Genomic DNA, 144,179 nt, shown 5'->3' with positions numbered 1-144,179 from the left:
CAATCATACTTGGAGACTTCAATACACCACTGATGGCTCTAGATTGTTCATCTAAACAGAAAATCAATAAAGAAATATTGGTCTTAAATGAAACACTAGAGCAATTGGATATGATAGACATCTACAGGACATTTCATCCCAAGTGACAGAGTACACATTTTTCTCTAGTGTACATGGAACATTCTCAAGAATTGACCATATGTTGAGCCCCAAAAATAATACCAGCAAATTCAGAAAAATTGAAGTTGTACAAAGCATATTTTCTGATCATAAAGTTTTAAAACTAGAATTCAACTGCATAAAAGAGGTAAAGAAACCCACAAAAATGTGGAAACTATACAACATACTTTTAAAAAATGAGTAGGTCAAAAAAGAAATAAGCGCTGAGATCAAAAGATATATACAGACAAATGAAAATGGCAATGCGACATATAAGAATCTCTGGGATACAGCAAAAGCACTAATAAGAGGGAAGTTCATATCACTTCAGTCCTATATAAACAAACAAGAGAGAGCCCAAGTAAACCACTTAGCTTCACACCTTAAGCTTAAGGAATTACAAAAAGAAGAACAAAGACAACCCAAAACCAGCCGAAGAAAGGAAATAATAAAAATCATGGCAGAAATAAATGAAATAGAGAACAGAAAAACTATAGAAAAAAATAGTAAAACAGGGAGCTGGTTCTTTGAAAAGATCAACAAAGTTGACAAACCCTTGGCAAGACTCACCAAGGAAAAAAGAGAAAAGACTCATATAAACAAAATACAAAATGAATGAGGAGAAATCATCCAGATATCAAAGATATACAAAGAATTATTGTAGAATACTATGAAAAACTATATGCCACCAAATTCAACAATCTAGAAGAAATGGATAAATTCCTAGAACAATACAGTCTTTCTAGACTGAGTCATGAAGAAGCAGAAAGCCTAAACAGACCAATAAGCACAAAGAAAATAAAAAAACTATTAAAAAACCTCCCCAAAAATAAAAGTCCAGGCCCAGACTGCTATACTAGTAAATTCTATCAAACATTCAAAGAAGACTTTGTTCCTATTCTACTCAAAGTGTTCCAAAAAATTGAAGAAGAAGCAATACTTCCAAACACATTTTATGAGGCCAACATAACCCTTATACCAAAACCTGGCAAGGATGGCACAAAAAAAGAAAACTACTGACCAATATCTCTAATGAATACAGATAATGAAATACTAGCAAATCAAATACAATGACATATTAAAAAAATAATACATCATGATCAAGTGGGATTCATCCCAGAATCTCAAGGATGGTTCAACATACGTAAAATGGTTAACGTAATACACCATATCAACAAAACAAAGAACAAAAACTACATGGTCCTATCAATAGATGCAGAAAAGGCATTTTATATAATACAACACAATTTTATGTTTAAAACACTCAACAAAATGGGTATAGAAGGAAAATATCTCAACATGATAAAGGCCATTTATGATAAACCATCAGCTAACATCATATTAAATGGCATAAAACTGAGGACTTTCCCCCTTAAATCAGGAACAAGACAGGGTTGTCCACTCTCTCCACTGTTATTTAATGTGGTGCTAGAAGTTCTAGCCCGAGCAATCAGACAAGATAAAGAAATAAAAGGCATTCATATAGAAAAAGAAGTAAAGGTTTCACTTTTTGCAGAAGATATTAATCCTATACATCGAAAACCCCAAAGGCTCCACAAAAAGATTACTAGAAACAATAAACCAATACAGTAAGGTCGCAGGATACAAAATTAATACACACAAGTCCATAGCCTTTCTATATGCCAACAACGAAATATTAGAAAATGAACTCAAAAAAATAATCCCGTTCATGGTTGCAACAAAAAAATAAAATAAAATACCTAGGAATAAACATAACGAAGAATGTAAAGGACCTATATAACAAAAACTACAAAGCATTGTTAAGGGAAATCAAAAAAGATACAATGAAATGGAAAAATATTCCCTGTTCTTGAATAGGAAGAATAAATAATATCAAAATGACCATATTACCCAAAGCAATATACAAATTCAATGCAATTCCCATCAAAATTCCAATGACATTATTTTAGAAATGGAACAAAAATCATCAGATTTATATGGAACTGTAAAAAACCCTGAATAGCCAAAGCAATCCTAAGGAATAGTAAGTACAAAGCTGGGGGCATTACAATACCTGACTTCAAATTATATTATAGAGCCACAACAATCAAAATAGCATGTTATTGACAGAAAAATAGACACTCAGACCAATGGAACAGAATAGAAAGCCCAGAAATAAAACCACATTTCAATAAAGGGGTCAACAACACACAATGGAGAAAAAAAAGCCTCTTCAACAAATGGTGCTGGGAAAACTGGAAAGCCACATGCAAAAGAATGAAACTCAACTACAGTTTGTCCCCTTGTACTAAAATTAATTCAAAATGGATCAAAGACCTACATATAAGACCTGAAACAATAAAGTACATAGAAGAAAACATAGGTACTAAACTCATGGACCTTGGTTTCTAAGAGCATTTTATGAATTAGACTCCAAAGGCAAGAGAAGAGAAGGCAAAGATAAATGAATGGGACCACATCAGACTAAGAAGTTTTTGCACAGCAAGAGAAACTGGCATCAAAATAAACAGCCAGCCAGCTAAATGGGAGATATTTTCAAACAACAACTCAGATAAGGGCCTAATATCCAAAATATACAAAAAACTCATAAAACTCAACAACAATCAAATAATCCAATAAAAAAATGGGAACAGAATATGAACAGACACTTCTCCCAGGAAGAAATACAAATGGCCAACAGATATATGAAAAGATGCTCATCTTCATTAGCTATTAGAGAATTGCAAATCAAAACTACAATGAGATACCACCTCATACCTGTTAGATTAGCTATTATTAACAAGACAGGTAATAGCAAGTGTTGGAGAGGCTGTGGAGAAAAAGGAACCCTCATCCACTGTTGGTAGGAATGCAAAGTAGTAGAACCATTATGAAAGAAAGTATAGTTGTTCCTCAAAAAACTAAAAATAGAACTATCATATGACCCAGCAATCCTCTACTGAGAATATAACCCCATAACTCAAAAACACTGGTACATAAAGACACATGCAGCCCCATGTTCATTGCAGCATTGTTCACAGTGGCCAAGACATGGAAACAATCAAAAAGCCCTTCATTAGATGACTGGATAAAGAAGATGTGGTACATATATACTATGGAATACTGCTCAGCCATAAGAAATGATGACTTCGAATCATTTACAACAAAATGGTGGGATCTTGATAATATTATATGGAGTAAAATAAGTAAATCAGAAAAAACTAAGAACTGCATGATTTCATACATAGGTGGGACATAAAAATGAGACTAAGAGACATAGACAAGAGTGGTGGTTACGGGGCGGGGGAGGAAAGAGGAGGAGAGAGGGGAAGGGGAGGGGCTCAAAGAAAACCAGATAGAAAGTGACAGAGGATAATTTACTTTGGGTGACGGGTATATAACATAATTGAATGACAAGATAACCTGGAGATGTTTTCTTTGAACATATGTACCCTGATTTATTGTCACCCCATTAAAATTAATAAAAATTTATTAAAAAATAAATAAAAACAAATTGTTATAAAAAAATAAATAAAAACCAATTATTGACAGTGCCCTAAAAAAATATATACCTATATTACTATGTCTAAGAAATGTGTACCAGAAGAATGTGTGTTTGTATGTGTGTGTGTGTGTGTGTGTGTGTGTGTGTATACAGGGTGAGCAAAGTAGATTTATATTTTTGAATACATAAAACATGAAGTTTATTCTTGTATTATCATTTATTAATTATTGTATTATTTTACATAAGAACAATATAAACCTATGTTTGCCCCATGTTGTATATATGTAGATCTCATAGCCAAGAAAATGAATGAGTGGGAGCATACATACATAGAAACAAAGCTTTGAGTTTCCTTGACTCTCCTTAAATCAGAACATTTGTACCACTTTTAGAATTATTTTAACAACATTTTCTTGTCCCCTACCCCTCTTATCTTTCACTTAGGTTGCTGGGTCGTATGATAAATGACATCTTTAAATTTATAAGAAATATCTAAACTGTTGTCCAAAGTGGCTCTGCTATTTAGAATTCCTACAATCAATAGATAAGAATTTATTTGCTTTATATTTTTGCTAGCACTCGGTAGTTGTTCACTCCGAACTACATACTAATACATTCCTCATACGTTTATATTTTTGAGTTTTCCATTTGCTCCACTCTTTAAATAAAGTCACAAATAATAAATAATAAAATAACTCTGACAGACAAAATCACTACAGAAACAATAGATATAGTAATTAAAGTAATAAAAGATACTGATAAAAAATTCTCATTATGTAAGCAAAGGATTTTTACATGAAGTAAGTGTATACATTTTTATTCTGGGGGTAATGTTTATCTAAATATTATATTTTGAAATTCTCTAATCACAATTTAAAAAATGATTTAACAGTGTATGCCTGGTCACTCAAATATGAGGGGTCACATTATGATTAACAAGCAGGTGTAAACTTGATCCCTTCTCTGCATGCCCTTCTGAGGTAACATAAACTTCCAATAACTTGATATTATTTTTAAAAAAATCAATGTCAGTAATTCAAAGCTACTGAATTTTTAATAATGACTATATATCCTCTAGTTGTTTAATAATATTGTCAAATTTTAAAATAGATTTCTACTTTAAAAAAAAACAATTTTATTGAGGTAAAATTCACAGACCATAAAATTCACCTATTACTTAAAGTGTACAAGTCAGTGGTTTAAATATAGTTGCAGAGTTGTAAATACAACAATCTAATTTTTCTATTTACTTTTTAAAGCAGTAAGAGCATTATATTAGGGTGCATGATTCTTGATCTTTATTTCAGCATATGCTGAAATTAGACATATTTTAAGAATGTCCAGGCCCTGGCCAGTTGGCTCAGTGGTAGAGCGTCAGCCTGGCGTGTGGGAGTCCCGGGTTCAATTCCCAGCCAGGGCACACAGGAGAAGCGCCCATCTGCTTCTCCACCCCTCCCCCTCTCCTTCCTCTCTGTCTCTCTCTTTCCCTCCTGCAGCCAGGGCTCCACTGGAGCAAAGTTGGCCCGGGTGCTGGGGGTGGCTCTATGGCCTCTGCCTCAGGCGCTAGAATGGCTCTGGTTGCAACAGAGCAACGCCCCAGATGGGCAGAGCATCGCCCCCTGGTGGGCATGCCAGGTGGATCCCGGCGCATGCGGGAGTCTGTCTGACTGCCTCCCCGTTTCCAGCTTCAGAAGAAAAAAAAAAAAAAAAAAAAAAAAGAATGTCCAGTGATAAGCAATTCACAGCAGCAAGGGTTTAATTTTCCCCAGGATTAAACTTCCAATGATTAATGTTAAGATTCCTTTACAGCTTACTGGATGGATGATATGAACGTAAATATATTAATACAATTTTATTTGGGTCTTAAAAACTGTTAAGCTAATTTTTAATAACATAGTAATTGAGTCAAAATTAAGTTAATTAATAACTCTTCTTTGAAGTAAGCAAATTTAAAAATGATGAATGGGGAAGCAAAACTTTATTGGGCTTAAGAAAAGCTTAATTTATTTTTCTCCTCACTATTTTCATCTTATAGATCATATTTTCTTTTTTCCCAAATAACAGCATCGCCTTTAACTCCATTTGCCAAGTTTGTTTTCTGTTGTTGTTTGTACATTTACATTTATGCTGGTTTCCATTAAGAATGTTGATATGTATTTATCTGTTCAAAGTTGGGGGCATTCTTTTTAAAAGTCTGTTAAATGGCTTTCACAAGTAATCTGAAGGTCACCAAACAATGGGTACATATGAGGTCATATTCATATTCAGTGGTGAGATTCATTCGGTTCGCACTGGTTCGGCAGAACTAATACCTAATCTTTTGTTGAGTTCGAAGAACTGGTTGTTAAAATGGCACTTGTAATCAGGGTACTCTCTAAGGTGGGCACCTGGGCAACTGCCCAATGTGGAAATCACAAACTGACATTCCTTTCTCTTTTTTAATGTTCATTTGTGCAACAGCGTATTCTAAGCACCTGTAGTCATGTTCATTCCATTCATAGCTGAAAAAAATTGCAAGTGCGGATGCCAATCAAGAAGCAATATGGAAATACCTTAAATAACAGTTTTATTGTTTTTGGCAGGTATTATTTAATATTTTTTCATTAATACTTTAAAACTCTTTCTTATAACATAATCTAGTTTTATGTACCTCTTTTATTGTTCTTATTTAAGTATTAAATGCATAAAATAATAAACTACCTTCTGGTATATTGTTTTTTATACTTAAAACAATCATTAGGCCAGAGAACCAGCTGTTAAATTATTTGAATCCCACCACTGGTCATATTAGTATAACCAGCCAAATGTTGCTAACTAGTGCATCTCCAATTTTGCTAAGTGATCTATCCTCGATCAAATTTGATTATTCCTCCTTCAACAAGTACTGGGGGTTCCCTGCAGTACCTTGAAATGCTCATGGAATGGGAACTGGCTCACAAGCCATTGGCTCGCATTCTCTGCCCACCTTTCTACTCTGTAATGAACCGCTAACTGATGATCAACATTCATAAATGACAGGCTCTGCTCCAACTTGTTCCCACTAGGCTTCTCTGTGACCTGGTTTTTGGTAAATCACTCTTTCCTTCTCAAGTTCAGTTCTCCTGCTTGGAGCTCAGTGTTTCACAGCATTTATTAGGGTTATACTTTTATCCAGAGCCACTTTCTCTCTTGATGCCCACATGTGCCAAGTTAACTCGGGCCCCTCTGTTGTCCACGGCTAGTCACTGTCTCACTGTTCTCAGCAAGAGTTCCCTTAGGGCTCTGACAGTTCCACCTGTCTTCAAGATTGGGCTGTGCCTTCTTTCCATTTCTCCATGCCGCCTTGAAGCCCACTGCCCCCCTCAAACAAACATCCACCAGTCACAGACACTGCTGTAGGTGCCTGAAGGCGCAGAGCTTTATTCTTATATTTTCAAAGGAGCCATGTGACCTGTATGCCATACAGTGACTTCTTGAAAATATAGTGTGGGGTGGGTTTGCCTAAACTCACACAGCAAGTGTGTTAGATGCCGAACTTCAGTCCAGCCTGGCAACTTCAAGAACTAGAAAGGGTTTGGGTAACAGATGTACCAAGACCAGCTGGCTGTAACCATGAAGATTTGGTAGTGTGTTAATTGTGAAGACAGACATCTGTATATCTTTGCCCTGGTCTAACATTTTAATATTATATGGTGTTTGCCTGGTTAGGCAGTGGTGCAATGGATAGAGTATCAGACTGGGACACAGAGGACTCAGCTTTGAAACCCTAAGGTCACCAGCTTAAACATGGGTTCATCCGGCTTGAGCGCTTGCTCACCATCTTGAGTGCTGGGTTTCTGGCTTGAGTGTGGGATCCTAGATATGACCTTATGGCCGCTGGCTTGAGCCCAAAGGTCACTGTCTTGAAGCCCAAGATCACTGGCTTGAGCCTGAGGTTGCTGGCTTGAACAAGGGCTTATTTGCTCTACTGTAGCCCCCTAGTCAAGGCAGATATGAGAAAGCAATCAATGAACAGCTAAGATGCCACAATGAAGAATTGATCCTTCTCATCTCTCTCCTTTCCTGTCTGTCTGTCCCTATCAGTCCTTCTCTCTCTCTCTCTCTCTCTCTCTCTCCTCCCCAAAATAAAATATATAAATATATAGTATATGGTGTTGGCTGTTACGCCTGAATTGGCAAATGAGTTACTGCTTGCATTAGGAAGATCTAGTTATGCAGAGGCACTTAGAGCTTTGCCATCCCATTAAATACTTGTGAGTTATCTCAAAGTACGTATCATAGAATATGAGATCCCATCAATTTAATAATTGAATGGGTAGTTGATGTTTATTTTAATGAAACTAAATCTCTTTTCAATAAGTCTACTTTTTTCTTCTATTGTGGGAGAAACATTGCATTATGAGACACCCTCCAGAAACAGGCTATCACCCACTCACTTCTGAGTTATGCCTCCAGATGGTGTTTCACCCTACCACATATCCCTGGCATTGTCACTGCCCACAGGGAAGAGGCAGAACTGCCACCACAACTTCACATCTGAGTTCTTTCTCTTTGTTTTCTTACAAATTGTAGCTTTGCGCAAGGCTGTGATGACCAGATATTAGTATGCAAAAGCAAAGCAACAACGTAAAGGAAGCTCTCTGGTAAACGTAATAGAAAGAGAATATCTTCCCACACAGATGCCTCGCTTTTCTATAGAGGGTATTAATAGGCTAGGAGAATTTCAAAGAGAATATACATTCAAGCTATTTTTACAGTAGCATTGACTAATTCAGTGTATAACCCTTACTTTAGCTTTTAATTTAAACAATGACATCTGGAAGATGTCAGTATACAGCCCCAGACTGCTGCCCAAGAACCTGGGAAAGTCATTCATTCATCAAATGTCTATTTGTGTCAAACACTGTCCTGGGTGCTGGGAAATTCAGTAGTGAACAATAAAATAAGGTTCCCTCCTCATGTGGTCAATCAAATGATAAACACAGCATCCAATAAATTCAACAAGAGAATATCAGGTTGCTTTGAGGCCAGGATAACTTCAGACTTTAGATTTTCTTTTCTTTTTCTTTTTTTTTTTTTAGATTTTGTTTATTAACTTTTAGAGAGAGAGGAGAGGGACAGAGAAAAAATGAAAGAGAGAGGGAGAGAGGGAGAGAGGGAGAAGAGGGGAGGATCAGGAAGCATCAACTCCCACAGATGCCTTGACCAGGCAAGCCCAGGGTTTCAAACCAGCCACCTCAGCATTCCAGATTGATGCTTTATCCACTGTGCAACCATGGGTCAAGCCACTTTAGACTTTAAAAGCAGCTCCTCGAAGAGTGTCTCAGGTGTACTATAGGCATTCTGTGGACAATGCACGCAGAACAGAAGGAAATGTCAGATTGTGTGAGTGAAGGCCTGGAGGACATTTCAGGGAGAAACCATACAAAGCATGCTCCAATTCCCTTAGGAAAAGCATTTTCCACCGATTCCTTGGCATCCTATTCTGTCTTTCCACATCTGCCCCCTCATCTGGCAGCTGAGCAGATGCCGCAGGAACGCAGGGTGGGTGGTACTTGGGGAGGGTGCTGTTAAACCTTAGAGAACAAGTACATAAAAGCTCAGCACATTTAACAATCACATTTTAACTATTTAAAACTGATTTAAAAATAGTTTTCTTCAGAAAATATAAAAATTAGATGAGAGTTGCCTGTTTCTAATCATGTGAGTTTTCAACTCCAGAACTAAGAAAAAGTCTTATCTGATGCATTTGTAAGTGGAACCATCCAATCTTGAAACGGCTACTCTTTTATTTGTCCCATGACAATATCTCCCTGCAGAACTAGAATTCCCTCCTCCTGGGAAATTGAGGAGAAGTAATTACCAAAATATTTTCTTACTTCTCTTTTTATATATTTTTCTTGCTTGTAATACATTCTGCAGAAATATCCTCACACCAGTTTATTGCCTACACATTGTTCATTGTACATGATCTACATTATTGAGGGTCATTCCAGCTTCCATATGCTTTTTAATTCTCACCCAAAGCAATCATCAGAAAAGTTTTGAGTCTAGGGAACACTTATAGTCCCATTTCACTTGATCTTAATGGCACATTAGTCATTATAGTGGGCTGGACATTGACACCAAAAGATATATCCGGATCCTACTCCATACAACCTGTGAGTGATCTTACTTGAAGAAAAGTCTTTGTAGATGTGGTGAAGCCCAATGTCTCAAGATGAAATCATCTTGGGCCCTAAATCCACGGAAAAAAATATCCTTATAAGAGACATACAGAGAAGAAAATGTGCCTATGGAAGCAGAGACAAGAGTCATGGGGCCATGATGAGTCCAGCAATGCCAACACTTATCAGCAGCTGGAAGAGGCAAAAAATGGTACCCTAGAGCCTCTCTGTGATCTTGATTTTGAACTTCTGGTCTCCCCAGTTGTGACAAACACATTTCTGTTGTTTTAAGCCACCGAGTCTGTGACAATTTGTTATAGCAGCCCCAAGAAAGCAATACAGTCAGCATAGGTTGTAAATTCCATAGAAGTGGTGCCTAAAGGGTGTTGCTGAGTGTGTATCCTATCCACAAAAAGGGCCAGTCATGTGATTTGATCAGGTCAGTTTAAGAATGGGGGCAAGTGATAAAAAATGTCTCTTATAGAAATATCCTTATTTCTAGAATTCATGTGGTGTCTCTCGCAAAACTGAGGATGCCATCTTTCACGGCTGGAAGAAAAGAACCGATGTTTTGGGGGAGCTGTTCAGTTAGATGACACTGATCACACTCAGGAGGGTCTGAAAGCCAACCAAGAAATTAAATAAGGCCAGTCTAAACCCACGCTATCCTATGGATGTTCCTCTCTTTCCTCACAGAGATGTCCTTCTGTACAAAACTCCATTTCCCATCCCAGGGCTTAGTTCAGCTCAGATTGTTTAATCAGCACAAGGATGCCATGTGGATTCGCTATTCCCTGTATACCGAGAAGAAAGCGACCTTCGGACTCTCCAGCGCTCGAACCACCATAAATTTCTTGCATTGCCAGAGCACAGCACAGGCCAACGGCAGGGAGCGGTTGTTTATTACTCCAAACGCTGATCAAAGGCTGTTTGTTGTCTTGTGGTAATTCAACTTCAAATTTTCCAGAAAAAAAAAAAAAAAAGAGTTCCTCTCAGTCCTCAGTAATAAAATAGGGTGGCTGGGGGCAGGCGAAGACGCTGAAAGAGATGTTCATCAAGGCGGAAATGCTATTTCATGAAAACAAAATTTGCCATGCCAGTGACACTGAATCCTGAGGAGCCGTTCGATCTGGCTCCGCTCATTCTGAGCCCCACGTCCAGGATGGGCGATGCTCTCAGTGTAAGGCTTCACCCTGTTCTCTGCTGTAAACAGTCATAGGCAATAGGGTAAGAGTTTCTACTTCCTCTGACACTCTTCCGGAGCAAGGTCCAATCCCACTTCAGGTTCTTGCTAAACCCCAAGACCTCACTGGGATTTAGAAGGGCAGCAAACTATGAGATACGAGAGGTGACTCACATCAAGAGTTCCCTTTTTTTTTTTCGTATTTTTCTGAAGCTGGAAACGGGGAGAGACAGTCAGACAGACTCCCACATGCGCCCAACCGGGATCCACACGGCACGCCCACCAGGGGGCGACGCTCTGCCCACCAGGGGGCGTCGCTCTGCCGCGACCAGAGCCACTCTAGCGCCTGGGGCAGAGGCCAAGGAGCCATCCCCAGCGCCCGGGCCATCTTTGCTCCAATGGAGCCTCGGCTGCGAGAGGGGAAGAGAGAGACAGAGAGGAAGGAGGGGGTGGGGTGGAGAAGCAAATGGGCGCTTCTCCTATGTGCCCTGGCCGGGAATCAAACCCGGGTCCCCCGCACGCCAGGCCGACGCTCTACTGCTGAGCCAATTGGCCAGGGCCAAGAGTTCCCTTTTCTGTGAGTGACCAGGTGGCTCAGTTGGCTAAAGTGTGGTCCCAAAGCACCAGGTTGTGGCTTCTATCCCCAGCACATACAGGAATCAACCAACAAATGCATAAATAACTGGAACAACAAATTGATATTTATCTCTCTCTCTCTCTCTCAAATCAATCATTAAATAAAAATTTAAAAAGACCCAAAGAGGTTCTTCTAGAGGCACAGAGTCCAGCGCTCTTCAGTTTGCCAGGTCTGGTGGAGGGCCAGCAAGAAAGCAGGGTGTTTCTGAATATACTCTGAGAATTGCTTCCACTGATATGATTTATTTCAAATGCTCATTATGACCCATCTTTAGAACTCATTGGTGAGAACAATAGCACAGATAAATAATTTGATCACATCCTGAAGTCTTTGGGTTTTTTTTAGAATAGACAGTTAGTTAGATAATTAACAGAAGAGGCAAGGACAAAGGAAACAGTCACCCTGGGAAGTAACCAGATTCGTTAGGCCTGATTAATGGGGCTGGGGGGAGGCCTAAGGGGATAATTCCTTTTATTAAACACAGGTGCCACAGAAGCGGAACTATAGGGCATGCACAGGAGGAGCCAAAATGGCAACCATACAAAGGAGAGGGCAAAGCCTGAGAAAATCTGGGGAAAACATGAGGTAGGGTAAGAGCATAAGCCCCTGGGAAAATCCAGGAAAGATTGGATAGTTTGAAAGAAAGCCCATTCTTTCCCTAACCCAAGGGAATATAAAAAAGCCAAAGAACCCAGCATGCACCCTCTTACGGGCGTGACCATGCCCTTCTTTTCTCATGTCCTTTTTGCCTTCTTTCCTCTTAAATTCTAAGGGTCCCCACGAGGTTTCGAGACTCACAACAGGGGAGCAGTGCGCAGCGCAGAGAACTCTCTTTGCCTCCGTAGCTTGCTCTGCTGCGTCCACGCCGCTGCTGCCCTCCAGCCTGCCCACGCTCTTTGCCTCTCCGTGAGTGTACTGTCATTTGTCACTTTTCACTCTAATAAATCTTGCCACTATTGCTAAACACCTCCTTCCCGAGTGTCCCTGAAATTCTTTCCCTGTGACACTTCCGAAGAACCTATTTCCTCCAGTAACAGTTTATTTTTATTGGAAATAAACCCTTTTTAAAACTAGTGGAACTACACTGCAGTCAGCAGAATGACTCAGAGATATGTCAGGATGGAAGGCAAGTCTTACATTTTTCTGAACAGAACCAGCATTGCTAAGAAGTCTAGCAATTTTGGAGAGAAAGCCTCACACTCAATAATATTTTCAAAAATTTTGTTCATCCTATAACTATGAATTGGGAATCCTTAATTTGATCAGTAGTACATATGTGTGATGAAACATATAGAAAAGTCTATTACAAATTTCCAACTTCTACAATGTACAATCTACTATAGAATAGCAGGCATATTTTCTTAAAAATTAAAAAAAAATACAAGAGCAGCCACAAAAACAGTAACTAGTTAATTACATAATGAACAAAACATATACTAAGTTATGTGTTTATAGGTGAAAAAGATGAGGCAAGATGATGTGTTAAAGTGGAAGGGCCTTGACCTGTGGTGGCACAGTGGATAAAGCGTTGACCTGGAAATGCTGAGGTCGCTGGTTCGAAACCCTGGGCTTGCCTGGTCAAGGCACATATGGGAGTTGATGCTTCCAGCTCCTCCCCCCCCCCCCCCTCTGTCTCTCCTCTCTCTTTTTCTCCCTCTCCTTTCTAAAATGAATAAATAAAAGTGGAAGGGCCTTGCTTCAGACAACACGAGTTCATCCCCTCCCTCATTTTTCTTTTGCCCCTTCCTCGCTGTGAGATTGGGGCCAGTAGGTTAACAACCTCTGTGAGCTTAAACCTCATTAGAGTGTCTGTGTGCCAGATTCTTGAAGTGTTTGGAAAATAAGATAGAGTGTATATGAAACGCCTCACACCTAACAGGTGTCCAAACGTGTTATTGCTTTCTTATTACTGCTTCCTCACTCCTGTGGCCCACATGGTTCCCAAGAAGGAACCCTAGAATGTTCGATCAGATTCTCAGGAGGTATTTCAAAAAGTCCCTGGAATGCAGCATAATCAAATGTCAAAATAACCTAGAGATGTTGTCTCTGAACATATGTACCCTGATTTATCAATGTCACCCCGTTAAAATTAATTAAAAAAAAAAAGAATAAAAAAAAACTTAACACACACACACAAAAGTCCCTGTGACAGTGTTTGTCACACTATTAGATGTGAAGAGTGGGGAACTGCTGATTGAAGAAACAAAATGTGCTCAACAAAGGGTTCTCATCATCCAGATCGTCCGAAAGGATGGTTGGGTTTGTAACTTATTAAAGAGCTGGGTAGTATACAGAGCTGGAACCCAAACTGAAGCCTCAGAAAGGCTTATGTGGGAAATTTCCTTGCACGATCCAGAGCTCACCTCCTTGGTGAGGTGAATTATGTTTAGGCATGAAATTATCTCTAAGCTTCCTGGTACTCAGGTGAACAATGGAAGCACAGTAGATATACAGGTATATAATTTTCACTGATTGATAAAAAGGACATGTGGAGTCCTTCTGGAGATTAAATTCTAAGATATAAAAGGTGTGGCCATAAAGGAATGAGAATACACGTACAAGGGGCACTAAAAAATGTGCTTTATCTTCCTTTGTTCCACAGGTGTGGCATCTAGCCCTGCTATCAATGGTTGGGGGGTAAAGAAGAGTAATGCACACCTGGTGGATATGACCTTCAGGGCATTATGACTTAGGAAGAAGCCTGGGAAGATACAGGTGTGTGTATCTCAGAATGGAAATAAATGTGACAGTATTAGCATATGTGAGATAAATGGAAAAATGAAGAAAAAATAGGCAGCTAATAATCTCCCTAAATTGGCTTCTATTAAAAAATAATCTTTATAAACGCATCACATAATGAACAGCAATGGAAGTCCAGAGATTGGGGATGAGGCTAAGGACATTGGCCTGGAGGATGTGCCTAAATTTAGGATGGTTTTGTGACAGAATAGATAGAGGTGAGTCACTGGTTGAATTCCAATTGAATGTAAGAAAATTTTGACCCATTATATCAGCCAGGCAATGACATATCTGAATTCAACCAGAAAGAATTTTTTTTTTCCTATGACCAAAGAAAATGAGCACATTCTTGTCTGAAATAGGTAACAGGGTATAGGAAAAGATTTCTGATGCTTTAGTTATGCTAGGATTGTGTCTTATCATATATATATTATTATTATTTATGTTTAAGGAATAGAAATATTATCTTAGACAAGTCACAAGGTGGTCAGATTTCTACATCAAAGAAATACATATATAAGGTCTACCGAAAAGTGCTGTTCGTTTCTATCACAAGTTTTGACACATAAGCACATGTTTATTTGGCACATGTGCACCTCTCTATTTTTATCACTTAATGTATACATACTGATGTAGCAAATTAACTAAAACAAAGTTGATTCACATTAGTCTTATGTGTGAAGCAATAGTGTACCCATGGCTACTGATAAATTTCATTTACGCCACTGTAATTTTTACGAATTTCAACAGGAAGAAATACTATAGAACAGTGGTTCTCAACCTTTCTAATGCTGTGACCCTGCAATACAGTTCCTCATGTTGCAGTGACCCCAAACCAAAAAATAATTTTGGTGGCTATTTCATAACTGTAGTTTTGCTGCAGTTATGATTTGGAATCTAAATACCTGATATGCATTATGTATTTTCCGATGGCTTTAGGCGACCCCGCTGGGGTCGCGACCCACAGGTTGAGAACCTCTGCTATAGAAGCATGTCTGTTGCATCCACCATATTCCCCAGACTTTAGCACCCTCCGACTATCATTTGTTTTTGTCCTTACAAAATTTTTTGAAGAGCAAAAAATTCAAAAATGAAGAAGATATCAAACAAGCACTGGTTCAATTTTTTGCATCAAAAGATAAAACATTTTTCAAAAATGGGATATACAAATTGCCCTCACACTGGCAAGAAATCATTAATAATAATGGCAATTATATTATTTAATAAAGTTTATTGATGGTAAGAAAAATTTGTATTTTGTTTTATTCCAAAAATGGACAGAACTCTCTGGTAGACCTTATATATATAAAAAACTTCAAAGACAAAATCTTTGCGTGGGACTATTTCCATATTGCTCCATTGGTTAGAAATAATGAAAAATCACTCTGTGGAAAACACCAGGTAAAGTCTTCTGCTCTGAAAATTTTGCTGGTCAAGTTTTTCATCAATCCATTCATTACCAGTTAACTGAGGGGAAATAAGCCAAACCAGTGAGTGTTGTTTCCCTTTGGTTCTGATCTGTGAGAGGTTTAAAATTTTCAGAGTGAGCTGGTCTCTCTTGAAGGAAGTTTCTTACCTTCTCTATTTTCTTAGAATCACCCAGAGAGATTTTATGCCCAGGTCTATCTCATTATCTGGGTTGGGATCTAAGCACCAGCATTTGAAAATCTGCCCAGGTGTGTCCAGTGGGTAAAGAAGGCTGGATGCCTGACCTGTGTTGGCACAGTGTAAAGTGTCAACCTGGAATGCTGAGGTAACCAGTTTGAGGCCCTGGGCTTGCCCGGTCAAAGCATAGATGAAAAGCAACTACTATGAGTTGATGTTTCTCACTCCTAGCCACCCCCCCTTTTCTCTCTTTCTTCTCTCTCTAAAAATCAATAAACAAAATTTTTATAAAAAATTTCTTTTATTTTAGTGAGATGACAGGAGGCAGAGACATACTGTCACATGCAGCCCTATTGGCATCCACTAAGCAAGCCCACTAGGGGGCGATGCTCTGCATACCTGGGGCTGTTATTCCACTGCAACCAGAACCAATTTTTAGCACCTGAGGAGAGGCCATGGAGCTACCCTCAGTGCCTGAGGCCAACTCACTCAAGCCAATAGAGCCATGGCTGTGGGAGGCTGAGAGAGATAGAGAGAGAGAAGGGGGAGGGTTGGAGAAGCAGATGGACACTTCTCTTGTGTTCCTTGACCAGGAATTGAACCCAAGGCTTTCACACACTGGGCTGATGCTCCATCACTGAGCCAATTGGCCAGGACCAATAAATAAAGTCTTAAAAAAATAGCCCTGGCTGGTTGGCTCAGCAGTAGAGCGTCGGCCTGGCGTGCGGGGGACCCGGGTTCGATTCCCGGCCAGGGCACATAGGAGAAGCGCCCATTTGCTTCTCCACCCCCGCCCCCCTCCTTCCTCTCTGTCTCTCTCTTCCCCTCCCGCAGCCAAGGCTCCATTGGAGCAAAGATGGCCCGGGCGCTGGGGATGGCTTCTTGGCCTCTGCCCCAGGCGCTAGAGTGGCTCTGGTCGCGGCAGAGCGACCCCCCGGAGGGGCAGAGCATCGCCCCCTGGTGGGCAGAGCGTCGCCCCTGGTGGGCGTGCCGGGTGGATCCCGGTCGGGCGCATGCGGGAGTCTGTCTGACTGTCTCTCCCCGTTTCCAGCTTCAGAAAGAAAAAGAAAAAAAAAATTAAAAAAAAAAAAAAAAACAGAAATAAGCTGGGCACCACTGCTTTAGAGGATATCCTAGTACAGCAAAAAAGGAAATCAGATACAACTGAAAAAGTAACCCTAGTAATGAAGAATGTGGTTGATTAAAAATCATGGCCACTTTAGCAGGTGGAGGCCATTTCCCAATCCATAAATCTGGGCTGGCCTTGGGATTGATTTTGCCAATAAGGAGTGGTAGAAGTGACATTGGTGAGTGTCAGAGTCTCAGAGCCTCAGAGCAGCTGGTGCCTTCATCCCTCTGGAATTCTGCCTCTGCCACATAAAGAAGCCTGCGCTAGGTGACTGAATCATGAGGGGCCCCACAGAGACATGCCCAATCAGTAGCCTCTAAGTTGGTCCTCAATAATTTCCACCTCTTGACATTCAGGCCCTTATGCAGTGGTGGGATTCAGCCGGTTCACACTGGTTTGGGAGAACCGATACCTAATTTTTTGTTGAGTTCAGCAAAGCGGTTGTTAAAATGGCACTTATAATCAGGGTTCTCTCTAAGGTGAGCATCTGGGCAGCTGCCCAATGTGGAAATCACAAATTTACATTCCTTACTCTTTTTTAATGTTCATCTGTGCAACAGCATATTCTAAATGCCTGTAGTAATGTTCATTCTGTCCATAGGTGAAAAAAATTGGATGAAACTATTCTTGCAATATTTATTTATTCATTTCATAAAACTCATTATACCTTTGATGAAATACTACATTTTTATTTCCTTGTGTTTGTTACTTCAATAAACAAACATATAACGTAAAGAGAAAAAGTACCAAACAACCAGGGGATGACAAGCTATCATTGGAAATACCTTAAATAACAGTTTTATTATTTTTTGTCAGGTATTATTTAATATTTTCTCATTAATATTTAAAATCCTTTTATTATAACATAATCTAGTTTTGTGTACCTCTTTTATTGTTCTTGCTTAAGTACTAAATGTATGAAGTAATAAATCAACTTTCAATATATCACTTTTTTATACTTAAAATGGTCATTAGGGCAGAGAACCAGTTGTTAAATTATTTGAATCCCACCACTGCCTCTATGTCATGTCTTCTAACGTTTTACAAGGCTTGGTCTGTATAACCCATAAAATATATCAAACATATGGTATTTGACATCTGGGTCTAGATCAGGAAATAAATACATTGTGGTTTCAGCCTTCCTTTCTTTCTCCCTCTTGTATAAAAGGGTGTGGAGTCAAAGGCATGATGGTGAACCAGATAAGCAGAGTTTAGTAGCCTGAGGAAATGGAAAGTGGTGCACTTATTCCAGTTGCCAGGTGGTTATCCCAACAAATGCTAATCCTGCCTAGGAACAGAATTTAGTTCTGTTGGAGATGAAAAATCTGCCTTAAATTCCCCAGGCGCTAGAGTGGCTCTGGTCGCAGCAGAGCGACACCCCGGAGGGGCAGAGCATCGCCCCCTGGTGGGCAGAGCATCTCCCCCTGGTGGGCGTGCCAGGTGGATCCCGGTCGGGCGCATGCGGGAGTCTGTCTGACTGTCTCTCCCGTTTCCAGCTTCAGAAAAATACAAAAAAAAAAAAAAAAAAAAAATCTGCCTTTAAATAGGGTTTTAGGAGCTCAAGTTGTATAGATTGGAAAACTGCATGTTGATAGGCTGACTATTACACACAACCTCTAAGGAACCACAGAAATCACTTACAACCAAGAAAAAAATAACAGAAATTCGTGTTAAGAGGTGATAGAAAGAAATGTATCATTTTGGGGGCCAAATATCAGCTATGACCTAAACTAAGAAAGGAAAAGAAGTTGGGAAAAATAGGAGAAAGATTAAGCAACAGAACTAGGATGGAGAAAAAGGGTAAAAAACAAACAAACAATAAATGAGGAGAATAAAATTTGAAAACATAGTGTTTTAAAAAGTAAATAACTTAGTACAGTCTTTCTTAACTGCTGTCGCTGTAACTAAGCATGTAATAATCTATAGAAAAAATGGATAAAGGCCCTGGCTGGTTGGCTTAGTGGTAGAGCGTCAGCCTGGCGTGTGGAAGTCCCGGGTTTGATTCCCGGCCAGGGCACACAGGAGAAGCGCCCATCTGCTTCTCCACTCCTCCCCCTCTCCTTCCTCTCTGTCTCTCTCTTCCCCTCCCACAGCCAAGGCTCCATTGGAGCAAAAGATGGCCCGGGCACTGGGGATGGCTCCTTGGCCTCTGCCCCAGGCAGAGTGGCTCTGGTCGTGACAGAGCGACGCCCCAGATGGGCAGAGCATCTTCCCCTGGTGAGCGTGTCGGGTGGATCCTGGTCTGGCGCATGTGGGAGTCTGTCTGACTGCCTCTCCGTTTCTAGCTTCAGAAAAATACAAAAAAAAAAAAAATGGATAAAATGTACATGTATGATGAAACTGAGTAACTTCAATGAAGGATGCTAATATGTAAATTTCAAGAAGATTATTAGTTTCTCTACACCCCTGAATAAACAGACTAGCTACAAGGCAGAGTAGAGAAAAAAGGAAACTGTAAGCAGCTCAGCAGCTATAAAGTAGAGGCAAATGAGGAAAAACAAATAAACATTAATTTACCATAAAAAGGTCTGTGAACTGTACAGTTTTATTATGGAACGTGAACTTTGTGATATTCTTACTCAGAACTAGTAATTAATTGCCTAATGCTCAGGGAAAACGGGTATAAACTGAGATTGTTGGATTCCCCATAAAATAACTTTCCAGATACTCTCATAATTATGTTGTTCAGGGATACAAAGTTTCAGTTATACAAAATAATTAAGTTCTGAAGGTCCAATGTACAGCAATGAACTATAGTTATCAGCACCATATTGTGTTCTCACCATACACACACACACACACACACACACACACACAGAGAAAATGAAACAGAAGAAGATGGTTATATGTGAAGTGATTAACTAGCTTGATTATGATGATTATTTAACAAAGTACATATATCTCAAAACATCAAGTTGTACATTATATACATGTATATACAATATTATTATAGCTCAATAAACCTGAAAAAATTTTGTTGTAATATATGGTATCACCATGAAAAAAACTCCAACAGAAAAATTTCAAGAAAGCATCTATGAATAAATGAAACCACAATAAAAACAAATGAAAAAATAAATTGGACATGAGGTGAAGAAAGATTGGACACAAAATGCTGTTACAGGAATATGCATCGAAGGATGAATTAATATGTATAGGAGAGCTTTTAATATAAACATATTTACATTTATACTTTCACAGAAGCAACATGATTATCAGTAGAAAAATCAATATTAGACTCCAAGATGTCTGACTTCAAAGACTGTGCTTTTAATTATCATGTGATGGATGCTACCTAATAACACTAAAGAATAAGGAGGAAACAAGGACAAACACAGAACTTAATACATTAAGAAATAGGCCCTGGCTGGTTGGTTTAGTGGTAGAGCATCGGCCCAGTGTGTGGATGTCCCTGGTTCAATTCCTGGTCAGGGCACACAAGAGAAGTGCCTGTCTGCTCTTCCACCCTTCTCCTTCTCACTTCTCTTTTTCTCTCTCTTCTCTTCCTGCAGCCATGGCTCAATTGGAGCGAGTTGGCCCCAGACACTGAGGATGGCTCCATGGCCTCTGCCTCTAGTAATAAGAAGAACTCGGTTGCTGAGCAATGGAGCAACACCTCAGATGGGCAGAGCATTGCCCCCTAGTGGATCTTCCAAGTGGATCCTGATCGGGGAGCATGCAGGAGTCTTCTCTGCTTCTCCTCCCTTCACTGAATTAAAAAAAAAAAGGTACACTAAGAATTAAAAGATGTGAAAATATACATATTTAAGAATTTCTTAAACAAATTAATTAGATATATAAAACTCTAACACTCAAATCAGGAATAAAAAGTAAAAAGTAAACATACCTCCAACTGGAAGAATAACAGACTAGCTAAAACTCAGAAGACATTAAAAATTTATAATGGGCCTGACCTAAAGAGGCACAGTGGATAAAGCATCTACTTGGAATGCTGAGGTTCGAAACCCTGGGCTTGCCTGATCAAGGTACATATGGGAGTTGATGCTCCCTGCTCCTCCCCCCTTCTCTTTCTTTTTCCTCTTTGAAATAAATAAAATCTAAAAAAGAGAAAAGAAAAAAGGGAAAAAGAATATTATAATGGAAGAGCTTGCAAATAGATTTGAAAGCCTGATTGGAGTTAGAAATATAAACTATTATAAATTGACTCAGGACAGATAGAAAACGTTAAATAAACCAATGGCCATAGGCTAAAGTGATACAACGGCGAAAGTATTCTATAATAGAACTATGAAAACAATATCAGGCCCAGATAGTTTCACAAGTTTAAGTCTGTGAATATTTTAAGTAACACATAAGTCCAATCTTATTTGAGTTGTTTCATAGAATATTGAAGAAGACTCCCAAATATTTGTTCTTTAGTCACCAGCCTCCCCCAAAAGGTAATAATAACACACGAGATCAAGCAATGACAGACCAAAATCCAGTCTGTTCTCAATTCAAAACCAGAATGACCCCTTTAAAAAGTCATTCTCCCTTTTAAAGGAAGTAGAGTGTCAAGTAGAGTGTGCCTCTCCTTGGCCCAGATTCCTCCAATGTCCCTGTGACATTAGAAGGCCTCCCTAAGGCCCTATGTGGTCTGCTCATCCCATCCCAGCTGCATTAGGTATCCTTATGTCTCAGGGCTTTTTCCCTTTGCTGCTTCCTCAGGAAGACTTTTTTCCTGAATATCCTAGTGGCTAATGGCCTCCTTAATTTTGTGTGTGTGTGTGTGTGTGTGTGTGTGTGTATGACAGAGACAGAGAGAGGGACAGATAGGGGCAAACAGACAGGAAGGGAGAGAGATGAGAAGCATCAATTCATTGTAGCTCCTTAGTCTCCTTAGTTGTTCATTAATTGCTTTTTCATATGTGCCTTGACCGGGGTGCTGCAGCAGAGCAAGTGACCCCTTGCTCAAGCCAGTGACCTTGGGCTTCAAGCCAGTGACCTTTGGGCTTGAGCCAGAGACCATGGGGCAATGTCTATGATCTCATTCTCAAGCCAGCAACCCTGCGCTCAAGCTGGTGAGGCTATACCCAAGCCAGATGAACCCACACCCAAGCCGGGACCTTGGGGTCGGACTGGCGTCCTTCGTGTCCCAGTCCAATGCTCTGTGCCACCGCCTAGTCAGTCTCCTTCAAGTTTTTATCCAAGCTCAACTTTCATAAATGAAGTCTTCCCTAATCACCCATTATCATCATATTTAAATTAGCAATGGCCTCCCAGATCCTCTCTGGATTGCCCCTCCCCTAGGTTGGTTGGTTTGTTTCTGGTAGAACCTACTTTATCATGTAACTGACCTGTCTTTCTACGCCCACCAGAATGTAGACTATGGAAAGAATAGTCATTGTTATTAGTTTGTTTGCTTGATGTAATTCTAAGCACCTAGAAACAGTGTCTGCAATACAACAAGCTCTCAATACATAGTTATTGAATTGTCTATTTAAAATTTGTATTACTTTATTTTTCTTATTCTCTCTTTTTGGGAGCCACTACATTTATATAGTGATTCTCCAGAATTGATCTTCTGATATCCTGGTCTTTTAAAAACATTTTTAAATTTTTTCTTCTGGTTCTTCTTTCTAGAATTATTCTTGAACTTTCTCTTCTCACATTTGCATAAGTTCTTTTCTTTCTGTTATTTATTTATACTCAATATTGAAGGATTCTATATTGCTTTCTGAATTTTCTGTTTTATTTAGCATTCTATTTCTCTTTCCTGGCTGTCATGTCTTCTCTTATGTGTCTAAATAACTTAAATGTAAGACTTTTTAAAGCTCCCTCTCATTTTATAATTATAAAAACAGACAGAAAACTGGTCATGGTGAAATCTTGGTTGGAAGTAGAAAGTAGGGGAATGAGAGCCTTTAGTTTTTTTTTTTTTGTTTGTTTTTTTTTTGTTTTTTTTTTGTTTTTTTTTTATATATATATAAATAAATTTTTATTTTAATGGGGTGACATCAATAAATCAGGGTACATACATTCAAAGAAAACACCTCCAGGTTATCTTGTCATTTAGTTATGTTGCATACCCATCACCCAAAGAGAGATCGTCCTCTGCCACCCTCCATCCAGTTCTCTCTGTAACCCTCCCCCTCCCCTCCCCCTCTCCCTCCTTCCCTCCCCCCACCCCCCATAGCCACCACACTCCTGTTCATGCCTCTCAGTCCCGCTTTTATGTCCCACTAATGTATGGAATCCTGCAGTTCCTGTTTTTTTCTGATTCGCTTATTTCACTCCGCACAATGCTACCAAGACTCCACCATTCCGCTATAAGTGATCCAATGTCACCATTTCTCCTAGCTGAATAATATACCATGATGTATATGTGCCCCATCTTCTTCATCTAGTCCTCTATTTTTTTACAGTGATTAAAAGCCTTTAAGCAAACTCTTGGCCAATACAGCAAGAATCCATAAATGAGTAGTGTCCTTAACATGTTCCCCAAGTCCAAGTTGGCCCCATCACCATGCCAAATCCCTGAAAAATGCAACCCAACCACAGTTCAGTCTGTTAGGAGCTGTCACAGGGAGCAGGAGTTTTTATTTTATATTCTTTGGCACTATTTGATTCTCTTACAATATGTATGTATTACTTCTGTAATGATATTAATAATAATAAAAATAAATGAGAAAGAGAAAGAAAAGTCATTAGATAAGCACTTTTACTTTTGACCAATAGATTTATAATGCTTGTGTGGCATCAGAAATGGAATCTCCTTAAATATCATCAGAGGCCCAGAAAGAGAATTCAGGTTCTGTCAGGCAACTTAATGTCCCTCTGCATTCTATAGTAGTTCTTCTATGCATAATTTAGAATCCCTGTAATGAGTTCTTCTAACCCATGTCACTCCCCATCCTTATGTTATCTCTTGCAAAGTGGGACTTTGATGCAGGATTTTAATGTGATCTGAACTTTTATTTTTCTATAGTTATGCTACTTGTGTCTTGCATGGCAATCTTGGGTCCTTTTAGCCCACCATGCAGCAATTATCCTGAATTGGTAGTTTCCACTTTGACTAATGGGCTTTAGAATTGACCTGTTTTCTTGCATAAACCTTAATTGTTTTCTTGGCAAGTATGAGTTGGGAAGCTGAGCTATCACTCCCAAAAGAGTATGTGGCAAAGGAAGGTGACTTGAGCTTATGTATCCAGGTTAGACAGTTTGGGCCAAACTCACATGACCCATATTTGAGGCAATATGGGCAAACTACTCCTGGCCTAGGCCAGTCTTGCCTAGGCCAGTTTCCTGAGGCAGGCACTACCCAGAATACAGAGCATGTACACAGGACATCACCTAGCTAGCCCCTGAAATTCTACACCCATTTGAAGGACTGACAAAGAGGAAAAGTCACAGGCGCTGCCATGAACGGATTCTTCACCAAGGTTCTGCCAAGAATCTCAGGCTTATTACTGTCCCCAGACCTTTGGGCGCCACTTGTCATGCCAAGGTGGTATAGAACTCGTATAGAGCCTGTCATAAATTCTTTTTATTATTATTATTTTATTTTTAAGTGAGAGGAGGAGAAACAGAGAGACAGACATCTGAATGTGTCCTGACTGAGATCCACCTGGCAACTCCTGTCTGGGGCTGATGCTCTGCCCATCTGGGGCCATGCTTGCAACCGAGCTGTTTTTAGCTCCTGAGGTGAGGTTCCATGGAGCCATCCTTAGTGCCTGAGACCAATACACTCAAACCAATGGAGCCATGGCTGTAGGAAGAAGAGAGAGAGATAGAGAGAGAGAGAAGGGGAAGGGGGAGGGGTGAAGAAGCAGATGGGTGCTTCTCCTGTGTGCCCTCACTGGGAATTGAACCGGGACATCCACAACGGCCGATGCTCTACCACTGAGCCACCCATCCAGGGCCCTGTCATGAAACATAAAGTGTCCTTCCATCTCACTCCTTTCTGTCTTGTTCTGTTTTTGACAGTAGAATCTTTAGGAAGTTTCTCCTCCTCATCAGTACAAGGTTTACTTACATCTTCCATTGACAACACTGAGAAGTTGAAGTAATGTCCTTACGTTAACTTCCCATCAACACACCCAACCTATAATGACACCATCCTTTATGCTCTGGCTCTTTGTTAACTGTTCATATTCATTCAACAAACATTAATTTTCCAATTACTATCTGCCAAGTACCCTTCTAAGCACTGGGAATATTTTGGTGAACAAAATAGACCAAATCTCTGCAATCATGGAGCATATATTTTACTAAGTGTGACCTCAGAATCAAAAGATTTTTAATAACATGCCGTATTTCCTGTTCCCAAAGGAAGTGCCTTTAAACTGGTGCTCCTGGGTGCTCAGAGTATCCCAGATCTTAAGAACCATACTCAGGTGATAATAGATTGGGACAAACTAACTATAGTTTATTATTATGAAACGTGATGGTGGTGGAACATATCTTTACAAATACATGTTTCATGTTAGGCTATTTGCATTGTCCTAAAGCAACCTGTTATAGTGGAAGGAGCCCTGAATTTGATATCATAAAACCTTTTTTTTTTTAAATTATTGATTTTAATTTGTTGTGTTTACATAGTTACAAGTGTACCCCCGGATATATATCCCTCCCTCCCCACTTTATTCTCCTTGATATCCCTTTTGCGCCCTCCCCCTATCAGCTTCCCCGCTTTCCTCCATGATTTACTATCCTGCCCTCTATCTCTCTATGTTATGTTTATATACTTTCACTAATGTCTTTCCTTTCTTTGATCCCCTCCTCTCATCCTCCTTCTCTCTGCCCACTTTCCCACTGGACTCTTTGACCCATTCTCTGCTTCTCTTCTGTTCCTCAGTTCACATTGTTCATTGGATTCCTCATATGAGTGAAGTTATATGATATTTTTCTTTCTCTGCCTGGCTTATTTTGCTTAGCATAATAGACTCCAGGTCCATCCATGTTGTTGCAAAGGGTAAGATTTCCTTCTTTTTCATGGCTGTATAGTATTCCATTGTATATATGTACCACAGTTTTTTAATCCACTTGTCTACTGATGGACACTTGGGCTGTTTCCGGATCTTGGCTAGTGTAAACAATGCTGCAATAAACATGGGGATGCATTTCTTCTTTTGAATCAGTGATGTGCTATTCTTAGGATATATTCCTAGAAGTGGATAGCTGGGTCAAAAGGCAGTTCTATTTTTAATATTTTGAAGAATCTCCATATTGTTTTCCACAGTGGCTGCATCAGTCTGCATTCCCACCAGCAGTGCAGGAGGGTTCCCTTTTCTCCACATCCTTGTCAGCACTTGTTATGTGTTGTTTTGTTAATGAGCGCCATTCTGACAGGTGCGAGGTGACATCTCATTGTGGTTTTAATTGTATTTTTTCTAATGATTAGTGATGTTGAACATTCTTTCATATGCCCATTGGCAATCTGTATGTCCTCTTTGGGGAAGTGTCTATTCAGTTCTTTTGCCCAATTTTGATTGGATTGTTTACTTTCCTGGTATTGAATTTTACAAGTTCTTTGTAGATTTTGGTTATTAACTCCTTATTGGACATGTTGGTGAATATGTTCTCCCATTGTGTGGGTTGTCTTTTTATTTTATTCATATTGTCTTTTGCTGTGCAAAAGCTTTTTAGTTTGATATAGTCCCATTTGTTCATCTTGTCCGTTATTTCACTTGCCCATGGAGTTAAATCAGCAAATATATTGCTACGAGAGATGTCGGAGATCTTATTGCCTATGTTGTCTTCCAAGATGATCATGATTTCATAACTTACATTCAAGTATTTCGTCCATTTTGAGTTTATTTTTGTGAATGGTATAAGTTGGTGGTCTAGTTTCATTGTTTTGCATGTATCTGTTCAATTTTCTCAGCACCATTTGTTAAAGAGACTGTCGTTACTCCATTGTATGCTCTTACCTCCTTTGTCGAATATCAATTGACCATAAAGGTGTGAGTTTATTTCTGAGTTCTCTGTTCTGTTCTGTTGATCTATATGCCTGTTCTTATGCCAGCACCAGGCTGTTTTGAGTACAATGGCCTCGTAATATAATGTGATATCAGGAAGTGTGATACCCTTCACTTTATTTTTCTTTTTCAAGATTGCTGAGGCTATTCATGGGTTTTTTTGGTTCCATATAAATTTTGGAATACTTGTTCTATATCTTTAAAATATGACATTGGTAATTTAATAGGAATTACATTAAATTTACATATTGCTTTAGGTACTATACACATTTTAATGATATTTATTCTTCCTATTCATGAGCATGTTATGTACTTCCACTTGTTTGTATCTTTCTTGATTTCTTTTATCAATGTTTTCTAGTTTTCTGAGACAGGTCTTTACCCTCCTTGGTTATATTTACTCCTAGGTACTTTATATTTTGCTTGTAATAGTGAAGGGGATTATTTCCTTAATTTCTCTTTTTGACAGTTCATTGTTGGTGTATATAAATGCCACTGATTTCTGAATATTGATTCACCTTGCTGAATTCATTTATCAGTTTCAGTAGTTTTTTGACTAAGACTTTAGGGTTATTTATGTACTACTGTACATAAAAGTCAAGTCATTAGCAAATAATGAAAGTTTTACTTCTCCTTTTCCAATTTGAATGCTTTTTATTTCTACTTATTGTCTGACTGCTGTAGCTTAGACTTCCAGCACTATGTTGAATTAGAGTGGTGAAAGGGGGCACCCCTGCCTTTCTTCTGTTCTTAAGGGGATTGCTTTTAATTTTTGTCCATTGAGCATGATGTTTGCTGTGGGCTTGTCATATATGGCCTTTATCATATTGAGGTATGTTCCCTGTATTCTCACTTTGCTGAGTGTTTTGATCATAAATGGGTGTTGGATTTTATCAAATGCTTTTTCTGTATCTATTGATATTATCATGTGGTTTTTATCCTTCTGTTTGTTTATGTGATGTGCGAATATTGTACCAGCTTTGCCTCCCCAGAATAAATCCCACTTGATCATGATGTATGATTTTTTTCATGTATTGCTGGATCCAATTTGCTAACATTTTGTTGAGAATTTTAGCATCTAAGTTCATTAGGGATATTGGCCTATTGTTTTTTTTCTTTGTAGTGTCTTTACCTGGTTTTGGAATGAGGATTATGTTCACTTCATAGAAAAAGTTTAGAAGTTTTTCCTCTTCTTGAATTTTTTGAAATAGCATGAGAAGAATAGAAGTTAGGTCTTCTTTGAATATTTGATAAAATTCACCTGTAAAACCATCAGGGCCAGGACTTTTGTTTTTTGGGAGTTTTGATAACTGTTTCAATCTCCTTTGATGTAATCAATCTGTTTAGGTTTTTTGATTCTTCCATATTGATTTTTGAATTTTTATATTTTTCAAGAAATTTACCCATTTTTATCTAGGTTGTCCTATTTTGGGGCATATAGTTCTTCATAGTATTTTATTATAATCCTTTGAATTTCTGCAGTGTCAGTCGTTAGTCCTCTTCTCTCATTTGTAATTTTATTTATTTGAGCCCTCTTTTTTTCTTGGTGAGTCTGGTTAAAGGTTCATAAATTTTGTTTACCTTTTTAAAGAACCAGCTCTTGGTTTCATTGATCTTCTGTATTGTTATTTATTTATTTTTTTTGCCTCTATGTCATTTATTTCCACTCTGATCTTTATTATTTTCTTTCTTCTACTTCCTCTGGGCTTTACTTGCTGTTCTATTTCTAGTTCTTTTAGGTGCAAGATTAAGTTGTTAATTTGAGATTTTTCTTGCTTCTGAAGGTATACCTGTAATGCTATAAACTTCCCTCTTCGGACTGCTTTTGCTGTGTTTCATAAATTATGAGATGTTGTATATTCATTTCAATTGTTTCAAGGAAGTGTTTTATTTCTTCCTTGATCTCATCGTTAACCCATTTGTTATTTAATAGCATGCTATTTAGTCTCCAAGTGTTTGAATGTTTTTCAGTTTTTCTATTGTAGTTGATTTCTAGTTTCATGCCATTGTGGTCAGAGAAGGTGCTTGATATAATTTCAATCTTCTTTAATTTATTAGGATTTGTTTTGTGTCCTAACATGTGGTCTCTCCTAGAGAATTTACCATAAGCACTTGAAAAGAATGTATATTCTGCTGCTTTAGGGTGAAAGGTTCTAAAGATATTAAATCCAGTTGATCTAGTGCAGGGGTCGGGAACTTTTTTGGCTGAGAGAGCCATGGACGCCACATATTTTAAAATGTAATTCCATGAGAGCCATACAATACGTTTAACACTAAATATATATAAGTAAATGTGTGCATTTTATGTAAGACCAACACTTTTAAAGTACAATAAGTCTCTGAATTCTTTTGAATAACATTGTTATGCTGGGTTGCTAACCAATGATGAATAAAGTACTTCTTACCCTTAATGCGACTTCTGGTGCTGCATGGTTTTGCTGATGGCTTTGTAGTCTGATTGATACGTGGTGAGGTTAAGCTTCATGCAGGCATTGAGACTTTCATCCATTAAATGTGATCATAGGTTGGTTTTAATGTTCTCTAGATGTGAGAAAGACTGCTCACATGCATACATAGATCCAAACATTGTCAGTACAGCAATACTCCCATGCTGCAGTGTGTGGTATATGACAGGAATTGTGTTCCAAGTTTTGACAATCAGCTGGTCCGCAAATTAAAGTTTTTTCATTTCTTCCCATTTGTGTTTGCTTGCCAACTCTGCTTGCTGTCATGCAAGTCTTTCCAAATCTTCATTCAGTGACTTGAACTTATTTACCCACATGTCTGAGACCTTCAGGTCAGCAGCTTGTAGCTCAAAATCTCTGACAGAGACATCGGGGATGTAACTTAGGTCGACGCTGTCCACTTCACACTCGTGTGGATGGGTGATGATCTTAAAAAGATGAATGCACTCATGAAATTCTCCAAAGTGCGCTTTGAATGACTGCAGGAGATTAGATGTGAAGCCCGCTAGCTGCTGGAGATCAAGATGTTGAGCAGGGTCACTTGCTGTGCATGCATCTTTAAACTCCCCCAGTTTTTCAAAGTGTAGTAAACGACCTGTTTCAATGTCAGCGGCAATGAAGAGTTCCAGCTTGTTTTCAAATGCAAACACTGCTTGTTGAAGCGATAAGACTGTATTTCCAATGCCTTGCATTTTCACATTGAGCTGGTTCAGATGTTCAGTCATGTCCATGAGATAGTAGAACTTTAGGAGCCACTCAATGTTAGCTAACTGAGGATAATCGATGTTTTTCATTTCCAGAAAAGTCCAGATTTCATTCAGACAAGTCGCGACATGGCTGAGCACCTTCCCTCTTGACATTGCTGTGCAGAAGCAGACCAGGATAATTATTCCCAACTTCATCCAACAGTGTTTTAAACTGGTGATCATTTAAAGCTCAGGCAACAATAAAGTTGACCACCCGAATGACCAGCAACATCACATCACCAAGCTGCTTGCCACACATCTGAGCACAAAGCACCTCCTGATGTAGAATGCAGTGGAAACTTAGGATGAGTCTCTTTTCATGTTCACGAAGAAGCACTACAAATTCTCTGTTTTTTCCCACCATGCGCTGAACACCATCAGTACACACTGAAATAAGTTTATCCATTGGTAGATTTTTTTTTCTTTAGTGAACTCAGTGAAAGAATTGAATAAATCCTCCCCTCTTGTTGTCTCTTTCATAGGCAAAACAGCAAGACTTTCCTCATGTAGTGTGTCACCAACAGCATACCTTGCAATCACGCTGAACTGGGATAAATGGCTTATGTCTGTTGACTCATCCAAAGCAAGAGAAAAGAACGGTGCTGCATTTATGTCCTTCATTTGCGTGCCTCAATTTGATTTGCCATCATGATGGTACAATCATGAACAGTTCTTGCTGACAGAAGCATGTCTTTTATTTGTTTGATTATCTTGTCTTTATCCGAAAAGTCATCAAAAAGTTCATTGGCAACATCAAGCATGAATGTTTTGGCATACTCCCCATCTGTGAATGGCTTTCTGTTTCTCACAATTGCTAAAGCACCAACAAAGCTAGCGAAATTCCAGTCACCTTGTTGGGTCCAAACACGGAGTTGCTGCTGACTAGCTTGCACTCTGCTCAGTAGCTCTTGACATGCTTTCTTCCTGCTGTCCCCCGCTAGACATTTCGATGCAAATGTAGTATGGCATGTGTCGAAGTGCTGCTTTATATTTGACCATTTCATTGATGCAATTTTATCATTGCATATTAGACACACTGCAGAACCTGCCCTCTTCACAAAAGCAAATTCCTCTGTTTGTTCCTGCTGAAAAGTACAATACTCCTCATCTTTTTTTCTTTAAACCATCTTCTTTGTCAAAAGGGTTTCTACAATTAGCTAGCTGACTACTTGATTAAAAGGAGGGAAGTTTACTTCCTGACCTCACAACAACCCATGTACTTTACACATTATCCAATAAAAATTTGGTGTTGTCCCGGAGGACAGCTGTGATTGGCTCCAGCCACCCGCAACCATGAACATGAGTGGTAGAAAATAAATGGATTGTAATACATGAGAATGTTTTATATTTTTAACATTATTTTTTTTTTATTAATGATTTGTCTGCGAGCCAGATGCAGCCATCAAAAGAGCCACATCTGGCTCACGAGCCATAGGTTCCTGACCCCGGATCTAGTGTGTCATTTAAAGCCACTGTTTTTTTGTTAATTTTCTGTCTTAAGGTTCTATCCATTGATGTTAGTGGGGTATTAAAATCCCCTACTATTATAATATTGCTGTTGATCTTGCCCTTTTTGTTAATCTAAATCTGTTTTATATATTTAGGTGCTCCTATATTAGGTGCATATACAGTGGTACCTTGAGATACAAATTTAATTTGTTCTGTAACCGAGCTCATATGTCAGTCAACTCGTATATCAAACTGCTGATACGAGACCCATGTACCAACATGCCAACTAGTGGCAGTTTCCTGAATTATGACTTGTATCTCGGAATTTTACTCGAATCTCAAACAAAAATATGGACCGAGTCACAGCTCATATCTTAAAAAATAAATTGTAGGTTTGTCTGTTCATATCTCAAGGTACCACTGTGTGTGTGTATGTGTGTGTGTGTGTGTGTTTGTATATATATATATCATTATGTAGTGACCTTCTTTATCTCTTACTATAGCCTTTGTTTTAGAGTTTATTTTGTCAGATACTAGTATTGCTACCCCAAATTTTCTTTCCTTTCTGTTTGTGTGAAATATTTTTTTCCATCTTTTTACTCTCAGTCTATGTGTATCTTTTGTTCTTAGGTGGGTCCCTTGTAGAGAGCATATGTATGGGTCCTGTTTTCTTATCCATGCAGCTACCCTATGTCTTTTGATTGGAGCATTTAATCCATTTACATTTAAGGTTATTATTGATATGTAGTTGTTTATTGCCATTTTATTCTTTAGATCTATAATCCTCTTTTTCTCAATTTCTTTTTTTCTTTGCTCTTTTTACAGCAAGCCCTTTAACATTTCTTGCAGTATTGGTTTGGTTGTAATGAATTCCTTGAGGTTTTTTTTAATCTGGGAAGGTTTTCATTTCTTCTTCAATTTTAAACAATAATCTTGCTGGATAAAGAAGTCTTGGTTGTAGGCTCTTATTTTACATTACTTTGAATATTTCTTGCCAATCCCTTCTGGCCTCAAGTGTTTCTGGTGAAAAGTCAGATGTCATCCTTATGAGGACTCCTCTATAGGTAATTGACTTCTTTTCTCTTATTGCTTTTAGTCTTTTTTTCTTTATCTCTTAACTTTGGTATTTTAATTATAATGTGTCTTGATGTAGGCTTCATTGCATTTCTCTTTATCAGAACTCTCTGTGCTTCTTGAACTTGTGTGACTTTTTTTCATCAATTTAGGAATGTTTTCTGCTATGACTTCTTCAAACAGGTTCTCTATCCCTTGTTCTTTCTCTTGTTCAAGAACCCCTATGATGCAAATGTTATTTCTCTTCAAATTGTCACAGAGTTCTCTTATAGTTTCCTCAGACTTTTTGAGCCTCTTTTCTTTTTGCTGCTCTGTTTCTGTGTTTTTATTTGTCTTGTCTTCTAATTCACTGATTTGATCCACTGCTTCATCCAGCCTGCTGTTGATTCTTTCTAGTGTAATCTTCATTTCTGATACTGTAATTGCCATTTCTGATTGGTTCTTTTTTATGATTTTAGTGTCCTTTTTGATGTTTGCAATTTCTTTATTTAGGCGCTCATTAAGTCCATCCATTGTAGCTCTGGGATCCTTAAGCATCCTACAATCATTATTTTAAACTCTGCATTTGATAATTTGGTTCCTTCCATGTCATTCAGTTCTTTTTCTGGAGATTTTTCTGTTGATTCATATAGTTTACATTCCTCTGTCTTCCCATACTTTCTGTGTGAGGTTTGCAAGCTTATTAGAGTTGGGGGTCTGAGGTTGGTTTATGGAATACAGCTTCTCCTCTAGGACTTATCCCTCAGCCTCTGCTGGGTGCTCAGATTTTAATTTTCCTTAACTAGTAGAGCCACTTAAAAGTCTTAATTTCCCTGCTGTTTATTTGCTGAGTTCAGCAGGGAGCTTCTGTGTTTGCTGATCCCAGAAGAGAGCTTCTATGTTTCCTGATCACAGCAGGGAACTTCTGTATTTAGGAGGGGGGAAGTTGGCATATCTTGGTTTTGTTTTTTTGTTTGTTTATTTTTTTTAGCCCCAGTTGAAACTCTATCCAGGAATATGTGGTCTGCCCAGTGCCCCTCTGGAGGCAGGGCATATTCTTCATATGAAGGGGGTAGTGGAGCTCAGGTCTCCTAGGCAACCTGAGCCACTGCCCCTCCCCTTTATTTCTTCCTTTCTGAACAACCTTTCATGCTGATTGGAGCTGGAGAGCTTTTTGAAGGTGTGTCAACTGGTTCTACGCTAGGCTTGTGCAAGACGAAGGGAGTGACTCCTCCCTCAGCTATGGCTGCCTCGGCACTGGAGAATGACTTAGCTCAGGTTTTCTTCTCTCTGTCACTGTTTGTGCCCTCGTGTCTCCATATCCCCACTCTCCTTATGCAAGATCAGTCCTCTCAACCCTCCTTGCCCCCAGAGCCCAAGGCAAGTGGCTGTGAGTGATACTTTCTGCGCTGACTCTTTAATGCTGCACTTTCTTTCACCAGCCGCTTCCCACAGACAGAACTCTTACTCTTCTCCCCACTCAATGCTGTCAGGCTGTCTCCTCCAGCCTTTGAGTTTCTGGGCTGAGGCTCTGGTCCTGGGACTGAGGACCCCTGCCTCTCAGGGTCTCTCTCCTTCTGGAGCCTCAGCCTCAGCCTCCCATCACTCCTGGAAGCAGGGAAGCCCCCATGGCGCACTTGCACTCCCTACCAGGCTTGGTGTGGATTCTTCTGTGCTCCTTGGTTTTCGAGTCTTGTTCCTTTAGTCCAAAGTTGGTTTCTCATGATGATTTTCCTTAAATTAATTTATAATCCAGTTTGGTCATGGGAGGTGGCAGTCTGTGTGTCTGCCTACTCCACTATCATCTTCTGATATCAAAAAACTTAAGTTCAAATTCTGCTTCTACTCTGTGGTATGCTTTGGGGCAAGGTATTTCACCACTCTGGGCATTAGTCTGTCACCGCCCCTCACCCCAAGTAAAAAGGGGACTTTATTATCTATCCATTTGAGAGGAAGTAGTAAGATAACACATTCAGTAGACTATCCTGACCTCATACAAAAAATTAAAATTCAGTATACAACTGCTGTCTCTGTAGAAGAAGCACTTTCAGCAGAGCCCTTGATCCCATCAGGGGAACTTCCAGTAGACAGGTCCTAAAGCTTTTGTGGAGCTCTGCCCCGTGTCCTGTGGAAGGAGCAGCTTGAGACAGATAGTGGAACCTCCCCAGCCCCCTGGCCAGCAGGCAGCAGGGGTGGGAGGCCTGGGTCTGACTGCTTCACAGCTGCTCTCTGATACAATAAGCCCTTCACTGAAGCCATTTTCTTATAAAACAGACATATTTTGCCCGCTGGGGTGCACTAAAAATGAAAGCATATATGAAGTTTCTGCAGGTCCTTTTCATGACCAACTCCAGTGACCTCAGGGAAAAGACAGAGAGAAAGTACTTTGGAGGAACAAGAGGAGAGGCTCCATGCTGAATTATGGCCTGGCTGGCTGAGTACACATATGTGTGTTACAGAAGCTTAATTTATTTTTTGCTATTCTGAAAGTGAATTATATCCTTTGTGTTTCTCTAAGGCAGAGGAAGAAGAACAGTTAGCTATAAAATAAAAGGCCCATTAAAATGACAGTGCTATGGGTGACTCCCTCTAGCAACCCTTGTAGAGGTTTGCGTAACAGGATGTAAGAAGAGGGAAGACCTGAGACATAAATTTAGAGTCTCCAGAAATGGACTTGTATCTGGGGTCATGCAGGTCAGGATGAGATTTGATTTTCAAAGGCTTCAATGGGAAGTTTATGCTGGTCAAGAAAGGAAATACCAAAATATTAATAAATAGATAGTAAAAAGTGATTTTCATTGAAAAAACATGAACAATACATGGATTTAGTATTTCAGGGAAAGAAATACTCTCTATCAGAAAAAAGAGAAATTCTGATACTTCTCTATCAGAAAAAAGATAAATTAAAAAGAGAAAAGGTAAAACAAAATTCTTACATGATATTTTCTTTGTGTGTGTGCTAAAATTTGGGGAAAATCTTTAAAGTTATCTATTCATCCCAATGCTAAATATAATTATTAGACATATTGACACCAAAAATATATGTCATATTATTAGGGCCTTGTGATGACAAATAGTATGTCATATAAGTACCAGAAATTATTTGATTTTATATATCATCTTAATGATACCTAATATCTTTAAGAGGGAAGAACATAGTCCTTGAATAAAAATCTTAGCTTTCATAAAACAATAAGAAACTCAGTGAACTAGACCAATAAAATTGCTAGGTCTTATTTTGATTTTCTTAGGAAGGCCTTCGTCTAAATGACTGTACTTGCTTGATAGGGTTAAGTAGAGTTTCCTGACAGCAGAATTCACTAGTTAGCTCTCAGAAAGTGAAAAATAACTTCAGATCAAAGTATTGGAATTTAGAATGAAAACAAATGAATAAAGCTTCTCTCTGTTAGACATGATTCAAATATGTTTTGAAAATATTTGAATAGTTATAAAATATTGTAGACAACTACAATGGAAGCAATGGAAAATTAAGACCTCAGTTTGATATTTTATAAACAAAAAAATGTATATGTGTGTATATATACAAACATATTTGGGCATATGTGCACATGTATGTGTTTGTATATATGTATATACTAGAAAGCCCGGCGGTCATACAAAATGACCGCTGTTCTAGATATTATAAATTGTAATTAAAATGATTTGTGCAAAGGTGTCTGCTAATTCAAACTGAATTACCCAGGGCAGGCAGCGAGGACGCCCCTTTGCTTAGTGCCCCACGGGGTTTCCCCCTTCTACTTGCTTAATTGCTTAAAGTAGAGTGCAATGAAGGAAACCACTGGCGGTACATTCTTAAAAGAAATTACGTTAAGACGTAGTTTTTATGTAAAACAGATGATTGCCAATACAAACAAATGCTCACCTTTCCCCTGACACGCTCAATTTGCGTTCAGCCTTAAATTGTTTCAAAAGCAGATGATTGCCAATGCAAACAAATATTCACCTTCCCCCTGACCCACTCAATTTGCATTCAGCCGTGGCAACTTCACCCCATTGGCTAGTACAGTTACGCAAGCAACCAATAAGCTATAGGCGACAAACAGACACTTAAGCTGCATATAATAAAGATATATGTGTAATTTGTATATGTATAAATTTATATATGTATGTGTATAATTTATACACACACACACACACACATACATGCAAATAAAATCTTGCTTCTTCCCTGGGGTGTGAGGGAACAGGATTATTGAACGATTTATACTGATGTGAAATTTAATTGCTTTCTTCCTTCTACTTATTGAAATCTTTGAGAGAAAACTTTGAACTCTCCAGTGTGAAGATTATTCTTAGCTGCTAAATGACGACTCCCTGGATTAGTATAGGTTTGTCCAATCCAGCACCTCAGTGAAGTTGAGGATGTGCAAACTGTGGTTTGTTTGATATAGTTTCACAAGGTTATGGTCCTAGAATATCTGCCGGGCCCCACAGGTCTATCAAACTGTCCATAAGAAGTTTGCTCATTTCACAAAGAAAAGTAATGTAATTATTTGGTTCATATACATTTTACAAGTTTAAGATGTTAGATTATTTTTAGTTTTCATAGAAATCCTTTGTGTACTTAATAATTTTATCAAAGTTTTTACATATGTTGAAAGAACTGAGATGGTCTGTTCATCCTGACAAATATATATATTTACAGGAATGGCTTGTGTTGGCAATGGTATTTTCAATATTCAAACAACAAAACAGTTGCTTGTGTATTGTTTCTGTTTGTTAAACTGTGTATTTCTTGTATCTCCAATCTATAAAAATGGATGGATGACTCAGAAATATTTCACTGAAGATAAAAGTACTTTTAAAAAATATGATATACTCAGACAAATTTTGATGTAAATATAATATAATAGTAATCAAGTCTTCAGTGTGAACACAGAATATGAATATTTATATATACTATTTCATATATGTAGCTAAAAATTAAAATCAAAAATGGGAAATATAATTTTTAATATAAAAGATTAAAATTGTATAAAACTAGTGAGGCTTACATTGCCAAATACTCCTGTTGTGAAAACTTTTGAAAATATACTATGAAGCCCTTTATGTTTTCATGTCATTTTTCAAATAAATAAAGGAACTTGTACTTATCTTTCAAAACAAAGAAAAGATAAGAGTGAGAGATGCATAGTTAAGTTTTTCTCTGCATAAAAAACTGATATGAATCTTATTATTGCCAAAATGCTTATAAAATCACCATAATATTAATCATGAGCATAATGCACAGAAATGAAGCCGAACAAATCATTACCAGAGTAAGCCGTTACCAAAATTCTTTTATCCAGTGATATTTTTGGACGTGCTCTTACAGGAGTAGGCTGTGATTAATGCAATTCCAATTTGACTCAAAAGCATTAAGAAAAAAGTCACTGTAGCTCCCCCTTCAGGATGACATGTTCTATCCCTTGAGTATATTTAGATAGCTGGCATATTTTTATGTGCCTTTTGCTTGACTATCTACCTCCTCGTATCACAAAATCATCATATTACAAGAACCAGTTGGGTATGATTGACAATTTATTCTGAAATAAGCTCAGTACTTCCTTAGAGATAACCATTATGGCCAATTGGTTTTCTTCCAAGTAAGTACAAACCATATTGTGATCAAAACTACATATGTAAAAATCACATGCTTCTTTTTTTAAAACTTGATTTTATAGATTAAGCTAATCTTTTCCCTGACCCTGTATATGACTCAAAGCAAAAGCCAATATTCTATATTCAGTTATGTCAATTTATATTTTAGAATATCATTTGAACTTGAACATTCTGATGTAGTTGATTGTTCATTGTGCTCTGCGCTATTATCTTTACTCTCTAATTAATGTTTGTGGGCTAACAAGTTGGATGAAATCAGAAATACATAGTGTCTGAGTCAACTTACTATAAGAGACATTCTCAACAAAGGGGGTAATAAATAAATTTTTAAAATTTATTTAATACTAAAAATAAAACTGAAGAAGAAGATAATTTCTTGTTTACCTGGTTGTTTTATGAGCACTGATGTAGACTTAATATAAATGTTGGACCCACCACACATGCAAGAAAAAACAATGTTTGCAGATGGAAGAGGCTGAGGCCACTAGGTGCTTTATTCATAGGGAATACTTAGCTGTCAACAATTTGCCTCCTAGTCCCAGTGTAGACTAGAAGAAAATAATAATTGTCAATATAACTGAATGATGATCAGTTAATACAGATATGACAACACTTTACTTTCCACACTGACATCTGTTGACTTTCAAGAGAAATGGAGAGTATATGACCCTTTGAAATGAAGGTTGAGATGAAAGCATTTCCTCATAACCTAGGTGAACACTAGGAAAGCATTTCCATGATTTCCACTGGCTTTCCTGTAATGTACTACTTCAGAAATAGTGTCAGGGACATGAACATATCACCCCTGGGCCAAAAATTCACAATTTTGAACTAAAAAATTAAAACATATCAGGATTCCTTAGGAAACCCAAACTCTGTTACTACCTCAATCTCTCAAAAACCAACTTTTCTTCCAACAATTAATAATACTCTTGACTGTTTAGTTAAGAAGGAAATTGATATTCAAATTTTGTGTAGCAACTTGATTGCTGAAAATTTGCCTTTCCCTCTCAACTTCATGGTTTATTTACTTTTTGTAAAAGAATTTGATGGCCTAAATGATGCAAGGAATATGAAAATAAATGAACAACAAGTAATACTCTTCAGATCTGAAAAAACTCAGAACATGAATGAAGAATCCATTTGCAAGATGAAATACATCATGTTTTGTCTTTTGAAGGTTGATGTGACTGTTGGTTCAGCAACCAAAGGCACTGAAACCAGTCATCATCAGGACCCCCATCGTGTGTTCATTGTAAATTGACTATGTCCACATTGAAATTAAACTGCCAGAATTATCCATCACGCCAAACATAGGCCACCATCCTTCTTGACATCTAATTGTGAATGAGAGTTTTCTAATTTTGTTTTAAAGTAAATATAATAGTAAAAAAAAAACACAAAGACAATTCAAGTGGATGAATAACAACCCGCTTCTTCATTTATCTGTTTTTACACTACCTATAAAAATTTTGATAAACATTTCCAAATGATTTTGTTACTCCCAAATATATAAAACAATTCTTATTTAAAATTATGGATTTTTTTAACTTGCTAAAAATTGTCTATTGAAATTCTGAATAGTCATTAAATGGTTCACTGATGTGAAAAACTTTGACAATCTTATTGTTAAAGATACCTAAGCGCTCAGGTTAAGCAAAAATAGAAAATTGAATAAGCAATCAGAATCACTAATTGCACTCATTGTCACAATTTAAAAATGGAAAATCAAATATATTTTATTTTAGGCATTCAAATCTATTAATTAAAGTAACATAACCTTTATGATTTTAAAAGAATAACAGGGGATTAGAATTACAGACTCTAAAACAGAGATGAATTTTTTAGAGAATGAGAAGATGCCATGTTAAAATAAATGCTGACTCTTACTGAGATAAATGAGTGTGACAAATAACGTGACTGCCAGGTTAATGTCAGGGGGTCCCAGAAAACCCTTTAGAGCAAATTATGAAGAATGAAAGCAGCAAGATATAGTTATATCTACAGAAGAAGTTCATCAGGCAGAAGGAAGAGCAGGTGTGAAGCCCATGAGGTGGGATGATTAGTGATGTTGGTCAACAGGTCAGGAGTATGAAAGAAACAGGGGACATGAGGCCGGACAAATAACAGGTGGATATCTGGAGGAGGAGGTTGTTGATTTTAATCTGTATTCTTCTGCAATTGATCCTATGTGAAACTTAAATCTTTATGGGGTCACTCAGGGAATGACTCTGGATAGAAAGGGGAACAGATCAAAGAACTGAATTCTTGAGGCATTATCATATGTAAGACTAGGGGAAGGCAAAGGGGATGAAAAAGGAGACCTAGAAAAAAACCCCATGTGAAAGAAAAAAACCAGGGGTGGGTGGTGTCTGGAAGCTAAATGGAGAAAAGTGAGTCAAGGACTCAAGAGTGGTCAGCTGACAGATCAGGTAAGATTTGACCGCTGGGCTTAGCTTTAGTGACACAGAGGCCGGTGACGACTTTGACAAACACAGTTTCCAGAAAAGAGTTAAGAAAAAAATCTGATCAGAGTGTGTTCAAGAAAGTTCAGAAAGATATACTTTAGATTAGAAAGGACAAACAACACCACAAGGAGTTGTGCTGTACAGATGAGCAAGAAATGAATGAACAGTTGGAGAAAGAAGTGGGTATCAGGGGAAAAACTTTTAAGAATTGAAGACACAACAGGTTATTTTACATTATGGGACTGACCTAGCAAAGAAGTATCCATTGAACACGTACAGTAACCAAGATCCCTTATTCCATGCACAAATATTAACAATAAAGGGCTATTTGGTGACGAGATGAGATGAGGATTTTGTTTAGACCAAATTCAAATGATCTGTATTACAAAACAACTAATTGATGTCACCATTTCAAAATGAATGGCGACATCAAAATTGCCGAGTGAGAATGGCATGTGATCCTACCCCTCATGTCCTTTTCACTTTTATCCTTTTCAAACACTTATTTCATAGGAATGTATTCCTTTTTTTAAATTTAATTTAATTTTATTTATTTTATTTTTATTTTTTTCCAGAGACAGAGAGAGAGTCAGAGAGAGGGATAGACAGGGACAGACAGACAGGAACGGAGAGATGAGAAGCATCAATCATCAGTTTTTCGTTGCGCGTTGCAACACCTTAGTTGTTCATTGATTGCTTTCTCATATGTGCCTTGACCATGGGCCTTCAGCAAACTGATTAACCCCTTGCTCAAGCCAGCAACCTTGGGCTCAAGCTGGTGAGATTTTGCTCAAACCAGATGAGCCCGCGCTCAAGCTGGCAACCTCGAGGTCTCGAACCTGGGTCTTCCACATCCCAGTCCAACGCTCTATCCACTGCGCCACTGCCTGGTCAGGGAAATGTATTCTTTTTAACACGCTTTCTTTCCTTGGAGTTTTTGTGTTGTAAACCTAAGTTTTAGAATGAAAAGCTTATCTCCCTTTCAGTAATTACAATTTCTTTTGTTTTTTCAATATTCTTTAAGACTTTATTTATTCATTTTAGAAAGAGAGATGGGTGGGTGGAGGAGCAGGAAGCATCAACTCCCATATGTGCCTTGACCAAGCAAGCCCAGGGTTTTAAACTGGCGACCTCAGCATTCCAGGTTGACACTTTATCTGCTGCGCCACCACAGGTCAGGTAGTAATTTCAACTTCTAATGAGCTACATTGTAGAAATATTGTTGAAGTCAAGGGGACCCTTCTCATGGCCTTGATCCTGAAATCACACTGGGAAGTAAGCTGACACTGAAAACAATAGCGCTGGTGGGGTGCTGCCTAAGACTGGGCCAGGAAAGACAGTTGTTTCAGGCCAGGTCTCCAAGAAGAACCTGAGACAGATTCTCATGTATGTGATTTCGTTTTTTTTTCTTTTTTAAAAGATTTTATTTATTCATTATGAAAGAGAAGAGAGAGAGAGAGAGAGAGAGAGAGAGAAGGGGGGAGGAGCAGGAAGCATCAACTCCCATATGTGCCTTGACCAAGCAAGCCCAGGGTTTTGAACCGGCAACCTCAGGATTTCCAGGTTCACACTTTATCCACTGCACCACCACAGGTCAGGGTCATGTATGTGATTTCTGGAGAAACCTGTAAGGGAACGGGAGAAGCAGGATGGGGAGAGGGGAATAAGCCAGGCAAAGGTGTGGGTTTAACTAGTGACTACCTCCAGCTTGATCCCACAAGGAGCTCAGCTACATGAGGTCTCTGTGAGACGAGGGGGCTGGGGTTTTGTGCCACGTGTTAGCCACCCGTCCATCCCCTGTAGGCTGCCCTCGGTTCAGCAAGGGTGAGGCTTGGCTCTGAAGAGTGGTCACTTCCCAGGCAAAGCAGCTCTTGCTCTGCCCAGGCTAGTCCTCGGGACAAGGGGGCACCCAGGGGCTGTAATCAGCAGCTGGAGATGGATGTGCCACCCCAGGAAGGAGGGTTTGGGAGGGACAGCAGCAGCCTCCACTACAGTGGTCCGGGAATCTGCCATCCAGACGCCTGCACGTTCCCCCAGGGAGGATGGCACAGAGTCACGGTCAGCACACAGGCTGCTTCTAGCTACTAGAACACTCCCCAAAATGGAAGTAAAACTTCCATTCTAAAAATTTCATTTGCCCCAAAACTTTGTATACTGACTACTTGTTAATTTCCCCAGGATTGTCTGGTTGTTACTGTCTGGGCATCTTGTTCAGGACGGAAGTTCCCTGTCTGTCCTGACCGGGGCTGCACACAGCCTTGGCATGAGAGACAGGAGCCTTGCAGGACATCTGGCTCCTTAAATCTCTGCTCTTCTTTCTCCTTCTGCAGAAGGTGAGCTTTATTTTTCCCCATTTAGCTTTCAATGGACCCCATTCGTGCTAAGTTCTGAGGCCCGGTGACTATCCTGTGATGTCTGTTTGCAGTCTGTTGTCAATTTGCACCCAACTCACCAAGTCCTTAGCACTGCCTCACCCTCCTTAACAAAGAAAAATCTACTCCTTCTATGGGGAATATATTAGGGAGAAGCCAGGACATTCCCTACATCTTCCAAAAAGGAAAAGCAACAGTGTCCATATTTTCTTTCTCCCCACACATCAGCAATGCTCTCATGCCCCCCCCCCCCCCATGGCTGTTCTGCCAAGTCCCCTCTGGCCACACCAGCGCCTCTCCACCCAAAGCCCCCCAGGGTCTCCACTGGGCCTCTATTATGCACCTTCTCGTGAGATTCTTTTTCCTAACACTCCAAACACTTATTAAAGTGAATCTTTCCAACAAATGTAATTCTCTATGGAGAGGAGGTCTAAAAACAAAACAAAAAACAAAACAAGAAAACCTTATTAGAGTCAGAAAGCAGGGGAGTGAAGGGGAGGATATATTTAATACAAAACAGCTTCCTTTGGCTTGGGAGGAAAACTCTATTTCTATCGGTAATTTGTAACCTGGAGTTCCTCTCGCTTTTCGGGTCTAAGTAATTGTATAAACCTCATTTGTTTCGTTTGAAACTTGGCTGTCATTTCCTCTCAAAGGAGCAAAAAAGAGAAACTCGGACTGCAGTTCATCCCCGGATTACCTGTCAGCCTCATAGGAACAAGCATCTTGCAATTTGTCCCTGCCCAGGAACTTCATCTTCAAACAGAAACTGCATCTTAATTATCGCCTTTAATGGGCCGTTTCACTCCAGGATCAATATGCCTGACAAAACCCGAGCTCCACTAAAAGCTCATTAATTCACATCTGACTAATTCCGGATTTGTGATGATTTTGGCAGGGACCAAGCTGAAGTTTACCTCTTGTGTTGCTGCTCACAATGGTTTAGGTGGGCCCATTAATTGGGGAAAAACAGCGTTGCCAGGGACGAATGTACAGAGCATCTATTTACATGGAGATAACAGGTTGATTGTAGCTTCTAGACAGCCATTCCTACTAAGCAACCCAGTTAAGCGCTATTTTCTATTAGCCCCCTGGACTTGAGAATTGCAAAGTGCAATGCCTCAGAAAATGTCTATAACTATAAACCCACTAGTTTTCCCTCCTTGCGGTTGATGCCTCTGGTGTATTGAATTACATCCCTTATCCTGCCTCTGATATCAGCTAGCTGCAGTGGATATTTCTATATGAGATCAGACTCATCTCTGCATCAACATCTAATCTGCAGCATGGACGTGTGTGTCTCATTGTGCTTTTGCTCAGTGCCTGCTGTGATCCCACAGGAAGGGCAGGCCAGCAGTGTAGCAGGTTAATGCCTGCAGAAGATAATGCTCTACCAAAGGGAGCTGGTAGATGTAGTGATGGATGCTTTGGGAGGCATTCTGTGAGTTTCCCAGAAGTCCTGGTAGAAGTGAGCCTCTGTGGTCAACTGTTGTGACCTTGATCACTGCACCTGTATTTGTTTTCCTGCTTTCCTGTCTCATTCTCCCTGCTGAATAGCATCGCTTCCTAAATAAATTACGGCCTCCGCTCTGCTTTTGGGAGCACCCTTGACCTTGGGCTCAAGCTGGTGAGCCTTGCTCATACCAAATGAGCCCGTGCTTAAGTTGGTGACCTCAGGGTTTCAAACCTGGGTCCTCTGCATCCCAGTCCAGTGCTCTATCTACTGCGCCACTGCCTGGTCAGGCTATTTTAAAAAGTTTAATGACTTTTTTTAAAACTTATTCCCACCAAAACCAAAACAAAGGAAAAACAACCTGGTGGTAGATAGGGTGGAGCTCCTCCAGATCCCTTCCTCAGTGTCAACAGATCTGTCCTCGGCTACAGGTATCTGCACCTGAATCCCTTACTAGAAATTGTTTTAGGCTGCAGAAACCTCATTTTCTCAAAGGTATGTCCCCTTTCGAGGGGGCAACGTGGGTCAATGACAGGTTGGTGGGGGAGATAGAGATCTAGTCCCATTGTCTCAACTTGTAACAATTTGAAAGGCTCATTCTAGCTTCAGAGCTCTCGTAGGTTCATCGGGGGCCGCAGCTGCAGCCACGCTGTGGGTCAGACTTCACCTCTACCCAGTCCTGCCATCCTCACTTCCCCACAGGTCTGTCTCCTGGGAGCGCTGCCCACTCTGGGTTCTGTGTAAAATTTGCCATCCAGAGCTGTTTCTAGGCAATCCATCCTTAGACACGGCTGCTTTTTCCTTACTCCCTAACTTAAAGGATGCACCAGTATTCATCCTGGGTTAGGCAAAACCAGACACCTGGGAATTGTTTCTGACTTTCCCCTCTCTGTCTAGGCCACATAGCAAGGCGCCACTGTTGCATCGATCCTTTCTATCAGTCCCTTATAACTATTGCTCTAATTGAAGCTTTTATCCATCTATGACCTGGATAACTACAACAGCCTCATCAATTGTTTCCTTAATGCAACCATAATGATATGTTTAGAACTAAAGAAAAAAAAATCATTCTAAAGTTTACAATTCTTCAATACATCTTATTTCTTTAGCACAAAATCTCAACTTTTTAAGACACCATCTAACACCTATTTGGTTCAGCCAGTACCAGGCTTACCTCTCTCCGAGAGTCACTCATTGTGTTATCACAGGTTATCAGATTCTCTCAATGAAAGTTGCCTCTTTGATGCCAGAGATGTGTTTTTGTATTTCAGTATTCCTACAGCCTTGTTCAAAGTGTAGCATTGAGTGGGAAATTGAATGATGGTTTCCTGCAGACACTTACTCAATTCTCTGTGGGTTACTCCTCCCATCCCACCCATTCTAAATTCAAGCAATGAAATGATTTTACTGTTTGCTTATATATCTAACCTGTCACTTACCTTAACTTCTTAAGAACAACCACTTAAAATTGGGGGCATGATGATCCATCAGATTGTAGCTGGAGTGACTGGGCAGCCAGGATTTATGGCACTCTGCTGTTGTGATTCATTTTATGCATACTGTAAATTTTAGTTATAGCTACACTTGTCTGTGGCCAGCATGGACAAGGCTGGCTCCTTTTTGTAATTTTATAATCACAATAAGGTCATAAATCTCAAGCTGACTTTTTTTTCTGTCCTTTTTTTTTTGATAACCTATTCCTAAAGCAAGACAATGAACGTTCAAAGAAGAATATCAGCATTAACAGACAGCCACTCTCAATGAGCCAGGCAGTACTACTTCAAGGTTATGGAAAGTTTATCTCTATTGTTTGGCTGAAGACTCAAGATTTAAGAATAGCTAGAATTTGCTCTGGAACCAGGTGGTCACATTTTCCCAGAGCTGAAGGACAAGCGTGCAGATATGAGTATCCACATGGTAGTGATACTAACCTCACCCAGATGGTCAGTCCTTAGAAGATACATACAAGTAGCTTGACATCATGGAAATATGCCCAGTCCTTCTGGAAGGAGTAGTCATGTTTTATTTCACTATTATATCAATTTGGCCCAATGATGCAGTCTACGCCCAAAATTTCAGATTATTATTTTTAATAAACATTGTACTTTAGAATCGTTATAGATGTAAAGAAAAAAAATGAGAAGAAAACACGAAGAGTTTCCATGTCCTTCGCACCAGTTTTCCTTATTAATAGCTTACCTTAGTATGATATATTTGTTACATATAATAAGCCCATATTGATACATTATTATTAAGTAAGTCCATAATTTATTCACATTTTTCAGTTTTTTTCTTTAATGTTTTTTTTTTCCTGTTTCAGGACCCCGTCAGGGATCACTTTTATATTCACTTGTCATGTGTCCTTGGGTTCCCTTTGGCGGTGGCAGTTTCTCATACTTCACTGGATTATGATGACCTTGACAGTTTTGGAGAGTGCTGGTAAAAGTATTTTGTTAAATTCCCTCCATTGATAATTGTCTGATGTTTTTTCTCATGATTTGACTGGATTACAGATGTTTGGGATAAAGACCACAGGGGCAGCACCATTCTCATCACATTGTATCAAAGTACATCGATTTAATGTGACACCACTATTGATGGCAACCTTAATTGCCTGGCTAAGACTGTGTCTGCAGGCAATCTCATGGTGAAGTTACTCTTTTCTCTTTCTTTTTATACGGCATTCTTTGGAAAGGAGTCACTATGTGCAACCCATACTAAAGGAGAGCAAAATTAATTTCAATCTCTTCTGGAAATAGGTTATCCACATAAATTATTTGGATTTCTTCCATGTAAAGATTTGCCTATTGTTTGTTTGTTTATTTATTTATTTATTCATTCATTCATTCAGTTGGACATTTATTTCTTTCAGATTTTATACTTTCAGTTATAATTTAATATTACTTATTTTGTTATCCAAATTGTTTCATACCTGGCCATTGGGAGTTTTTTCAGTTGATTCCTTTGTCCCTTTAACATCCCCCCATCATTCATTGTGGGGTTTGTTTGTTGGAACATTTCTGTACTTTCTGACCCTGTATATGCAGTTAGCACGTAACTTTCTGCCTTTTTATTGGTGAGTTTAATCCGTTCACATTTAGTGTAATTATTGATACTTGTGAGTTCCCTATTGCCATTTTATATCTTGCTTTCTGTTAATTTTGTGTCTTGTTTGATCCTTCTCTTTCGTTTTTCTATCTTTTGTTTTTATTTGGTTGTGTTCCATACATCTTTCCTCTGTTGCTATCTTTTTTATCTCATGTGCTTCTGTGGTGGTTTTTTCAATGGTGGTTACCTTTGAGTAATGAAAAGGGTCCCTACCCTGTTCATTGTAGCAAACTATTTTGTGAGTACTTTTGCACTCCATCGTCCTTTGCTACTGTTAATCTCCATCTTCTCCCCCTCTTTCTTTTTGTTGTTGTCACAGTTTAAATTTGGTTTTATTGTGTTCTTCTTGGAGCTTTTACTTGTGGCTCTGTTTTTTTTTTTGTTCTTTGTATCTGATTGGAAAACCCCCTTTAGTAATTCCTGGAGTGGGGGTTTTCTGATGATAAATTCCCTCATCTTTTCTGTATCTGTGAATGTTTTTATTTCTCCTTCATATTTGAAGGATAGCTTTGATGGGTATAGTATTCGTGGCTGAAAGTTCTTCTCTTTCAGGACTTTAAATATTGGGGTCCACTCTCTTCTAGCTTATAGAGTTTCTGCTGAGAAATCTGATGATAATCTAATGGGCCTTCCTTTATAAGTTGTATTCTTCTTTTCCCTGGCTGCCTTGAGAATTTTTTCTTTGCTGTTGGTTTGTGTCAATTTCATTATGATATGCCTTGGAGTAGGTTTGTTGGGGTTAAGAAAACTTGGAGTTCTGTTTGCTTCTTGAACTTGAGGGTTTAGTTCTTTCCACAGGCTTGGGAAGTTCTCATCTATTATTTGTTTGAGTATGTTCTCCATTCCATTTTCTCTCTCTTCTCCCTCTGATATACCTATTATTTTTATGTTATTCTTTTTGATGGAGTCAGATAATTCTTGTAGGGCTATCTCATTTTTTTTTAATTTTTGAGTCTCTTTCTTCTTCTCTCTGTTGTGCCTGAAGTTGCTTGTCTTCTATTTCACTAATCCTCTCTTCTATCTGACCTGTTCTATTAGCTAAGCTTGTTACTTCGTTTTTCAACTCGTGAATTGAGTTTTTCATCTCTGTTTGATTTGTTTTTATAGTTTCAGTTTCCTTGGACATATATTCTTTGTGTTCATGGAGTTGTTTTCTGAGCTCGCTAAATTGCCTTTCTGTGTTTTCTTGTATATCTCGGAGGATTTTTAGGATTTCTATCTTGAATTCTCTGTCATTTAGCTCCAAGGTTTCCAATATATTAAATTTTTTCTCCATCGATTTTTCCTCATCTAGCTGTGTTACCTCTCTTTCTTTTGTATCCATGATATTAGATTTTCTCTTCCTTAATGGCATCTGAGGGTGGTTTTGCTGATAGTATTAATGAGATTTAATAAAGAATAAAAAGTTGAAAAAATATATAAAAATAATAAAAAAATAAAAAATCAAAAAGAGTTGTTTTTTTTAAAAAAATTAATAATGAAATAAAGAAAAATAAAATAAAATAAAAATTTTTTTAAAAAAAGGAAATTATTCACCCCCTTCTTTTTTCCTCTCCTCTCCTCTCCCCTCTTTCTTGAGAAAATCTTATGGTGAACTGTGAATTATAACAAACAATGCCTGTGATGGAGGGTCTGAATTGGGGAAAAGTAATAAAGGGGCAAAAAAAAAAAAAAGAAAAAAAAAAGAGGGTATGGACCCACAAAAAGCAAATAAGGGAAAAATTTGGGTCAAGAATAAAATGATTTGCTTTTAGGTGTTGGTTGTCTAAGAGTTATGATGAGAGGAATAAGAGGAAAACAGAAAAATGAGGGGACAAATTAAAAAATTACTATTATATTTAGTGGAACAAGAACTAGATAAAATGGAGAGCCAGGGATGGGAGCACTGCTAGTGAGTTAAAAAGGTGAAGTAAAAACCCCCCAAAATGCCACAAACATAAGTTTGAGTCCCAGATAAGATAATTTGTTTGTTATTGAGGTTTGAATGAGAGGAGATGTAAAGGAGAAAGGAAGAAACTAATATAGAGGGAGAAAAGAAAGAGAGAGAGAGAAAAAAAGAGGGAACCACTAAAAGAAGAAAAAAGAAAGGAGAGAGAGAGAGTTAAGGGTTTTGGAGTGCAACCCTCATAGAGAGAAAGGAAGAGGAGAAAAAAGATAATGGGAGATGTAACACTTATGGGTAGTGTAGTTCAAGGAGAGGAGAGAGTAAGACCGGCAGAGAGTTAATCGGCCAAATTGGAGGAGGAAAAAAAGTATCAAGAATGAAGATAAGAGAAACAAATGAACAAATATAATAAAATGGGATAGGTTATAGAGTCTGCAGATTATTCTTGATTTTGAGAGGTTATCTTCTTGCTTTTTCTTTTCTCTCCCTCTTCCTGGTCAGTGACTCTGTGCCCCGGGATCTGCCCCTTTGGCACGCTCAGGTAGAGGTTTGCAGTTGATAAGTCTCTATGGCAATGTCATGTATTGTGCTTTAGTCTTGTTGGCAGTCGAGGCTCATTAGCATTTATAGGCTCTGACAGTGAGAGAGTCCGTGTTCCTGGAGCCTTTCTCCTAGTTTTTCCTTCCTCAATTAGTATCCTGATAATCCAGCTATGGGGTTGCTGCTGCCTCTGCCTGGATAGTAAGAGGCTCAAAGAGCTGGCAACTCCCCACTCTATTTCCACTCAGCACAGGGCTCTGGGTAAGGCTCAGTCAGTCAGAGCTGCTAGCATAATCAGACGGGCTTTCCGCCCACTCAAAGACCTCTGGCTCTGCCACTCTGTCCGGTAACACAGGCGGGCGCCCACTTCCGGGGCGCTTGGAGGAAACTCTCGCTCAGTATCTGCGTGCGCAGACCAGGATATCCAGCCAGTAGTCTCACGCTCTGAGTGAAACCCCCAACCGCATGGAAAAGTTGCAGCGTTGGAATTGAGTCTCGCTCCGTCCCCGTGTGCGGCTTTTGCAAGGCGCTGGGGCGGCCCAAGATTCCGCTTTGGCCCACACAAAGGCCCCTGACTCTGCCCCTCTGTGCTATAACATGGGCGCGCACTGCCGAGGCACTCGGAGGAATCTCTCATTCACTACCTGCGCGCGCACACCAGGATATGAGGCCGGCCGCATTTCCCTCTGAGTGAAACCCCCTCCGGCACGGAAAATTTCCGCCGTTGGAATTAGTTCTCGCTCCCTCCCGTGCGCGGCTTTCCCAGAGCGCTGGGGCTGCCCAGAGATTCTGTTTTCGGCCCACAGAAAGGCCTCTGACTCTGCCTCTCTGTGGGGTAACACGGGCACCCACTTCCGGGGCTTAGGAAGAAATCTCTCGCCCACTAACTGCGCACCGAGCAGTGTAAAATGGCTGCCCCGCTTGTCTTTCTTTGTTTGGGTTTGGCGCGAGTGTTAGCTTGTATTGCCCGGGTTGCCACAGGATCGGTTTTTCCTCGGCTTGGATCTCCGTGCCACAGCCTGGTTCGGCCCATTTGTGCTGCGGTCTGGATCTATTCACCCCCTTTGCCCGCCTCAGTTTCTATATTCACAGTTACCAGAGAAAGCCGCCCTGTTTAGGTTAATGAGGAAGGCGGAGCATTTCTTACTCCCTATTTCCTTTCGGGGTTTGGTTATATATTTAGCCAATTTTTCACTTGACCATACCTTTGAGTATATTGCGAAGCATCTGGAGGCTCCAAGTATAGGTTTTTCTGTTTCTGGTTGAAGATCTTGTTGAGTTTTGGGGGAGATTTATCGGTATTGCTTCCTACCCCGCCATTACTCTGACGTCATCTCTCGTCTGTTCATTTTTTGTCTGAGCTGTAGTTAGGACTTTTCAGGTTCACGTCATGCCAGGTCCATCTTGTATAGGTCCCATTACAAAGCAATAAGACAACCAGTTTCCTTCTTTCTGAGAAAGGATAGCTAGATTTATATGCCTGTTTTGCTTTTTATCCATGGTTGGTGGAGCTCCTTCCAATTAGTAGATTCACATTTTTTTTATGCAAATAGAGACAGGACAGTAACTTTTGTTACAGGGTTTAAAGAATGTCTGGTTCTGCCCACTGCCTTAGTCCCCAATAGCTTCCCTTTCAGGAAAAACAAACAAGCAAATAATAACTCACATCTGAACCTCTAATCAATCCTGGGACTCCACATACGCCATCTCGGTATAGTATTGTACTTAAATTACTAAAAGTAATTTTAATGTATCTCTAATAATAAAAATGAATAAATAAAATGAGGGGAAAAATAAAAATATTTCTATTCCTTACTCAGTGGGCCTTATCTCACTCTGAATCATTTCACATACATAACCTCTCATGGAATAAAAACATACCACTTATGCATTGTGTTGGAGAATATATTGTATGTGTGTGTGTATGTAAGTTTTTGTGGGATTTGCTTTGTGTTTGTAGGTTTGTTTTATTTTGTCATAGCAAACTTGGTTTTCTCATGATTACTTAAATTCTATTTCCCAGAGCTAAAATGTGTGTTGATTGCAATGCAGATGGCTTCAGTATATGTCTGACGATTGTGGGCTGGGGGTCAGGGCATAGAGCGAGCAGCTCACTAGTTCACTGTGTCATTCACTATCGATAATTCAGAGAGCGGCTCCCCGAGCTTTCCCAAAACATGTCTATGTTTAATGGCACCAACTCTTTTTTTTTCCGCTAAGAGTTTGTGTCAATCAGAAAAAGTTTCACTTTGAGTAAAACCAAATGAAGGATGAAGTCAACTAGTAACTGAACAAGAAAAGGAAAATCGATAGTTTTCTATAGAGCAAGGAAGAAATCAATTAAAATTGGAAGGACAACTCATTATGTTCAGGATAATCAGAGTTGAGAAGAAATTCTGCCATTGGTTCATTGACAACAGCAAATACTGTGTTTCACAGATGAGGTTGCTATTTACAGTTTTATACTTGAAGGAGCATTACTTTCAGAGCTTCCAATTATAAGACCAGATAGAAAGTGGCATCAGTACACATTTCATTTTAATTGAATGTGGTGTTCAAATAAAAAATAAAAGTAAATGCAATCAAAAGACCCAAATTCTTGGTCTGTTGAGCCCAATAACAAAGCTAATACATTTTCTCTTTTTGCCTTGTGTTTTGATGTTACTTAACAACAACCTTCCATACAAATGGAACAGCCGTTTCTACTTTGGTTTAAGTCTCCCCAAGAGTTAATCTGCTGGAATGTCACATGCACATGCTCATGTGAAATCCTGCCTCATTTATCTTCCAGACAGAGTGATAAAAAGTGGAGTCAGACAACCAATGGAGCCTCAACAGGTTTGTGCTCTTAATTAGTTTTGAAACTTTGATATCAGCATAATCTTTCTAAGGAGAAATATCTCCCATTTTAAATTATGTTAATATTTTTCCAAGATACCACACTTCATTTATATCCTTAGTCTGAAAAACTGAAACCCTTAGATACAGGAAATGAGAAAAGCCCTCTGCTTTCATTCTTGGCGTTAGAGGATAGTGACAGTGTCATTTCTGCTAACCGCTATTGTTGTGAAACATTATAACGTAAACGATTTTGACCAAACAAAACTCTTCATGTCTGGATGTATAAATTCAAATATTATATATTTTTTTTAAAAAAATAGAGAGACCATTTGCCATTAAGGAAAATAACACAATAGAAAAGTGCTACCAAAAAATCCTGCGAGCTACCTCTTTCAATGGTCGGACTAGTCTTTGACCAAATAGAAATAAAAGGATTGTCAAGTGGAAATAACAAGAAATTCTGAGTAAGAAGACACAGGTCCACCACTCTCTTTTTATAACCTGCATATTTTGACCTATTGAGCCTGTTTTCATTTCTGTAAAGATGGGGGTTAGAAGTGCTGTTACCTACATTTTATTAGAGAGGCCAAAATAAATAATAACATACATGAGTTGTGTATGTAAATATTTTCGTTTTTACATCAAAAGCTGAATCATAGTAGCATTTGCCTTTTGCCATTAGGGCTCTTTAATTTCCTTGATGGCTTTCCAAGAGTCTCACATCTTATTCTTTCTTCTGTTGTGGAGGTTTTCTTTCCACGTGAGGAATTCGAACTGTCTTCAATTACAGGGCAGGGTTTATAAACAAAGCATGACTAAAAACTAAAGTGACTCAAAAAATATTTACACCAGAATGTAACCTTACAAATGCACATTTCTCTCTTGGAGAACTGCACACATATTTTTGTGAGCTGCTAACCCTTAACATCTTTGCACATTTTAACTTTCAGAATAGAATTCTCAGCTGTGGCTTGGTCTTTCAACACTTACTGAGGCCTCCTGTGGTGGCCGGAACTGCAAGAAACAAGCTTGTGATGGGAACACAATGAAACCTTTTTTGAAATTTAATCCAAGCTTCATTCCAGATAAAGAGAAAAATAACATTTATTGAATACCTAGTATGTTTCAATCATTATATTTTTCAAATGTTGTTTTGGAAAATTCCTTCAAAAGTTCAACATCTATACTTGCCTATGAGATTTAGTGACTTTTGTAATAGCATATTACTAAAATGTGGCAGAAGCAGGTCCAAAGTAAATTTCCTCTGTCAAAGACCATGCCCCTCTAGTTATAACAGTTGCATATACCTGGGGGTTTCAACTGTTCTATGAGCAATGGCAATAACATTACAATATTTATATAGTCTCACAAGGGAATCAATTAGAAATTAAGACACTTTGGGACCAGTAAGTTTAGAATCAATTACCAAAATATAGGTCTTCTTAATAAGAGCGCCTTGTATGTCCATACAGCAATAAGACCAATTTCCATTTGTGGGGAAAACAGTTGTGTTAGGCTTGCTCGCTGGTTTACTACCTGCAAGCACTTTACCTGATTAGTGGGTGTGCACGTGGCAGTGCCACATGTGTATAGTCTATGAAAGGCTACGGGTGCTTTCCCTCAGGGGTGATTCTCCCAGATTGCTCTCTCACCACTGTGAGGTGCAGTTTTTCTGATCCCTTGCCCTTCACTGTAAAAAAGCAGGTTTTCCTTTGTTTATTCGCTCACCTGTCTTTGAGCACCTCCAACAAACAGGTATGGCCTGATGCTTTCTGGCTCCACAGTTCCTCAACCATCTGCCCAAATTCCATGAGAACCTGCCTGGCCTCAACTACCAGCATTACACCCTTCCAACAAGAGGCAACAAATTCTGATGAAGGAATGATGAAATGAGACTTACAATGACTTACCCTATGAACATTTCTAGGCTCCAAGATGATGAGATCACAAACTCTAATGCACCTCATACCCATGATTGTTGCCACTCATACAATTGCCAAAGACCTATCCAAAAGTGACACTATTTTGTACACCTTATTTGTTGTAATTCTGTTTCCTAGCAACAGTATACAATCCCCAAATATGCAATGTGTTTCTAGCTCCTTCATAGTATTGTCATCACTAACTATGGTCTCTACAACCACAAAATTTATGCTCAGGAGTCATGCTTTGTCATTTGATAGATCACATCGCTGAAACATGCTGACAATTTGGCTGAAACAGTGTTAATTGACAGAACTGTTAAGGATGCAAATAACTCAGCCAGATAAACAGTATTAAGATTAGGCTTTGCCTTTTGTTGGAGCATTTTCCTCTAGGAAATTAATTTCATCCATCATGTTTGTCAGTTAGAGGCAACCAGTGTTTTTGTCAACCAGCCATCTTTATTTAATAAGCAGCATGTTGTGGCTTCCTGATCACTGGAACACATAAGCACTGTCACTAAGTCCCTGTGCCTACCACACATCTGTGTATTGTTACACCATACTGATTGCTGACTCTCTGAGTTAGGCTATTGCAGATTAGAATGCTGCAGCCCATTGAGGTTGAGGAGAGAACCGGTATACATCTTGGCTTTGGGTGCCCAGAAATCAATCAGCAAATATTCATTGACTGGATTCTACCAGCAAACTCTTCCCTCAGCTCTGAGGGTGATATAAAAAAAAAGAATACCATATTTTACACAGGAAAGTTTCTCAGAATCAAATTGGGGAGAAAATAGTAGCCACTATTTATGAAAAATTCACTACTGAAATTTTATACTTAACCCTCCCAATAAGGCTATGAAGCTGTATTATTTTTCCCCTTTGATGGGTGAGGTTTACAGAAGGTAAGAAATTTGTACACAACACACAGTAAGTAAAAAATACAAGATTTGAACAAAACTTTATCCAGCGACAAATCTTAATTTTTATCCATTATAGTATTTAAATATGAATACAATAAAATTTTAAAAATATGAAAAAATGAAATAATATCAGTAAAGTAGATAAAAATCAATGTAGTACTGCAGTACACAAAATGAACTTATCCAGTGCCAAATATGTGAGACAGTGTAGGGGCTGCTGGAGCTTGTGAGAATGTTTGAGCCAGTGCTGGAGGAGGTCATTGAGAAGACATGGTTGACCCTGGAGGTGGACCTGGGTAATCAAACACTCCTCACCTGTCCTTGGAGTGTATGCTCTGCCCATCTTCCCACAGCTGAAGCCATTTTTACGGATGCATCCTTAAGAGAATAATGTATTGTTGAGACCATCTGGATGGTTTACACGAACAAGCCCCATTAAAGCCTTTATTTACGTAAATCTTATGATTCTGGTGAGTGGGAGCAGAGATCTACTCCTCTTATGGCTGCCTAAACTAGCCTCATAGGTTAAGTTCCCTTGCCTATTAAATCTGTCACTTGCCAATCTGGGGTAGAGGGTGGTGTATGCCTCTTTTTCGGACTGTCCTTACCTTCTGTATATAGGGACCAATGTGCCAACCAATAGCCAGACTCTAGAGAGCAAGGTAGCAGGGCCTTGAAAAGACTGCCTGTGTGTAACTAAAATAATGATTTACCAGTCATCACTTTGCACTCTTCAATTTGCAGGTAAATTTATTTTTTATTAATTAGAAGATGCTATGATTGTTCTTTCTTTCAACAAATAGCAACACATCAAAGCAAGAGTGCTCGCCTTTGTAGTGCAAGGTCATTTCATCAACCCAGCAATTACCCTCTTCAATCTTATTTAATTCTTCTTTTATTTAGTCAATAGAGATACACTTAGAAAATGGAACTCACAACTACAAAAGGCTGAACTAGCACTTGTGAAGCTCTCTCAAATTCAAACAATTTTCCAAATCTCCCACAAGCACCATCTCAGTGAATTTTCTTAATGGTTTATTATCTTTTTTTTAAAAAAAAATTAAATTTAATGGAATGACATTGATCAATAAGATTAATACGTTTTAGGTGAACATCTTTATAGCATTTGAACTATTGATAGTGTTGTGTGCCCATCACCCAAATCCAAATCATTTTCTGTCACCATATGTTACCTTTATTTTTCAGAAGAAGAATGTAAGAATGGAACAGCTTTTAAGTTCTTAGAAAATTAAAAAGAAATTTGCTTCCAAAATTTCCTTTCTTGACGTATCACAAACCTGGTCTCAGAAATGATCTGGAAGCACCTTTTTCTATGTACAAGGCAATTCCCACCCTGCCCCACACACTTCATTTTTTAGAGGAAAAAATTGGCCATGCTCCTTTATCAGTTAAATACTGGTCAGCTCATATTATGTTTTGGAGAAACAAATCAATGAGAAATCTTGTCATATCATGTTTTCTCTTCAGTTCCAACTCCCCTTGGGATATTATAAGTATGGTTAAGCAAACTTGTGACTATTATGCTCTCATCATCTCCACTAAAGGCTTTCAACATCCTATGAGCTTCCTGGGGGGAGAGACAATGTCTTACTAAAGTACAGCCCCCACATCTCCTAGTTTAATGTCTGACACTACACTATAGCTCATAAACACCTGGCAAAGTGAGCTTGATTCTGTAAACCTTCCTCTACCTGTTTTGAGTGCTTAGAATTACATATCATGGAGCATGGACTTTCATTTTATAGTGAAATATAAGGTTTCAAAGAAATTATGATAACAAAAGTCACAGTATATGTTACCTTTAAGGAAAGGGAGAAGACTCCCTGGGAAGAAGTACATGAGAAGCAGCTGAGGTAATATTTTATTAATATTATTATTATTTTTTGTATTTTTCTGAAGTTAGAAATGGGGAGGCTGTCAGACAGACTCCCACATGCGCCCGACCAGTATCCACCCAGCATACCCACCAGGGGGCGATGCTCTGCCCATCTGGGATGTTGCTCTGTTGCAACCAGAGCCATTCTAGTGCCTGAAGCAGAGGCCATGAAGCCATCCTCAGTGCCCAGGCCAACTTTGCTCCAATGGAGCCTCGGCTGCGGGAGGGGAAGAGAGAGACAGAGAGGAAGGAGAGGGAGAGGAATAGAGAAGCAGATGTGTGCCTTTCCTGTGTGCCCTGGCCAGAAATCGAACCTGGGACTTCCACATGCCAGGCCGACGCTCTACCACTGAGCCAACCGGCCAGGGCCAATATTTTATTTTTTGATATGTATAGTTGGCACATAACTGTTCACTTGCTATTGCTTAGATTTTTGCAAGTATTTTTCTATATGCTTTGTTTACTTTATGAAATACAACATATGAGTATAAAAGTGCATGCAACAAATGGAAAAGTGCATACATAATTTAAGGTAAATTACAAACCGAACATTTATGTAACCACCACATCATTTGTGTTATCACTGAGCTAAAAAGAAAAGAAAAAGGGAAAGAAAAAATGACAAATTAAAATGGCCCTGGGTAAAATAATAATGTGACTTAAATTCCTGCATTAATGTACGAGATACTTTCTTATGAGTGTGAGAAAAGGAGGAGCACTTAAAGATGGAGAAAGAGCATCAGCAGTGAGACTGAAAAAGGAGACAAAATGGTCTTGATACACAGGCTTGGGGAGCAGATATTCTTTACATATCAGATAAAGAGACGCATGTTCTCTGCTCAATAGAATAGGTGCTCTGTCTTCAAAGTAGACAAAGAGAAATTGAAGTCACATTTGGGGTGAGGGAGAGGTGATGTCATTGGATGACAGTGTTCATAGTAGATCTATTGATTACAGTGCAAAACCATAGAGCTCCCAGTTTAAGATTATGATGCCTAAATAAGGCCACAGTGTTATTTAAATAAAGGAAAATATAGAAAGCTAAATTTTGACAGGCATCACATAAGAATCATTGTTATATTGATCACTTCAAAAGGTTACTACATTTATAAATCAAATATGATATACATTATGGATCAGAGGATTGCTGATCAGCATTACAAAATGACATCGATTGACTATGGTGGCTTGATATTTGTCTCTTTATTCTTCTGTATGAATTATTTTATGTGACAGATTGTGATCATGAAGGTCTGTGCTTTGAAATGATCCAAAGTAAACAGTTTGTCCTACAGTAATAAAAATGTTCACCCCTACTTGTTGAATGAGTCCTTCTTGGAAGGTGACACTTCTTAATAGGATGGTATTCCACTTGGAACGCTAATAGTTAAGCACTTTTTCATCAATGGAGCAAGACCCATGGTTGAGGATAATATTATCTCCTATGTAGAATTTGTTTTAAGTTCTATGTTTAAATTCAGAAGGGCAATGGAATGGAAACATGAAATTAACTTGATTATGGCAGAAAGCATTCCAGAGTGAGACTTTCATTCTCTTGGTCTGTCTTAATGGGGAATCAGATGTGATTTGTGTTGTGTGGAGATGATTGCTGATGGGTAATTATTCTAAAATATCTCTTTTCAAATTCTTTGCATGGCAATCAAGGAAGAATGTGCAAGGTTAGGCATTACATTACCAGAGTTATCAGCAGCATATAATTTTTTAATTATGCATAAAAATGAATAGAAAAAAATGAATAGCAACTACCTGCTGAAGGAGTTCCTAAATTTTCTTTGTGAAATGAAGTCTGGAGAACACATAGGCCTGAGTTTTATTAGAGAATCTGTGATTTAAAAGACATTAACCAAGATTCTTTCTTCTTCCTAGTAGCTATGACTGAAGCTCAGTTTCCTTATCTCTATAAGGAGGATAATGGGAGCAATAAATAAGAAGACTTTTTCTTCTCAGGGTTGATTGTGAAATTAAGACATGTCACAAGCTACTTATTTTGATTTTTGGCACATAATACAAGGCATTCACTAAACAGTCATTTTTATTCTGGCTGTTATTATTACTATAGCATTAATATTATTAATATTTCTTGTTTTTAAATTTTATTGAACTTATTGGGTTAACATTGGTTAATAAAATTATATAGGTTTCAAGTGTACAATTCTAGATCACATCATCTGCATATTGCATTGTGTGTTCAACACCACGAGTTAAGTCACAACTCATCACCATATAGTTGACTCTCTTTACCTTTTTTTACTTCCCCTCACACCCTTTCCCTTTGGTAACCATCATACTGTTGTTGGTGTCTATGAGTCCGGCTTAGTTTGTCTTGTATGTTCATTTGTTGCCTTCAGTTTTATACCCCACATAGGAATGAAATCATATGGCTTTTACCTTTTCTATCTAACTTATTTAGCTTAGCATGATATTCTCAAGATCTATCCATGTTGCCACAAATGGAAGTATTTCAACTTTTCTTATAGCTGAGTAGTAGTTCATCGTTTACAGGTACCACATCTTTACCCAAACATCTGTTGAAGTCAATCAAGAGCCTAACTTAATAAAGGCCATATATATTAAACTCTCAGCTAATATTATACTAAATGATGAAAAACTAAAAGCTTTTTCTCTAAGAACAGGAATAAGACAAAAATACCTGCTCTCACCACTCTTATTAAGGATAGTATTAAAAGTCCTAACCAGAGCCTTCAGGCAAGAGAAAAAAATAAAAGGCATCAAGGTATCAAAATTGGAAATGAAGAAGTGAAATTGTCACTTTTCACAGACAGCGTGATTCCTAATATAGAAAACCCTAAGGATTCCACCAAAAAGCTATTAGAAACAATAAATACAGTAAAGTTGCAAAATATAAAATCAATTGTATAAATATCTATTGCATTCTTGTATATTAACAATAAAATTTCAGAAAAAGAGTAAAACTCAGCCTGACCAGATGGTGGTGCAGTGAATACAGCATTGGCCTGGGAAACTGAGGACCCAGATTTGAAACCCTGTGGTTGCTGGCTTGAGCACAGATTCATCCAGCTTGCTTGTGGGCTCACTAGCTTGAGCATAGAATGATAGACATGACCCCAAGCTCGCTGGCTTCAGTGCAAGGTCACTGGCTTAAGCAAGGGGCCACTGGTTCAGCTGGAGCCCACTGATTAAGGCACATATGAGAAAGCAATCAATGAACAACTGAAGGGCCGCAACAAAGAATTGATGTTTCTCATCTCTCTCCATTCCCGTCTGTCTATCTCTTTCTCCCATACTTGCAAAATAAAATAATAATTATAAACAAATAAAAAAAAAGAAAAAGAAAAAAGAAAAGAAAAGAAAAAAAACGATTACTTTTTCAATAGCAACAATGAATAAAATGCCTAGGAATAAACGTAACAAAGAATGTGAAAAGCCTATACCCTGAAAACTATAAGATATTATTAAAATAAAGAAGGCACAAAGAAATGGAAAGATAATCTATGTTTATGGATTTGAAGAATTAACAGAGTTTAAGTGGCCATATTACTCAAAGCAATATATGCATTTAATGCAATCCCCATCAAAATCCCAACTACATTAAAAAAAATTATCACATTTATATGGACGCACAAAAGACTTCCAAATAGACAAAACAATCCTGAGAATAAAGAATAGGCCTGGGGATATCACACTTTCTGGCTTCAAATTATACTACAAAGGGATAGTAATCAAAATGGCATGGCATTAGCAGAACAGCAGGCACACAGACCAGTGGAAGGGAATTAAAAGCCCAGCAATAAACCCACATATGTGTGTGTGTGTGTGTGTGTGTGTGTGTGTAAGTTTGACAAAGGTGTCAAAAACATACAAGAAGAAAAGAAAAATCTCCTCAACTCATTTATTTTCAATAAATGATACTTCTTAAACTACAAGCTTTGATTAAAGTCACACATAATAGAGATACATTTAATTAAGATGAATACCAGTAACATATTTTATTTTAGAATTAAATCATGAACACATAGGTGAAAACTAAACTGGATCATTAAGGTGGAGTATTTTAAAGAATGGCACAGGGTCGTGAGTCTGCCATATCTTTTCCTAAGAGGATCTCTTACTTGACTTGAGCTAAATTGTTTCTAAAGTGTCTTTTAGAGGGGCTTGTGTTAACTGAATGTATCCATATTAAAATGAATTAATATATTTACTTGCAAATTCCAACCGTGCATCCTCTAGTTTTTTTGGGAAAGATATGCACATTTTTTAACTATTATGAAGACATGTGAAGAAAAGCTGAAATGCTGTGACTTGTTACTGTTTGGGTTAATTTCTTCTCAAAGTAAAAAGTAAACTTTACCACTTTGCATCCTTTCTTAAGTTGTCCCCTCAGAGCCAGGGGGTTCATTGGAGACCTTATGCTTTCAATGGCATAGATATCCAGATTTTTGGAGTCATAATTTATGAGCAGGAACATGACAGTAAGATTTATCTACCAGGTCTTTATTGATGAAGAGAGGGATCTAATAAAAAAAAATTTGTATAGTAAAGATGACACAAGCTAGAATGCATTTTTAGCTATTTCTATAGTGTATCCCCTATGCCCTCCTGCCCAGTAGGCTGTGTGGATAAATTGACATCTGTCAGCTTTCCTACCTCCAGGGTATGAGAGTCTGTAGTCTTCCATGGTAATGCCTAGTGTTTGAAGCTCTCAAGTTATCAAAAAGGTGCCACTCTTTATGACTACAGAAGTAGCCATGCTGTCTGTCTTCCATGGAAGAAGACCATCATATCTTAGATAGCTTGGGATGAACTGTATTTAAAGACAACACATTGAGCAGACCTGAGCATGGGGTATTGTCGTATCGTCCATAGCAACCTTGATGATTAACTAAAAATTTCTTATGGAAGTTGTTAAATTCTAAATGATTGTCTGCATAATCATTTTTGATAACTAGAGAATCCTGCTTCATAAGTAACCCAGTTTCAGATTATATATCACGTGAAAATTAATTAACTTAATATAAGGAATAAAACAAGCACTTAGCAACATGAAAGAGAATATCATGTTTAGAAAATGGAATTTCAACTGGTTCAATAAAAGGCAGTATAATATAAATATTTTACATAAATATAAATTAAGTAGGGTATTATTTAGAAACACTGAGCTCCAATATCAATTATTTAGAACATTAGCTCATGAGGGATGACAATTTATTGCACTTTTAAGCCTTCAGGGTAAAGAGACAATTTACATTTTACCTCCTACTCTATATGTACATTGCAATTATGGCTTAAATCTGAAAGTGGTGTTTTAGTGACTTCAAACACATAATGTTTGAGGATGAAGAACACTTTGGAAGACAAATGGCTGCTGTACCTTCACTGCATTCTAAGTTTCATAGCCTCCCTATGCCTGGAAGAAAAAAAAGTAGTTTTTGTATAGATGCCTCATACAACTTCTACTCAAAGTGGAAGTTCAAATCCTTTGAGGATGTTTAACAACATTTTTCAATAGTATTGGGAAAGCCATTTGTTCATTTGTTTCAGATGCAGGAATCTGACCCATTTTTTCATTTCAATTTTCTCCTGTTTCGACATCATCTTGTGTAGGTCAAGGTCAAAATAAAGGGCAAAGTAATCCTCTGTACCTATTGCAACTCTGCAAATTGAAGGTAGTTGGAAATATATTGTTTTGGCATGTTACAAAAGAACTGTGACATGTACACCAACTCTCATATCCACTGAAGGAGAAGATTGAATGTGTGAGTCCTTGAGGCAAATGTGTGGGCACAATAACCCTCAACCCCCAGTATAATGCCTATCTTTCATTTCTAGGACAAACCAAGAAGGATTGCAAACATTCATTATTTTAGCTTTTTGCAAGGTCGCCAGGGCTGTGAGTAATTAGTAAGTACCAAGTACTTTTTTGAATACTTCGGCTTTGCCCAATAAATTTGTCCAATAGATGTCTCCAATAACAAAAGGTTCTTCCTCTGTGAGACCTTCAGGACATTCTTGAAATAATCCCTCAACAAAGACTGACTCACAATGATAGATGCAGGTCTCTGTTCCACACAGAGCACACACATGGCCTTAATGCTTCAGATCCTTAGAAGAATGTCCATGGCTTTGCATATAATCTTGCAGTAGGGCATAGGTGTTATGTACTATATTCTGCTTCACTTGGCAAAGAGTTTATGCTCTTCCTATTAGAGCTGTGCCCCAATCATATTTTCCTATACACTGACATAAACAAGATATACAGAAGACCAGGTGAATACCAACAAGAAACGTGATTTTTTTGCTCATAGCCTACCACTTGTGTCTATCATGTCCTTTCCCTTTCTTCTTGCTGTTACTCCTTCTCTTGATTACAATGAATCTAATTTCCACCTATGACTTTCCCTTAAATTGATTTGAGTTCTTGTTTATCAAGTGGCTCCATAACCAGTCTAGGATAGAAGCCTTGGTAAGTGTAGCAGGGGAGAGGTGGAGGAAATAAGATTATGATGAGCCCTGGCCAGTCTGGCTCAGTGGTAGAGCATCAGCCCAGTGTGTGGATGACACGGGTTGAATTCCTGCTCAGGGTACACAGGAGAAGCAATCATCTGCTTCTCCATCCCTCCCCCTTTTCTCTCTCTTCCCCTCTACAACCATGGCTCTATTAGTTTGAGCATATTGGCCCCTAGGGCTGAGGATGGCTCCACATAGCCTCTGCTTCAGGTGCTAAAAATAGCTCGGTTGCTAGCATGGCCCCAAATGGGCGCAGCATCGACCTCAGACAGGGTTTGCCAGACAGATCCCAGTTGGGGCACATGTGGGAGTCTGTCTCTCTATCTCCTTTCCTCTCACTTGAAAAAGAATAATAAGAAGAATTAATAAAAGATTATGATATAAAGCATGCACACAGAGATGTGGGGTACACAGATGTGATGCACACCGCCATAGGGTACACAGGTGTGGAGCACACAAACACGGGTCATATTGTAGCCCTAGTGCTTACTACCTATGAGTCCTTGGGTGACAGGATTGATCAACAGGTGTCTCCGTTGCCTGTCATAAAAATCTGAGGATAATAAGGCTTTCTTCACTGTAAACTCCAAAGGAAGTAAGGACAGTGAAAACTCTAAGCAATCAGTGTTTAATTTAGTGAGGACGCTTACTTAATCTCACTTCTTTCTTTTCTTGTTCCTCCTGCCTTTGTGTCACTCTTGTCTTCAGTCCCACAGCTGGATTCAAGAAACAACACCAAGTTTCCTACCCCTGATCAGAAAATCACCCTTATACCCCTCTGATGGTTTGCTCTCTTGGTGTCACTGAGGGGAGATATGAGAGCAAGAAGTCAGGAAATAAGAGGGACTCATCACTCCATGTTTATTTAATGTGAAAAGCTAATGATTTGACACATTGGAAATTGGCATTTCAATTACCACACAAACAATAACTAACACTATCAATGAAACTATTACAATTGCCTATGCCACTGCCGCTGATTTTAGGATTTTGTGAGCAATTAGTTTGTGGCAGACACTTTACCTAGCTGTCACACAGAAGTAAAGCTGAATGGCAGGTCCAGCTTCCCCTTTGAAAACCTTCCTCTCCAGTGGCTCTCCTATCTCCTTCACCATTGTCGCCTCCATTGTCCATATAAGGAAACAGAAGCTGAGCTCAGCAGAAGAGGAATCTAGTCTGTAACATTTTTATTGATCCAGAAAGAAGCATAATTCTGGTCTGAACAATAAGTGGTGACTGTAGATGGGGAGGTAGGTGAGCCCTCAGAAGGAAAGAATCAGCAGCTAGACGCCCACCAGCCTGAGTTGTCTCATGCATTACTCCAAACTTGAGGCTACTCACTTGCTCTCAAATGCTCAGCCATCAAGTCATTCACCACTGGCCTAGAACTTGAAGCATCCTTGTGTTTAGCATGTGGCTTTGGGGAACGTGAAGCTGGCACCCTAAATGATTTAATCACAAAGGTTGGGAAGGGGAAAGAATAGTTCAGTTCCTTGATGTGGCTAGGATGTGAGGGACATTATGGCATCTAGTGAATGTTATCTATGAAAAAAAAAAAGTGCGGATTTGAAAACAACAAACTTACAGGCAACCTTACGAAACATGGTACTTGAGAACTGCTTGTGTCCTTTCTATTTGTTTATTTTTTGGAGATAGAAAATCTGTTTTTATTTTCACTTGTACAATCTGATCTTGTAAAAGGAAATGTAGACATTGAAATCATGACATTCTGCTAGTCTGGACACCTTATGGGAGCAGGGAACATCTCTTTTCAGTATCAGGCATAGAGGCTATTGTTCAAGTTTGATTGGTTGTTGATAGTTTAGAGTAGGATTTTCAAATTTTAGTGTGTATCACAATCACCCATGAAGCTTTTGAAAATGGATTCCTGAGTCCTACTCCTAGAGATAGCTATGTGTACATCTAGAATGAAGTCTAATGTTCTGCATTTTAATGAGCCCCCAGGTAATGCTGTTGTTGCTGGCTTTTGGAGTATGCTCTGAATAACATTGTCATAGGATACCGCTACAATCTGCAATTTTCATCTTTACTTTGCCGTGAAAGATTCTAGTTTTAGTTACACTGTTTTGCTTGGGCAGACGCCTGATTGCCCATCACACCCACTACTCACACCTTCCAGGTCTCAGTAAGACTCGTGGGCAGTTCTGAGATGTTTGTTATTCTCAGAGCCCACGCTTGAGACCTCTGAACTAGCTCACTCTGCAACCTCGGGAGTAAGAGGGAAAGGAGGTACGTCTGGGATGCTGAATCATGAAAATGTTCTGTGTGGACATAAAGGTCTCAAATTATAAGCCTAGTTAGTCTCACCCAATATAATTTCATTCTGGTTCATACAGTCAGTCATGCATGCTGTCGGAAAGGAGATGACACATGGCTAAATTAAAACTGAGTATGACACAGAAATCTTTCAGATCTGGCTTGAAATTTAATCAGAACCTAATGGAATCAGCCCCATTTTGGGCCTGACTCCTGTTAATCACTAAACATGTTGAAACATTTACAGAACAAGGGTGAGGTGAAATAAGGGAGAAACGGTATGGAAAGACCCAGATAAGCTGCTGATAAATACTTTAGGTCCTCTTCACCTCTCTTTCCTCATCTAAAATATAGCAATGCCAATGATATTAAATTCACAGAGCTTTTGTAAGGATTACATATAAGCACGTAGAAAAGCAGCCAGTATGAAATCTAGAACATAACAATGGTTTAGTTCATATTAGTTTTCTTATTTTTCTGAGTGTCTCTTATCCATAAAGTTGGATAGATTATGGAAGTTAGAGAAAAGAAATAAATATTAGGTTCTTAGACACTGCAAAATGGTTGATTTCCTGATACATAACTGAATTAGATGTATTCTATCTTTTTAAGGTTAATGCAAACAATTCATGTAATCTAGCCCCAAGAAGGTTGTTCTAGAAAGCCAATACAAATCAAATTTGTGAAATTTCTGCCTTTCCTGATTCTATATAGACACAGCCTCAATTTCTGCCACTGCCTGAGGAGTAATTACAGCTATCATTCATGTCTCCATGTGGAAATGAGGTATAACATCCATACTTTTTCAATGCGCGTCATCACACATTATTTTGGAAAAAAGAGTATGAAAAATTAACAGTTCTGCCACAAGGCTAATGAGAAATAGTAGCATGGCATTTCAGCAATGGAAAATAATACTTTTGTCTCCATCTGGATCAATGAAAAGCATGTAGCTGAAGGCCATGAGCCACAATCCACGTCAACAGGACTTTCACCACACTTGATTAAAAATTATTTTTTCCTCCTTTATTTATTAATTCAGTGATTTTATTTTTAAAACATATACTTTGCAAATTATGTATATGGTATTATAGTAAACAGAAAGGTAATCAATGATATATAAAGCATTTTCTTCCTTCAAGAACTGTGCGGTCAGAGGGGAAACAGACATAGGCACACAAGTCCACACATGAAGTTTATGATGGTGCCCGTACCAAGCAGAAAGAGGCCTTATAATTAACATTTATTTAAATGTGCAAGTTAAAGTAACAAGCTAGGATGATGAGAAGTAGAGATTGGGGAGGTGGAAAAGCATATTATAATAAAAAGATCAAAGTTGAGGTTGAACATATATAGATCTCTGTGGGGTCAAGTCAGTCCCAGAACCATGATGTGGAGAGGGTGAAGGGTCATCCACAGTGATGACCCTGTACTAGCAGTTACAGTAGCTGCTAGTACAGTAAAAGAAACACTAATTTGTGAGTAAAAATGTACACAGGCAATCCAGTTCTGCCACTTACCACCAGACAACTACCCTTGAGCCCAGTCGATAAACCCAATCTATATTCCAATTTGTGAAACTGATTTATAGGCATCTGTCTCAGAGGGATCTTCAGAAGAACCAATGTGGGAACATCAAGCAAAATGCACGCTTTCAGCAAGCGGGTATGGAGCAAATCTTATCCCATGAGGCTTACAATTGGAGCTACATTGAAGGTACAGTCTGCAGGTTGTGCCGAGGTGTTTGTCTAAACCAGTTTTGACAGCGTCGAGTCAATGAGATTACTCCCCTCTAAGACTTCCATAAAATGGTTAATCACGAAGCCAAATAATCCTAATATCCATTCTTGCCTTGTTTCAACATAATGCCTTTAGTTTCCATTTCAATAGTTAACCTGTTCAGGGTAGAGAACTAAATCAGATTATTCAGCCCTTGTTATTTTTTTTATTGGACCAATTCATTTTGGCGGGTGCTACTGAGGAAAGTCGGCAAGTAACTGCCCACTGTCTACTTAACTTGGTGGAAATAAACACACAGATCCCAGCTGTGAGAAAGGGTGAATCAGGAGTATTGTCAAAGGACGAGAAAATTCCTAGGAGAAGAGGCAAAGTTCTCTGGGTTGTCCTATTCTTAGAGAATTTCCACCATGCACATTCAGAAAAATGTGCACATCTGAGCTTCCTATTTGAGTCACTACACTGTTATCTGTAAGCCTGCAAGCTCCCTGCATGCAGTTCCACTTATACCTTCTAAATGACTTCTGTACCTGGCTCACGCTTTTCTTTACCGTCTAATAAAAATAACAACATTTACCAATGAAGGCATTTTATTTTACAGTTTATGAATTAAGTACATTTTTACTTCATTATTCCCTAGACTCCCCTAAGAACTGTGAATGAGAAAAGAGTTTTAGTAGGGTAGAGGACATGGAAAAGGCAATGAATATAATTCACGAGTGGAAAGAGGAGGGCAGCTTCCTAGAAGTGAGGTGCCCATGGGAAGTCAGACAACCCAATGGAGGGCTGAGTCTCTGTGACCATTGTGTGTCAGGTTCTGAGCATAGTGTCCGTTCCTTCTTCCTCGACAGCCGCAGTCAGAGCTCAAGGTGATGAAGCAATTTTGACTTGGCTAGAAAATGGCTGAGTCATAGGTCTTACAGCATACCATGTCCCTGACCCACCAGACCCAGAATTTGCCTATCTTCTCAAAAGCATGTCCGCAGTGTAAAGGAGAAAGGGGGTATGGTGGTGCATCAGAGAAAATATTAATTGTAAAAAAAAAAAAAATCTGTACAAAATGAAAGGGCAGAGAGCAGTGATGGGAGAAAAAAATGCAAAAAAACTGGAACTGGTCAGATGATAAATTCTTGCTGCTTGAGCGCACATCCCATGAACAAATGTGTTGTGATACTCACTGTAGTCCTTAACAACACTATGCTTATCCACGTAGACTTATTTCTTGAGTTCCTGCCTTCTGATATCTTCAAAATGTTTAATAAACTAATTATGCTTCTGTAAACCCCAAGGACATATGGATTCCGGGAAAGTGCTGACGGAGCATGATATCAAGCATGTAAATTGTAATCTGAAGCCACAGCTCTTTTATCGTCTTTGCATTAGTCTTCCAGGCACATATTTATTTTTAAGTGCACATTTTTCATTCAGAATGTTTAATGAAGATGAGTATCTTGTTCCCCTGCATCCTCAGTTCACCTTTGTCCTCGAGTTACAAGATAAAACTTCGGACAAGTAGGGGAACCATCCTATAGATCTTCATGGCAGAATTGGTTTATGTGTTCACATTTGTCTTGTCTGCTCTGGCTGCTATAACAAAATACCAGAAACTGAATGGTTTTGGCTTAAAGAACAGAAATTTATTTTCTCACAGTTCTGGATGCTCAGAGTCCAAGATCAAGGTGCCAGCAAGGTCGATTTCTAGCTCAGGTGCTCATCCTGGTTTTCAAATGGCCACCTTCTCACTGTGTCCTAATAAGACTTTTTCTCTGTGCATGAAGGAGAGGGAGAGAGTTCTGGTGTTTCTTCTTCTTGTCATAAGAATATCAGTTCCATAGGATTAGGGCCCACCCTTATACCTTATATAATCTTAATTACCCCCCTCAAAGCCTCCATCTCCAACCATAATCACTTTAGGGGATAGAGTTTCAACATATGAATTTAGAGTTGGTGTTTGTGGGGGGGGGGGCACAGTTCAGTCTATAACAATATCTGAAGATAAAAACATGGCCCCCAGCTGTCTTTACTGAATATTTTTTCTCAATGCATCCCAACTCAAGTAGCCCTTCTCTTCTCTACCTTCCTAGCACTCTTCCCTGTGTTCCCTCAGCTTCTCACCAAATCCCATTTCTTCTTCTGAGACTTTTACCTCACATTTTCAATCTGAAATAACCCAGGAGTGATGGTTAGTTTGTGGCAATCCAAGGAAGCCATCCTGGAGTGAAGTAAGAAAGACTTGATCAGCTAAAAGAAAACACAAGAACTTCAAAGCTCTCAGTTTGAGGGCTTGGGTATGTATCATCTGCCTTTATTATTTAAAGAAAAAAATGAGAGTTTAAGGCAAGATGGCGTCATTGGATATGTGTTGAGACTTGTGGTAAATGGAGTGAGAAGCTATGGGGAGGGAGTGGGTAGAAGACAGAGGGAAACTGAGGTGTGGAGGTGTGAGGAGAGCTTCATGTTAGTCTGTGGTCTGGAGGCCAGGATCAAACTGGAAATCAATCAGATAGGACAAGAACACTTCCTGAGTAAAAGGGTGGAGCCAGAAGAACAGAAACCGTGTTCTTAGGGAAAGAGAAGGAACAGGCTTCTAGCACTGAGGGTAGTCCCAGGCTTGGCCAAGAGCAGCACTGTGCCAATAAGTAACTGCAAATAGCGGCTGCCGTGACAGTTTGCTCTTATTAACCATTGAGCCATTCCAAGTTCAGAAAATATCCTGAAGAACTCATGCAGTTTCGGAAGCATGGTTCTCTAGTTCCTAGCATATGCTAACACTAGACAAAGAAAGTAAAGAAATTACAGGTTATACTTTGTTTTTGTCTCTTTGTGGTGATATGGATTATTACTGCATCCAAAGTCCTCCTTTCTTCATTTAATTATTCAGTAATAAAAAAAAAATGTTGACTTTAGAAAATGAATGAAGAAAATTGGGAGACAAGAGTTCCAGAAACATCTAGTCTTCATTCACTTATGTGTCCTTGCTCCAATTCTCCCACATTGCAGTGAGAAGGATGCTCAGAAACCCTCCTTAAAATGTCAGCATTTATTATTTAACATCTTTTCTAAAATGCACGACTCTATTTTGGGCAGATAATAAAATCTTTGATCATTTATTTACACCTGGATTTCCAAAATCAATCCTTCTGAACAAACAAACAAAAAATGCAGGATTTAGGCTGCAAGTGCATGTCCCATCAGGCACAGAGATCTGTTTGGACAAAGCCTTTTATATGACTTTATCTTATAATTGACACATTTAGGATTCATTTCCCAAAACAGAGGACAACACATTTTGGTCCAGAGCTCTGGATTTTTAGCTAAGAAAAATTTTGATAACACTGTGTCACTTTGGTAACACTTTTCCATCCACTCCTCATCGTAGCTTCATTTTCTTAGGTCTCCTCCTACCTCGTCCGCTTCTTGTGGATCTCTGCTCTATAGCCCAGTCTCCTTGGCCTCTGATTGCAGGAGTCTCCCAAGACTCACTCCCAGGACAGCTATGGTATTAACGCTCCAGTGTTAATCTCATCCAGCCCCTTTGCTTATTGATGGTTCTCAAAATTATATCCTTGCTCCCAACTTCCCCTACCTCCAATTTTGGATAATTTTCCAACTTCCTGTTCAGGATAGTCACTTTGGGAGCTCAAAAAGCATCTCAAACAAAACACCCAAAATTAAATTATTGATCCTCCCCCAAATCTATCTCTCCTACAGTCTTTTCCATATCAGTCAGTGGCATGTCCATTTCCCCAGTTGCTTAGGTCAAACTCTCAGAGTTACCCGACTCTCTGACACCTCACATCTAATCCGACAGAAAACATGTTGCCTTAGTTACAGGATTTATCTAGATTTTCAACACTGTGCCCTTCCCTACTGTGAGCCCAGTTTGCTCCATCAACAAGAGTAGATCTGTAACTGTCCCTGCTTTCCTCAGCCCTAGACCCATAGAGTTGTACACAAAAGCCAGTGACTTTCCTAAAATAGAAGTCTTATCATGCTGTAGTCTGTCTTAAATCCTCCACTGACTTCTCAATTTACTTGAAATAAAATCTAAAAGTCCTATACTTGTTACTTCTCTGAATTCAACTCCTACCACATTCCTCATCTCTTATTCCAGAGCAGCCCAGCTGACCTCCCTGCTATTCTTTTTTTATTTTTTATTTTATTTATTCATTTTTAGAGAGGAGAGAGAGAGGGAGAGAGAGAGACAGAGAGGAGAGAGAGACAGAGAGAGAGAAGGGGGGAGGAGCTGGAAGCATCAACTCCCATATGTGCCTTGACCAGGCAAGCCCAGGGTTTCGAACTGGCGACCTCAGCATTTCCAGGTTGACGCTTTATCCACTGTGCCACCACAGGTCAGGCCCTCCCTGCTATTCTTTTAAGATGTTCATGCCTCAGAACCTTTGCACACACTGTTTGCATGCCGTGAAATTTCTTCCTCCACGAATATGCCTTGTTCCCACAAGTGACCTGAGCCTCTGTTCAAATATCTCCTTCTCAGAGACATTAGTCAACCCTTCTAAAGAAGAATCCCTGCTCCCTCCCTCTCCATTCCTTTCCTGTCTTGTTTTAGCACATTGGCCTTATTTGCACTCGATATACACTTCTTACTGTTGATTGTCTCCCTCCCTCACTAAGGTGTCAGGGCCCTGAGAATAGGCACTGCACAAACTTATTTGTTGATAGCTCTCCAGTGCATAGAGTGCCTGGTTTATAGCAGTTAATCAAAAAATTAAAAAATTGGCCCATTCCAGCCTGACCAGGCAGTAGTACAGTGGATAGAGCATCAGAGTGAGATGTGGAGAACCCGGGTTCGAGACCCCGAGGTCGCCAGCTTGAGCAGAGGCTCATCTGGTTTGAGCAAGGCTCACCAGCTTGAGCACAAGGTTGCTGGCTTGAGCAAGGGGTCACTTGGTCTGCTGTAGCCTCCCAGTCAAGGCACATATGAGAAAGCAATCAATGAACAACTAAGGAGCCGCAACAAAGAATTGATGCTTCTCATCTCTCTCCCTTCCTGTCTGTTTGTCCCTATCTGTCCCTCTCTCTGACTCTCTCTGTCTCTGTCACAAAAAAATAAAAAAATAAAAAAATAAAAAAATAAAAAAATAAAATCTTGGCCCATTCCTACTTTTTCTATGTATCAGGCACAGTATTCTGGCTGACAATAAACAAAAGTGCATGGGACAGGGAACCAAAGGGAAATCCAGACATGTGAAGGAGATTGTGTTTTTGTTTTCTGAGTCTTGATCCTCAAATTGTGGCGTTACCTGGGAGCTTATCTTGTTAGAATGCAAATTTTCAGGGTCCATCTCAAACCTAATAGAACAAACACTTTAGCTAAATCAGTTAATTCAGAGCAAATGTTTATTTTCATCTTTCCAGGCCTCAAGGGTGTTATCTGATCCATTTTTGTGGGTGTTTGGATAATTGAGCTGTAGCTCTGTGACCACGCCCCCATCCCCTGGACCAGTTTTGTACTTCAAGGTTGAATTAGGCAGGGCCCAGAATACTGGAGTCTAGCAGGACTCCTGAGTCACTGGTTTGCACAAAGGCATGAGCCTCACTGCTCTAGACTCCCCACATGCAGCTCTTTTTTCCTCGGAGATACACCCTGTCTTGTTTGAGCCAAGATGTCAGCTTGCCGGATATCTGACATCAAGTGTCTTTTTGCATTGTTTGCCTCCCAGAACTTGTGACTTATAAATGGCTAATAAATGAAAAAAGTGACTTGCATCAGGGAAACTAATAAGATCGGGTACCCTGCTGTCATTCAATTTATTGACATAAGAAAAACCCCGCCCCGGAGAGTCTGCAGGGAGAAATGATCACTCACAGCTCATGGTCCCCTGTCAAGAAGTAGGCTGCCAATCTGAGCCAAGACTCTCAGGTCCACTGAGAGTCACCACAGGCACAGCCTTCCCATTGGTGTGAGTGGAGGAGACAGATACTTTGTGCGATAGAGCTTAACCTTCCGATTGGCAGAAGGAAGACAGTTGCGTTACATTGTGTCTTGTTTCTCTCAGGTTGTCTCGCAAGGAGCGTCTCCTCTCCTGGTAGCTGCTGGAATTAGTATATTATTATCTTGTCACTGTTCAAATTCGGTTTGCTAAATCACCTGAACTTCTTTGACAGGCTGATGTTGCAAGGTCAGGAAATAACATTTCATACTTACCTTGGACTGCGTTTCCTAGAAACAAACACAAGATGCCCGTAATTAACCAGGCAGTGATCTCAGGAGAAAGGAAGTAAGGGAAGGGGGATAGGACAGGGAAAAAGCCAAGCAAAGATGTAGGTTTTTTGGAACCTTAGACTCAGTTGGATCTCTCACAGAGCTCTGGAGCACAGCATGGTTCCAGCTTGAGGCAAAGAGGCCGCTCATTTTTACCCTTTAAGGGACCGGTGGCTGGAAGCTGTCCAGTGGTGGGATCCAAATAATGTAACAGCCTGTTCTCTGTCCTGATGACCGTTTTAAGCATATATATATAGGCCTGACCTGTGGTGGCGCAGTGGATAAAGCGTCGACCTGGAAATGCTGAGGTCGCCGGTTCAAAACCCTGGGTTTGCCTGGTCAAGGCACATATGGGAGTTGATGCTTCCTGCTCCTCCCCCTGTCTCTCTCTCCCCTCTCTCTCTCTGACTCTCTTTCTCTCCTCTCTAAAATGAATAAAAAAAAAAAATAAAAATAAATAAAAAATAAATAAGCATATATATATATATATGAAAAGCAGTTTATTATTTCATGCATTTAAAACTCAAAGAACAATCAAAGAGGTACACAAAATTAGATTGTGTTATAAGAAAGAGTTTTAAAATATTAAAGAAAAAATATTAAACAATACCTGACCAAAAAACAATAAAACTGTTATTTAAGATATCTCCATATTGCTTCTTGATTGGCACCCTCAGTTGCAATTTTTTCACCTGTGGATGGAATGAACATGACTATGGTGCTTTGAACACGCTGTTGTACGGATGAATGTTAAAAAAGAGTAAAGAATGTAAATTTGTGATTTTCACATCGGGCAGCTGCACAGGCGCCCACCTTAGAGAGAACCCTGATTACAAATGCCATTTTAACAACCGGCAAAGCACCTCACAGCATCTGGGGGATGGGTGCCCCACAGCTAAAAGGTGACTTATCATACTCATTCCTATCCATCCATAGACACTTCCTGAGGAAATAGTTCTTTTATCTAGATTGGAAATCTGTCTGGTTATTGCAGGCAAAGAAAGAAATTCTTCCAATTTTAGATGTTACTTTAAAATTTTTTTATGTTTATTGATTGATTTTAGAGAGAAAGAGAGAAGAAAGAGATAGAGAAATTGATTAATTGTTCCACTTATTTATGCATTCACTGGTTGCTTCTTGTTTGTGCTCTGACAGGGATTTGAACCTGAAATTTCTGCATGTCAGGACTACACTCTAACAAACTGAGCTACCTGGCCAGGAAAAAATTTTGTTTAGTTACTATTTGCTGTTTCAAATGCTTTGTGAATATTAACTTACGTAATTCTATGACAACCCAGAAATATAAGTACTCTTGTTATTTCCATTTTATCGATGAAAAAAACTAAGGCACTAAAAGCTTAGGAAGTTTCCCAAAGTAACCAGCAGAGGCATACCTGAGAGTAGGTAGTCTGGCCCCAGACTCCTTATCTCAGACACTATGCTACAAGATACCAGCTGGATGACTGCCACTTTGACGGTAAGCATGGCACTCACTCAATGTTTGATACATTGTAGCTGCCCATTTGAATTGGCTAAATGAGCCAAGTGGCTTAAGAGAAACGCTATTGGATAAAAATATGGATCCCTTGGCTCTTTTTATATACAGGAGGTGCTGGGGTTATGACATAGTTCCATTCCTATGATAGTGACATAACCTGAAATTTTTTTTTTTTGTATTTTTTGTATTTTTCTGAAGCTGGAAACGGGGAGGCAGTCAGACAGACTCCCGCATGCGCCCGACCGGGATCCACCCAGCACACCCACCAGGGGGTGATGCTCTGCCCATCAGGGCGTCTCTCTGTTGCAACCAGAGCCATTCTAGCACCTGGGGCAGAGGCCATGGAGCCATCCCCAGCGCCGGGGGCCATCTTTTGCTCCAATGGAGCCTCGGCTGCAGGAGGGGAAGAGAGAGACAGAGAGGAAGGAGAGGGGGAGGGGTGGAGAAGCAGATGGGCGCCTCTCCTGTGTGCCCTGGCCGGGAATCAAACCCGGGACTTCTGCACACCAGGCCAATGCTCTACCACTGAGCCAACCGGCCAGGGCCATAACCTGAATTTTGATGTTACGTCAAAACACACCCTAGCGTAACACAAACGGAACACTTGCACTTTTAACAGTCCAAAATGGCGCCTGTAAGCATACTGGCGGATGTTGACTCCCTCATTCATATTCCTCACATTATTGCATATTCTTCCGCTGCGTGCAACCAAACTGGTTTGCCTATATAGTCCGCAAGTACAATGCTAACAGTGTAAGCCAAAAAAACTCACGTCTCAATTTTTTAAAGTTTTATGGGAGTGAGCATTATAAGCTCGAAATGTCATATGTCAAGACTGTTGTAACCTGAGGACCCCCTGTATTCGCTTTTGCTGCACAAGAAAACATCTCAAAATTTAGTAGCTTAAAACAACAAACATAAAGTTAATGCTCAGTTCTGTAGACAGTCTTCCAGTTCTCCTGTTCTTGGTGGACTCAATCTTATATTCTGTGGTTAGCTGCCAGTTATCTAGGCAGAGCCACCTCTTGGATTGGTTGTCTAAAGGCTGAGTGTTAGAAGTAGGTGGACCATGTGTTTCTCATCATATAACTGTCCATCGGGAGGGGAGTGTTGTAGCTAGGGAATAAAACATGTAAGAAATCTTGAAGCCTAGGCTAAGATTTGGAACACCACACCACCACTTCTTCAGCATTCTGTTGCCAAAATGAGACACAAGCAATGGTGGGATTCAAATAATTTGACAACTGATTTTTCTGCCCTGATGAGCATTTTAAGTATAAAACAATGATATATCGAGAGGTAGTTTATTATTTCATGCATTTAATCGTTAAATAAAAACAATAAAAGAGGTACACAAAGCTAGATTATGTTATAAGAAAAACATTTAAAATATTATTGAAAAAATATTAAATAATACCTGATAAAAAATAGTAAAACTGTTAAGATATTTCTATATTGCTTCTTGATTGGCGTCTTCACTTGCAGTTTTCTTTGCTTTTATCTGAGCATCATTGGCTGCGTGATTTATCCTTAACCATCTTTTCATTGTAGGAGTGGGATCCCATTCTTTTACCTATGGACGAAATGAACATTACTGCAGGTGCTTAGAATACACTGTTGTGCAGATGAATGTTAAAAAAAGTAAGAAAGGTAAATTTGTGATTTCTATATTGGGCGGCTGCCCAAGCACCCACCTTAAAGAGAACCCTGATTACAAGTGTCATTTTAACAACTGTTTTGCCAAACTCAACAAAAAATTAGGTATTGGTTCTGCCAAACTAGTGTGAACTGGCTGAATCCCACCACTGGACACAAGGCCACCTCAGATTCAAAGGATAAACTGACTTCCTATTTTGAATGGGAGGAGCTACAAATACACATTGCAAAGAAGCAAGGAAACTAGGAAGAAAGAATTTGTAACCATATTTGCTTTTATCAGAGATCTCATTGTGGACCTGTTAGTTATATGTAAATTTACAATGTAAGTCCTTCTTTCATATTCATGGCTTTGTTTCACATATAAAACATTAATAATATTTATTAGGAAACTTAGAAGTTGAATCACTACTGTTAATTGATTTTAAAAAGAAACACAGTGGACATATTTGAAATAAGAAGTCTGCCTCTGCATGCTATTTTTTTCTTTTTTCTTCCCTCTGAAAATATAGAATGAAATCGAGTCTCCTTTCCTTTCCACCCATCACTCTGCACACTGACCAGTATCAAAGATGTCTGTCCATATTAGCAGGCATTTCTTCCTAAATGGGATACATATTGTCCACTACTTCGCTTTTCTCTTTGCCCTATATTTTGAAGATATTTTTCTATCAGCATAAATAATTTTAATTCATTTCTTCAATAAAAGCAGTCTAATGGTTCCTCTGAAGTCCAGGGATATTCTTAACTCTTTTTAACCCTTTGAGTAGTATGGTTTTCTCATGCTCACTCACCCCCAAGGAGTGAGTTTTTTTCAAAAAAATGAAATTAGTTACAGTTTTATTAACTTAAAATCATGTTTGTTTGATAACCAATTTATAGAAACAAGAAGAACATACATTTGCCTTTTTTTAATGTTGCCTTACACATTTTTAAAATAAATCGATCATAATCTGGATGGTCAGGTGGCATGAGGATGTACATGAACATTCGTACTACTCAAAGGGATAAGATAGTTTTGGTGTTCTTTCAAAACATAGTTTGTATCAGGCTTTTGAAATATGTTTATTTATTGTGGAAAGCACTCTTATGTGAGATCTACCCTCTTAAAGCTTTAAGTGTACATTATTGTTTACTGCAGGTACAACTGATCTCTTGAGCTTCTTCATGTTGCTTACTGAAACGTGAGTTAGTAACTCCCCATTTACCACTACCCCCAGTTCCGGGCAACCACCATTTCACTCTGGTTCTGTGAATTTGACTAGTTTAAATACTTTATATCAGTAGGATTATGCTGTATTTGTCTTTCTGTGACTGGTTTGTTTCACTTGGCATGTATTCAAGGTTCACCCATACTATTGTATATTGCAGAGTTTCTTTTTTTTCCTCTTTCTTTCTTTCTTTCTTTCTTTCTTTCTTTCTTTCTTTCTTCTTTCTTTCTTCTTTCCCCTTTTCCTTCTTTTTTTTTAAATTTGAAGACTTTGCATTGTGTGTATACACCACATTTTCTTTATCTGTTGATATTCATTTTAACCTTTTGAGTTATCTAGATTGTCTTCACATCTTGCCCATTGTTAATAGGCTATGGTATACATAGGAGTGCTAAATATCTCTTTGAGATACTGATTTTAATTCTTTGGATAAACTCCCAGAAGTGGGATTGTTGGGTCATATGATAATTCCATTTCAAATTCTTTGAAGAACCACCATAATGTTTTCCATAGCAGCTGCACCATTTTTCTGTCCCACCAACAGTGTACTATTCCTCCACATCATTGCCTATATTTATTTTATTTTTTATTTTATTTTATTTTTTACAGTAGCCATCCTGACAGATGTGAAGTCAAAAATCACAATGTACAACCCTTTTATTTCATAAAGATAATTAACCTTTTTGTCTGTGACACATTTGCTATTGTTTTATTAATATACTTTATTAAGAGATATAATATTCACCTAAGAAATTACACTAATCTTAAAAATATTTTTAAATCAATTTTGGCAAATACACACATCTATGTAACTATCACATGGATCAAGATATTGAATATTCCTAGCAGTCCGAGTATTCCCTTGTGAACCTTTCCAGTCAATCACCTTACCTCCCATAAAGGCCACCACTATTCTGACTTTTAAGAAAATAAATCAGCTTTGCCTCTTCTTTTTATTTATTTATTTATTTATTTATTTATTTATTTAAATAAATTTTTATTAATGGTAATGGGATGACATTAATAAATCAGGGTACATATATTCAAAGAAACATGTCTAGGTTATTTTGTCATTAAATTATGTTGCATACCCCTCACCCAAAAGTCAGATTGTCCTCCGCCACCCCTCTATCTAGTTCTCTGTGCCCACCCCTCCCCCCCTAACTCTCTCCCCTCCCTCCCTCCCATGGTCCTCCCTCCCCCCCACCCCTGTGTAACCACCACACTCTTGTCCATGTCTCTTAGTCTCATTTTTATGTTCACCAATGTATGGAATCATGTAGTTCTTGTTTTTTTTCTGATTTACTTATTTCACTCCTTATAATGTTATCAAGATCCCACCATTTTGCTGTAAATGATCTGATGTCATCATTTCTTATGGCTGAATAATATTCCATAGTGTATATGTGCCACATCTTCTTTATCCAGTCTTCTATTGAAGAGCTTTTGGTTGTTTCCATGTCTTGGCCACTGTGAACAGTACTGCAATGAACATGGGGCTACATGTGTCTTCACGTATCAATGTTTCTGAGGTTTTGGGGTATATACCCAGTAGAGGATTGCTGGGTCATAAGGTAGTTCTATTTGCAGTTTTTTGAGGAACCACCATACTTTCCTCCATAATGGTTGTACTACTTTACAGTCCCACCAACAGTGAATGAGGGGTTCCTTTTTCTCCACAGCCTCTCCAACATTTGCTATTACCCGTCTTGTTGATAATAGCTAATCTAACAGGAGTGAGGTGGTATCTCATTGTAGTTTTGATTTGCATTTCTCTAATAACTAATGAAGCTGAGCATCTTTTCATATATCTGTTGGCCATTTGTATCTCTTCCTGGGAGAAGTGTCTGTTCATGTCTTCTTCCCATTTTTTTATTGGATTGTTTGTTTGTTGTTGTTGAGTTTTATGAGTTCTTTGTATATTTTGGATATTAGGCCCTTATCTGAGCTGTTGTTTGAAAATATCATTTCCCATTTAGTTGGCTGTCTGTTTATTTTTATATCAGTTTCTCTTGCTGAGCAAAAACTTTTTATTCTGATGTAGTCCCATTCATTTATCTTTGCCTTCACTTCTCTTGCCATTGGAGTCAAGTTCATAAAATGTTCTTTAAAACCCAGGTCCATGATTTTAGTACCTATGTCTTCTTCTATGTACTTTATTGTTTCAGGTCTTATATTTAGGTCTTTGATCCATTTTGAATTAATTTTAGTACACGGGGACAGGCTGTAGTCGAGTTTCATTCTTTTGCATGTGGCTTTCCAGTTTTCCAACACCATTTGTTGAAGAGGCTTTCTTTTCTCCATTGTGTGTTGTTGGCCCCTTTATCAAAGATTATTTGACCATATATATGTGGTTTTATTTCTGGGCTTTCTATTCTGTTCCATTGGTCTGAGTGTCTATTTTTCTGCCAATACCATGCTGTTTTGATTATCGTGGCCCTATAATATAGTTTAAAGTCAGGTATTGTAATGCCCCCAGCTTCATTCTTTTTCCTTAGGATTGTTTTGGCTATTCGGGTTTTTTTATAGTTCCATATAAATCTGATGATTTTTTGTTCCATTTCTTTAAAAAATCTCATAGGGATTTTGATGGGAATTGCATTAAATTTGTATATTGCTTTGGGTAATATGGCCATTTTGATTATATTTCCTATCCAAGAACAAGGAATATTTTTCCATCTCATTGTATCTTTTTCAATTTCCCTTAACAATGCTTTGTAATTTTCATTATATAGGTCCTTTACATTCTTTGTTATGTTTATTCCTAGGTATTTTATTTTTTTTGTTGCAATCGTGAAGGGGATTATTTTTTTGAGTTCGTTTTCTAATATTTCATTGTTGGCATATAGAAAGGCTATGGACTTTTGTATGTTAATTTTGTATCCTGCGACCTTACTGTATTGGTTTATTGTTTCTAATAATCTTTTTGTGGAGTCCTTCGGGTTTTCGATGTATAGGATCATATCATCAGCAAAAAGTGATACCTTTACTTCTTCTTTTCCGATATGGATGCCTTTTATTTCTTTGTCTTGTCTGATTGCTCTGGCCAGAACTTCTAGCACCACGTTAAATAAAAGTGGAGAGAGTGGACAACCCTGTCTTGTTCCTGATTTAAGATAGAAAGTCCTCAGTTTTATGCCGTTTAATAGGATGTTGGCTGATGGTTTATCATATATGGCCTTTATCATGTTGAGATATTTTCCTTCTATACCCATTTTGTTGAGAGTCTTAAACATAAAATTGTGTTGTTTTTATCAAAAGCCTTTTCTGCATCTATTGATAAGATCATGTGGTTTTTGTTCTTTGTTTTGTTGATATGGTGTATTATGTTAACCGTTTTGCGTATGTTGAACCATCCTTGAGATTCTGGGATGAATCCCACTTGATCATGATGTATTATTTTTTTAATATGTTGTTGTATTCGGTTTGCCAGTATTTTGTTTAGTATTTTAGCATCTGTATTCATTAGAGATATTGGTCTGTAGTTTTCTTTCTTTGTGCCATCCTTGCCAGGTTTTGGTATGAGGGTTATGTTGGCCTCATAAAATGTGTTTGGAAGTATTGCTTCTTTTTCAATTTTTTGGAAGACTTTGAGTAGAATAGGAACCAAGTCTTCTTTGAATGTTTGATAGAATTCACTAGTATAACCGTCTGGGCCTGGACTTTTATTTTTGGGGAGGTTTTTAATAGTTTTTTCTATTTCCTCCCTGCTGATTGGTCTGTTTAGGCTTTCTGCTTCTTCATGACTCAGTCTAGGAAGGTTGTATTGTTCTAGGAATTTATCCATTTCTTCTAGATTGTTGTATTTGGTGGCATATAATTTTTCATAGTATTCTACAATAATTCTTTGTATATCTATGATGTCTGTGGTGATCTCTCCTCTTTCATTTTGGATTTTATTTATTTGAGTCCTGTGTCTTTTTTCCTTGGTGAGTCTTGCCAAGGGTTTGTCAATTTTGTTGATCTTTTCAAAGAACCAGCTTCTTGTTTTATTGATTTTTTCTATAGTTTTTCTGTTCTCTATTTCATTTATTTCTGCTCTGATTTTTATTATCTCCTTTCTTCGGCTGGTTTTGGGTTGTCTTTGTTCTTCTTTTTCTAGTTCCTTAAGGTGTGAAGTTAAGTGGTTTACTTCGGCTCTCTCTTGTTTGTTCATATAGGCCTGAAGTGATATGAACTTTCCTCTTATTACTGCTTTTGCTGCATCCCAAGATTCTGATATGTCGTATTTTCATTTTCATTTGTCTGTATATATCTTTTGATCTCTGCACTTATTTCTTCTTTGACCCATTCATTTTTTAGAAGTATGCTGTTTAGTTTCCACATTTTTGTGGGTTTTTCCCCCTCTTTTTTGCAGTTGAATTCTAGTTTCAAGGCTTTATGATCAGAAAATATGCTTGGTACAATTTCAATTTTTCTAAATTTGCTGATATTGTCTTTGTGGCCCAACATATGGTCAATTCTTGAGAATGTTCCATGTACACTAGAGAAAAATGTATACTCTGTCGCTTTGGGATGAAGTGTCCTGTAGATGTCTATCATATGCAGGTGTTCTAGTATTTCGTCTAAGGCCACTATATCTTTATTGATTCTCTGTTTGGATGACCGATCTAGAGCCATCAGCGGTGTATTGAGGTCTCCAAGTATGATTGTATTTTTGTTAGTTTTTGTTTTAAGGTCAATAAATAGCTGTCTTATATATTTTGGTGCTCCTTGGTTTGGTGCATATATATTAAGGATTGTTATGTCTTCTTGATTCAACTTCCCCTTAATCATTATGAAATGACCATTTTTGTCTCTGAGTACTTTTTCTGTCTTGTAGTCAGCATTATTAGATATGAGTATTGCTACACCTGCTTTTTTTTGGGTGTTGTTTGCTTGGAGTATTGTTTTCCAGCCTTTCACTTCTAAGCAACAAGGATAAAAACAAATTGTTTTTATCCTTGTTGCTTAGATGTGTTTCTTGTAGGCAGCATATAGTTGGATTTTCTTTTTTAATCCATTCTGCTACTCTGTGTCTTTTTATTGGTAAGTTTAATCCATTGACATTTAGTGTAATTATTGACACTTGTGGGTTCCCTACTGCCATTTTATAAATTGCTTTCTGTTAGTTTTGTATCTAGTTTGATTCTTCTCTTTTGTTTTTCTATCATTTGTTTTTGTTTGTTTGTGTTCCATACTTCTTTCCTCTGTTGCTACCTTTTTTAAGTCAAGTGTTTTTGTGGTGGTTTTTTTAAGGGTGGTTACCATTAAGTAATGAAAAGGGTACCTACCATATTCATTGTAGTACCCTATCTTATAAGTATTTCTGCACTTCATCGTCCTTTGCTACTGTTAATCTCCATCCTCTCCCCCCTTTTTTCCTTTGTTGTCACAGTTTAAGTTTGGTTTTATTGTGTTCTTGGTGGAGCTGTTACTTGTGGTGTTGTTTTCTTTTGTTCTTTGAATCTGGTTGGAAAACACCTTTAGTATTTCCTGGAGTGGGGGCTTTCTGTTGATAAATTCTCTCATCTTTTCTGTATTTGTGAATGTTTTTATATCTCCTTCATACTTGAAGGATAGCTTTGATGGGTATAGTATTCTTGGCTGAAAGTTCCTCTCTTTCAGGGCTTTAAATATCGGGGTCCACTCTCTTCTAGCTTGTAGAGTTTCTGCTGAGAAATCTGATGATAATCTAATAGGCCTTCCTTTATATGTTGTACTCTTCTTTTCCCTGGCTGCCTTGAGAATTTTTTCTTTGTCATTGGTTTGTGTCATCTTTATTATGATGTGCCTTGGAGTGGGTTTGTTGGGGTTAAGAAAACTCGGTGTTCTGTTTGCTTCTTGAATTTGAGGCTTTAGTTCCTTCCACAGGCTTGGGAAGTTCTCGTCTATTATTTGTTTGAGTATATTCTCCATTCCATTTTCTTTCTCTTCTCCTCTGATATACCTATTATTCTTATGTTATTCTTTCTGATGGAGTCAGACAATTCCTGTAGGGCTTTCTCGTTTTTTATTATTTTTGAGTCTCTTTCTTCTTCTCTCTGTTGTGCCTCAAGTTGTTTGTCTTCTATTTCACTAATCCTATCTTCAATCTGGGCTGTTCTGTTAGCTAAGCTTGTTACCTCGTTTTTCAGCTCGTGAATTGAGTTTTTCATTTCTGTTTGATTTGATTTTATAGTTTCCATTTCCTTGGTAATATATTCTTTGTGTTCATTGAGTTGTTTTCTGATCTCCCTATATTGCCTTTCTGTGTTTTCTTGTATATCTCTGAGTATTTTTAAGATTTCTATTTTAAATTCTCTGTCATTTAGCTCCAAGGCTTCCAATATGTTAAGTCTTTTCTCCATAGATTTTTCCACATCTATTTGTGTTACCTCTCTTTCTTTTGTATCCATAATATTCGATTTCCTCTTTCTTATCGGCATCTGAGGGTGGTCTTGTTGATAGCACACAGGCGCACAACCTCGCGGCTTGAATGAATGTCCCTGCGGTAGCTTCCTCCACACCCTCGTCTCTCAGATTCAAGTGATAACAGTCCTTTCGCTATCAGTTTGTGTGGAACTCCGGAATGCTCCGAGGATAAATTTTTCTGTTTCTAGTTGATAAATTTGTTGTGATTTAGGGGAGAGCTGTCGGACGCGCTGCTCACGGCGCCATTTCCGTGACGTCACGAATACGCCTATCAGCTTTGCCTCTTCTTGATATAATAGTTACTCTAAACATGTGGATGTTTTGTTAACAATGGCATTTCATTTATAAGTAGTTTGTTGCTACTTGTTTCAGAGCTGTATTTTGTTGTATTTTCCTACTCTAATTTGTTTATCTGTTCGCCTGTGGATGGACAAATGAGATATTTTGTGTTTTGTGCCATTTTATTTTTCAATAATGGCATTTCACTTATAAATAATTTGTTACTTCTTGTCTTAGAGCAGTATTTCTCTGTGTTTTCCTACTGTAATTGGTTTATCTGTTCACTTGTGGATGGACAAATGAAATATTTTGTGTTTTGCACTATTGTGCATGAGGCTGCTTTGAACATTCTTGTACAAGTCATCTTGTGCAAACATTTATTTTTCCTCAATATCTACTTAGGAATAAAATACCTAAGTCATAATGTACATATATTTTTAACTTTAGTAAGAATAACCAAACTAAATTTAAAGTGATGTATCAATTTATACTTTCACTAGCATTGCATGAGATTTCCACATGTTCTACATGACCACTCTTAATACTTTCTATCTTCATAACTTTAGATATTTTGATGAGGCATAATGTATCAGCTTGTGATACTGTTTTGCATTTCCTTGATAACTAATGATATTGATTATCTTCTCATATATTTGTTGGCCTATCATCTATCTTTTGTGACATATTTTATGAAGTTCAAGTGTTCTGTCCTTTTAAAGGGGTTCATTTTATTTTCATGGTTATTCTTTATTCAGGATATGAGTCCTTGTATATGCAGGCACTGCACATTTATTCTCTCAGTTCAAAGTTTGTCGTTTTATTTTCATAATGGTATTTTTGAATAGTGGAAGATTTTAGTTTTTATGAAATCTTATCAGTGGTTATTTTTTGAGTTCTAATTTTCATGTCTTTTATGTTTTTTGCTTCTTCTTTTTCTATAATTTATTTCTAGTTGATTTTTGTGTACTGATGAAATAGAAGTAAAAAATCACTTTTTCTATATAGAAATGTAGTTGTTCCAGCATCATTTGTTGAAAACACATTTCCCATTAAATTACTTAGATATCTTGATTCTATTTTTTAGCTTTCTATTTGATCCTATGCTATACTGGTCTATCCTTACAAAAAAGTCACTCTTATAAAGTACTGTCAATCTTTAGTAAATCTTGAAATCATGTAGTCTAATTCCTCTGAATTTCTTCTTCTCCAAAATTGTTTTTGTTATTCTAGATCTTTTACACTTAATATATGGATTTTGAAATAATGAATTTATTAATTTCTACAAGGAATACTCCGTAGATTTTAATTGCAATTGTGTTGAATTTTAGATCAATTTGAGGAGATCTGATATCGTAGAAATGTTGAGTCTTTTCATCCATAAACATAATCTTTTTATTTATTTGTCTTCTTTAATTCCTCATAGCAACATTTTGTCATTTTCAGTGTAGAAGTCTCCCCTTTAGGGAGGACAGTCCTTCTTTTGTAAATTCCATCCTCCCTTGAAAAATGTCCTCCTACACGTCATCCTTTTTGATATTGGGAGACTAATTTGTAGATGTCCGTATTCTATCAATGGAAAGTCAATCCATTGTGTGTGATGTGACATATTTGTATCTAAATGAATACTTTTATCTTACAATTACTATTAAAAATTAATAGGCATGTAAGCATAGTTACAACATAAAATATTACAAATGTTTTTATTATGCATTTATCATTTTATAATGTATTATTGTTGTAATGAATAAAATGTTTCTTTTATTTACAATATTGTTTTATTTAATTTATTTTTTGTCCTTTTCATTGTAAAAATGTTGGTCACCTTATTATAAATCATTCATTAAATTTATTCCTAGAATTTGGTATTTGGTGCTATATAAATGGTATTGTTTCTAAATTATATTATAAGTTGAAGAAGTCATCTTCTATTTCTAATTTGCTAAGAGGTCTAATTATAAAAGGGTGTCAAGTTTATCAAATGATTTTCAAAATCTACTTAAAGGATTATATCTTTATGTTAATTTAGCACATTATATTCATTGTTTTTTAAATGATAGATTAACTTTGCATTCCTTAGATAATCCTTACTTGGTAATGGTTTACATTTTTTGAATTCAATTTAATAAGATTTTGTAATAAATATTTGTGTCTAGGTCAACAAAGGATATAGTCATTAACTTTTTTTATGCTTTGGTATCAGGGTTGTGCTGGCCTCATAAAATGAAAATATTTACAATAACTTTCACCTACTAGCTATAATAGCTATACATATGTGAATCTTGAAAAGATAAATTGGAGCAAAAATAATTCAATCCTAGAAGATTACATGTCAAGTGATATTGGTTTTACAATTGAAAAATTTATATTATATACTAAACTATACTTTGTCTGTTAGTTTTTATGTTTGCATTTAAATATATAACTTATATATAAAAGCATAAATTTTATATAATAAACAATTTAATATTTATATTTTAAATTCTCACACATACACAAAGTTATAATTAAGTATAGTAGAACATATATTTATCCTCACCACTTACATTTTCATTACCTAATGCCTTTTTCTTCACCCTTTGTTCCTTAACCCCAATTAGAAAAAAAAATTCCTAAAAAATAGGGAAAATCCTGTTTCTTTAAGTACACCATGAAAAATATTATGAAGCAACCCTTTCACACACTGCAGTGTTGAATAAAATGGGAAGCAATATAAATGTGCTCTGGCATTTGCCACGGGGGTATTATTCTGTAGACAAATACAGATGTCTTGCGTTCCAGGCATCATTTTTCTGAAAAACTCATCCAAACATCCTTTGGTGATGATAATGTGATTCAGGACCAAAGAGGGTTCAAAAAGGTGACAAAGAAATTTTTTTTTTTGGAGGTCAGGTTCCACCATAAATTTCAGGCGTAGAAAAGAAATCATATGGCTACCCACAACAATAGTAGTAACCACAACAAGAAACAAATGAGCATAATGAGGACATTGCAGACTGTCTCTGATTCTCCACAGAAGCAATCAATATTGAAATGCAGGGGGGGAAAGTGCTTAAAAATAGAATATACAGTTTCAGAATTTGTTCTCAGCTACAATTTATCCAAATATAGTGGCAAAACACAGACATGTTTGAGCTTTCAGTATTGTAGATCAGAACAATCTTAAACCTTGCTTATAAAAAATACCAAGTCAATCTAGCCTTAAATCTAAGTTTAAAATCAGGAATGGGGATAGAAAAAGAAATCATGGTGAAAGGAAGAGTGATAGTCATTGAATCCACTGAACTTTAAAACCAAGATCAAACAATAACTGTTACGCTCATCATAAAACTTTTGGCAAAGTAAAGGGAATATATAAATGCCAAATATATATTCATAATATGTAAATACCAAATATTGGGGTGGGGGAAGCTGAAGAAGATGTTCTAGTTTTCTCATTTTTCAGAGCAGAAAGTCAATAGAGTTTGTCTAACTTTGAAACATAAATACTCTCACATCTTAACATATCTTTAATTCATTGATCCCAGACTGCTCTTTTGACAGTTAATCTCAGGTAGTGAAGAAACATTTATCTGAAGCTTAATATTCCTTTATTTGAATACAGTTCTTTCCCCTACCTTTGGTTAAATATAATTAAATGTTAATTAAAAGGCTAAATATGAGTAGCAATATAGCATAACAATCTTTAAAAATAATTTATATTTATCTGTTTATTATTTATCATTTAGATGAATATATTTACATAGACATACCTGAAATAACAGTCCTTAAATGTTGACAATAATTCTTTCAGAATGGTAAGATATGGAATAATTTTGAAGTATTTTCTCTGGGGCTTTTAAATAGTCTATTTTTATATATCATATTTGCATTTCTTGCTATACATAAAGTCATTCTTCTAAATTAATTATGAAAATTAATACAAATGGTGTTCGATAAAAACCACAATGGTCAAAGCACTCTATGTATAAAACTGTACTCTAATAGAAAAAGAACAAAAACAAAAAGTAAAATATTGTTTACTAATACATTAGGAATAAATAGTACAGATTCTCTAATAATCTAAAAAATTTAAGATCAAATTAGCCTTTTTTTAAAAAAAAACATGCTTTTAAAGGATTATTGAGGAAGGAACTTCTCACACTCTGGTGGGAGAAGTACAAACTGACATAACTGATCTAGAATGCAATCTGACAACATTTGGCTGGTTTTTCAAAGTATTACTAATCTTTAGCAACTTCAAAAACTTGAGCCTGAAAAAACGCATACAAAAAAGTAAACAAACACTTATGAAAACAGATGTATATTTCCCTGTGACTTCTAGGAAAGAAAAACAGAAAATAATCTAACACTCCAACAATAGAAGAAATATTTGAGTCTATATTAAATAATAGTTTTCCCTTATTGAGCTTTCATAATGTGCCCAATTTGTAAAGGGCTTTGTATACGTGATCACATTTTATCTTTTTACTTTTTTAGAATTTTTAAATTATTTTTAATGTTTATTTTATTGATATTTAGAGAGAGGAAGGGAGAGAGCAGGAAAGAGACAGAATCATCTGTTCCTGCATGTGCCTCTGACCAGGGATTGACCCAGCAACCTCTGCACTTCAGGACAATGTTCTAACCAACCAAGCTATACAGTCAGGACATCATTTTATCTCTTTAATGAAACAGAGAAACAGGGACTATAAACAGTTTATACATAAGAGATTGCCCATCAGAGCTATTAGGAAACTGGTTATGACAAAACTCATTCATGATTAAAAAAATAAATGTTCCTTAATATTATGTACTTCATTTTAAATGAGATGTTCCTTTTGTTTAGTCATGATTGAATTTGTGGGTAAACAATATCAGTCAAATGTAAATGTTATGTCATTAAAATTTGGTTATAGATATTTACAGACTTGAAAAAAATCAGTGCTGACTTCTGGTTTCCAGTTCCTCATGTTAGGAGCTTGGGTATCACATCACAACTCTCTCCCAACAGAAGTAAAAGGCTGAACAAACTGAATAACCAACAACCCTTGGATCCATAAGAGAGGGGAGGACATAGGGCTGACCCCAAGATTGCTGAGAAAGTCAATACAGGGAGTAGTGACTTATCAGAGCAGAGACCTAGTTGCAGAAGCTTCTATGGGAACCAGTGCTGAGGTAGGAAAACTTGAACCGTAACTTAATAATTGCTGGAGGCTCAGTGTAAGCAACTGAGACTCAGGCTTGGGATGAGGGTCAACCCACAATTTTGTGAGATTGACCTCTAGGCCCTCAAATATCTTCTATTTTTATGGTTAATTCTTTTTAAAATTTTTTAGTTTTCAAATAGAGTTTACATTCAATATTATTTTGTACTAGTTTCAGGTGTACAACATAGCGGTTAAACAATCATGTACTTTACAAAGTGATCCTCAATATTTCAAGTACTCACCTGGCACCATACACCGTTATTACAATATTATTAACTCTGTTTCCTATGCTGTATTTCACATCCCTGTGACTATTTTGTAATTAACAATTTGTGACTTTCTTAATCTCTTCCCCTTTTCCACCCAGTAATCCCCCTCACCATGCCCTAGCAACCATTAGTGAGCTCTCTGTATTTCTAAGTCGGCTTCAATTTCATTTGTTTGTTTATTTTGTTCTTTAGATTCCACATATAAGTGAAATCATGTGATATTTGTCTTTCTCTGATTTACTTTGCTTAGCATCATACCTTCTAGGTCCATCCATGCTGTCACAAATCGTAAGATTTCATTCTACAGTGTGTCCGTAAAGTCATGGTACACTTTTGAACGGTCACAGGAAAGCAACAAAAGACGATAGAAATTTGAAATCTGCACCAAATAAAAGAAAAACTCTCCCAGTTCATACCTATTCAGTGCAGTTTGATGTGGGCTCATGCGCAGATTTTTTAGGGCTCCTTAGGTAGCTATCCCGTATAGCCTCTACAGACTCGTCACTGACTGATGGCCTACTAGAACGAGGTTTCTCCACCAAACTGCCGGTTTCCTTCAACAGCTTATCCCACCGAGTAATGTTATTCCTCTGTGGTGGCACTTCGTTATAAACGCGCTGATATTCACGTTGCACTTTGGTCACGGATTCGAATTTAGTGAGCCACAGAACACACTGAACTTTCCTCTGTACCGTCCACATCTCGACTGGCATGCCGCGGGCTGCTCCGCTGTATACATGGTGTTATGTCATCATCTGTGCATGCGCACATGCTGTCACATAATCCTACAGAAACTGGGAGGGTTTTCCTTTTATTTGGTGCAGATTTCATATTTCTATTGTCTTTTGTTGCTTTCCTGTGACCGGTCAAAAGTGCAACATGACTTTACAGACACACTGTATTTTATGGCTGAGTAATATTCTACTCTGTGTATGTACCACAACTCTTTAAAATTTGTTTTCAATTACAGTTCACATTTGACATTATTCTGTATGAGTTTCAGATATACAGCATAGTGCTTAGACAATCATGTAATCCCTTGTGCTTTCAGCAGGGGGAGAATGAAAAGAGTCACTTAGAAATACAGCAGAGAAGGCTAATCTTACCAAGGTCAGCCCTTAGGAGAAACCACTTAAATAGAGCCTAATCTGCTGGGCTATTATCAACATAACTGGGTGTTGAGAAGGAACTACCCAACTCTAGTGCAGTCTAGCCATCCTGTCTTATCTAGAGGAAAGAAAACACCGAGAAACACCTGTGATGCTCACAGACCAGAGACAGTCTCAATGAAAGGGCTATTGACATACCTGAGATATTGCAGATTCAGTTCCAGATCACTGCAATAAAGCAAATACTGCAATCAAGTGTTGCACAAATGTTTTGGTTTTCCAGTGCATGTAAAAGTTATGTTTATATTATACTGTAGTCTATTAAGTATGCAATAGTATTATGGTTAAAAAACAACATATATACCATAATGTAAAAAATACTTTATTGCTAAGAAATGCTAACCATTGTCTGAGTCTTCAGTGAGCTGTAATCTTTTTGCTTGTGGAGAGTCTTACCTTCCATTTGTGAAAAACTCAATGTCTGAGAAGGGCAATCCAGTGAAGCACAAGAAAGCGAACTATGCACATTTCACCTCTGCCCACCTCAGCACCACATACTAACGGGCTGTTTGCAGCAGTTTCTTTTTACCAGATTCAACCTGTCTTGTTTTCAAGAAAATTTTGCAGAACATACCAAAAAGCAATACAGAAATAAAACCTGAAGAACAAAAATTTGAAGAGACAGAGCAAGCTTGAAAATTGGACATGACAGGGATATTGTAACCATCAGACCAGGAATTAAAAACAAAAACAAAAAAACAATAATTAACATGCTGAAGACGTTAATGGATAAAGCAGAGAGCAGGCGAGAACAGATGAGTAATGTGAGCAGAGAGAGAGAAGTAGTAAGAAAGACCTGAAAGCAACCCTACAGATCAAAAGCAGTGCAACGTAAATGAAGAATGCTTTTGACGGGCTCATTAGTAGATTGGACATGGCAGAGGAGAGGAGCTCTGAGCTTCAGGACATCTCAGTAGAAATTTCCAAAACTGAAAAACAGAACAAAGATTGCAAAAAAAAGAGGCTATTTAAGAACTGTGAGACAACTACAGAAATTGTAACATATACGTAATGAAAGTACCAGGTGGAACAGAAGAAAGACAAGAAACAGAATATCTGAAACTGTTAATGACGGAAAGTTTCCCCAAATTAAAAATGTAGGTAGATAGATGTTCATCAAAATGTTACTTATATTTCCAAAATATTAGACTCTAGACTTGCATAATAAGAAGATAGGTTAGCACACATGCATTGTAAATCTGCATTCTTTAAGACTTTTCAAATTTATTTAATGATTCAGAACAATATATAAAATATGAAACTAAATGAGATAGGGATAAAAATTTATGTGAGATCTCAATTCTAGTTATATATACAGAGGAATGTCTTAAAAAGGCAGAAATAAATAAAATACCTTAACCGTTTAATATGAGTAGATTTGTATATATATAATGCTTATTTCTCTTTATATTCTATAATATATACACAAACTATTTTTATTTTTGAAAAAATATAACATTTTAAAATATAGCATGTTAGTGTATTCTGAAACACACTCACAACACAATGAATATATTTTTTCACTAAAATACCATTGGAATGAGGAGAGGAATTGGTTATCTGCTCAATAAATGGTTCTGTGTTTATGCAATATCCACACAAAAAAAACAATTTGTTTTTTAACTCACCCCAAAAATATCTATGCCAGATGGATCAAAGTCCTAGGTGAGAAAAGATAAAATGGTTATTTAAAACAATTTTGTTCAATAGAAATATAATGCAAACCAATTTTATTGAGATATTATTCTCATGATATACAATCCATCCATTTAAATTATACAAGTTGATGATTTTTAATTATATTCACACAGTTGTACAACCAGCACCACCAACTTTAAAATTCACAGGTAGTCCCTCAAAAAAGCCTGTACCAGTAGCATTCACTCTTAGTGACTATGTGAAATCATTACCATATTTTTCACTCCATAAGACACACTTTTTCCCCCCCAGAAGTGGAGGGGAAAGTGCCCGTGCGTCTTATGGAGCGAATGTTCTTTTTTTTTTTTTTGTGCTGCGGGTTGCTGCGCGGGTAAACATATGTAGAATGAGCGCCAGCAGAAGCATAATCATACCTGCCAGGGAGGCGTGTGGAACCCCAGCTTCTGCTGAGTGATCTCCTGGTTCCGGTTTCCATAGTTGCGTGCAGCGCAGAAGGGAAGCGAGTGATGTTGTGTGGGTGCATTCATCTGGCATCATAGAGGGCAGACGTGAGAGGCGCGATGCAGTGATGGAGGGCTACGCTGCAGCTGCTGGAACTCTGTGTGAAGTGCTGACGTCACTATTAGTGCTTGACCAGTTTAAAGCACATATTAACAAAACCACAAAAAAAAAACTTTAAAGAAGTGAAGACTCATCTAGCTGTAATTCCCGGGGGTCTTACCAGCCTGTAGCAACCTCTCGACATTTCCATCAACAAACTTTAAAGTCTTTATGCAAGAAGAGTGGAGCAAATGGATGGCTGCTGGTAATCATGATCTGACACAAACTGGACGAATGAAGAGACCCAGTAACATTCAAGTCTGTGAATGGGTGAAAACATCATGGCAGTAGTGAAGACTGAAACCGTGGTATGGTCATTCAAAAAATGTAGCATTAGCAATGCCTTAGATGGCACTGAAGATGGTATCATATATGAAAATAGCAAAGAAAGTGATACCAGTGATTGTGAGCAACTGAGCTTCTTAAATCCTGACACTGGCGATGATGAGTTCCTGGGGTTCCCGGACAACTAGAAGAGTATTTGAACATTAAAGTCTCCTCTCATTTGTTAATAACAGTGCTAATGGTTGTTAATACTGCTGTTGAATTTCTATTGTTGAAATATTATTGTGGTATATTTTATTAAATATTTTTAACATACCATTTGGTTCAGAATTTTTTTTTTTTTCCTTCCTTAAAACTCTAGGTGCGTCTTATGGTCAGGTGCATCAATGGAGCTAAAAATACAGTAATCTACTTTTTGTATCAATAGATTTGTGTATTACGGACATTTCATTAAATCAGAATCATAAAACCTGGTCTCTGGTGACTTCATTTTCACTTTTCATATTTTTGAGATTCATACATGTTGCAGCATGAGTAGTACTTTATTCTTTTTATGGCCACATAATACTCCATTTTAAAAATACCATTGTGTTTATCCAATCATGCGTTGATAGATATTTAGATTGACTTCAGTTTTAGCTATTGTGAATTATGCTACTATGAATATCAATGTACAAGTTTTCTCAACATTCTAGCCAACACTTTTTATCTGTCATTTTAATCTAACTACTCTAAGGTGTGTGAAGTATTATCACATGGTTTTAATCTGCATTTCCTTGATGTTTCTCATCTTTTCATGTATGTATAAGGCATATATATTGCTCACAAAAATTAGGGGATATATTATAGCTTCATATTCTCTTTGAAATATCCCCTAATTTTTGTAAGCAGGATATATATTTTTCAGAGAAATGTCTACTAAGATTTTTTTTGCCATATTTAAGTTGTGTTATTTTTATTTTTATTTTTAAGATTTCTTCATGTAGTCTTGATACTGTTATCAGAATTATGATTTGCTAATAGTTTCTCCCTTTCACTGTGTTGATTTTAATATCTTAATATTACCCTTTGAAACAAACCATTTAACTTTTTAACGTATGTCTTTTTTTGTCACTTGTGCTTCTGGTGTCCTTAGACGTTGTTGCCTAAACCAAAGTGCTGAATATTTACTCATATTTTCTTCTAAGAGTTTTATAGTTTTAGCTTTTATATTTATGTCTATGAATCATTGTGAGTTTAATTTTTTCATTCAATATGAAGAAAGGGTCCAACTTCATTACTTCGGATGTAGGTATACAATTTTCCAGCAATATGTGGAAAAGAAAATTCATTCCTCTTTAACTTGTCATAGTACCTTATTGAAAGCCAATAGACTATAAATATGAGGGCTTATTTCTGGACTCTCAATTTTATCCCATTGATCTAAATGTCTATCTCTAATGACAGTACCACACTTTTGGATTACTGTACTTTTATGTATGCCACATTTTAAATATTAAAAAAATATGTAAAAATTAATTTAAACTTTATATTTGACTTAACCTAATATAGCTAAAATATTATTATTTCAATGTGTAGCCAATAGTAAAATTCATAGTGAAATATTTTATTTTATTTAAAAAATTTTTTTTCAATCCAGACTGCCACATTTCTAGTTTCCAATAGCCACATGAAGCTAGTGGCCACCCTACGGGCTAGCACTTCTCTAGAAGAAAAATAGGTGAACATGTTCATAATCTGTAGTGAGCAATGATTTTTTTAAAAATAGTATTTTAAGGTACTAATTATAAGTGAAACAAATGATAAATTTAGCCAATAAAATATAGTGTTTCTGTTCACCAAAAAATACTATTGCTTGAGTGATTATTAAAACATCTTATAGACTAGAAAAATAATTTTAGTATATTCAACCAAAAACTCATACCCAAAATCTATAAACAATTCCTTCAAATAAGGAAGAGACAGGCAACCTTATTATTTTTTTAATAGAGTAAAAGTCCTAATTGAGGATTTCACAAAAATGTATTAAAGCTGGCTCAACGTTATCAGGTTATTATGGACTTGCTAATTAGAAACATAGGAAAATATCACTATCCAACTTCTATAATGGGAAAAAAATGGCAATACGAAGTGTAGCACAACCAGAGCTAACACATTGCTTGCAGGGAGTGTATAGTTTTACAACCATTTTTGGAAAGGTTATTTGGCAGTGTCTATTAATACTAAACATTTCTCTGTACTGTTCTTAAGTAGGTACCAAACAGAAATGAGTACACAATGCCCATGACATAATAAAAGAATGCTATTTCAGTACAATTTAAAGTTGTGCCAAACTGAAAAGACCCTGACACTCATCAACAATAATCACATAATGACATATTCACCAATAGTACACAGCAATGCAGAAAAACAGATAAAATGTATCTAGCTAAATACAATACTGAGGAAAGAAAGCCAGAGGTAAAAGCGCACCTTTGGTATTTTCCCATTTATATGAATTGGAAGGAGAAGGAACCAATTCTGTAGCATTAGCTGTCATAATAATGGGTATTTTGTGGAGGGCCCTGAGTAGAAGTGGACAAAAGAGAGCCTTTCAAACTACGGGAACTTTTCTATCTCCTGATCTGTGTGATGATTGCACAAAAGTAGGTATATGTAAAATTTCACCAGAGGGTACACCAGATATGTGTACTTTACTGCACGCACGTTATACCTCCATTCAATGTGTGAGAAATTTTAAAGTATAATATGAGGCAATAAAAAATTTCCGTAGGTCAAACAAGCCAGGAGTGATAGGAATGAAAATTTAATAATGTAGACAGCCTTTTCAAAGAAATAGAGGTTGCTTGGACTAGAGCATGATATAGACTTCTTAAGCTGTTTTATCCCTCATTTTAAGGCCATTGGTTTGAATTTAAATTATTTTTTATATTATAGCAGTTTTTATAGCTAAATTGCTTTCATGATTTGAAATCTCGGGATATATTTTAGAGCAGGGAGAAAATAATTTCGATAATGAGGAAAAAAGAACTCTTTCTGCCTCAAGCTTATGAAGATAAGAGGGCATTTAATGGAACCTCTCGTTTAACTTTAAAAACACCCTGTATGGGGGAACCTTATTCCCATATGATTTAATGATCGAGTTAGGGAGATTTTTTGTGAATGGCAAACCAGTGTACTGATGGAGCTAGGACGGAAGCAGAAAGAGTAAGCGGGTGGGCTTAATGATACCATTCGAGACCCAGCAGCATGTAGCTTATCAGAGTAGGGTTAGAAAAAGACAAAATGTAGGCAAATAAATGCACATTTGATATGGCATGAAAAGAACAGTTAATACTTTGTTTTTGGACACTTACTGTGATGACCAGATAGGAAAAAATGAAAAAAATTGGCTCTGGCCGGTTGGCTCAGCGGTAGAGCGTCGGCCTGGCGTGTGGGGGACCCGGGTTCGATTCTCGGCCAGGGCACATAGGAGAAGCGCCCATTTGCTTCTCCACCCCCCCCTCCTTCCTCTCTGTCTCTCTTTTCCCCTCCCGCATCCAAGGCTCCATTGGAGCAAAGATGGCCCGGGCGCTGGGGATGGCTCCTTGGCCTCTGCCTCAGGCCCTAGAGTGGCTCTGGTCGCGGCAGAGAGTGACCCCCCCCCACCCCCCGAGGGGCAGAGCATCGCCCCCTGGTGGGCTTGCTGGGTGGATCCCGGTCGGGCGCATGCGGGAGTCTGTCTGACTGTCTCTCCTCGTTTCCAGCTTCAGAAAAATACAAAAAAAAATAAAAAAATGAAAAAATAAAATAGATCAGATTATTTACAAAGAAAGACCCAGGAAAGTATTCGACCAGTTAGTTTCTCTCTGTTCAATGTGGCCATCATTTAAACATTGCATTTTAGAAGAGACTTCCTAGCAACACAGCTTGAAATAGGAATCCCTGTACCTCACTCATTCTTATCAATGGCCCATGATCAAGTGTTTACCTGGCTTCCTCTTTAGGTTAATATTACTCAACCTTTAGCAATTTGCAAACATTCGCATTTTGTATATATTATATAATGTGGGCCGTAACAGAGCAATCAAACGGCGCTGCGGTTGGCCCACCATGAAATCAGAACACTCACTAGTGGGGGGTGGGAGGGACCAGGTTGACCAGCACTGCAAAAGTGGGCGGTTTTTATAAAAAGGTTCGCCATCACTGGTTTAAGGGATGCCAAACGGCACATTTATCTCAAAATGTGGTCTCCATTATAGCAAATCTGTTACAGTGTTTGAAGCTGCCATCACAAAAGCTTCATCTTTGCATTAAGGTAGTGCCTTTTAAAGGTCCTGGATTGAAAAATGCGTCAACCAAGAAGGTACATTATTATCAGACATCATTATAATTAATCATACCCCTCATATACAGCAGGGCTCTCCGGGAATGAAATACTGAAAGGACTAATTTTGATATTTGAGTTGGGGATATCATAGACCCTGTCTAGGGTGATGATATGCTGGTATAAGGTCTAAGAGAGTTAGAGAAGAAAATGAGAATATTGGGATACACACACACACACACACACACACACACATATAAGGGAGGCTGAGGTGAAGAGGTAAAGTTATGATATCAAAGGAAATTTCAAAATTCAGCCTGGTTATGCTCCAAGCCTAATTAAGATGATTAAGATATGTTGGTATGAGTGAAAATGTACACGAGTAGATCAATGGAATAGAAGGGAATTCACACCTATACAGTCAGTTGGTTTATGACAAGATGACCAAGGCAATTAATGGACAAGGAATATCTTTCAGTAGATGATCCTGGATCAACTGATTAGTCACACACACAAAAATAAATAAATAAAAGGGATCCTTGGCTGTTACTGACACTACATACAAAAAAGCCCCTCAGAATAGATTATTAACATAAGTGTAAACTTTAAAACTTGGAGAATAAAGCGGGAAAAAAAAATATTGTGAATTTAGGGTAAACAATGATTGCTTCTAACAGAAGAATCATGAGTCGTAAGACAAAACCTAGGTAAATTTGACTGCATCAAATTAAAACTTAAAAAGCTCTTTAAAAGGCATTATTAAGAAAACAAAAAGATAAGTCACAGAGTAAGAAAATATTTTCAAAACACACACACATATCAGACAAAGAAACTTGTTTTTGGAATGTATAAAAATTTTTGCAATTCAATGAGAAGGTGCACAATCTCATAAAATATAGGCAAAAATATGAAGAGAGACTTCACTAAAGAAAATATGCAAATGATTAATAAGCACATGAATAGACACTCAATATCATTAGTCATCAGGGAAATGCAAACTAAAACCACAAAGAGATACCACCAACACATACTTCTGGGCCAAGGGGAAACAGTGTTCTGGTTTTAGCTTTTGGAGAGTTTTTTTCTATATTTCAATATGAGCTTTTTTCAATTTTCAAGGGCAAATATAACCAGGGGTCATTAACAAGCTAACCCAAAGCAGGCATACATAATTTCATTAAGCCAATTTTAAAAAATGATAATTCTAAAGATGCTACGTTTCGTCTTTTTCTTAATGAACTTGAGTGGTGCAGGATGCCCGGTTTTGTGTGTCATTTCAGGCTCCCCGGAAATGCTCTACTTCTCAGGCAACAAACACACAATAGCATCTCACATCCCTAGCTTTGTCAAATCCATGCCTGAAGGTGCTTTTATCCAGGTGATTCAAAATGTGGGGATTTAAGTTCCAAGGCTTGAATAATCATCTCAGAGAAGTGAGAATTTTAGATGTTGGATTGTGAAGCTGAGAGGAAAGACAAGATGAAGGGTATTACTAAATAAACGTCACGCTCCTGCTGTTGGGATAGATACATCATGGTCCCAGCTGTCACCAGTCACCGTTAAATGAGTGTGCATTTGTCACACTTCATTTAGCAGGCTTTCCGGACTGGCTGGGCTCAAGCCTGGCCAAGATTATAGGTGGTTTAAAGTCTCAACCCCAGAGTTCATAATAAATCCCAGCTCAAAGGCAGAGCCAGGAGCGAAGGAAGCAGGTTATTGCAGAGCTTTGAGAAGGGAATAAAGGTGAGATCAATATTGCAGAGAGGTGCTAGGGGAAGCAAGGAAGAAAGACAGAGCTTGCCTGGAGATCAATCTGCACAGTTATTCTATTTCCGTATGAGCCTCACTAGCTACAAGCAAATCACTGTCCTCACTCTTATAACAATCATCGACAATAACCCCTAACGGGAAACAGAAACTGTGTAAGAATCCAAAATATTGGGAGGAGTTTTTTGCAAGGGGATCTGCGGCAGGAAGTAAGAGTCAATGCTGAGTCTCCGCAGGGTTGTGACTTTGCTAATCTGTGTGCCTGTGGTCGATAAAAGGAAGCTGTGCAGCAGGAGAGGTGTGGTCATTTGTTGCAATCGATTAGAATATTTTTCAATGAAATGTGTAGGTACCTATTGCAGAAGCTAGAAAAATGTGTGTATCCAGCAGCTGACCTCACCCTGAATGACTGCTGAGCAGTATGAGTTAGGAGAATCCCCCGTCTCAAACTCATCTTCTCTCATCTGCTCTGTGAGGTGGATGTCAGCAACTGCAAAGATGTACAGAATCAGAAGTGTAGGAGAATCTTTAGGGCGCTTGCTAGGGAGTGCGAATGGTTGCCAGGTTCTGGTCTGTGAAGCAGAAGGGAAGGCACAAATACACAGGTAAAACTATATGGTGTATCAGGGAGTGGGACAAAGCTATGTACATCCGCCTATCCAAACCAAGTTTGTCGGGAGGGTGAGCCAGAGCAGAAAAAGGTATGTGGATGGAATGGACCAGGCATGAATAATGCCAGGAGGAGAGGGTGTGGCGTAAGCCTGAAGAGGTGGGCAAAGGCCAGATCATGAAAGGGCTTTACAAACAAGTTAAGGAATTTCAACTTCCTGCTGAAGAGAGTGAGAAGACCTAGCAGTCTTGAAACATTGGAGGATTGTGAGAGTGTTATAAGGAGACTTTTGTATTTACAGTGAGGACAATGGGTTAGATGGAAATAAAATTAAAGGCAGGGAGATTGGTGGAGATGGCTACACTGGTCCAGATAAGAAATGACCTAAAGAGGCAGAGATGCGGAAATGGGGAATAAAGGTGGATGGATTCAAGGATGCAGGACTATTGTGGATTTGTGATTAGTTAACTCTTTACTGTGTTTCCCTGTTTTGCTGTTTGAAGCTTAACTCGCAGTACAATATCTCATCCTGCACTTGCTCACCCTCATGGGAAATGTAATAGTACATCTTGTTAAGGTCTTCATTCACTGATACTTCCGAGAGTCTTTACAGAGCATCCTCATGCAGCTCTTCTCAAATCTGGAAGATTGTGGGAACATTGAGAGACGTTGGGTCACCTAGTCTAGGGGGATCTCTTATGCCACTGGTGTTACCTCTAATAGCAGAGGCCTGCGGTTTGCAAATGGTATCTTGTCAAGATAACTAGTCAAGAAATAATGTCCTGACTTCATGGCTGCAGCTGCTGTCACCTTTATGTGATTCCATATTGTACTAAAGCAATATAAGTTTCTGTTCTGTCCATCACAACCATTGAAATAATTCTTGGTAATTTTCCTTGTTTTAGTCTTTCACTAGCCCCAGTGACAATTTGCTCCGTGAAGGGTACATATGTCTGCACTGTTGTGGGACCCTAATATTTACATTTCCTAGTGGTGGGATTCAAATAACTTAACTGGTTCTCTGCCCTAATGACCATTTTAAGTGTAAAAAAACAAATATACATAAAGGTAGTTTATTATTTTCATGTATTTAATACTTAAATAAAAACAATAAAAGAGGAACACAAAACTAGATTGTCATAAGAAAAAGTTTTAAAATATTAATTAAAACATATTAAATCAAACCTGACAAAAACAATGAAACTATTTAAGGTATTTCTATATTGCTTCTTTGTTTGTTGTTGTTGCTGTTGTTGTTTTTAGCAAGACAGAGAAAGACAGAGACAGATAGAGACAGACAGACAAGAAGGTAGAGAGATGAGAAGCATCAATTCTTTGTTGTGGCCCTTTAGTTGTTCACAGATTGCTTTCTCATATATGCCTTGACCAGGTGCGACAGTAGAGCAAGTGACCCCTTGCTCAAGCCAGTGACTTTGGGCTCAAGCCAGCGACCTTAGGTTTTAAGCCAGTGACCTTTGGGCTCAAGCCAGTGACCATGGGGTCATGTTTATGATCCCACACTCAAACAAGTGACCCCTGAGCTCAAGCTAATGAGCCTGAGCTCAAGCCAGTGACATCCGGGTTTCAAAGCTGCATCCTCTGTGTCCCAAGCCGACACTCTATCTACAGCACCACCACCTGGTCAGGCCCATATTGCTTCTTGATCGGTATCCTCACTTTTTTTTTTTTTTTACTTACGGACAGAATGAATATTACTATACATGCTTAGAATACGCTGTTGCAAAGATGAACATTAAAAAAGAGTAAGAAATGTAAATTGGCGATTTCCACATTAGGGTGGCTGTCCAGGCACCCACATTAGAGAAAACCCTGATTACAAGTGAAAAAAATTAGGTATTGGTCAGCCAAACCAGTGTGAACCGACTGAATCCCACCACTGACATTTACTTAGATTCAATCACATTGTTTCTTCTTCAGGGTGCAATGTCCCATAAGGTGGGAAGGAAGAGTTTCCACTCTACCCTATCAGGAAGCCAGAGTTACCATTTCTGTACAACCCCTATGTCTTAGGTCAGGTTCCCAGAAGCTGACTCTGAGGTGATGATTCATGTGCAAGTGGTTTATTGAGAAAATGCTTTAGGAAAATACTGAGAGAATATATAGCAGGGAAGAGGGAAGAAGCCAAGCAAGGGTGTGGTTTCAGGCAAAGCACCAGCCTCAGCCTGGTCCTAAAGGAAACTATGAAATGTAAGCAACATCTTCAGAGTTTCCCTTAACTCAAGATAAAGGAGCTGGGCTTCCCTACTCTTTGACCAAGGTCCATTCCAGGGTATATAAGCTACCAGGTGCTTCCCAATCTCTGCTAGTGGCAGTCCTGCAGTGATGTATGCAGCTGTCAGTCTTACAGCTATAGCACACAGAGCTGAGGGACAGGGACAGAGAGAGTAAGAGGGGCCTAAGAGGAATGGAGAGGAGTATCAGCAGTGCTCACGCTACAGCTGGTTTTATGAATGAAGAGGTCCACTTCATATTTTTGTGTTCTCCTGATGCCTTTTATCATAACTGCCTCATTAATTTTTTTTTAATCATGCCTATTTTTTTCCCTAAAATCTTTGGACTTAAAGGAAGAAGGTGAGGGACTCTTGATTCCTCTTCTCTCCCAAAACCTTGAATTCTTTATGCAAATTTCCCTATAAACATTTATCTCTATTTTTTTAAATTGTCTCTCTATTTATACGTCCAACTGGTAGGTTCCCACGTCATCAGAACTTTGTTATCATTAGATTTGAGAATGAAGAAATGATCTAGAATGATACCCAGGATTTTTACTTAATCCACTGGGTCTCAGAACACTGGCATCTCTGTGAATGCCAGCAACCAAGGAGAAGTCTTGTGAGTCTGAGCTCCACGTAGTCACCTTCCTTGGTTCATACAGCTAAAAGGACAAGGAACTTACCCTTTGGGAGATACTGTTGGGGTCTCTGAAGGGCATGAAAATACTACGAGTAAACTTCAGAGAGGATGTTAATCCCAGATCTTTTTCTGAATATAAAGATATAAAGGATCCTGACCAGGCAGTGGTGCAGTGGATAGGGCATCAGACTGGGATATGGAGGACCCAGGTTCAAGACCCCAAGGTCACTGGCTTGAGCACAGGTTCATCTGGCTTGAGCATAGGCTCACCAGCTTGAATGTGGTGATGAATAGGATCATAGACATGACCTCATGGTTGCTGGCTTGAGCCCAAAGGTCTCTGGTTTGAGCCCAAGGTCACTGGCTTGAGCAAGGGGTCACTCACTCTGCTGTAGCTCCCCAGTCAAGGCACATATGAGAAAGCTATCAATGAACAACTAAGATGTTTCAATGAAAAATTGATATTTCTCATCTCTCTCCCTTCCTGCCTTTCTTTATCTGTTCCTCTCTCTGTCTCTTTGTCTCTCTCTATATATAAAAACAAAAACAAACAAAAAATAAAAATATAAAAAATTGGGTATATTTGTTTTCCTAAGACATACAATTCTTACAATCAATGAGTGATGGAGCTTGATCAGAATTACAAGATCATCTGGTTATCTTCTTCATGTTATGAAGGAAAAAATACCAAAGCCTAGAAAAATTAAGTGACACGCCCTGGTTACACAGTTAATTGGTTGCAAGGCCAAAACTAAACAATTTTTATCAAAGTAAATACATTCTTGAATATGAAGATGAAAATGACTATTAAAATTTCTAGATTATATTGACCCAACTTCACCATTTTATTCCATTAGCTTTTTACCTCCAATCTTCTTACTTTCCATGACAATCTTTGAAATTTTTTTAAATTGATTTCTGTTTGCTTCACAAAATGTTGTCTAAATATATTGAGTTACTCTATGCTGTTTGTAGTCAGCTGTCAATCAATCTGTAAGTATTTACTATTTTAATAGACCCAAAAGAGTTAAAAGAATTACTCTTTCAAGGAAAGTTGAGGAAAATATGAGGCAAGCGCATATCCAAATAAATATGGTCACAACAAAAACACGTCTTTCTGGTTGTGTAATTCTAGCACATCTAGTCCCTCCAAATCAGGTGTCAGACACGCTGCTTGAGTTCTGTTCCTAGTATTTCTAGTTCTACAACTGCTTACCTATGTGACCTTGGACAAGTTCTTTAACCTTTATAACTTCTAGTTTCCTCATCTTTAAAATGAGCATAATAATGGAATCTTCCATATGGGGTTTTGCATAGTTTAAAGTTCATGATGCATTGACTCAACAGCTAAAATGCAGAGGCGCCTTGGTATATATAAACCTTGAACTGCCCCTTTCCACTCAGCTTTGAATACTTGGTGCATTGAAGAAATTAATGTGTACATTAATATGTAAAACTAAATAAAAGGAATGTTAGTATTAATATGTGAAAATAATTTACATGCATATCTAAAAGTGTTCTTAACACATTTTTCTTATTCTGACATATATGAAAAAAGTTGAAAATAAATTTTAGGAGAACAAAGTTTTATGTGAAACTTTGAAACTTTATTAATAGATATATTTCACCAAGAAAAAATTCATGATACATGTAATGTCCTTAGCACAATACTTGGAATATAAGCATCTTTTATAATTGACTTTAATTCACACATTTTTTATTATTCAGATTTAATTTATACATCATAATATCACCACTTTTAAATATACAGTTTTATTGACAAAGTCTTGCGGTGATCATCACTCTAACTCCAGAACATTTTCATCATCCATAAAACAACCCTTAAGCTCTTTAATAGTCATTCCTAGTCTACTCTTCCAGCCCTGGGTAACCATTAATTTGCTTTCTGTATTTATGAATTTGCTTATTCTGAGACATTTTATATAAATGGAATTATATAATATGCTGCCTTTTGTATCTGGCTTCTTTTCTTTAACATTGTGTTTTAAAACGTCGTCCATTTTGTACCATGTGTCTTATTATGGACAAATACTATTCTTTTCTGTCATTGTATCACATTTTTTTATCCATTTATCAATTAATGAACATTTAAGTTGTTTCCCTTCTTTGCTGTTATGAATGTTGCTATAAACATTCGTGTAAAATTTTTTTGTGAAAATATATACTCTCAGTCTTCTTGGGTATATGCCTAGGAGTAGAAGTACTGGATCATATGCTTAATTCTATGTTTAATGTTTTGAAGAACTGACAAACTGTTTTCCAAAATGGCTATATCATTTTACATTTCTACCAGTAATATACAAGGAGTCACATCCTCTTAGACACTTGTTATTGCTTATTTTGATTATAGCCATTCCAGTGTCTGTGAAATGATATCACATTATGGTTTTGATTTGCATTTCTTAATGATTAATGATGTTAAACATCTTTTCATTTTCTTATTAGCTATCTGTATGTCTTCTTGAGAGAATTGTCTTTTCAAATCCTTGGCTCATTTTTAAATGGGTTTACTTGTCTTTCTATTGACTTGTAAGCATTTTAGACATTTTTATTAGATATTATTTTATAACACTCCAGAAGTTACAATAACAAAGATGAAAATATAGAGAAATCCTTGTTCTCATGAACTAACATTTTAGTGGATCTACAGATAAACAAACAAACAAACAAAGCAGGTAAATGAACAAGAAAAATGAGGACAATAAATGTTCTCAAATGTATTAAAGGAAAGAAAATAAATGATATAATAGTGACAGGTGAGTGGGGACAACATAAGAAGATATGGTTGACAGGGAAAGATACACTTTGAGTAAGACCCATAGCAATAGAAAGAACCTATCATAGGAAGATAAACTATTATTCAAAAAATGTACCAAGATTTCAGTAGCATAGACAAACCCCCCCCAAAACCCAGAAAAATTTATTCCAAAATAAAGTGAAACAGATAGCTGAAAAAGCCCCTTTTAACTTAGGGACATGGTTGGTAGAATTTTTGGTCAATTTGGACTTAAATCTGAAATTACATAAAGACATGTAATTTCTTCTCAGGATTCCTTTCCCATGTTATTAGGTAGGCAAATTTTACCTTGATATATTTTGAAAAAAATAATTGTACCTCTTGAATTCAGGGAGCAGATAGTGTTTTTTACAGTTTACTGTGTAAGTACATATTTATTAAGTATATATAATTCAAGGCTAGTCTTCAGCAGTTCACAGTAATGAGGCCAAAGGGCAAGGTATAACTGTAAATTATCCTCTCTATTAAGAAAAAAAATGACATTGTAAAAAAAATAATAATTAGGCATTCAACAATGTTAGAGCCAAGTTCTATGCTCCTAATATTGAACTTTCTTTGAAGTCATTTTCCAAAGCAAATCCACAAACTATAAAGGTGACCGTAATTCCTATTTGCAAACAATGCATAAAACATAAAGTACAAGCACAGTGTTCACATTTAAAAAGTGCAATCTGGAAGGTAGCTAGCTGCCTTGCTTGTTGCAAAGCCGGCTGCCAGAGGAAATGAATAACAATATCAGAGGAATTCGATACAGGCTAAGTGTGCTCGTGGGTAATTTCTCCTCATCTGGGTGCAGTTCCACTTGGATGAAGGACAGTTACCTGAAACCCCTGCACACATTTTACTGGAATTTAATTTTAATAAAAAAGCCCTCTATTAAAAAATCCAATCTAGTGCAACTTGAATTATTCAACCAAACATTCAGCAATAACTTATGATGAACGCTGGTGCTCCTACTAAATTTATCAAGAGAAGAAATTTAGAATTTCAAACCTAGAACTTAACACGAATGCCTCGAGAATAACTAAAACACCGGATGGGGCAAAAGGAGGCTTACAGTTGTTCATATGGAAAATAATACAAAATTAATGAAGAATAAACACTGTGTTTCACATTTTAAACCTACTTTTGCCCCACACTGTATTGAGAATTGAGTGCATTTAAAACACTGTATCATGTGCTATGGGATATAAAAAAATAAAAGTACACTCTATGTGCAAAGAAATTCTAGGTATGTGTATTTGGCTCAGTATCACAAAGTAGCAAGTGAACTGTGTATTCCCAAAATCTCAGGTAAAAGGTTTTGGCCATTCAGAGAAGGATGAAATTACAGATACTCCTCATCTTGCACTGTCTTTTCAATATAGAGTATCTTTTTTTTTCATATTTTTATGTGAGAGGAAGGGAGATAGAGAGACAGACTTCTGCATGTGTTCTTACTGGGATCCACCCAGCAACCCTTGTCTTTGGCGCATGCTTGAATCAACCAAGCTATCCTCAGCACCTGAGGCTGACGCTCAGACCAACTGAGCCACTGGATGCCAGAGTGGGAGAAAGAGAAGGGAGAGAAGGAGGGGAATACAAGCAAATGGCTGCTTCTCATGTGTGCCCTGACTGGGGATCAAACCTGGGATGTCTGTATCCACTGAGCCAACCAGCCAGGGCAGTTAGAGTATCTTCTTAAGTTGAAAAAAAATTTACAAATACTCACTTCCATGTCTATACATAAACACATACAGATACAAACTCATGTATGTATGATATATTTTACTGAAAGTTGAGCACATACTGTGATCTATGTTTATAGAGGATGCTGTCAGTGCCCCATCCATTTCTCTAAGACATTCACCTTCTGATGGCTTCTCATTGGAAGAACCCTGCTACCCTCCACCTAAAGTCTTTGTCTGCACCAAGGCAATGTGCAGCCTATGCATGGGAAGGCTCGAAGGGCCGTGGACCTAAAGCCCTGGGAGCTGCCCTCAGTCAGTGATGACCCACAAAACATATACCTCAACTTGGTTAATAAAAAGTTTCCAGGAGGATGAAGCCCTAATCACTCACCGTAGTACCTGGTTTATTGACACATTCTTCATTGGCCACCTTCCTTCCCTTCCTAGTCTCTTTTTCAGTCCCTACCTTGTGCTTCACAAGATCATCTCTCAAATAAATTAATTGCTGCTTGTACTTAGATCCTGGTTTCAGGGTTTGCTTCTGGGGAATCCAAAATCGGATTATGAAATAAACAGAAGTGACTCAAATTGATGGTGTTGAAATCTATTTAAGGCAGAAACAGCACACCAAAATTAAAACGCCTGGAGGAAACCAATGCTTGACTTGGAATCTGGCTCGGAGCTCTTTATTTGTTCTCAGTTTCTGTATAAGAAGGAGAAGTTTCAGTCTCTATAGAACACATCAAATGCCTCATCAAGCAATGCACTTCAAGTTAAATTTGCATCACTCAAGAAAAAACATACACACCCAGCTGAAGGAAGCAGAGATACATTTTTACTCATAAGGATCTAGTAAAGGCAGAACCATGCATCTACAATCTGATCATTTCCTTCTTTATCATTATTAAGTCTACAAACATTTAGTAAAAATGTACTATGTAAACAATACTATTTTACTTTCCTGAGATGGAAGAAGATAATGAAAATTAAACTAAACTATGAACTATGCCTAGTGCCATAATTGAGGGGTAAGCCAACTGCTCTCTGCTTGCACCCAACCTGACTCTGAAAAAAGAGTTACTAACGAGATAATTTTAGGGAAACAATCAAATATATGTTGAAATGGATTTTTTAAAAAAGAGGAATGCTACTGCTAAAAATATATAGTATACTTAAATAAATATAGGAATGTATAAGTTAATATTTCTTTTTTTTTTTTTTTTTTGTCAGCAAAATATTCTTTCTTTTTAGAAATGGTCTGGCATTGGACCCAACATTGTGAAATCTGGATCAGGCAAAATTTAGCCAGGAAAACCAAATTGAGATATTTTATTCAGGTTCAGGGAACTGGAGAACAGAGTGGCTTAGGAGGAAAAGAGTGACCCGCCCTGATGCAGGAGGCTGCGCATCCTCAGGCTGCACACTTGAGGGAGGCTGACTAAGGGGTGTTGTCAGCAGGAGCCAGAGAAAGAGACATCACTCTCCTCTGCCTCCATCCCATCCTCTAGTGTCTCACCAAGTCTCCCACTGGCCGAACCTGGTGAGAAATCACTAGAGGGGGACCTGGGAAACTGCACATGGGGTGGCCCCACTGACACAGGAGCTGCATCAGGGATCGGAGGACAAGGGACTGGGCCCAGGACCACCACTGGAACTAAATTTCACATCAGGGTTTTTATAGGTTTTCTTTGCAAACAGAAGATAATGTCCTCTCGTCCATCCACCCCCGAATATTTTATATGTATATAATTTATATTTTTATGTTATGTATATAATTTCTATATTTTATATTGTGTATAATTTATATTTATGAGCAAAATTTAAGAAATAACTACCGATTGCCTGAAATTCACACTGTGTTAATCAGCAAGAAGAAATGATAAAATTTTAAAAATATACGTAAGCACTCTCACATCTTTATGTCTTGGTTATTTTGAGCCGCTTTGTATTTTGCATAAAAATTGTTTGACCCTTCCCGGGTGCCGTCTTGTTCTCATTGCAATCACTTTTTTGCTTATTCTTTCATTGGCTTAGTTACTTACCAAACCTTGCAGGATTTAGACCTTCTTCCCATTTGCCAGCACACTTTGAAATAATTTTTTTCTTAACCTACAGTAGGAATGCATGGAGGTGGGGTAGGGATGGTCAAGAAAAATTGTTGTTTAAAGCAGGGATAGTCAACATTTTTATACCTACCGCCCACTTTTGTATCTCTGTTAGTAGTAAAATTTTCTAACCACACACCGGTTCCACAGTAATGGTGATTTATACAATAGGGAAGTAACTTTACTTTATAAAATTTATAAAGCAGAGTTACAGCAAGTTAAAGTATATAATAATAATTACTTACCAAGTACTTTATGTCAGACTTTCGCTGTTTGGCAGAATAAATTTTTATAAAACAACTTATTATAGTTAAATCTATCTTTTTATTTATTTATTTATTATTATTATTATTATTTTTTGTATTTTTCTGAAGCTGGAAAGGGGGAGGCAGTCAGACTCCCGCATGCGCCCGACTGGGATCCACCCGGCACGCCCACCAGGGGGTGATGCTCTGCCCATCCCATCCGGGGCATCACTCTGTCGCGACTAGAGCCACTCTAGAGCCTGGGGCAGAGGCCAAGGAGCCATCCCCAGGGCCCAGGCCATCTTTTGCTCCAATGGAGCCTCAGCTGCAGGAGGGGAAGAGAGAGACAGAGAGGAAGGAGAGGGAGAGGGGTGGAGAAGCAGATGGGTGCTTCTTCTGTGTGCTCTGGCCGGGAATCGAACCCGGGACTTCCGCACGCCAGGCCGATGCTCTACCACTGAGCCAACCGGCCAGGGCCTTATCTTTTTATTTATACTTTGGTTGCTCCGCTACTACTCACCATGAAAGCTGGAACGCCCACTAGTGGGTGGTAGGGACCAGGTTGACTACTACAGGCTTAAATGATGTAAGAAGAGGCGAAGGTAGGGGAAAGGAGACAGGTATCTTAGGACATTTCTTGGCTGGTACACCTCTAGCCAACTGTCCCCAACCTTTCCCTTATTTCTATTAATAAATCAGGCAGATTTTCACCTGAGCTTTACTAACCTGTGACCATCCAGTGACATTTCATGATCTCTAAGCCATCTACAGGAGAGGAAGATTATTCTTACTTATCTGCAATCCCAATAGTTTTATCCTCAGCTTTCTTGCAAGCACCCACCTGCAGAACACACAACTGCATGGTTGGCACATTTCGTGACTAGTAAATCTGCAAAGAATCAAGTTTCTGCCTTCCTTACCCACCCTCAAGAAGCAGTGAAGTTCAAGAATGAAACACCAGCTCAACTAGACACAATTACCTGGCCAGAAAGATAATTTTTCTACATTTTTAATAATAATCATCACAAAAAGAGTGAAAGGGAAGATATACCGGTAACATAATAGAGCTGTTCTTGAACTTTATTAAAATCAAAGTCTAATTTTACCTTGGGAGGCGCCTTCTTAATGCTTTGTTCTCATCCTCTCAGCTTTCCCAGCTATTGTTTTTTTTCCTTTTTGGAATCATTCTTGAATCAGCTTTTCTGTTTCATTCTAGGGCTGGTGCATCTGATTCTCTCTGTCATCATTTCATACAGAAGTGTTTTGTATTCATATTTAGACTCCAAGTTTTGAAGATTCTACTTGTACAATGCCAATAAGAATTTTCAGTGACATCTCAAAGTTTCCACTCAATCTTTCATGATAAAGAACACAAAGCAAACATTTTAGGCCTGTATCTGGACCTGAATATATAATATAACCTATTTTTAACTTTACAATATCCACATGTGTTTTATTGTCCAGGTCATTTTTCAAAAAGAAATCATCACCCTTTTTTTTTTATCATCTCATATGTACTTACCTTTAGCTTGAGTGACAATGGGTGAGACTAGAACACCCATTCAGAGCCATGGAGGGCAGAGGAGGGGCATTTGGTAAGGCTCATTCACTTGCGGAGTAATTCCTTAGTGCCTGCTGGACCAATAGTGGGCATGGGTTATGTTGTCAGCCCAGCAGTGTTACAAATCACTACTTGGAAGAGACCTTCCAGACAGTTCTTGAATAAGTAACGTTAAATATTAAATCTGCAAGTACTATTCTGCTAGTGTACCTTGGGGCAAGTTTGACTCTTCCCTCCACTCAGTGAGGTGACAAAGACCATGGTCTGTCAAGCCAGATGACCCAGCTGTGATGCCAGATTACACTGACAGAGTTTCAGTGAGGTCTTTAACTTCTCTTTGCCCACCCCCAGTTTACAATACTTACATTGTTATTTGGAATAAACATCATAATACATGTAAGGGCCATAGAAGAGTACTTGGCTTATAATGAGCCCTCAATAAATGTTAGTTTATTATTTCTACCAGTTAATTACCCTCATTTCAACTCATCCATGGGTTGAACATCATTTACATGATTTTCTAAGGACTATTTCCAAAGCATGTTATCATGCAAAATAGATCAAATGAATTCCATTTAATGATTTAATTAATTAATCATTTAGGCTTTATTTAAATTAAGTCCTAGACTTTTTTTTTAATCTAAGATATATTAATTTGCTTGGCCTATTTCCTAGGCTCTTGTGAATAAAAGATGCTTGAAGGAAATACACCCTTCAATCTTGTCCCAAATTATTCTGACTGGAAGCTTTTTGAAATGACATCCCTGTCAGGCAATTCAAAGAGATCTAAAAACAAACAAGCAAACAAGCAAACCTCTATCCAGGCTGACTGCATTCTACATTGATAAGGTGACCAACATTTTTACAATGAAAAAGAGGACAAAAATAAATTGAAGAAAACAATATCGTAAATAAAAGAAACATTTTATTCATTGCAACAATATTACACTATAATACGGTAAATGCATAATAAAAACATTTGTAATATTTGCAATTATGCTTACATGCCTATTAATATTTAATAATAAGTGTAAGGAAAAAGTACTCATTTTGATACAAATACGTCACATCCCACTCAATGGATCGACTCTGCACTGATCAAATATGGACATTTACAGATTAGTCTTCTAATATCAAAAAGGAGGACATGTAGGAGGACACTTCTCGAGGGAGGATGGAACTTACAAAAGGACTGTCCTCCCTAAAGGAGGACGATTGGTCACCTTAACATTGATGATTAAATGGAACTTGGGTAAATTTATATTGAGTCAGGGCGTTTTAGCACCTTTGACTCCTTTAACATCCATCTAAGATTTTAGCAGCTTGTATTTAGACTGGAAGGCAGTTTCCAAAACCCTGGGGAACCTAATCAAAATGAATGGATACAGAGGACAAAGTGGGTTGTCGAGCTCTAGCTGTGTGGATTTTCTTTTCCTCTCCGTATTTTCTTTCTTTTTGGTAATGAATCCAAGATTATGGTATGATTTGCCAAGATTATGTTCTTTGGAACTGGACTATTTAACAGAATGCAACAAAGCATTCCAATCTACTGCCTATCTTCCATGATGGCATTTGGGAAAGCAAAAAAAAAAAAAAAGAAATCTTCCCAACTTACTCCAGTTTTGAAGAAGCAAAGAGAAATATTTTTCCCTTCAATTTTTTAGAATTTTTGTTCTTTGCCTTTCATCTTATTACATATAGTTGTTTCAATTTAATAAAGCACTTTATTTGATAAAGAGAAAAACCTTGAGAAGGCTAATTTCCATTTATTTGATTTTGGAATAAAAAGTTGTTTTAATTGATATACCTAACTTAACCTTCCCCGTGAACATGCTGTTTGGAGGACATATTCTTTATTTCAACACCATTCTCCTTGATGAAGTATTCAACGTGGCTCCAACAACCTTGTGGTTGGAGGAAGGAAGTATAAGGAAGGCAAAAATTTGAATTTATGTGTGTGGGAAGAGTGTTAAAAGAAAAGAGAACAAGGAAACAAAGAGAAAATTTTTTTGTCATTATAAAAAGGACAAGAGGTAGGAGGTAAGAGAGGTTTTCTTTCTAAAATGTAAAAATAGTATCATCTTTTCTACTCTTCTTCCACAATGGCATTGCATCCGGGCCAATAATAACTCAGGGATCAGAGACAGCCAATTGCATCTCAAGCTGTCTAGTTGTTATCCCTGCATGGTTGAGTCAAAGAAAGCAAAATTCCTGGGTTGTACTGCTATTGCCCATTTGAAAATTATATCTCTGATCTAAAATTTAAGGTCATGTTGTCAGACTTCTTAGATGGTTACTGTTACTATCCTCTATTTGAACAGAGTTTAGTGTAAACCACCCCAAACCAGAGAATGTCTACAATGCCTATATTGATCAAATTTATCTTTGGGAATTTCAAGATACTCTATACTTCAGGAAGGCGAAGCATGACCATGTAGAGTTCATATATGAATTGATTGAGATCCACAGAAATCATGAGATTTATATGAGACCTCTCCTCTTACTAGATGTCATGTCATGGCTACAAGTAAAACAGAGGTATAAAACAGTGACTATCTACTACGCTCCTTCTTCAACACGTAATTATTAAAATGGCACATTTTCTTTGGGCCTATTACACAGTGTTAGAAAGAATTACCCAAGAACATCTTCTAGCATTTCTATATAGATATTCCTTTGCAATAAATACCATTTAGATCTGTGGAATTTCTTATTGAGCTAGTATTTTTTCTTATTTTATATATTACTGTTTTTGAGGTTTTTTTCAAAGTTAGAAACGGGGAGGCAGTCAGACAGACTCCTGCATGCGCCCAACTGGGATCCACCCGTCATGCCCACCAGGGGGCGATGCTCTGCCCATCTGGGGGCATCGCTCTGCCGCAATCAGAGCCATTCTAGCGCCTGAGGCAGAGGCCACAGAGCCATCCTCAGCACCTGGGCAAATTTTGCTCCAATGGAGCCTTGGCTGTGGGAGGGGAAGAGAGAGAGAGAGGAAGGAGAGGGGGAGGGGTGGAGAAGCAGATGGGCGCTTCTCCTGTGTGCCCTGGCCGGGAATCCAACCCGGGACCCCTGCACACCAGGCTGACGCTCTACCACTGAGCCAACGGGCCAGGGCCTTCTTATTTTATATATTGTAGGGCTGGCGGCCACAGCAAGGCCAGTTCACATTGAATTTGGGCAGACGATAAAGGAACTGTGCAGCCGGAAAACAATGAGCCATACCGGTTTATTGGAGGCTCACAAAGACAGGCAAGTCAAGAGAAGAAGGAAAAACAAAAACAAAGGAAAACCTGCTTTTAGCTGTGAAGGGCAAGGGATCAGGAAACAAACCGCATCATACCATGGGGGTGGGGTATAATCCAATCTCCTGCCCCTGAGAGGAAGCACTTATATCCTTACAATAGCGCTGTCAAGTGCTCATGCACTAATTGCACAAAGTGCTTGCAGCTGGTAAATCAGGGCTCGAGCCTATGGCAGCTGTTTTCCCCACATATATCTTTACAGGTATTTGTTTTTCTACCTCCCCCACCATTTTGAAGATATTAATAACAGATAGACACTCTAAGACATTTTTGTACTTCCCTGGGTACTTTAATACTACATCTTACCTAAAGTTAGTTATACTACGGGCAACTATCTATGATTGTTTAATCAATAAAGTTGAAATGAACATGATGGAATGATCACTGGGTTAAGATTGTAGGGCTAGATCTTGTGACAGGTAGAACCTTGCCTAAGGCCGGTCCCTTATGTAAGCCTCAGGTTCTCTGTAGCCCATGCAGTAAGTGTGCAGACCAAACAGGGTGATGCGTGTGGAAGTGTGTCAGTACTGCACCCCTTTATTCTTTTCACTCTGTGTGATTCCATCTGGCTTTGGCCCTCACTAATTTCTCAGAGATTGGCTTAAATCAATTGAACTTCTGATGTGTTGGGTTGAATGGGAAATTTTTAAAAGCGAGGAATACCCTGGACTCCGGGGATGAGACACCAACATGGGACAGTGAGCTTAAGTAACCACAAATGTAAGTACAAATGGATTTTGACTATGCAGCCTACAGCTTCATCATAGCAGTCTGCATGTTGATAAAAAAAAAAGACAAATTACATTATTTCCTCTCTTTCATCTCATATAGAATTACCTTCTTTGAGGTAAATGCAGCTTATTGTGATAAACAATATATAGAAAAGCTGGACAAGACGAGCTCATATGCTCTTGAAAAATTCCCAGAAGAGCTGATTACCACGGTTGTTCTTGGCTGTTGTCTAATTTCTCTCACAAAGAACACAGTAATGGTCACGTGAACTATGGAGTCCATTGGATGGACAGGTTCATTACACAAATCTCTGTGTTAAATAACTATCTTTAGAACTGCCCATCTTGATCTGTCAGACCTCACATTTAAAAGGATGCATTATTTTCATTGAGATAACTCTTTGTGCAGGTCCAGGTCCCATTCACTGTGTGTGCGATACGCCAGAACAAATAGATAAATCATCCACAGCCAGAGCTTTAATGCTAGGTTACAGTAATCTTGCCCTGAGTGCTGAAATACTGGCACTTTCAGGGTTGTTACCCTATAATGTTATTTCAGTAAAGAAATAATAACACTTTTCTCCATCTTCTAAAAATATCTTCTGGCATTTTCCAGAGCATTAATCATAAAATCTGTGTTTATAAAAGAAGAAATGGAAAATAAATGAATTAGATTCCAAACAGCAGTGAGGAGACCTATGTGAATGCAGAATATGTTGGGAGGTAAGTGTTTTGGCGTTTTCACATGTTAAATGGAATAATCTTAATAGTGAGATTTTAAAAAAAAATTTCAAGATAGAAAATATTGAATAAAGTGGAGATATATTCCATTTTCTTCTGATTTTTTTGTGCCTCTTCTCATAGTCATTTTCCCTAAACTATGCATTTAAAAAACAAAAACAGCACTGTGCCTTCTCTTCAATCAGAGTTAAAATGAAACTCTGATGACTTGAAAATAGTCACTGGAAAATAGTAAATATGATTTAATTCAGATTTACAGGAGGAATATTATTCAATAAACACTTTTTATGGCTCAAATTTCTTTATATTTGATGCAAAGGCAGAGTGCTACTATTAACAATAAGGATAAAATAATTATAAAAGTAAATATTGTAATTATATGAGTAACCTCAGATATTTTGGAGCTCTTCTTTATCACATTTAATAAAAATGTAATGATCAAAAAAGATAGGTTTTCCTAAAAAGTGGTTCAAATTCAAGTTGAAACATAAAAGGAAATACCTTAAAGTACATTATATAAACTTTCATAAAAAGATGTATTGTTTTTCTGCATTTACTAATTCTAGGGTGACATGGGGTAAATTATTTAACCTTTATGAATATCAGTATTATAATTTTTTAAATGATGGAAGAATTAGCTTCTTGCCTTTCCTTGGGTGTTGTGAGCATCACACAAAATGATCATGCAATAACATTTAGTAAAATGGTGAAATCTCATAGCAAATTGACACAGTATTCATCATCTCTGTTTTCTTTCACTTTTAACTATCAATACAGCAATTCTCATCAACAATTTTAAGGGCCCTTGAAACTTCCAAATCAGATAGATGTTGTAACAATATTATAATTCTCTCTTCTCTTTTGGGGGAAGAGTCATTCAAGAGTAGTCAAGAAAGTCTCTTGCCAGATGTCTACCTATAGATACTTCCTAAAGCACATTCTTTCAGTGAATTATTTAGATAATATACATTTTAGATTAAGTGTAATATTGCTATTGGGAAATTTCTTGAGAATAACACAATGCCTTGTCCATAGTTAGGTCCTTAATATACAGTTGGGAATTGAATGAGTGGACTCATAGGTCAATAGCAAGCCAATTTTTATTGAGGTATAATTCACTTGCCACACAATCCATTAAATTATTCATCAATAATTTTTAATTATATTCACACAGTTGTGCAACCATCACCACAATCAACTTTCAAATATCACCAGTAAATAGACAATATTGAAATTTACATTAAAACATAAATACCATATATAGGTGCAAAGAAAGTCTATTTAACCACATAATGGCAGTATAAACTGATTATGCATACAATGGATAAAGAATTGGTATTGAGAACATACAAAGAATTCTGATGAGAAAAATCCAGCACAACTGAAAAATGGACAAATATGTAAACAGGCAAAATGACAATATAAAACCAAGTGAAAAGATACTCAACATTGTTATGATCAGGAAAAAAAGAATTTAAAACAGAAATGAACTAATATTTTATACTCTTCCAAACTCATCTGTTTGAAAAAAAATGTAAATATGTGTATGTGTGTGTGTGTGTGTGAAGAGAGAGAGAAAGAGAGAGAGAGAGAGAGGAGAAAGAGGGAGAGGATCAATGTCAGCTGAATATAAGAAAATTGGAATTCTCATCCTGCTGATATAATTAGGGGCATGCTAATAGATGTCTAAGAACTGGTTCTCTAGAAAAGAAAAAGTCCCAGCTGGTAGTGTTGGCTGATTTCAAGCTATGAATAGAAGATGACATTACTGAACACAGTTGAGGAGAGATAGGTACAATCATCAGACCTAAAACCTAGTGTTCTAATTTAAATATATACCATTGAGAAACGATAGTTTATAGGGACAGGGGACATTAATTTTAAAAAATGTTGGAAATAATAAAAATCTAAAGAAATAAATCTAAATCTGATCACTTAAATAACCTAAGAAGAATCATAATAAATCAATGGCATTACATTTCCATAATAATACTATATAGCAGTTGAAATGAATAAGCTCGTTCTACCTATAGCTATGCAGATAAATCTCAAAAACATGACTTTAGACATACAAATAAAATTTCCATGTATATTTTAAAAGTAAAGTATAATATTATTTATGGATCATTACATATATGAGTAAAATATGAAAACATAGGATGAGAAAGACACACCAGCACTCCTTGTGGCCACCCCCAAAGAGGGCGGGCAGAGAGCAGGAAGGACATGGTGGCTTCAGTGATTTTGGTAACACTTTATTTCTTTTTTGTGTGTGTGATAGAAACAAAAAGAGGGATAGAGAGAGGACAGATGGACAAGAAAGGAGAGAGATGAGAAACATCAATTCTTCGTTGTGGCACCTTAGTTGTTCATTGACTGTTTTCTCATATGTGCCTTGACCAGGCATTACAGCAGAGCAAGTGACCCTTTGCTCAAGCCAGCAACCATGGGGTCATGTCTACGATCCCTTACTCAAGCCAGTGACCCCACGCTCAAGCTGGTGAGCCCATGATTAAGTTGGCAACCTCACAGTTTTGAACCTGGGTCCTCCTTGTCCCAATCCAATGCTTTATCCACTGCACCACCTCCTGGTCAAGTGACACTTTATTTCCTTTCAAAAACAGACAAAGATCTGCAGCCAATGTGGCAAAACTGATTTTAGATCAGGAGAACGGGTATACAGTTGTTGGTTATATCATTCTTCTATTTTAATTGTGTGTTTGAAATATATTTAGGAGAATAATCTTCTTTGGCCCAAGGATCTTAACAGCCTACCATGATGACAACAGGAGACATGGACAGTTTGTTTAAACACAAAGTTATGTTCAGTATTATATGGCAGTCATACAGGTGGAGACCTTCAAAGGAAAACTAGTCACCTGAGAGGGCAGGGAGAACTAGATTCCATGCATGAGCTCTGTGACTAATTCCTGGAGCTGGAATGTTTCCTATGAAATGCAGTGGTTCTCAATCTGGGACCTCTCAGGTGAGAAGCATCACTTGGCTCATAAGTGATTATAGTGCCTATAGCAATGTCTGCTTTATTTTTATTTCTTTATTTATTCATTTTAGAGAGGAAAGATTGGGAGAGAAGTTTGGAGGAGCGGAAAGCCTCAACTCCCATACGTGGCTTGGCCAGGGAACCCCGGGATTTCGAACCAGCAGCCTAAGTGATCCTGGTCGACGCTTTATCCACTGTACCATCACAGCTCAGGTGCAATGTCTGCTTTCATCAAGCACAAAAAGCAAGGGATGCTGAATGAAGCCATGTAAGAATACCGTGGGATGTCACCTGTGACCCAACACAGAGAAGGTGGCAGAAGCCAAATAAGACCCAACGGCTCTGTTAAGCACTGCATGCATTTCCTTTCTTTATGTTGACTAGCTTCACTGAACTGATGTGATCTGTAGCCCAGGCATCTGCAGGTCATTTTAAGGGACTGCCTATCTAAGAAAGATGGAATAAAAATGTCCATTTAAAGTTGAAAGCTGTTGGTACATGGACGGTCATTTAGAAATGATAAATTGTATAGACCCCCGGATGTTAGTGTTAGGATTTAGCCTTTTACACACTCTTGCCTCCTTCCAGATGAGTAAAACAAGGCCCCAGGGTGATATTATGACTGACCAGACACCCAACAGTGGCAGAACGAGATCTGAGATCTCATTCATTTCATTAAAAGTCGAGTGACCTGCAAGCTACTGCAGGAAATCCTTCCATTACAAAAACTTCAAGCAAGACTATTTGGGGTTCTCTCTCTTTTGCTCTCTTCATTTCAAGCTATAAATAAATAAATACATAAATAAATAAATAAATAAATAAATAAATAAATCCTTGAATATTCCACAGGAGCTGAAATTGCTGAAGACAACTAGCTCTTTAATTATGATGTGCACTGAGCTGCTTTTGCCCTTCACTGATCTCTAAAGTTGGATTGCCTGGTATCTCTGAATGCTCCCTGACAGGTCCCTGTGATTTGTATCAGCTCACAAAATAAAAAAAAGAAAGAAAAGAAATAAAAAAAATGCAGACTTGCAGCTCTAATTTGCCAGAATCCTTAAGATCTCTTTTATCACGCCCTACCCCTGGATAGAAGGCAGCCTTCTCTTTAGTGGCAATCGGCTCTTATCATTTTTTACTGAGGTGGCAGGCAGGGTTCAGGCAGAACATGAAAGAGAGTGATTGGAGCACTGTGTCTTCAGATGGCTTAAACTGTGTCGCTCAGGCAATTTTGATCCTTTTTATTTAGCCACGTTTAAACAGGTTTTTTTTTTACAGAGCTGGAAACCGAACCATTGCATAGGCTATAAATAAGGTGCATTGGAAGAGACCATGGCATTTGCAGTAGGAAGTTATTCCCTTCTAGATGTGTGTGACCTTGGGTTGCTAAGTCTCTCTGAGTCCTCATTTTCTCATGTATGAAATAGGGAATAAAAAAATAGAGTCATCACTGGATTGTTGTGAAAGGGAAATGAGCTTTGAGAAGTATAGATAGACATGCTTTGAGTATTTTAAAAGTGTTACACAAATGTTAGTACCATATATTCATTTTCTGTGCGAATTTTTTAAACTTACCATCTTGTCTAGAAATCCGTTACAAATAAGACACATTAACAATTCCCCAGTAAATATCTAACTGTGGCTGTCCTGAGTTATTAAACAAATTAAGATTTGGGTTTTCTTCATTTTTTTTAGTAGTTGTGTTTTGTGTTGTGCCCTTCTGAAATGCAGACTAAAGGACAAAGTGTGTAATAAGCAATAGTCTTATGTATTTACAGGTTTCTGGAGAAGAGAGAAACATTGTCTTCTTCACTGAGAAACTGTAGCAATTTATTTTACTTTATGAGAAAAAAAAGTCAATGAGAAAAGAAGGCAGCTACTGGTGCTACCAGAAAGAAATTCAAAACGGTAGTTGGGATGGGAGTCTTTGCTTCACTGAATTGATCTGATCTGTAACCCAGGCATCCCTAGTCATCTCAAAGGACTGCCTGTCTAAGGAATACAGAATGAGGGTTTACAGAAATTCTCCATCTGTTTTGACCATGTAGGTCTGGGACCCCAGGACAAGCTCCACGTGACAGCATAGGTCTTTTCCCTCAATCAGTTGTTATTTCTTTCTTTGGTTTGATTTGCACACACTGGGGTGGGCTTTAAAGAGTGAGCCACCTATAGTTGCTCATTCTGGTGGACTCCAAGCTGCCTGGTCTGGCCTTCTAGGAAGTTTCATGTATTTTTATCCCTTTGGAATACTTTTCTGTGCTCCTCACCAATGATAAAATCCTTGTGATGGAAACAATGGGGCATTATCTCCTTGTTCTAAAGGAAGTAGTGTCCCACTAAATTGTTCAAACTATTGCTGGGTTAATACTGTCCTGCCATTTGGGACTTAAGAGACAACCAACCATAAATCCAATCTGACCCTTAATTTTAAAATGTATTATTATTATTATTATTATTATTATTATTTTACTTAAGTAACTCATCACCAAGTAAAATGGAGCTGAGGGGCTCTTTAGGGTGATTTGCCTCAATCTCATAAATCTCTTAAGAATGATATTGGACCTTGAACTATTCTAGGTCAACTTTCCCCCTACCATGTGGTTTAATTCTTTGATAACCATGAAAAGGGGGTTCTTGAGTGCTTTCAACTCAGAAAAAAAGCACAGGCTTTAAAAGCAGACTAATTTGATGAACTGGTGACATTTATAGGAAGTCTATTTCCTACCATTTGTCTTTATGTATTCACTTGTTTACATATTTAAATTTCCATTGTCTTGCTAGGCACTATGCTAAATTCCAAGAGTAGTATTTAATAAGACCTAACCTTTGTCTTCAGTGTGCTTAAGGTATACTTACTGAGGCCAAGGATGCAAAAGAGTAATTGTGTAGATATTCACAGCCTTCGTTCCTCTCTCCTCCAGCCCATCTTCCCACCTGAAGATTCTTCCTTGATAGTCCTTAAACATCTCTTACTAAAGCAAAAAGCAAAAGGATCCAAAATGGTAGAGCAGTTAGGTTGATCGTCATTATAATAAAGATCTGTGTTATAGATAAAGGAAAAAATTAAGAACATGTGGGCTAGTTTTTGGAGAGAGTACTGGGGAAGAGAGAGAAGGAGATAGCAAAGAGACCAACTTGGTTTTGCCTTTGTTGTTCCTATTGTCTTGAGCATCTCTCATGCACGAGAAAGATATTGAAAATGAAAGATATAGCTAAAGAAAATGTTTTAAAAGTTTTTTACTTTCAACATACCCACTGGTACCCCTGGTATTTTTGTAAGAAACTTTTTGTTGCTCTCAAATAAACAATGCTCTTCAGAGACTGGGCCATATAGTCCCAAGTTTCGTAGGTGAATGAGCACTTACAATCAGAGGAACAAGCACTTTGACAGGGGAGGTATCAGGTAGTGTAGCATACAATGTGGAAGGCATCTAGTGGGTCAAGGAAGGATTCTCAAAGAAATAATATCTAAGCTGGGATCTGAAGCATAAGATACCACAGAAACCTACATAAGGCAGAGAACAGGCAATGCAGGCAGAGGAGCAGAAGGATTGCAATAAACCAATCATTACTCCCAATGGCTGAATAGAGTGTATGGGGATAAAGAGAAACATAACCTAGGGAATCGGCATTTTCTTTAAAACATTTCTCTGATGAGATCTGGAACGTAACCTGAGATCTCCTTTAACTAATTCTCTTTTCACCTCCTCAGTGACACTGCAGTTTAAGAGACTTGAGTGATGGCTTCTACCTCACCTATGTTTTATCTATGGGCCCAGGGCTATACTGTCCTTGGAGTAGGCTCAGCAAATAAACTAATTAATTAGTGATCACATTATACTTTCTATGTACCAGATACTGCACCTATATCATAATCATCATCATCATCATTACAAACACTCCAAAAGGTAAGACTTTATTTGTCCTAGTCAAAGGTGAATGAACCAAAGCTCAAGTTGTCTATTAAGTCTACAAGATGATACGTCAAATGGCGACAGAAGTTACACTGTCTTTCACTCTGTTAGACGGATTGTAATGGTGGTAAACATTCACAAGATTTCCTCATCTCTCACTTTCTGAATGAAAACTAACTCCTTTTTTCTCCCAAGACCCTTGTGGTGGAAATAATCGAAAGATTTACACCCTCCAAAAAAGTATCTGTGTGCTAACATTTAGAATCCACGTCACTTTGCACAAGAGGCAACTACAACTCCTCTAGAAACCTGATTCAGCTCTGAGATCCCATTATCTCCCTTTTTCATCCAATTAATTACACCGGGGAACAATTTTTTTAAATTTTCTGTTGCATGAGGTTTTAGAACCATTTCTATATATTTTTGCATCGCTGATTCCAAATCTAAAATTTGTTTGTTTGTGGGGTTTTTTTGGTGCGTGCTCTAGTTTTTATGAAATTTTAATTTCTTTTTGTTACAGTTAATAGCATGCATTGGTTTTTAAATTAGAGTTAAAGGGCAATGAGTCTTGGATTGAACATAACCACAAGAAAATCAATGTTTTACAAACATCACTTTTACATAATTGTAGTTGTTTTTAAATGTAAAAATTATTATCTGATAAAAACACCCTCTTATTTTGTTTTAATATTGAATCATGGCTTCTTCACGTAGGCATAAATGTAAGAATAGTCCTGACACCTTCTGTTATATATGTGGCTGTTACACACTTCAATGTCAAAGGCGCTATATTTCATCATTTGTGACATGTGCATGTATTGCCTATTTTCAAGTTCCCATTGGTGATCAAGAAAAGAATTGGGCTCCTCATATTGTGTGTCATAATTGTGAGGAAATGCTTCATGACTGGACAAAAGGAAAACACAAAGGAAGGCCTTTTGGTATTCCCATGATTTGGTGTGAACCTAAGGACCATAGCAGTGACTTATTTCTGTCTGATCCATACAAAGGGCATCAGCAAAAAAAAAATGGCATATGATCTCATATCCTAATATTCCTTCAGCAGTATGACCTATCCACACTCTGAGACACTCCCAGTTCCAGTTTTCAATAGTTTTATTTCTTCTAAGGATGAAGAAAGTGAACATGGTGATCAAATGTATTTTGATAAGATGCATGAGGAAATGGTTATAGAATCTGAAGGGTCCTCTTCTGATGCCAAGCAGTCATTAACCCCTCATCAGTTTAGCCAACCTGAATTGAATGATTTAGTAAGAATGACATAAAAATTATCCTTGACTTTCTGAAGTATGAGGAGCATAACTGGATCATTTGTGTGGATCTTAAAATGGTAAATTTCCTACTAGGACAACAAAGAGGTTTCATGAAGTATCCTTGCTTTCTGTGTTTGTGGGACAGCTGAGCTGAAAGAAACACTGGTCACAGAAGGAGTGGCCAAAACGTGAAGCTCTGGAAGTAGGGATGCAAAATACTGTGAATGAACTTGTAGTTAATCGAGACAGGATTATTTTTCCCCCACTTTACCTCAAACTTGGCTTAATGAAGCAGTTTGTTCAGGCTTTGAATAGAGAAAGTGAATGCTTTCAACATATTATTTATGTTTTTCCTGCCTTGTCCTTCAAGAAGATAAAAGCAGGTGTATTCGATGGACCTCAAATTTGAACCCTCATACATGACAAAGAATTTTCCAGGAAGATGAATAAGGAGAAGAAAGCAGCATGGCAGTCTTTTGTGGCAGTTACAAAGAACTTCCTTGGCAACAAAAAAGCAGAAAACTATGAACTTCTGGTTCAAAGGATGCTTTTGGCTTTCCATGACATTGGATGTAACATGAGTGTTAAGATTCACTTCCTGAATAGTCACCTTGATAAGTTTCCCGAAAATCTGGGAGCTGTTAATGATGAGCAGACTACTGCGGGAGCATCAAACGAGATTGTCCTCAACAAGTATACAAATGCAAGAGCTACAAACGCAAATTTTTGCCTGAATAGAATTTAAATAAGTTTTGCGCAAATTTTATGATTAAAATAAGTGTTTTAATATGTTCTATTTCAAAATTGTAACAAATTCTGATGCAATCATATCTTTTAGTATATTAGTATATTACTGAATTATATAAATTATTTTATTTTCACAAAGATGATGCGCAAGAAGACATTCTACTTCATTATGTTAAACTAAATGTTAAAATTTTTACAATAAGATGAAAACCTAAAATCTTGAGTTGCAAAAATAACTGCAGCTTACAGAGAAAAACTAATTTCAGATTTGAGATCAGCACACTTGAATTAGGTACAAACAAGTGTTTTTGTGGATGCAACAAAAATTTTGTTCCCCAGTGTTATCAAAGGGCCAGTAAAGGGGGAAAAATAAACATAAAGACATTATTCTGCCTATAAGAAACATCTCTCTGCCAGCACCACCCAGGTGGATGGTTCCAATCTTAAGAATGCACTGTCTCAGAAGTATGCGGAATGCAGAGGCAAATGTTGCAGTAAATAACATGTGAGTATCCCTCCCTACTCTCAGAGCCCCTGGTGCTTCCCTCCCATGACACTCCGGAGGAACTGCCAAGTCTAACAGAGCCACACTGAAAGATGAATTAGAGAACTTTTCTCTTCCAGCTGACTGAGCTCTCTCGGTCTGTAACTAGACCGCATGGATGCTTTTTGGGACTGAGGGTTGACGCAGCACAACAGTGAAACAAACAACATGACTCAGGAACAGTGTCCTGGGCAGAACTTCCCAGGGAAAACACATGCACACACCCAATTAGGGACTCCAACGTTCAGGAAGTAGAATTAAAAGTTAGGTTTGAGAAAAGAGAAGGGAATTTGTGGGAGGCGTTACACCAGTTTCCCTTAGAAGCCGGGCCTGAGACGAGGATTCCAATGCATATGATTTACCCTGAAGAGGAGTCAGGAACAGCAGGAGGAGCGTTGAGCAAGAGGGTGGTCTTCTCTGGAGATTAACCTCAGCCTCACTGCACAAGGAGCTCCAAAGCCTGAATTCAACTGGAGTTGGTCTCACATTGAGGGGGGAGGCCAGGTGCCTTGTATCCTCACTGGTGATAGAGAACCTCCCTAATGAGACAGCTCCTTTAAGATAGAAAGCAGTCTCTAAGAAGTGTATAGCCCAGGTATGTTTAGTTGAGAACACTCTCAGTGGAGATCAACAATAGGGGACCAACTGTGTCCACTGCACTTGGAATAACTACTCTTTCAACAGATGTGCACCTGTGGATGAAAAGGATTCTTCTATCTCAATCATCTATATATCATCTCTTTACAATTTATATTAGTCTACCTACACTTGCTCTATTTCACACTTTCCTTAAATATTGTTGTACTTATAGATTATTTCCATTTGTTCCTACTTACCTATAGCCACCTCTCTAAATGACATTTCAAAAGCAAATTAAAATACAGCAGAGTTTTATACAATTATACAAGACGCTTTTGGTCCCCTGTTATAGTAAGCCAAAAATAAAAATAAACAAGACGGACTAGTGTACATCAGCTGATAGAACAGAATCACATCACAGCTATGAGAAGAAGAAGAAAATACTCCCGGTCTGTCATAATTAATAGTTTAAACATTTGAGTTGCAAGATTGTATCATCTAGAAAGGACCACTTTTATGCAAAATAAAGCCATTAAATGATAAAATTGATTTATAAAAACTATATATAGAAATCAACCTTAAAATTGTGATATTCCCTCCATAGCCCCAGGCCTGGAGGTTGGAAAGCTGCATATCATTCTTCTCACTGCTCTTCCCAGTTCACTCTCCTCCCTGAAACATCCAGGTGTGGATTTCATGTTACATTAGTTATCTGTTGCCACAACAATGCTGCATAACAAGCCACCTCAGAAACCAAGAACTTAGAACAAGAGAGTACACTTAGTTCTCAGATTTCAGGTTACTCTTTTAGCCTTATGTATTAGTTATTCGTTTCTATGTAACACATTCAAAACTTAGCAGCTTACAGAATATGCATTTCTTTTTTTTAATTTTAATTTTTTGTATTTTTCTGAAGCTGGAAACGGAGAGAGACAGTCAGACAGACTCCCGCATGCGCTTGACCGGGATCCACCCGGCACGCCCACCAGGGGCAACGCTCTGCCCACCAGGGGGCGATGCTCTGCCCCTCTAGGGTGTCGCTCTGTTGTGACCAGAGCCACTCTAGCGCCTGGGGCAGAGGCCAAGGAGCCATCCCCAGCGCCCGGGCCATCTTTGCTCCAATGGAGCCTTGGCTGAGGGAGGGGAAGAGAGAGACAGAGAGGAAGGAAGGGGTGGGGGTGGAGAAGCAAATGGGTGCTTCTCCTATGTGCCCTGGCCTGGAATCGAACCCGGGTTCCCCGCACGCCAGGCCGACGCTCTATCGCTGAGCCAACCGGCCAGGGCCCAGAATATGCATTTCTTATCTGACAATTTCTTTGGCTCAGGGATCTGGTGCAGCTTCTGGGTTCTCTGGCTCTGGACTCCTCGCAGGAGCTCCTAAGGATGGGACAATTTCAGTAACCAAATAAGCAAAGCAATACTGGATTTACAAATAATTTAAGTGGCTATTCTGCACTCTAGTATCGCTCCTCCTTAAGTGTAGGCTGCACATATGAATTCCTTCCAAAGATTAAGGTATGGAAATAGAAAGAAAATAGTCCATTTGTAGTGGAGAAACATGACAAATATATACTACCTGCGTGGGGTGATCAAAGTCAATATCAACAGTGTTCAGCCATGTTAATAGCATGCACACTTGATATAATGGGATAATAAGGGCGCTTTGCTTCTGTAACGAGGGTCTTGTCTCCAAAGTCCACAACCTCAGTCCAATTATAAAAATAATTTCAAATGATGGATGTTCTACAAAATACCTGATGGAAGTATTAATAAAATTGTCAAGGTCGGCAAAACTAGAAGTCTGAGAAAGAGTCGCAGCCACAATGAGACCAATGAGACATGATGACTAAATGTAATAATGTGGTATCCTAAATGGGACCCTGAAACAGAAAAAAAAATATTAGGCCAAATATATATATATGTACTAATAGAATGTGGACTAATGTGTGTGTGTGTGTGTGTGTGTGTGTGTGTGTGTGTGTGTGTGTATATATATATATATTGGTTCATCGATTTTTAACAAATAAGCCATTCTAATGTAAGGTGTTAATATAACAGGGAGACAGGGTATGAGGCATATGCAAACTTTTTATACTACCTTCATAGCTTTTATGTAAAGCTAAAACTATTCTGAGATAAAACTTGTATTTTAAAAAATGCCTTAACACATTTACAAAAAGCTCCAGGTGAGCGATAGCACTCTTGTTTAACAGACATTGGCATAGGTATGCTTCCAATGCCTGTCAATTACTTGACCTCTTTCTCTAGTGATCCTGTCTACTATCCCACCTCACCCATTCACAGCCATGCAGATCATCATCATCGCCAATGCCAGACCTTCATGGCCACAGTCTCAAGCACCCCTATCCCTTTTCTGGTAATTCTCTCTAGGACCTCTGCTCCAATATTTTCAACCCTTGGGTTAAAACCTATAGTCCTTTGCTCCTACCACCTATTCACTCTCTCAAAACTCCTCATGACCTCACATTTTTCTTTCTGTGGCTTAAGTTCTAGAATCAGTCATTAGAATTGCTCCCTTGGATATACTTTCAATTCTTTTGTTTCTTTCTTGCTTTGAGCTATGCTCTTGGGAAAACTACAGCCATAATTAAATTAGACTCTCCACTATTCATCTTATATTCCCATTTAGGTGAGCACAGCTGATCTTTAAAGTAGCCTGGCAATAATGCCCTATTTGCCAGGTCAGTTTTCTCTCTTGTTCTCTTAGACGACCATTTCATGCTTTTCCTCTATTCTCAAGTTTTCAATGCGGCTTTTTTTGTTCCTCACATCTGATGATATATTTCCTTGTTTCTATGAGAATAGGAGCATTCAAAAGAGAACTTGCACAAACTCTTATCAGCACATTTACCTACTCACTTGCATTCATGTTCTTTAATTCTATTTTCCTCCTCTGTTACTCTGTAATACTTAGGTTTTCAACTAAGGCTAAACTGTACCCTTGTGTCCTATATCCCTTCCCCTGAAAGCATAAGGGAATTATGTTCGCTCTCTCTTGCTTCGTCAACATTTTCTTCTCTTCTAGCTATAGATCATCGGTATACCCATATGCTGTTTTTTCCTCAAACTGAGAAACTAAACTTTCTTGATCCACTTTTCCCTCGGATTACTGTTCCATTTCTTCCCTTCCCTTTACAGTTAAACTCCTTTTAAAAGTGTCTAATACTCTGCCTCTTTAGTTGCTCACTTTTTATTCTCTCTTCAACCTACTTTAATAAGGTTTTTTCTCTACTGCCCACCAAGGTCAAACTACTCTTGTCAATGTACCAGTGACCTCCTCAGTGCTAAGCCCTATATGGTGGATCCTTGGCAAATGTTAGTCAGCATTTTACACAGCTGATCATTCACTTCTCCTTAAAACCCTTTCTTCACTTTGCTTTCAAGACTTCACACATTTAAGGAGTCCCTCCTATGTTGTCAGCTCCTTCTCAGTCTCTTGAATTTGTTTCCTTGTATCTCTCCAATCTCTTAATATTGGAGAATTACAAGGTTTAGAATTTGTATCTTTTCTCTATTCTTCTACATGTACTTTCTAAGTGACCTTATTCAGCTCAGATCAAATACTTGGGAACATTCTTGACCTTTCTGTTTTGCTCACATCTCAAACCCATGTCATCAGCAAATTATCTTGGCTCTAACTTCAAAACACCCTTAAATGACAGTATTTCTCATCATGGCCTCTACTGCCTAACTGGCTCAAGTCATCATCATCTCCTGGCTAGATTCATTTCATAGCTTGCTAACTTATTTCCAAGTATCTGATGGTGCTCCCTTTGGTGTATCCTCAACAGAGGTGACAGCTTATTCCTGTTAAACAAATCAGATCATGTCACATCTATGCTCAAAGCTCTTCAGTGGACCCCAGAGTTAACACCAATGTCATAACAGTGGTCTAGAAGCCTATAGAAAGACTTCGGTCAATTTTTAAAATGGTTCCCATGCTGGGCTTCTCAGCTCTGTGTACCTAAACCTCATTTAAGTGTCTGATGCCTTTATGAGAATGAAACTGATCTGATTCCCTTTGGCAGACTCAGCCCCACATAAGAGCCCTATCTCTTACAACTTGGCGAGGAGAGGGCTGGCTGGATGACAGCCCCCACTTGCTCCCTTGGCTGGCATCTCTATGCAGTGCACACACTGCACAGCTGTTTCATTGCTACCCTGCTGCTTCATGCCTCCTGTCATCTCTACATACTAATTCCCTACCACCCTCCTCTGCAGGTGCTCTGCCCAGTCACACTGGACTCTCTGTTGTTCCTTAGACCTGACAGGCCTGCTCCCACCCCAGGAGCTGTTTCCACTATCCCAGTCTCCTTCTGCCAGTATTATCTATCAGCTGTATTCCTTCACTTGCTTCAGGACTTTGATCAAATGTCAACTTTTCAGTGATATCTTTCTTGGCTCTCTTTTAAAAATTGTAGTAATTTCTTCCTTTATTCTCTATCTCTTTTTCTATTAAAAAATTTCTCCATAGGACTTACTATCTAATATTGCATATTATACTTGAAATTTTTTATCTGTTTGTATCTTCCATAAAGGTAAATATATATGTTTTCTGGTGTTATTGCTATTATTTATTTCTGTTTCCCAATGATGTAGAGTTCTACCTACTACATAATAAGCATTCAAATCCTGTATCATATATGCAGAGGTATTTTTTGATATGAAAAATATTCTACTTTTTTTTCTCTGGCTCCATCTTCTTTCTAAGTGAAATTTCCTTTTACCCCTGTATTCTAGTTGTGCCCGAAAATATTTTCTTGTCCTCTGTCAAATGCACCTTTATCTGCCACATGCACCCATTGACTTCACTCATACATTTCTCCTCTATTTCTCAAAGGGGATTCCTAAATCAAGCACTCATGTGAAATGATTAATTAGAAGGAAGCTTCTACCATGTCAGTTTTATATTAATAAACAGTGAAAATGAAGACATTTTATTTTTTAAGCCTAACACATAGGCTTAAATAGTTTCTGAGAGTGATACTTTGTGAAAATCTTCAAAGACAATGGAAAATATAAGCAGAATGGTGTTTGAGGATGATTCCAAAATGGCAACATAACCGTAGCCTAGTCAACAATGAGTACAATGGTTGTTTTTGTTGATTTACAATTAAACATAAAACAGCCCTAATTGCCTTACTAGGCATTTAACTAAAATCCACTGGCTCCAAAGGCACTTAGAAGAGTACTTCTTCCTCTCAGTATTGTATTTCCTCTTTGGCTATAAAATGTTAAGGGGGAAATGTGAGCTCTTTCCTCATTATCTTTGAGAAGTTTTTTTTTTTTTTTTTTTTTTTTGTCAAGTGGCTATAATGACATTCTCTTGGTAACACCTATGGCCTTGAAAAATTTGGCTTAATTTTCTGGGTCTCTTTATGTATTTACAACAAAACACACATGCTGTGTTGGTAGAAATATGTCATCTGTTGTTCTTTGTTTGAGCTCAGCTGGGGAATAGGAAGAGCAATTGGGTGTTGAAGGAAGAACAACAGCACCATTTGCACAGCTGCAGGCATGAAAGAGGACTGCTGGGCCGGGTTAGGTCTCAGATGCTGAGCTTCTTTGACCTCAAATCGAGGCCTAGAAATGGAAGATAAGAACCTGTGAGACGCAGTGATGTGAGCCTGGAACCTAATGTGTTGGTTGTAAAACTGATAACATGATCGTGCTGTATCAAAACCTATTACTTTCAATGAGTTCAAATAGCGAGCGTTTAAAGCTATTTCTGGGTTTCAAAAAGCTGTCACAATGTTTCAACCCTTATGGGGATGGAAAATATTCTCTCTCCACTTCTGATTTCTATCCCCTAAATCAGATATCTGCACATCGTTGATGCTTTTGATTGATATCAATTTACATAAATGCTACCTTCTTCTTTAAGGGCTTTTAGCATATTCCAATAATATTTCTTTAGTATACAGCTAAGAAACAAAATATGTTGTTAACTTTTTAAAAAGACATATACCTTTAAAAAATAATCTGAGTGGGGCAAAAAGAGAATTTGCTTGGGACAGGGGGTGCACATTTTGTGTATGGATGCTATTATATTGAGTTGTCTATTAGCATTCTCAAAACTGCCCAGGGGATCCCAATGTGTAGTAAGGGTTGAGAATGATGAGTACAGTGGCACCTATGTTTTCTGGATTTGGATGGTCATGGAGCACTCTATTAGTTGTAGGAAAAGGATAGTTGTGCTTCCTGGTGGTAAAGAAACTGGTAGAAAGGCAGGCATTATTGCTAGGAAACAGGTAATCCCTGGGTTCATTTGTCCAAGTTCAAGAAATGGGGGTGATAGGCACACAATGCAATATACAGATCATGGTTCATAGATTCATAGCTGGGTACACCTGGAACCTATATGATCTTTTTAAACATTGTCATCCCAATAAATTTAATTAAAAAAAGAAATGGCTGGTCTTCTTGCTTAAGACTTCTTGTTTTACACATTCTTCATTTAAATTAGGCAGCATTTATGGTGCCTGGATGTCCTTCTGGCTGGAGCCCAAGCCTTCTCTGTGGGTCCCCAGGGATCCATGATCAGTTACTGAGCTACCTGAGAGCATAAGAACCCTTCCAAGCCTCCCTCACAGCACAGCCAGCAGCAACTAAAGTTGAAGCTAATCTGAGAGCAGTAGGAATTCAACAGCACTGGATGGAGTGAGGGTGGGAGAACTTCAAAGTAAGACCACTTAAAGAGCTCTTGGTCAGTGACCAGGTCCTTAGGAAAAGGGCAGAGATATTCCTCCGTGAAATCCATACGTGCATGTACCACTATGATGAACAGTTTCTTCATGTAAATACCTTCACACAGCATGTACATATGTTCAACACACACATGCAACAGACAGACTGCCCATATACACACACAACATACATCATAGAGGCCCCATCATACACCAACTCACCTCTCATCCACCACCCCTATTATATCAAACCTCTCAGGAAAGGTTCTTATTTACACGGTAGATAATAAAGGTTAAGTTTTTAAATTTGCTTTCTGTAACCCCCTCAATCTATAATTTAACTGATGAACTTTGGAATTTCAAGTCTCACGATGTTGTGAAGGAAAGAGTCTAGAAGACAAATGTCTTCCTAAGTTCCCCTGAAGTCACATTATTTAGGTACCAATATACCCTGTATACCTACAAAGCCACTCTGAGTGAGGAAGAGATCAAGGTGGAGGAAGGCCCTCAAAACCCCTTTGCCCAGTGGATAGTTTTATCTAAGGCACTATCTGTTCATTCAGACCCGAGGACAATCCCGAGGTGACATGGATTCTTCTTCCTAAGGGTAATACATGCTATGAGGGTCTGGCTGGATGTCCCAAGAAACTGACACCACTGAAAAAACAACTCTCCATCTATCACTGGTGGGAAAGGCTGTCCCTCCTTTGAGTGGGATAATTCTGATGAGTGCTCTACTCTGGGCTTCTAGTCTTCTCCACTGGGGTTGAGTTTACAGTGGTAACTGGCTTGATAACAGACGTATTTTGGCTGCTTGCCTTTCTTTTCTCACTTTCCCATACTCCTCCCAATGGATTTTGGGCTCAACCCAAATATTTGCATTTAAATTCTTTATCAGGATCATCCTCTGGGGGAAGCTATATTAAAACACTGGGAAAGGAAGACGTTCTCTACAACAGTGAATGACAAGAGATGGACAAAGTTCAGTTTAGACAAAAGGCATTAGGCTCACAAATACATTTGTGTGGCTGCTCTGTTAGTTAGATTTTATTTGCAAGCACCATTTGGTGAGTTTGCCTTTCTGCTGGGGTAGGAACCAGAGAGGCCGTGGAAAGGGGAGGCAGATGCCCTCAGCCTGCGGCCTTATACATCTGCTGGATGAGCAACGACTCTCATTTTTTAGGAGGGAGACAATAAAAAAACCCACAGAAAACTTTTTATTGTGTAACTGACACTGATCATTATAGTCAGCAATCAGAAAACTACCCCGAGGACAGAACTTTTCTGCTTATTAATGTAGCAAAAGTGAGTGGCCTGCTTCCCAAGTCTCAGAGTGTAACATGGAGGTGTTACGATGTATTCCAAAGGAGTTATAATACCAGCAAAATATAAGAGAGATGTAGCAAATGTGTATTGCAGGAAAGACAATAAAATAAAATCTAAGCATTTCAGAACTCTTGGGGCAAATTAAATTCATAGGGATTAAATATAAAGGGCTTGGGAAAAAATATGTCTCTTTACAGAGGACAAGAAAATGAGGTCTTTCTCCATTATATTAAGGATAGGTCCATTTGCACCCAAAAATGCTGGCAAGACCATTCCTAAACATACAAAAAATATTTCTTTAACCAAGATCCACAGTTTGAGTATTTATAATAAGGTCTTTCTCTAAATATTTCCTTTTAAGTGTGGACAGATGCCAATGCATGAATGCAATCTGTAAACAATTGCTATGTAAGAAGAACCAGCTTGCCCCGTCCATTTGGCTCAGTGGTAGAGCATCGGCCCAGCGTGTGGAAGTCCTGGGTTCAATTTCTGGCCAGGACACACAAGAGAAGCTCCCATCTGCTTCTCCATTCTTCCCCCCTCTCTTTTCTCTCTGTCTCTCTTTTCCCCTCCTGCAGCCAAGGCTCCATTGGAGCAAAGTTGGCCTGGGTACTGAGGATGGCTCCATGGCCTCCACCTCAGGTGCTGGAATGGCTCCAGTTGCAATGGAGCAAAGCCTCAGATGGGCAGATTATCGCCCCCCAGTGGGCATGCTAGGTGCATCCCAGTCAGGCACATGTGGGAGTCTGTCTCTCTGCCTCCCTGCTTCTCACTTCAGAAAAATACAAAAAATAGGCCCTGGCCGGTTGGCTCAGCGGTAGAGCGTTGACCTGGTGTGCGGGGGACCCGGGTTCGATTCCCGGCCAGGGCACACAGGAGAAGCGCCCATTTGCTTCTCCACCTCCCCTCCTTTCTCTCTGTCTCTCTCTTCCCCTCCCGCAGCCAAGGCTCCATTGGAGCAAAGATGGCCCGGGCGCTGGAGATGGCTCCTTGGCCTCTGCCCCAGGCGCTAGAGTGGCTCTGGTCACGGCAGAGCGATGCCCCAGAGGGGCAGAGCATCGCCCCCTGGTGGGCAGAGCGTGGCCCCTGGTGGGCGTGCCGGGTGGATCCCGGTCGGGCGCATGTAGGAGTCCGTCTGACTGTCTCTCCCGTTTCCAGCTTCAGAAAAATACAAAAAATAAAAATAAATAAAAATAAAAAAAAGAAAAATACAAAAAATAAAAATAAATAAAAGAATAATCAGCTTTATCCTCTACTCACTCCTATCACCTGACTTCTTTGTTGATGCTGCCTCCTTTACAGCCAGACTCTGTGGGGACAACCTGAAGGTTTATATTTTTATCCACTTTGTATCCTCTATCCTTCTACAACTCAACAGGGTTCCACATTATTCATTAGGTGTGAAAAACCTTCCAATAACTTAGGGGGTCAGTTTTAATATTACTGACACTGGGAGTTGACTAATTCTTTGAGGAGTATACTGATATATTAGTTCAAATAGCTCAACCCAACTGCTGTAACGAAGACCATCATCTGTAGTGATCTTAACCCTTGAATCTCGATGTTTAACAAAATGAAACTTTATGTTTTGCTTATATTACAATCCAGTACATGTCAGTGGATGGACAAATGGGAACAGTTTAAAAGTCATTTGGGAACCCAGGCTCATTCTGTCTAATGGTTCCACAGTTCCTTAGGACAGGGTTTGGAAAACTATTGACACATCATAATCACCCTGGAATAAATTATTTCTCTTCAGTGATTCCCCTGGGTGATTACTTTCATGGACTCTGATAATAGAAATAGTTCTATTGTACCATATGCAGTGTAAAAGGTGACCATGGTTAGTAGTATTAGCAAACCCAAGAGGCTAAAAGGTTATAAATAAAATAGAAAGTCTTGCGATGAAGAAAAATTTATATCCACTGTAATTATTGTGGTGTCTGGTGTGGGTCAGAATAAGTATTGTACAAACCAATGAAATCTAACGCTCTTGTCTTCATATATTAGCCTTAAAGCCTTGTAATGAGAAAAACATAAAGAATATATAGCAGTTGAACCTGCAGTGCCCTTCTGAGTCACACTGGAATTATTAAAATTATCATGATGGCTCTTGGTTTTGAGTATACTTGGCATACTTCGGAAGCAACTTGCTTCAGACATCAAATCACATCTAAAATTGCTTTAGTTTGTTTTGAGTTTCTTTTAGAAGCTGATGCTTTTTTATTACTGTTACCAATGGTGTAGGCCTCTGACAGGTTAACCAGATTATTGTTAGACAGTGATTTTGGCGGTTTAATGTGCACAGAATCACCTGGAAGGTGAGTTAAAATACAGGTTCCTGAGCTTCACCATCAGAGACCCTGAATCAGCAGGTCCTGATAGAGCCTGAAAGTTTGCATTTCTAACAAGCTCCCTGGGGTTGCTGATGTACCACACTTTGATTAACAACAAGTCAAAGGTCTTCCATTGAAAACTCAACTCAAACTGGCTAAGCAAACAGAAAGTATAAGGTCTACCGGAAAGTTCTGTCTGTTTCTATCACAAGTTTCGACACGTAAGCACATGTTTATTTGGCGCATGTGTGCCTCTCTATTTTTATAACTTAATGTATACATACTGACATAGCAAATTAACTAAAACAAAGTTGATTCACGTTAGTCTTATGTGTGAAGCGATAGTGTATCCATGGCTACTGATAAAGTTCATTTATGCCACTGTATTGTATACAAATTTCAACAAGGAAGAAATGCTACAGAAGCATGTAGAAATTTATTGAAAGTGTTTGTGAAGGTACAGTTTCTGATAGGACATGCAGAAGATGGTTCGAAAAATTTGAAACAGGTGATTTCCACCTTTCTGATAAGCCACGTTTTGGGTGACCATCTTTGATGGATGATGATGTTGTTAAGACCATGTTGGAGCAAGATCCTTTTCTGACAATATCGGAGATCGCAGAAAGGCTTAATTCAGCTCAGCAAACCATTTCGGACCATATTCAGAAGATAGGATTGGTGTGGAAATATTCAAGATGGGTGCCACGTGAATTAAGTCAGAAGAATTTGTATTTTATTTTATTCCAAAAACGAACAGAACTTTCTGGTAGACCTTTATATATATATATATATAGGCTTGAAAAAAAGAACATTCACAGTCCAGGCTGTCAGTCTGACTTTGGGCACTACACATTCCATCTGTTTATGCAATACTCTAAGAATCCCATTTTTCTCTCTTTCCTCTCTGGCTTTGTTTCCCTTGTGCTGGCATTTCCCTGATGGTTACTAGTGGACTATGGTGCTCCAGACCTTACATTCTCGTGTTACCAATCCCAAGGGAGAAAAGAGATGGTTTTTCCCTCTGCAATTGTTGAAAAAATCATTTTATTCTTATTAGCTATTATTGAATACCATGATAATCTTGAACCAATCGCTGTTTCTGCTGTAATCCCAGGAATGTAATATCCAATTAGTTTAGATTAATCTGGACTGGTGATTTGTCCTGGCCGGTTAGCTCAGAGCATTGTCGTGAAACACCAACATTGCGAGTTCACCTCACCCCTAGAGAGGGCACTTATGGGAAGCAACCAATGAATGCACAATTAAGTAAAAGAATAAATGAATGTTTCTCTCTCTTTCTCTCTACTTCAAAAAATCAATAAATAAAAAATTAGATTAATCTGGAGCTATCTCTGTTCTTAAAGGCCTGCCTTACCGGTTTTTCTGCATTAGTGATTTCTCTGAAGCTGCAGAGGCTCTTAGTTTGAGTTTACTAATTCAGCCTAGAAGAGGAGGAGGATAGAGTTCAAGGATAGCAGTTCCCAACTCCTAGCCTTACCGGTTTTTCTGCATTAGTGATTCCTCTGAAGCTGCAGAGGCTCTTGGTTTGAGTTTACTGATTCAGCCTAGAAGCGGAGGAGGATGGAGTTCAAGGAGAGCGGTTCCCAACTCCTCACTTTCAGACAATTATTAGGTGATTCTTAAGGTTTCTTAGAGGTTATCAGTAGGATTATGTCCCAGTTGCCGACTATGGAAAACACCTCCATCATATACTTTGTATAAATGTTTCCTTTTCTCTGTTTCTGTCTCCTCACTGCTCATCCTGCTCCTGCAATCACCTGTCAAATAACTACCTGCACTGACATCTGCCTCATGTACTACTTTTAGGAAAATTCAAGTGATAGCCCCCCTTAACCTATGTGGTCTAGTATTGGGGGAATGGTGTATCTCCAGAGGGACTCTGGAGTCCTGTTTTACCAAAAGAGGGAAGAAAGGATGCTGGTGAAAAAAAAACCAAACATATTTGCCTAAAAACCAGTTAACTCTGGGATTGGATAAATTCACAAGTAATACTGAATCCCTGTTCAATCAGAATATGACTTGGGGTCAAAGTACTGCTTGCAGGGGACTAGAGGGTGGCATGTCACCCATTCTACAGATAGATTTGAAGAGGAGAATATAAACATGAATCTCACATTACTTTTAGACATGATTTTGGCTAATAAAATGTTAAAGAATATACTTTTCTATGCTAATATTTTTAAATTTTTTTGTGACAGAGACAGAGAAAGAGAGGCAGATAGGGATAGACAGGCAGGAAGGGAGGGAGATGAGAAGCATCAATTCTTCGTTGCGGCTCCTTAGTCTCCTTCATTGTTTATTGATTGCTTCCTCATACGTGCCTTGACGGGGGGGGGGTAGGGGTTGGTGGTGTGAGTGAGTGATCCCTTGCTCAAGCCAGCAACCTTGTGATTAAGCCAGTGACCTTGTGATTAAGCTAGTTACCTTGGTTTTGAACCTGGGTCCTCTGCATCCCAGTCCATTGCTCTATTCACTGCGCCACCACTTGGTCTGGCTCTATGCTCAATCTTAACTGATCTTATAGCATCTCCTCAAATTTTTAATGTTGTCATGTCCCTAATACATCTACAGGTGTGCATCCCAAGCTTCCCACTGCATTGTGTATCTCCATCTTCCCCGTTATTAACTCTACTCCAGGTCTCAAAGCTTTCCTGTTCTTGGTTCCATCTGCTAAAAGCAGATTAAGGACAAAGCTAGGCTAAAACCTGATGATGAGCCAAGTATGCTACAATCATTTAACAATGAGTGAGAATGGATATTACTTGCTAAATCTTATTTTAGCCAGGAAATAATTTTATTATCATGCTTTTCTGGAAAACATCAAGCCAAAGGTTTTATAGAAATGCATTCCCAGGAATATTTCTCTCACTAGAGGCACTATCACTTAATTTGTAGAAATGCTGCATATAACCTTTCTCTTTCAGGGAGTCACAGTGAGCATTAGCTTTTTAAAGGCTCATATATATTCAAGCTGAAAATAGTATTAACTGTATTGCATCTAGATTTATTCTAACTTAGTGGACTTTAGTTCTGTTTGGGTATTTGTTGTTGTTGCCTTTGTAGTCGTTTCATATGAAACCTTTAATGTCTCAAAAACCTCAGGTGTTTCTGAAGATTCTTCCTGAAACTAAAATTAACACCAAAAGTGGGAAATGCTGTTATTGCTGTAGACAAATAAGAGGAGACCATTAGGAAATTCATCCCGGTGAAAGTTGAGGCTCCACCTACCTCCATGTGATCTGACACGATGATCGTTCTCAGCCCTGCCTAGATTCTTGCCCCTCTCTGTTCGTGTTGCCCCTGCATATTATTACCCTGAAGGCAAGAGAAGGAGTAAAAACAAAAGAATAGTTTCTGTGGTATTTAATAGAATCAAATAGAATTTGCGTCATAATTTCTGATTGTGTTCTGCATCTGGTGTGGCAAATGTATTATTTTTTCTAACACATTACCTCAGAAACTCAGATTATTGAGCGGAACCTACATATTTAGAAATAGAATGACTGCCAGCAGCTTATGCAAATGCCTCTGGCTACACATGATTAAACATATAGTCCTTCAGTTACAGTGCTTTTTTAAATACTGGAATTGTACTCTGCTGAAAGTGAATGCTATGTTTTATACAGTATTTGTAATAGTGGACAAGGAATGTTCCTTTAGAATACTAATAAAAGGATATACACAATGGTAAAACTGGAAAGTTTGACAGCAACTTTAAGTTTACTTTTATTAATGCATTGCAGTAACTTTTTCTAATACATTATATTACAGGGTAACACATTAAAAAACCCAGATTCTTGAACTGAAGAGTCTTCCTCTGATTATTCATTTCAAATGGTAACATCCTTCTCTCATTACTCTCAATGCCTCTTTTCTGCTTCATTTCTGTCTAGCACATTATCACGGTTGTCATATCATATATTTCTTTCCACACAATAGAACAAGAGCTGCACAAGAGCTCAGACTTTGTTGTGTTTTCTTGTTCATTGCCTGGCACACAGTAGACTACCATAAATATTTTTTGAATTTATGAGCACAAGTATTAGACCATTCTCTGATTGTTTTTTCTTTCTAGAAATATCATATCAATCTGGTTCTTCATTGAGCAGGTGAATGAATGTATTTGGCAAAGAAGTTGAAGTTATGCTTATGATTTAATTTCTCCCTTTCTCATTTAAGCTCTTCAACCATTTGGCATGTGGGGTTTTGTTTTTTTAAAATAACTTGAAAATTTTAGTGTATTGTTCAATCAGACAACTTGGCAAATTTGAGATCAAAAGGATAAGAAGAGTTTTCAAAGTAATTTCTACTCTTTGTCAGCAAAACTATTACTTACCAGAGAAAAGAAGTACTTTGTAAGATTACAGTTGTTTGTTATTATAGAGAATTGTTGAAGTTATGCAGAAAATTTATTGGTATGACTAAAGACATCTTTTTTTTAATGTAGTTTGCCTCATTCTCCAGGCTTTGGTGTTGTTAACACAAAGCTCAACTCTTTCTGCATGTTACCTGGTCTGCCTGGAAAATTTTCTTAAGCTAACTGAGTTGCAGTTTCCTTATTTGTAAATAGAGATGATAATATTCATGGTTAGGGATTGTTATAAAGATTAGAAATAAAATATGAAAGAACCTACATTCAACAGACAGTGAATAAATGGTCATTATTTTCATCACTGAGTCAGCATATTTCATAAACTTTGTATTAATCCCTAGGCCTGCAGTAACAAAGAACTACAAACTGGTGGCTTAAAACAAAAATGTGTTATCTCATAGTTCTGATGACTAGAAGTCTAAAATCAAGGTGTCTGTAGGACCATGTTTCCTCTGAAACTTGTAAGGGGCATCTTCCTTGACTTTCTAGCTCTGGTGGTAGTTGTCAGTCCTTGGTATTCATGGGCTTGTAGCTGAATCATGCCAATGTCTATCTCCATCATTACATGGCATTGTACCTGTGTGTCTCTGTCTTCACTTGATGTTTTTCTCTTCTTATAAAGACACCAGTTGTATTGGATTAGAGCTCACCCTAACGAACTTATACTTAACTTGATTATTCTGCAAAGATCCTATTTCCATATAAGGTCCCATGTACAGGTACCAAGGGTTAGGACTCAACATAGCTTTTGAGGCAACACACAACAAACTTGCCCTAATTTACAGTTTTCCTCTTAGCCCACTGTCTGCCTTTTTAGCGCTGCTCTAATCCTTTCCAATTCAACTAGTTGCTGCTGCAGTTCATATGCAGCTCAGTAAGAAAAGAACTTTCTGACTTGGAACATGGGTTTTGGAGAAAACTGCAGGAACAGCAACTTCCTAACTTTGAGAAAGAACAAGGGAGCCTGACAGTGCCAGGCGCCGAAAGCCGAACAGCTTGGAGAAAGAGATTTAAAGCTCATAAATAGCAAAGAGTGTGGAATATTGGGAGCAGAAAGAACAATCCGAAAAACAGTTAAACATAAATAAAGTTGCACTGTGTTCACTGGCTTCACTCCCAGGGCAAAATTATCCTCCCCTTTCCAAAAGTAGCATTTAGCACCTCATTAGTTTAGATTGGCTATTGTCTTTGTGAAATACATTATTTTTTATAGCCTTGGCAGGAGTTGACACACAGTATCACATTATTCTGTGTTCCCACTCAAATACACACAGGTAGGACTATAGTCATGATGGGCCTTTCGAGGTTGATCTAACCCGAAACCTTCCCCAAACAAGGTCACTTACCTGTCTTATATAATGGTTATTTTCTCATCTGGCTCCCCAACCCTAGCATTAGTCTTTATATTTTATATGTCTTTTCTGATAAGAAAAGGAATAAATTGCCATTTTGCATGTAGAAAAAAAGAATTCCCTACAATGTCATTGCTTTTTAAAAAAATTCGTTACCTATCCTTTGAAACCTCGCTGTTATACTATAATTGTCAATGTCTTGTGTTTGCTCACTGACATTATTGCTATCATTTTCATTCTTACAAAAATTGTTATAATGACCATCTCTGTACTCAAATTAGTGTGTGCACTGTAGCATTATCTATTTTCATATCTTCAGTTCCAAAAATTTTTAGAGCCCAACAATCAAAAAATCTTTACATTTTTTGACATAAGACTATGGTAACCTTGGAGGAGGAATTAAACATACATGTAGGCATCCAGGTCTCAACAACTTCCATCTGTTGTTTTATGGTGGTCCATATGTGGGGCATTGAGAAGGGGGTGAAAACAGGCATGCTTCCTTTAGTGTCCTCAGGCTTCCTCCATGCACAGAAGGAAGAGACTACCTGGGGCTATTCTTTGGCTGCTGGTGGAATTGGATGTAATTTCCC

The sequence above is a fragment of the Saccopteryx bilineata genome, chromosome 6 (genome assembly GCF_036850765.1).
Source record: "Saccopteryx bilineata isolate mSacBil1 chromosome 6, mSacBil1_pri_phased_curated, whole genome shotgun sequence".
NCBI lineage: Eukaryota > Metazoa > Chordata > Mammalia > Chiroptera > Emballonuridae > Saccopteryx > Saccopteryx bilineata.
The sequence above is the reverse complement of the archived record's forward strand: the minus strand, read 5'-3'. Positions refer to the sequence as shown.